Source organism: Callorhinchus milii, unplaced genomic scaffold, assembly GCF_018977255.1.
Source record: "Callorhinchus milii isolate IMCB2004 unplaced genomic scaffold, IMCB_Cmil_1.0 Scaffold23, whole genome shotgun sequence".
NCBI classification, from domain to species: Eukaryota; Metazoa; Chordata; class Chondrichthyes; order Chimaeriformes; family Callorhinchidae; genus Callorhinchus; species Callorhinchus milii.
In genome coordinates, this window is record NW_024704764.1 from 8,341,837 (window position 1) to 8,481,121 (window position 139,285).

The 139,285-nt window shown below is 52.1% G+C and overlaps 6 protein-coding genes across 6 annotated transcripts in view; 4 read left to right on the forward strand and 2 right to left on the reverse strand.

Moving 5' to 3' along the window:
- LOC103191008 (ras-related protein Rab-18) overlaps positions 1 to 1,036 on the reverse strand; it is a 17,728-nt gene extending 16,692 nt beyond the window's left edge. The window contains exon 1 of the mRNA XM_042343342.1: positions 1,002 to 1,036. Coding sequence (XP_042199276.1) covers positions 1,002 to 1,021 — 20 coding nt within the window. The 5' untranslated portion in view covers positions 1,022 to 1,036. The remainder of the gene's footprint in view (positions 1 to 1,001) is intronic.
- dusp3a (dual specificity phosphatase 3a) overlaps positions 1 to 1,248 on the forward strand; it is a 5,934-nt gene extending 4,686 nt beyond the window's left edge. Inside the window, exon 3 of the mRNA XM_042343343.1 lies at positions 940 to 1,248. Within this exon, the coding sequence (XP_042199277.1) occupies positions 940 to 1,145 (206 nt within the window). The 3' untranslated portion in view covers positions 1,146 to 1,248. The remainder of the gene's footprint in view (positions 1 to 939) is intronic.
- Positions 1,249 to 6,831: 5,583 nt separating this feature from the next.
- Positions 6,832 to 8,976, forward strand: sost (sclerostin). Its single transcript, XM_007885525.2, has 2 exons — positions 6,832 to 7,171; positions 8,535 to 8,976. Exons 1-2 carry the CDS (start codon positions 6,955 to 6,957, stop codon positions 8,957 to 8,959), a joined length of 642 nt encoding a protein of 213 aa, XP_007883716.2. The 5' UTR covers positions 6,832 to 6,954; the 3' UTR covers positions 8,960 to 8,976.
- A 33,971-nt stretch (positions 8,977 to 42,947) lies between these two features.
- On the forward strand, positions 42,948 to 50,581 carry meox1 (mesenchyme homeobox 1). Its single transcript, XM_042343236.1, has 3 exons — positions 42,948 to 43,105; positions 47,449 to 47,621; positions 49,885 to 50,581. The coding sequence occupies exons 1-3, from the start codon at positions 43,027 to 43,029 to the stop codon at positions 50,089 to 50,091; spliced, it is 459 nt and encodes a 152-aa protein (XP_042199170.1). The 5' UTR covers positions 42,948 to 43,026; the 3' UTR covers positions 50,092 to 50,581.
- Positions 50,582 to 69,000: 18,419 nt separating this feature from the next.
- Positions 69,001 to 97,858, forward strand: etv4 (ETS variant transcription factor 4). Its single transcript, XM_042343345.1, has 13 exons — positions 69,001 to 69,102; positions 74,355 to 74,470; positions 75,008 to 75,095; positions 75,729 to 75,776; positions 80,258 to 80,311; positions 87,285 to 87,411; positions 89,446 to 89,625; positions 89,902 to 90,155; positions 92,392 to 92,460; positions 93,537 to 93,605; positions 95,205 to 95,374; positions 96,991 to 97,092; positions 97,628 to 97,858. Exons 2-13 carry the CDS (start codon positions 74,414 to 74,416, stop codon positions 97,856 to 97,858), a joined length of 1,449 nt encoding a protein of 482 aa, XP_042199279.1. The 5' UTR covers positions 69,001 to 69,102; positions 74,355 to 74,413.
- A 3,965-nt stretch (positions 97,859 to 101,823) lies between these two features.
- dhx8 (DEAH (Asp-Glu-Ala-His) box polypeptide 8) lies at positions 101,824 to 121,565 on the reverse strand. The gene is made up of 23 exons (XM_042343222.1): positions 121,325 to 121,565; positions 120,090 to 120,175; positions 119,615 to 119,690; positions 119,419 to 119,507; positions 117,955 to 118,058; positions 116,249 to 116,608; positions 115,315 to 115,459; positions 114,711 to 114,914; positions 114,236 to 114,323; positions 113,985 to 114,082; positions 113,280 to 113,427; positions 112,558 to 112,739; positions 112,075 to 112,269; positions 111,508 to 111,693; positions 110,749 to 110,959; positions 109,916 to 110,097; positions 109,359 to 109,499; positions 108,766 to 108,921; positions 108,514 to 108,651; positions 106,858 to 106,984; positions 106,100 to 106,298; positions 105,498 to 105,677; positions 101,824 to 103,245 (listed from the first exon to the last, which is right to left on the reverse strand). Exons 1-23 carry the CDS (start codon positions 121,431 to 121,433, stop codon positions 103,026 to 103,028), a joined length of 3,624 nt encoding a protein of 1,207 aa, XP_042199156.1. The 5' UTR covers positions 121,434 to 121,565; the 3' UTR covers positions 101,824 to 103,025.
- Positions 121,566 to 139,285: the final 17,720 nt, after the last annotated feature.

The window sequence follows — 139,285 nt, forward strand, 5'->3', positions numbered from 1 at the left end:
CCTCGCGCTCTCTCTCTCTTCACCCACCCCCACCCCCCCCATTTCGCCCACAGTCACTACACTTTACAGTATATTCCTGCGAAGCGCTTTGAGACGTCTCGAAGACGTGATAAGACATGACATGAAATGCAAGGATTATTATTATTATTATTATTTGCCTTGACCTATCTGCCATTGGAGTTCCTACTTAACTTGGTTCCTACTTAGGCAGGCGTATGGCGTAAGGAAACTTGCCCAGGGTTTCGAACCCGGGTCCTCTCGCTTGCGAGGCGATCGCGCCAACCACTACACTAGGAAACCCCGCAATGGGGGGGGGGGCACCCTTTTGTGTGCTGGAAATGTCTCTTTCGAAATCTATGTGTATTCCCAGCTCAGAACATGAACGTCACAGCGATAATTCAGACGGGAGGTTAACGATTGTAATGATAATGATAATCACAATAACCCTGGCATTTGATACAGCGCCTGATCACGCCTTCGAGACGTCTCAAAGCGCTTCGCGGGATACGCTGCAAAGCGAGTTGACTGTATATTTTGTGGGCGAAATCCGACAGCCAGCGGCGCACAGCAGCGTCCCCCACACGCCGTCGTGGATTGAGCGACCAATTTTTTTGGGAGGGAGCTATTCCCCCAGGAACAGCCGTCCGCCAACCAACTAACAACTGGGTTCCCTCTTACCGCTGGGTGAACAGAGGCGCGTTTAGAGCGAGGAAACCTGCCCAATGTTTTGGGAATCGAACCCAGATCTCTCGCTTGCGAGGAGCGCTCGAACGGCTCAGCTACAGGACCCCACAATCCATTGGATTGGATTGGATTGGATTGGATTGGATTGGATTTGCAAGGCACATGAAACTAACCATGAGTTCTCTTCCCTCTCTCCCCCTCTCCGCCTCTCCCCCCCCACCCTCTCTCTCTCTCTCTCTCTCTCTCTCTCCCCAGGACGAGTGTTTGTCCATTGCAGGGAAGGATACAGTCGATCTCCCACTCTCGTCATCGCTTACCTGATGCTCAGACACCACATGGAGGTGAAAACTGCCCTTCTTACCGTCCGCCAGAAAAGAGAAATCGGCCCGAACGACGGGTTTCTCAAGCAGCTGTGTCAGCTGAACCAGAAACTGGTGAAGGAGGGGAAGCTTAAATCTTAAAATAACTTTAGTTTATACTCAAATTACAGCCGGTGCCTGGCTGGTAGGGATTGACAGATTATCCAAGGTAGTGTGTGTGTGTGTGTGCGTGTGTGTATGTGTGTATGTGTGCGTATGTGGGTGTGCGTCTGTGTCCGTGTCTGTGTGTGTGTGTTATTTCCTCAGTGCTTTTCTTAGTAGGATTGACTTTACTTGAAGGGGCAATTTTTCAGCCGTTATCTACCCGACCCAGTTCGAGACTGGAGACACCGTTGGCGATTTAATAGCCTTCACTTTTCTCCTCTTCTTCCACCGCGCCTCGGGTCACCTCCCCCCCACCTCCATCCCCCCCCCCCCCTCCATCCCCTCCCTCCCCCCCCCTCCATCCCCTCCTTCCCCCCCCCCTCCATCCCCTCCCTCCCCCCCCCTCCATCCCCTCCCCCCCCCCCCCCCCTCCATCCCCTCCCTCCATCCCCCCCCCCCTCCATCCCCTCCCTCCCTCCCCCCCCCCTCCATCCCCTCCCGCCCTCCCCCCCCCCCCTCCATCCCCTCCCTCCCCCCCCCTCCATCCCCTCCTCCCTCCCCCCCCCCTCCATCCCCTCCCTCCCCCCCCCCCCTCCATCCCCTCCCGCCCTCCACCCCTCCTGATCCCAACCACCAGCTCGGGTCCCTGACTGTCCAGCGCCTCGGGACGTCCTCCTGACGCGAAAGGCGCTGTAACAAAAATGTAACGCGTCGTCGTTAAGTCACCGTTTCGGGGCTTTTTATACTCTCGCACGTGGTGGAAGGAAATCGGGGGGCGGGGGGGGGGGCGGGGGGGGGGTGAGGAGTGGTGGGGGGGGGGTGTGTGGGTAGGGGACAAAGTGAGCGACTGATTTTATCGGCGGGCATGTGGGTTGGGGACGTCGGGAGGAAAATATTTTTGGGGGAGTTCAGCGAACAGAAAATCATTACCACCGCTTAAGAGTTAACGTCCGCGGACAGACGCGGACACGAGTTCGGTTTAACGCCTCCGCCTCTGCGCTCTCTCTCTCTCTCTCCCCACAAAACCCTTTAATATCTCTTCTCGTCGATCATCCGGATCCACTTTGACCACAATCCAGCAGTCGCCCTAACCCCTACCGGGTCTTTGAGCTTCACGATTTGTCCCATGTGAAGGGGCTCTCTCTCTCTCTCTATATATAATATATATAATTATGAGTCATTGTGGGCTGTGTGTGTGTATATGTGTGTGTGTGTGTGTGTATATGTGTGTGTGTGTGTGTGTGTATATGTGTGTGTGTGTATATGTGTGTGTGTGTGTGTATATGTGTGTGTGTGTATATGTGTGTGTATATGTGTGTGTGTGTATGTGTGTGTGTGTATATGTGTGTGTGTATGTGTGTGTGTGTATATGTGTGCGTGTGTGTGTGTGGGCTCAGTGTGGTGCACACACACACACACACAGCACGTAAACGTCTAAGAGATCGGAAAGAGCTAACGATGGACCATCTCAACCGGAATCCCTTCCCGACTCCACCAGCTCCCCCCCCCCCCCCCCCACACACACCGTTCACCTGTTCGCACGTCTCTCCCTCCTGAGGCCGAACACTCGATCGATTTCCTCACGGGAGAGGACCAAAAATAAGGCAAAATTGGTGGGGAGCGGTGGGGTGGGGTGGGGTGCGGTGGGGTGGGGTGGGGTGGGGTGTTGGGGTGGGATGTTTGGAGGGGGGGGACGAGAGGTCACACCTTAATTAATGGACAATTCTTTCCATAATCGACCAGATTCCTTCGTTGACCTCCACCCCCGGCTCAGGGTGCCAAGACAACAGGGTTAACATCGACAGCAACTTATATAGCTCCCCGCACGCAAGATAGCGTCGCAGAGCGCTCTGAACCCCCACCCAACCTCCGCACCCCCCCCCACCCAAACCCCAACCCCCACCCAACCTCCGCACCCCCCCACCCACCCAAAGCCCACCCACCCCCCCGAACCCACCCCCGCCCACGCGCACCCAGATGTGAGAGGCACCGTTACGTTACAGATGTCAATCGGATCGTATTGGCTTTGCCGGTGGTTGGAACATTCTGATCGGGTTTCGATTGAGGTCCGAGACTTTGCCCCTTCGTGTTTCCAGGTTGATTTTTCCCGATCGTATCTCTGTGCGTGTGAGCGCAGAGAAGCTTTGTGCTGCCATATTAAACGTGAGATTTAAAGTTACCGCCGGGGTTTTTAAATGTCCCGAGACCTTACAACTTGAACAATTCCTGTGTATAGATATATAACACGCGCACACACATCTATATATATATATATATATATATATATTTCCGAGTCTGTGTAAGTATTTATTTCCGAGTTCGATATTTTTTACGTTGGGTTTCTTTTTTTGGACGGAAAACCAGAAGTTTTGTGGCTTATGTACTAGAGTGGAGATTTGTATTTTTATTCTGTTCCCGCGCAGTGTTTAAAAAAAAAATGAAATAAATAAATAAATAAATAAATAAAAAGGCAAAAATTCTGGCTACACGTGTGTCTGCACTTTTTTTTTGGCATTACCTGTGTTGAGACGGAGATGTGGATTGTCAGGGAATTATTGGGCGCCGTTCGGTAATTGTGGAGTCAGTGGTTGGAGCACTCGCCTGGCAAGCGAGAGGGACCTGGGCGCGATTCCCGGGCGGGCCGGGCGAAGCATTCGGCAAGTTTCCTTACTCCGCACGCGCACAAACACACACGCACACACACACACACACGCACACGCCTCTCTTTACCCAGCAGTAAGCAGGAACCAGGTTGTGAGTCCATTTGGCGGGTCCCTTTTCCGCGAGTAAAAATCCCTTCAAAAAAATAAAAATCATAATCAACCATTGGGTCGTTCGATCCACGACTGTTTGCGGGACGACGCTGTGCGCAGATTGGCCGGCGCGCTCGCCTGCAAAGCACACGGCCGCTGACGCGTTCAGCGCTCCGAGGCCTCGTGCCGCTGTGATAAAGCGCCTTGTCGTTCAAACGCAAGGGTTATTGTGGTCGAGAAACCCAAAAGGTGTCAGAAATGTAGAGTGTGCGATCATCCACTGGGTGACGCTAGAGCCTGCCTCGTTTGGTTAGACCAGATTATCTCTGCATCTCTGCCCTCCACTTCTCCGCGGGTTCTGGTCCGAACCGCGGTGTCGGTGGCGAGGAGGGAGGAAGTGAGGAGCGGGTTATTATTCCAACGATATTCGGGGAGCGATGTCCCCGACGTGCCACTTGATTACAACGCGGCCACTGCGCTACTCGCCAATACCCCCACGAACCGCTTCGAGACGTTTCACCGTCGCAACGACCCTTGCCTGGCCCTCGAGACGTCTCGGAGCGCTTCGCTTCGCGGGATCGCGCTGCGCGGGGGGGGTGGGGGGGGGGGGGCGGTGACTGCGTTGGCAGACGGACAAGGCGGCCAGTCCGCAAACATCCCACGGCCCCTGAAGCGAAAGCTCCTGAGGTTTCATAACAAGACAAATAATGACAAATAATAATTACGCTTGCATTTGTATAACGCTTTTCACGTCTTCTCGACGTCTCAAAGCGCTTCACAGGAAGCACTGTAAAGCGAACTGAATGCATTTCGTGGGCGAAACTTGTTTCATAAGGAACGAGATCAAACGCGAGGATTATTGTACAGTATAGCAAAGAATGCAGAGGTATATGTGATGTATTACTGTATATATTGTTGATTAAAGACAGTCTGTACTCAACCTTGGGTCTGAGACAGTCTGAGCGTTTGAGTCATCTTCCCTTATCTCCTGAAACAATGTACAGTGACTGAGATTATCTCTGATTCTGATCCCCTATTATTTATCTAACCTTATTAAGTAAGGATTTGCAGATGCGGAAAGAAAAATATGATCGGACCAGACAAACTATTAGGGGAACAAAAAAATTCTTTCGTGACCCCGGGAAAGGAAACTCGATGATTAAGGGGATGGTTTGCATTCCGAGTTCCACCTAATGTTAACCGCTTGAGGACTGACGATGATTGCGGTCTGGCATGGGACCCGGTCTGTTCGGAATCGAGACTTCCCCACATCTGTGCCTCTCTGTGTATTTCGCCCGCGACAGTATTGACAATCGTAATAATGATAACAATCCTCGCACTCGATACGGCGCCTTATCACTCCGTTGAGACGTCTCAAAGCGCTTCACGGGATGCAGCGCAAAGTGGATTTTGTGGGCGAAAGGCAGAAGTCGATTGCGCACAGCAGTGTCCCACAGACAGCCGGGGATTGAGCGACTTTTTTTGGTGGGGTGGGGGGGGGGGGGGGTCGTGTGTGCGCGACCAATTCTCGTGGGGAGGGGGGAAAGGGGATCTTTGCACAGATCTGGGGACGGAGGGGAGCTGCTTTTCGGGCAGTTAAATCAGAGGCATTTGCAGTGGGAGCCATTGCTATTAAATGTTACTGCGTAGTCAGTAAAGGTACCTCAACGGTTACGAATCTATCTGCATAAACCCGCAGACTAGCGATGCCACTCGCCCTCACAACAAAGTTAACCGAGTTTCCCCGGCAAGTTCACAGAAATTACTCTAACAAGCGCTCAATCAGGAGAAGATTGCGATAATACCTCGGATTCCTTTCGAGATTAAAATAAAACGATGATCTCAGATACGCAAGACGCCAGAGTCGACTGAAATGGTCACAAATCTCCCTTTATGGAGATTTCACTTTTTTTTTGCCTGTTTATAATTCATTTATTTCATCTCTCAACAAAGGTACAGGACATTACACACAAACACACACACACACACACACGAGCGCACAAATAAATACGCACAATAAATCTAGCCTTTCTTTATAATTGTTTGTCAAAACATTGTTATTAGCTATGATCCCCAAATAAAATAGCCAAAATTATTAGCACTGAACTCAGGGCAAAATGCAATGCAATTTGCATTTAATGTAACCCCTCAAACACCGAAATAGCTCGAATTAGCTATTTTTCACGTAATATTAGCCGTTCGAAAATGCCACAAAACATTTGATCTCAACAAATTGCGCTGTTTCGCAAGAACCCTTAACGTGACGATCTGGATTAAAGGCTCTTGAGACGGGAAGAGAGGGGGAGGAAGAGAGCGTGGGGAGAGAGAGAGAGAGAGAGAGAGAGGGAGGGAGAAGGGAGAGAGAGAGAGAGGGAATGAAAGGCTTTCAAAGTTAATGTGAAGTTTTTTTTTAAAAAGTTTTTTTTTCTTGTGAGGAAGGACTTGCTATTGGTCGCAAGTGTCTGACACACTGGGAGGTGGGGTGGCTGTGGGAGTTGGAGGGTGGGGGCTGATATGAACATATAAAGAGGGGCAAAGGTGTGCAGAGCAGAGCAATCTGTTGTGGGGGGTCAGAGAGACAAGAGCAGAGTGTGGAGGAGAGACAAGAGAGTTTGGGGGAGAGTTTGGGAGAGAGTGATAGAGATAGGAGAGGGTTTGGGAGAGAGAGAGAGTTTGGGAGAGAGAGTAAGTTTAAGAGAGAGAAAGTTTAAGAGAGAGAAAGTTTAAGAGAGAGAGAGAGAGAGACAGACAGACAGAGGGAGAGTTGGGGGGAGAGAGAGGGGGAGAGATAGAGAGTGAACGTTTGGGAGAGATAGAAAGAGAGAGTTTGGGAGAGGGGGGAAAGTTTGGGGAGGAGAGAGAGAGAGAGAGGGAGGGAGGGAGGGAGGGAGGGTGAGAATTTGGGAGAGAAAGGGAGAGTGAAAGTTTGGGAGGGAGAAGAGATAGAGAGAGAGAGAGAGAGAGAGAGTTTGGACCAATTTGCAGGGAGAAGAGATAGAGGGTTTGGTTTGGACCAATTTGCTCCCAGGACAGGACAGGACAGGACAGGGGTGATGGGGAAGCTGGACCAAGGTTCAGTGGCTGTTTGCCTCTGGCTGGTGATGGTGGGAGGGAGTTGGGGTCTATCAGAGGGTTGGGGGTCTTTGAAGAACGATGCCACTGAGCTCCTGCCCCAGTTCACAGAGGTGCTGATCCCTGAGCCTGGAAACCACAGCCTCAACCGAGCCAAACAGAGCAACAGAAGACACTTCCAACACACAGACTCCCAAGGTCAGAGAATTAAGGAGAATTTATTGCAAAAAAATTCCCCCTTCCCCCTTTAATTTGCACTGGGGGAAACTTTAAAGGGGGGTCAAGTTCTTTTTTTGCCATGTGGATGTGTGCATTTGATTGATTGTTTTATCAAATGTATTATATTCTTCATATTGCAATAAATACACTCAAGATACAGTGCCACTGCATTTAATATATAGATATATATATCATTTTTTTTTAAATATGTATTTCAGTAAATATGTTCTGGATTTCATGGGTTTATTTGGGAGGCCATGTGATTAAAAATGCCCAAAATGTAACGCGCGGTATATTTCTTGTATTGACAAATTTGCGGTTTGCAGTAAAGTGCTTTGAGACGTCTCAGCGACACGACGAGACGCTATCGAACACAAGGACCGTTATTGCGACGATCCTTGGATTTGCCGCAGCGTCTAAGCGATAATAATAATCCTTGCGTTGGATGCAGCGTCTTATCACGCCTTCGAGACGTCCCAAAGCGCTTCACAGAATATACCGTCAAGTGCAGTGACTGCGTAGTTCGCGGCCGAACGTGTTGGCGTGACGGCAACGTCAGGAGGAAGCGATGCTTTACAGACCTGAGTGGTTGTGTGCGGACCTCCCTTCGAGGCTTGTATTCAGCGGCTGACAATAGGGATTTTTTTTTATCCCCTCCGACGTGGACCACGATTTGCCCTCGGGCCGTGAAGAGATTAAAATATTTTCTTGGAAACCTCTCGGCACTTTCGGTCGAAGAAAATAGCTCGCCAACGACCGGAGGGGAAGGAAAGCCTAGAGAGAAATTTACGGCATTCGATAATTAGCGCGAGTCACATACTGTCAGAGGCGTTGCATCAAATGCAGGACAGGGTGTATTTTTAACCTCAAGGAGGCACTCGCCGCCGAGCGAGTGGGTGGGCGTGCGTTTTGTGGGCGAACGCGGCAGCCAGTTTGCACGCGGCTCGTCTCCGCAAACAGCTACGAAGCGAGCGCACGGTTATGTTTTTTTTTTGGGGGGGATTCCAGGTTTCGCCCACAAAACACACGGTCAATCCGTTTAAGTAATACGTCCCGCGAAGCGCTGCCAGACGTCTCAACGACGTGATGAGGCGCTATAACTGCTATTAATAATATCAATAATAATTGTGTCGGATGTAGCGCCTTATCACGTCCTTGAGACGTCTCAAAGCGCTTCGCAGGACGTACTGCAAAGCGGAGTGACTGCGGGACGCTACTCAGCGTGAGGGTGAGGACACACAAGCACTTGCTGTTGGTGTCGTTGTTGTCGTTATTATTATAACAGCTGATTACCGTCTCTCTCTCTCTCTCTCTCTCTCCTCCCCACACCGTGTGCGTGCAGGGCGAACAGAGTTCAGCTGCCGGGAGCTTCGATCGACCCGTTACATCTCGGACGGCTCGTGCCGGAGCCTCAAGCCGGTGCGGGAGCTGATCTGCTCGGGCCAGTGCCTGCCGGCTCACCTGCTGCCCAACTCCATCGGCCGGAGTCGTTGGTGGAGCCGGCACAGGCCTTCGGATTACCGGTGCATCCCCGCGCATTCCCGCACCCAGCGAGCCCGCCTGCGCTGCCAGAACGGCGAGACCAGGACCTACAAGGTGCGCGTGGTGACCGGCTGCAAGTGCAAGCGCTACTCGCGCCAACACAACCTGTCGGACGCCAAGAGCTTCGGCGAGAAGCCGGCAAAGGCCGGGAGGAACAAGAAGAAGATCTCGCGGCAGGAGAGCGGGAGCAGGGATAACCGTCACGAGCTCGCCGGGGGGTATTAGCGGTGACGAACTGAAACCCACCCACCCACCCCCCCACCCACCACCACCCCACCCCTCCTCGTTCCCCCCCCCTTTTTGTGGCCGGGGAAAACCCCCCCCGCGCGGAAAACTCCCGATATCTCGTCCCGCCCCGAGGGGAACGGGGCTCAGTGGCGAGCTATCAGGAGCAACGGGTTAGGTATCAAAATAATAATAGCAATATTAATATTAATCGAGACGTCCCAAAGCGCTTCGCGGGAGGGTGTAGTGACTGCGTGTTTCCTGGGCGAAAGGCAACGGGCGATCGCGCCCGGGCGACGTTCCCACACAAAGCAGTCGTGAGTGAGTGAGTGAGTGAGTGAGTGAGTGAGTGAGTGAGTGAGTGAGTGAGTGAGTGAGTGAGTGAGTGAGTGAGTGAGTGAGTGAGTGAGTGAGTGAGTGAGTGAGTGAGTGAGTGAGTGAGTGAGTGAGTGAGTGAGTGAGTGAGTGAGTGAGTGAGTGAGTGAGTGAGTGAGTGAGTGAGTGATCGAGTGGCTGAATTTTTTTTTAACGTATAAATAAAAAGTGGCCGGGATATTGAGAGCGCGATGGGTTCAGTGGGGGCGACAAGTTAAAGGAGGGGGTGGTGGAGGGGGGGGGGGGGGTCAAGTTATCCGTCGACACCGTTGAGACATCTTTGTGTCTACTCGGTTCCCTACGAGGACCGCTTTCCTGAATCATCTCAGGCCTTGAGGTATCACCCTCTCCCAGAGGAATCTTCTCCCGACCCGGGAGGATTGTCGGCCAGGACGCTGGAGGTGGGAGGGGGGGGGTTGGGGAGTGGGGGGGGTGAGGGAAAGGGAGGGGAGATATGTTAATTATAGAAATGTGCGCGGTTGGTTAATGTACAGCCCAGTGAGTTCGGTGCTGGATCTCATCCACTTTTTTTCCTCCTCCCTTGATAAGATTCTGCTTTTTCTTTGGGGTGGTGTGGGTTGGGGTTGGGGGTTTCGGGCGGGGTTGGGGGTGGGGCGGGGCGGAAGAGTGTTAACTTGCCGCCTGTTAATCTCGAAATCGACATGCCCGCTTCGATCGGGAATCGCGGACACAGCAACAACAACTTGCAGCTCTCTTCACTTGGGGCAGGGTCTCGGAACGCTTGCGGAGACCACGGCTGAAACTGCGGATCAGTTAAATAACAATAACAATAAAATAATACTAATCATTTCGGCTGCCGTGTGAAGATGTTCTCGCAAGTTGCTTTGTGTGAAGGTTTTCTTTGTGAGTTAAAAGTAATGTGTGTGTGTCTCTATGTGTGTGTGTGTGTGTGTGTAAAAGTTTCAGCAACGTAAAGATGCATTGGCAAAAAAAAAAACTATTATTGTAAGGATTTGGGGATAAGTGGCCAAAAGTATTTGGACACAATAATCGTGTGTGTGTGTGTGTGTGTGTGTGTGTGTGTTTCTTTTGTGTGTGTGTTTTTTAAAACCAAATGGATCGCATATTTATTTTTTTCTCTCTCATTTAAGTTATTTATCTACTTGCAAACGCGTCACCTGTCAAACGGCAGTGAGGAAACTTTCTTGCCTCGTAAAGTATTCTTGTAACGCAGACCGTGAAAGGGTCTGAAAAAATAAAACAGCCGAAATCGACCGATCAACGCCGTTTCCTCGTGGTTTGTTCCTGCGCACGTCGCTCCCGATGTCCTCGTCGCCAATTGCACAAAGCAAATGGGAGAGGCCCCTTCACCCACAAAGAGCGGAAAATATTACAGTAAAAACAGCAATAATAATCCTGGCCTTGATTAATAATCAATAATAATAAGCCTTGCAATTGATACAGTGCTTCATCACTTCTTCGCCGCGTCTCAAAGTGTTTCGCAGTGAGCGAGGTGAGGCGAGGCGAGGCAAGGCGAGGCTGTTCGAATCCGATTTTTTTTTCTCCGGCTCAAATCGTCTGTGGGAACCGCCGGATGTTGGGCTCTTCCCGAAACGACCTCCTCGCTGCTTCTTTCGGGGCTCCGTGTTTCTCCCGCAGTCCCAGTTGCGCTGATCCTCCCTGAAGTTTCTCCCCAGTCGCTGCGGCTCAGACACGAGCCTGGAGAGACGACGTGACAGCACGGATATAACCGTCGGTGCATCCGTCAAACCCTCAGGCTTCGCTCTCGCTGCCAGGCGTACAGTCAGACACTGAGAGGAAGCTAATCATTGAAGGCGACCTTGAGTGATAGAGCGAGTTCACACACACACACACACACACACACACAAACGCACCGCGATTTACAGCGCTCGAGTTCACCTCCTCCGCTTCACGTCAACCTGGCGGAGTGTGCAGCACTCTCAGCTCCGAGTCTGAAGCCCCCCCTCGCCCACCACGTCGGGACTTTGAGCTCACCCCTGACACATTAAACCGCGATCCCACCCGTGCCCTGTTCAGGTGGTTGTTAAGGATCACCGCAGCATTATTTCAAAAAAAAGAAGGGAGTTACTCTCTCCTTTTCCCCCACCCCCACAGATTAAATTGATCATTCGCTTTATGGCCGATTATGGGAATGACCCTGTGCGCAAAACTAGGATCAATTACTCTGTCACTGTTTTGTAAAGGATTACCGCGTTGTAAGGCAAAGCCATTTATGAAACATAACAGTCACTGATAATGATAATAATAATAATAATAATAATAATAAAACCAATAATAATCCTTGCATTCGATATCAGCTTCCCTATCACTTCGGAAGTTCGTCTCAAAGCGCTTCAGGGTAATTGTTGTCATTGAAGACACATAAAGGAGACAAGCTTTCGCGTTGCCTGAATAAATAGATGAAGTAAGTTCCCGTCACCCTCAACGCAGCGAAACGACTGTGCATTTTGGGGGCGAAACGTGGCAGCCAATTGTGTACAGCGACGTCCTCACAAACAGTCGTGGATCGGTTGACCACGTATTTTATTCGTCCGTTTTGTTGGGGGTTTTCTTTTTTGGGGCGCGGGGAGGGGGGGATTATTACGCCCCGGAAAGCCATCCGAGGATCAACTACCAAGCAAGTGTGGAGTCCTGTAGCTCAGTGGTTAGAGCACTCGCTTTGCAAGCGAGAGATCTGAGTTCAATTCCAGGCAGAGGGCCAAACCTTGGGCAAGTTTCCTTACTCCACACAGAGCCTAATAATAATCCCTCCAAAACCAAAAACGATAATAAATTGGTCATTTTCAATCTACGACTGTTTGTGGGACAGTGCTGTGCGCAATTGGCTGTCACGTTCGCCCACAAATATACAGTCAATTCACTTTACAGTGTGTTCTGTGAAGCGCTTTGGGACGTCCTCCCGACGTGAAAAGCGCTATATCAAATGCGAGGATTATTATTATTATTAAACAGAGGCGTGCGGAGAGTAAGGGAAAGTGCCCTAACCACCACGTTACAGGACCTTTCCCCTCATTCCCCCTCACCCGGCGCATCGCCCGGCTACTCGCTATTGTGGGCTCCGTTTCCTGTACATTTCAGGCGTCTTTTTCCAGTTTCCACTGAAGACGCCAAACAACATTTCTCTTTGAAGCCGAGAAACCGAGATTGTAGGTTGCGTTCTGGTGCCACCGAGCATTGGAGTGTTATGTCAGCTTGGTTTGCGATAGCGAGGGGCTGGCGTGGGTGGTGGTGGTGGGGGGGGGGGCGATGGGTGCGGGGGGTGGGAAGGGGGTGTGGGTGAGGGGTGGTGGGAAGAGGGGCGTAAGGAAAAAAGGGCAGCCAAGGGCAATTTCTTGGGCAAACAAACAATTTTCTAATCAATGCGAGGCAGACAGGAACCCACACATTTCGTCCCTGATCTAAGGAAAACAAAGACAAAAAAGAGACTGTTTGTTTGTTTGTGATGAAAATCTTTGGAGGGGAGGTGGAGGTTGGACAAGGAACTGGGAATAAATGAAGGAATGAATGAATGAATGAATGAATGTATGAATGATTGAATGACTGGATGGATGTCTGTAGATGTGAGCGGTCTGATTAGCGGTGTTTACACCGGTCACAAAGGAAAGTCCAACTCGGAATAAACAGGAAAAGGAGCGCAGATGAAGTAAATGAAGCAGTCCACATGTTTGGAAACCGTCAAAGAACGGTCAGCGCAAAGAAAACAATATATAGAAATGACAAAAGGTGAACTCAGCCCCAACAGGAATCTTAATCCAGACCCACTCCTCCCTTACTCCAGGATGAGACATTAAACCTCACTCCACGTCTGCCTGTTCAGGTGGTCGATAAAGATCCTACGGCGCTATTCGACAAAAGGGCATTTCTCTCTCTCTCTCTCTCTCTCTCTCTCTCGGTGTCCTGGCTGATAATTCCCCCACCTCCCCCTCCCAAATAAAATTAGTCGCTCACTCCATGGCTGTTTGTGTGCAACCGAGTTGCGAGGCTGCGCCCACACAATACGCGGTAACTCCACTTTACGGCGCATTCTGTGAAGCGCTTTGAGGCGTCTCGAGGACGTGATCAGGCGCTGTGTCAAACGCAAAGATTGTTGTTGTTGTTGTTGTTACTCCAGCTCTACTCCAGGGCTTACTCCGGGCTTCTTGAGCAGATCCGCCCCAGAAGAAAAACTAGAAGGGAATAACAGTAAGAAGAGTTATAATAATCCTCGCATTTGATACGGCGCCTTATCACGTCGTCGAGGCGTCTCAAAGCGCTTCACAGGATAGACCGTAAAGTGGAGTGACTGCACGTTTGGCGGGCGAAACGCGGCAGATCATTGCATACGGCGGCGTCCCACAAAACAGCCCCGGATAGAGCGACCGATCTGCTATTATTATCGGAATACCAGATGGGAATACCAGAACGCACCGCCACAGGCTTCAAGTGCGTTAAGCCGGTTACACCCTCTGCTTCTGAGAGGCTCCTTTGTTTCTCACATTCAGGACGACCTGAGAAGCACTGAAACCACCCGTTGCTTTCGCTTACGCCCTCCAGAAACTGGGCGGGAGGTGGAGGAAGGCAAAAGTCCCCGACCTGAAATGTTAACTCCCTTTCCTCTCTCCATAGATGCTGCCTGACCTGCTGAGCGTTCCCAGACGCTTTTTTTTTTCAATCGCAGGTTTCCAGCATCCGCAGTATTTTGCATTTTGAGGGAAACGACTCAAACATGTCCTCCTCGAAACCCTCCTCTCCCTCCTCGTCCTTCTCCGCCACTGTGGAGTCCTGTGGCTCAGTGGTTAGAGCACTCGCCTCGCAAGCCAGAGGACCCGAGTTCGATTCCCTGGCAGAAACGTTGGATAAGTTTCCTTACTCCGCACGCCTCTATTTACCCGGCAGTAAGTAGGAACCCGGTTATTAGTCGATTGGCAGGTCGCTTTTCCGGGGTTAATAATCGCTTCAAATAATAATAATAATAATTTGGTCACTTCAATCTACGGCTGTTTGTGGGGACGCTGCTGTGCGCAATTGGCTGCCGAGTTTCGCCCACACAATATACAATCACTACACTTTACAGTATATTCCGTGAAGCGCTTCGAGACGTCTCGAAGTCGCGATGAGGCGCTGAATCAAATTCAAGGATTATTATTATTATTAATTCTTCAGCCCAAACGACACACGTTACAACCCAGGAACCTGTTCCACAAACAGCGTCGGATTCACACCCCCCCCAGCGCACATATCCCCCTTCCCTCCCGACACCCACCCCCACCCGGAGAACAATAAAGCCCCCGAGATGTGACCGTCAAACACAAATCTCTTACCAGGATTTTCCCTCCTGGGGGGAGGGAACTGCTGTTCGGTTCGGATTGGCAACATAACCCTATTGTGTTATGTAAAACCTCTTCGTAATGAGGTGCCTTGGTTTTGCCTGCAGGTTGAATCGTCTCCAATTCGCTCGCCTCTGACACCAGGTGTCTTTATTACACCGGTAGATTCAGTGCCCCGGAAGATATCACCCACCCTTATCTTCCAGAGAAAGTGAGGGAGCGACGGGTCTATTCCGAACCAAATTATTATTATTATTTTTTTTTGAGAAGGGATTATTACTCCTGGAAAGCGATCGGCCAATCGACTAACAACCGGGTTCCTACTCACTGATGGGAAAACAGAGGCGTGCGGAGCGAGGAAACTTGCCCAAAGTTTCGCCCTGACCCGCCCGGGAATCGAACCCAGGTCGTCTCACTTGCGAGGCGGGCGCTCTAAGTGGAGTCCTGTAGCTCAGTGGTTAGAGCACTCGCCTCGCATGCGAGACACCTGGGTTCAATTCCAGGCAGAGGGCGAGACCTTGGGCAAGTTTCCTTACTCCGCACAGAGCCTAATAATAACCGCTCCAAAAAACCAAACAATAATAAATTGGTCATTTTCAATCCACGGCTGTTTGTGTGGGGGCCGCTGCTGTGCGCAATTGGCCGCCGCGTTTCGCCCACAAATCTACGGTCAATTCACTTTACGGTCTATTCTGTGAAGCGCTTTGAGACGTCGAGAAGACGTGAAAAAGCGCTGTATCAAATGCGAGGATTATTATATTATTATTTATTATAACCACTGAGCTACAGGACATTATAAAAAGCAACCAAAGACCCTCATCTCCACCCCCATCTCCCTCAGCTTTTCTTCAACCCACTCAGCGGACTCAAGGTACAGATCAGCCCCGATGTAATGGAATGGCCGAACAGGCTCGAGGGGCTGAATGTCCTCCTCCCGATGCTGTGCTCCTGGTGCCGACCAGCAGCAATTGGGACCAGACTCTCTCTCTTATTTTAGTAAAGGCCCTTTGTTGAGCGTAGGATTGAATGAGGCTGTTGGGATGGAACCAAATCTAAACTGATCCCGACTGGAGAGAAGTTGAGTGTTGGTGCACCATGACGGCCTGCCAGATAAATCATCAAGTGGAAACTTGGCTCGGAGCCATTTGTTCGTTTGTTCCAGGAGGAGGGAGTGGTAATGTTAGTGCTTTGAATTTGGCCCAGATACAATGGGATCCAATTTGCTCACAGCTACTGGGCTCCTACATGCTTCTTAGCTCCATTAACTCTTACATCCCTGAGTCAGAAGATTGGGGGTGGGTTGCTTCAAGCCCCCTCTCCCCAACCCCCCCACGTCGGGACTTTTGAGCTCACAGTCAGGGCTGATGACTGCCCTTCTGTTGAGATGTCAAACCAAGACCCCCCCCCCCCCCCACCGCTCTGCACCAGTTAAGAGAGACTCTCTTCTCTTTTCGAGTCGCACCTTGGGAGGTCTTTAGCATCCACCCAAACAGTCAGATGGGGTCTCAGTTTAATATCTCATCCAAAGGTCTGTACTCCCTCCCAAGCCCTGCACTGGAGGCACAGGCTGGACTATATGAGTTGAAAGTCCCCACAGCCCTCTGCCTCGGAGGTGAGAGGGCAACCGAACCAGGCCGCTGGCTTAAATCAATACCTTAGATGAGTCCATTGCTCTGACCTCAACCACTGTTCCCTGTAACCCATTCCATTCATCAGCCAGGTTATGTGCATTCTTCGAAAGCACTCAACAAACAGGTAGTTGTTAGGTGTAGTTGATTCCCATCAGATGTTCCGTGACGTTGAATTCCATTCACTTTACATAACTGCCCGATACCGGGCCTAATTAGAGCGAGATGTCACATAGAAGAATCCTTTTCCTCGTCTTGGTTAAGTTAAGTTAAGAGTTAAGTTACGAGAACAAGGCGGTTGACTGGCGCCCGGTGTCCGCTCGGAAACTCGGTTGCGTGCTTTTGTGTCGGGGTGTTACAAAGCCTCTTTGTCTCGAGGCTGCCTTAGGCTCGAGGAAGCGACAACAGGATGGTGAGCTGCGTTGCCAAATCAGTTGGGGGGTTTTTGTTAGACTCGTACGGCAATCCCTATCGCTGTGCTTAAGTACCCAAACCAGATTGAGAGATCCATGAGCGTGCACGTGGAGATATATATCTCTGGGCCTCAAATGGAATGTGCACTCTCTCTCTCTCTCTCTCTCTCTCTCTCTCGCTCTCTCTCTCTCTTTTTTGTTTCCGTCCTCTCCTCTCCCTGGATGCTCACCTAACCCCGAAGTTATTAAGTGGAGTCCTGCGGCGCAGTGGTTAGAGCGCTCGCATCGCGAGCCAGAGGACACGGGTTCCATTCACGGACGGGCAGGGCCAAACGACGGGCAAGTTTCCTTACCCGCAGCAGTAGGAGGAGAAACCCGATTGGCAGATCGCTTTGCCGGGAATAATAATCCCTTAATAAATAATAATTTGGTCACTCGATCCCGCGGCTGTTTGTGCGGGGGACGCTGCTGTGTGCCATTGGCTGCCGCGTTTCGCCTCCAAAACACGCAGTCAATTCGCTTCACGGTATATTCTGCCACGCGCTTTGAGATGTCTCGAAGACGTGATGAGGATCTACATCGGATGGAAGGATTATAGGATTAGTATTGCTGTTAAGTGCTGAGAATGTGCAAGTCCCTGCCGGAAGCTATGGTCGAAGCAGGAAGCGTCAATTTAAGAGGGAATAAGAGGGAATAAGAGGAATAATAATAATAATTTTAAGAGGGAATAATAATAATAATAATAATAATCATAATCACAATCATCCTCGCATTTGACATAGCGCCTTATCACGGCGTCGTAGAGACGTGAAGAAAGCACTTCGCAGAATAGACTGTGAAGCGAATTGACTTTATATTTTGTTGGCGAAACGAGAGAGAAGGAAACAAAGGAAGGGGGGGGAGGTCGAGGGGGATAAGAGTAGGGAATAAGAGGGGTTTGAGTGGAGTTTAATCACCAGCACGGACTAGTTCATTCAAATGACTTGTTTCCGTTCTGTATCACCCGATGTAATTCTACATAATTCGATGCATTCCTGCCCTCCAGTTCCGCGGGCACAGTTTAAGCTTCAATAACCTCGCGATAAATCTTTAGGAGAAAGGAAGGCAGATTGCAGCGTTGATGAAAAACCGCGTTATTCTTTCACGAAAGCAGCGCTCACGGCGAACTGGGATTAAAGCCTCATTCGGTGTAGACGTCTCCAATTCAGGAGGACGACGGGGGAGGGACGGGGGGGGGGAGTGGGGGGGGGGGGGGGCAGGGGGTGTGGGTCAGTGAGAGAGAGATAGAGAGAGAGAGCGAGAGAGAGAGAGAGAAAAAGGACATATTAATGAATGTTCTCCCTGTTGGATATTTAGTCGCTGCGCAGTTCAAAGTTCCTGGTTAAAACAATCCCAAGGCTGTGGTTGAAATTCTTCCCAGACGCATATTTTGGGGGTTTTGAGGGTGACTATAGGGTAATTATGGCGTAGGTCAAACTGAGAGGTCACTTGATTATGGACACTTTACGGTTCTCATCGCTGGTTCCTTGGGAATAGTAATGAGGCCACCCATGTTTTTTTTCCCCCAACAATTCCTATTATTCATCATCTCTGCGGTCTCCTCCTGAGAGCAAAATGAAAGAGGCTCATTTTAGACTCGCGCACCGTGTCGGGGCAGAGGCACCAACGCAGTACCGGGGGGAGCTCGGACACGGAAAGAAAAGGGAGTTTGGACATCTGGTGTCCTGGCCGACAATCTCCCCCCCCACCCACCCACTCGCCCACCCACTCGCCCACCCACTCGCCCACCCCAGATAAAATTTGTTCGCTTCAAGGCTGTTCCAGGGGACGTCGCTGTGCGCAATTCGCCCACAAAATACAGGCGGGCTTTACCGCGTAGCCTTGCGGAGAGTTCTGAGACGTCCTCTTGGCTGCTGAAAGGCAAAGGCGAGGAGGATTACTATTATTAACACTCAAGGCGGCCTGTCAAGAACTTGCTGTGAGCAGGTCTCGAGACAAAGCAGCATTGATCTCGCTACAGTCATATCCGAAGCTAGGAAGCCGGCAAAACAGGTGATCAGCTTTCTCGAGGCAAACTAACACTTATAACGTAATAATAATAATAATAATAATCCTTGCATTTGATATATCGCCTTAACACATCGACACGTCTCAAAGTGCCTCAACATTTTTTTTGCTTTGTTTCTTTCTTTGTTTGTTTGTTTGTCCCGACGCGAAAGGCGCTGTACAAATGTAATCTTGTCGTCGCTGTTGGCCAGGACGCCAGGAGCAGCTCCCGTCTCGATTCCAAAGAGCGCAGGTAGAATTTTTGATTCGAGCTTAACGCCACCTGGAATTCAAACGCAAGGATTATTATTATTATTATTATTATTATTATTATTACTATTATAGATCCCACGGCACTCTTGGAAAAGACGAAGGGAATTTCTCTCTCTCTCTCTCGGCCCACAATCTCCCAGATCAAATTGGCCGTTCACTTCACGGCTGTTTGTGGGACGTCGCTGTGTGCAAATTGACTGCCGAGTTCGCCCACAAAAAACACACACACACACACACACACGCAGTCGTTTGGCAGCCCTTAGTTTTTCGACGTTGCTGGCGCATTTTATGAACAAATGGAGCATAACAGTGCTGTGATTTGCTTTGAAACCTTTGAGGCTGAGTGCCGAGCCTTAAAAACCCTCGAGAAAACGGACGGTTTAGGTTTCGAGAAACCTTTCAAGAAAAAACAAGCGTTTGGTCACTCGTTCCACGACTGCTTGCGGGGGGGAGGGGGGGGGGGGGATGGCGGGGGTGGGAAGTGGGGGTGGGGGGAAACGCCGCTGTGCGCAATTGCCTGCCGCCTTTCGCCCGAAAAACACGCGTCCTGTGAAGCGCTTTGTGGCGTCTCGAAGACGTGATAAGGCGCCGTGTCAAACGCCGGGATTATTCCGTCATTCTCATTATTATTTGCAGCTCCCCTCGTCGCCGACCGACACATTTTCCCCCACCACCCCCCCCCCCCCAGAGCGAGCAAAAGGAGATGACAAAGTACGTTGAATTCGCAGAGCAGCTTTATTATTGCAGCGGCAGCTAAAAGCGGGAGAAAGGGGAGGTGGTGGGGTGTGTAGTGGGGGGGGTGGGGGGGTGTGGGGGGTGGCGGCTGTGGCTGTTTGGTTTCGTTTCGCTCGGGCACCGTTTTCACGCAGACAGTGTGGGAACGCAGCGAGCAGTGGCGCTCGCAACAGAAGGAATGCAGAGGTTTAATTACACTGACTCCATCCGCCCCCTTGAGAAACAGCCCCATTTCTCCGACCCTGTGCTCGGCTGGTCGCTGCCTTGCTGGGACGCCAGGAATGCTGGCTGTTTAGTCTAATATCTACCGTGCCAGAGGGCACTCGGTTGTATTCTTATGAGGAGGCGCTGGAATGCAGGCTGTTGCCCCCCCACCCCACCCCTACTCTCCCACCCTCTTCCTCCTGATTATCAGTCAGCACAAACTCTCGCTGGCTCGAAAGGTTTAATTAATAACTGTTGGCCTGCTGCGATTTATCCCTTGGAGTAATGGGAGGTGGCCATCGGGGTAAATAGCTAACCCGATGGATTCGAGGAATCAATCATGAACTCCTGTTACTGTCATCCAGCCCGCCACCGCTTCTCCACTTCAAACGAGCCCGAGCTTTGACTGGGCAATAACTCAGGAGACGGGATATCAATAACCTTAGATGGCTTTCAGACTCTGTGCCTCTCTCCCTCTCCCTCTCCCTCCCCGCCTCTCCTCTCAAAAATCCCTTCGCCTCACTCCGTGGCCCTCCTGCTTTCGAAACCATCCGAAGAATCTTCCTCTTTGACCTTGTTTTCGTGCGACATTCTCACACCGACCCCCCCCACCCCCACGCCCCCCCCCCTCCCACCCACCCCTCCAGAACCTCCCTTCTTCCCGCTTCCTCCAAATAATAATCCCTCCAAAACCAAAAACAATAATAAAATTGGCATTTTCAATCTACGACTGTTTGTGGGACATTGCTGTGCGCAATTGGCTGCCGCGTTCGCCCACAAATTTACAGTCAATTCACTTTACAGTGTATTCTGTGAAGCGCTTTGGGACGTCCTTCCGACGTGAAAAGCGCTATATCAAATGCAAGGATTATTATTATTATTATTATTCTCTACGCTGTTGACGTGAAACCCCTTTGAGACACTGAAAGGTGGGGAAGGTGCTGGATTGGTGCGAACGGCTCTATCCCAGGTTGGGCGGGCGGGCGGGCTGGAAGGATGAGACCAAATGGGCCGAAAGGTTGTCTTCTTCATTCCCAAACCTTGTGAAGTTACTGTCCTTACCGCTGGTAAAACTAGGCACGGCCTCCACTGGACTCTTAACCTGGTCTACATAGTGGACCTGCCAATACCGGGGGGAAAAAAAATTCCACCCGGAGTCCAGATTCATCCTATCTCAACAATAATAATCCTTCCGTTTGACATAGCGCCTTCTCGCGAATTTCGAGACGCCTCAAGGCCCCCCCCCCCCCCCGCAGGATTATTCCGTGAATCCTATCGTGCGGCAAGGAATTCTCTTAGCATCCGGGACTTGGCAAGTTGCCTGATTCCGTCGTTGAAATTTTTAAAGCCGAAATTCCTGCCGGTCTCAGAAAGGAACCTTTTTTTTTTAACGGAAAAGCGGGTTCGAGGAAACAAAGGCTGCGTTTCGAGAGCTTTGCCGGATTCCCGACTTCCTAACACTAAGAAAAACAGATTAAAACGAGACCTGTGTGGAATTTCTGGCCCTCTCAACCGCCGCCACCCCCCCCCCCACCACCCACCCCCCCACTCCCCCCACACAACCGCCCCCACCTCCCCGCAGTATGAGGAAATAATGAGAGAAAGACTTGACACAGCACTTCCTCGCGGTTAAACATTATATCATCGCGGCTAATCTGATTGTAAACTCCTATTTCCTCGCTCGAAGCAAGAAAAACACTGATGTTGGATTGAAGGTGCACAGCTGTTAGTTAACGCGCTGGAAACGGAGACGATTCCCCTGATCGCAGGGGAACGCAGAGCCGTAGCTGACGGCATCGGATTCCCCGCACCGTAATAATCCCTGCAAACCGCGCCGCGACGCCCTTTATCAGGCGGTCGGGAAGCCTCAAAGCGCTTCGCAGGAAACACCGCCAAGTGGAGTGACTGGAGGGTTTTTTTTTGCCGGAGAGAAACTCAAAACAAAGCGGCTCGATGCCGGAGGGGCGAGGTCGGACGGGCCGAAGAGGGTGTCCTCGCCTAAGGCGATCTCGTGCCTCCTTTTTGCTCGGGGAAAGCTGGGCGTGTTCGCGCGACGCCTGACAACGATGAGGACTCTCGCGACCGGGCTGAGATCACACGGGATCTTCCGCCTTTCCAATTGTGGGCTCTCTCTCTCTCTCTCTGTCTTTTTCTCTCTCTTTCTCTCTCACACACACACACACACACACACGGTCTCCCAGTGAGTCCCCTGATTCCTATCTTCCCTCAGCTGTCTTTAATTGACGGGACTGTACTCATCGTCTCGATGGTTTATGCCAACAAAACCCAGATGAACGATGATTACCCTTAGACGCCGTCTAACTAGAAGAAGGAAAAACTCATTTTTTTTTCTTTGGAAACAAATAATAATTTAAACAAGAAGCAGATTTCTTTCCTTCCCTCTCTCTCTCTCTCTCTCTCTCTCTCCCTGTCTCTCTCTCTCTCTCGCTCTCTCCCACTCTCTTTACACCCCCCACACACTCTGGGTTTGAGATGAAGTCATTCAAGGCAATGTGTGTGTGTGTGGTTTTTTGGGGTTTGCGAGCTAGAATTTGTTCCTCGTAATTTGTGTCTGTGTGTGTGTGAAACAGCGAGAGAAAGAGAGAGAGAGAGAGAGAGAGAGTATCAATACACAATACAGGCTGACTTGACTGATATTCCAGTTCAATGCTGAGGGAGAGCACTGCAGTAATCAGAGGCGCTGTCCTTCGGGAGAGGCGTTAAGCTAAAATCCTGGTCTGTGGCCCGGACAGGCGGGTTTCAAGGATTCCGTGACGTTATCCGAAAAGGGAAGCCAGTGTCCCTCCCGTTGGCTGACAATTCCCCCCCACCTCCTCTCCTGGTAAAATGACCGGAACCCGGTTTCATGGCCGTTCGTAGACTGTCCAGGGCCTTGGGACACCCCACACGCGTGTGATTTGCCGTGTCTGTTGTTGTCCACCTGAACACGCCACAGGTGGGACTTCATTTAACGTCTCTGACAACGTGACTCTCCCTCCTCACCCCAAAGCAACTCGGTCTCGGAACCCACGGTCTCCTGACCCCCTAACCCCCCCCCCCCACCACCCCCCAACCACCTCCCCCATCCCCCAACCCCCAGGAAGGGAGGGAAGAGCTGCGACAAAAGAGTAAAAAAAAAACGAGAGCAGCAATTGAGAGTTTTGGAAACTTTTCTGAACTGAACGAAAACAGAATGCGGAGAGACATTGCAATGAAGGTTGTGTTCCCGGAGCGTTTGAAGTCAAGCCCAAGGTCCAGGCAATTTTGGGACAGAATAGCATCTCTTCCTAGAGGGGTGGGAAGGATTAACAGCTGGAACGGGTTACCAGGAAGCATTGGTTGAAGCCAGGTTACTGGATTTATTTAAGAAACAGCTCAATTGCTGTAAATTGGGAGCATGTCAGGGCGGGAATTCTGAAGGCTTGAGGTCAGTTGGGACAAAGGTTTTTTTTTCACACTCCCTGTCCGGTCACTCCGCAAATCGTGACCACCACAACAGCAACAACAGATTACGTTTGTACAGCGCCTTTCACGTCGGGAGGACGTCCCACGATCTTGAATCCGCAACCTTCTGACTCAGGACGTTACCTACATTTACACACACACACACACACGCGCGCGCACACAAAAATGCATGTCACGCATGTGTGTGTCACACGTACACACACGCACACGTACATCCATACGCGCGCGCGCACACACACACACACACACGTGCTAAAACCGGGTCGATTTTGGGGTCCTGTAGATCTCAGGTCGCCGTGTCTCGTATCTTTTTATTCGTGTTTAACACAGGCTTGGAGTGTCAGATGGGAACGAACGAAAGAAAGCTGATGCCTGTAATGTTGAATGGTATTTTGTCAGCTGCTCCTTCAAATTTCCTGTTATTTTGGTGCGGAATCACTCGATTCCAGCCTCGCCAACTCCTTCAGGGCTTATAGCCAGGAGCAACACTGCGGCACTTAGCATTGTGTGTGTATGTTTGTGTGTGTGCGTCTGTGTGTGTGATTGTGTGTGTGTGCTGTATGTTTGTGTAGGTGTATGTGTGTGGTGTGTATCTGTGTGTGTGTGTGGTGTGTACTTGTGTGTGTGTGTGTGTGGTGTATATGTATGGTGTGTGTATGTATGCGGTGTGTATGTGTGGTGTGTATGTGTATGTGTGCGGTGCGTTGTGTATGGTGTGTGTGTGTATATGTGCATGTGTATGGTGTGTGTGTATGTGTATGTATATGGTGTGTGGTGTGGTGTGTGTGTGTGTGTGTGTGGCCCAGGTGTGGGCCGACTTCCTGTCTGTACCCTGTTCAGGCCAAAAGATTCGAAAGGAGAAGTCTTTCCTGGAGTCCTGGCCGACCATCCCAACCGACCCCCAGCACCCCCTCGCTGCACCCCCTCCCAGATAAAACCAATCATTCCCTTCACCGCTATTTGCGGGACACTGCTCCGTGGAAATTGGCTGCCACATTCACCCACAAGATACAGTCAGTAAAATTCGCAGCAAATAGTATGAAGCGACGAGACGTCGCAAGGACGCGATAAGAGGCAAATGCACATCAGTACATCAGCATATGAGGTGAACGACCGATTAATCCGGAGGGTCACTGACCAGCTGTAAGGATTCCTGCCCCGGAATGAATAATAACAACAACAACAATAATAATAATCCTTGCACTCGATACAGCGCCTGATCACGTCGATCGAGACGGTCTCAAAGCGTTTCACAGAACATACCACAAAGAGAAATGGCTGCGTATTTTTGTTGGCGAAACTCAACTGAAACCACAATCCAGCTCAAATGCACTAAATAATCCTATTTAGGTTCCATTTATCCTATTATTATTCTAAGCGACGCAGCCAAGGTTGGCAAGGCAGAGTCTAAACCGCAAGTGCTCCCCAAACCTTGCTGGGTTTTAAGTGCAACTTAGGAAACACTTTGTCAGGTCGTTGAAGGGGTTAAGCTTTGGTAATGATTTCATTCTGCTGTATAATTGCTCCTTCCTCTATGATTTTTGTGTAAATGTAGGAGAGAGGGGAGGGGGGTGGGGGGGAACGAGAGAGAGAGAGGGAGAGAGAAAAGTTCCTATTTCCTCTGTTGAAGGGGACGACCCCCTCAAAAAAAATCTGCAGCTGTGTGTAATTTGGGCCACAGAATGTAGGGAAGTGTCATGTGGAAAAGAAAATATTCATTTTAAAGGAATTTACAGCCAGAGAAATCAATTAGGCCAAAGGAAAACAGATGTTGATCATGTTTTAATTAAAGTGGAATTTTGCAGAATTCGCCGGTTTAATAAAACCTCAACGAGGTACGAGAGAGAGAGAGAGAGGGGGAGAGGGAAAGACAGGGAGATGGGGGTGGAGAGGCAGAAGGAGGAGGGAGAGATAGGGGAGAGAGAAATAGAGAGGGACGGAGGGAGAGAAAGAGAGAGAGAGAGACCGTTGCGAGAAGAGGTCGAAATATTTAAGTAACAGAACACAGCAAATCCGTACCTGTCTGACTTAAAAAAAAACAGAAGCGCGCGTGTGTGTACGCGTGTGTTTGTGTGTGCGCGCGCGCGCGCGAGGGTGGGGAGGGGGATAACAGAAGTCTACCTTTATTAAATACCTATAATTATAACAGGAAATAGACACGTTAATTGTCAAGAGTTGCGTGTGAGGGCACAATGTCTGTCGGAGTCAGGAAGCAGCTGTGTCTTATCTGCCCAGAGCAGGGAATGCAAGCTCCTCTCCCTCAGCCCACGTCGTCCGAAATATTATTATCAATAATAATAATAATTATCACCACAACAGGCGCATTTCAACGCTGTCGGAAAATATGAATAGGACCCACATGTTACGACGGGTCTGTTACTACCGTTTAAATCTCTCTGTCGAGGTCATTTCTACACGTGATGGGTCAAGGCAGCCCCCGACAAACGACACTGCCGCTTTTTTTATTTATTAGTGGATGTTACCCGATGATTATGGCGACACACTATAGCGCGATTGTCGTCGGGAGCCAAGATAGGAGCACAGGAAACAGGAGGAGGCCATTCAGCCCCTCGAGCCTGTTCCGCTGCTCAGAACTGACACCGTGAAGCGAATCCGATTTTCTCGTGGGGCGAAACACAGCACCCGCAGGGAAACACAGTCGCGGCATCGAGTCGCCGAACGGCGGTGTTTTTGTGTTTTTTTTTTTCAATTCATTTTCCTAGAGCTCGACCTGTCCCGAAGCCGCTCGACGTTACGGCGCCGTACAGGGTCCCAGGGTCGTGTAACTAAGATTGCGGTCGCAGTTCGGCTGTTCAAAGGCACATTCCTGCCATTCCGCACACTTTCAGTCCGAAGGCTCCCGAGGAGAAGGTATCAGCAAGAGTCCTTGAATAGACTGCACCCGCTTTCTTTCTGCTTAAATACCTGGCATTCTTACCCCCACTCTCTCTCTCTCTCTCTCTCTTTCTCTCCCCCCCCTCTCTCTCTCTCTCTCTCTCTCTCTTTCTCTCCCCCCCTCTCTCTCTCTCTCTCTCTCCTACCCTACGTGCTACGGCGGGCTGACAGCGCTCAACTGTGAGCTGCCGCGTTTCGCCCACACAGTACGCAGAGTCACTACACTTTGCAGGACGTGCTGCGAAGCGCTTTGAGACGTCTCGACGACGCGATGAGGCTGTACGTCAAATGCAAGAATCCGAATGTCCCAAACCTCTGAACAGCCGAAGGAGTCGCAGGCGGTTCAAAGTAAAGTGGGCTCAAGGGATTAAAAACTCGGGGAAAGGATTTCGCTCAGAAAATGTCCCTTCTTGTTTAGTTTGCGAAACATTTATCGGGAGGGGGAAATAATAGTCTTTGCCTTGGTCCCGCTGTGTCAGGTTCGATCGTTCGGACAGAAGCAGTGACTTGAAAGCAGTAGCGTTGCGCAAAATACCTTTCTTTTAGGTATTAATACCATCCCTCGCCCACCCCTCCTCCCCCTGCGGAGGTCACAAACAGTGACCATTTTATTACCGGCAGCGGTTTTTGTTGCGGGGTCGACAGAGGCGGGCGCGTGGAGTCAGGGCACTTGCCCGAGGTTTCGCCCTGGCCCGCCGGGAACCGAAGCCCGAAGCCCGAAGCCCGAAGCCCGGGCTATCCTGTTTGCGAGGCGGTTTAATTATCATGATGAGTGTTTCGAGACGGCGGAGACATCAGCGAGCTTCCCAGCCCACATCAACAGCCAGTGACAACCCTGACACCCTCCGCCTTCTCGCGCTCACTGAGCCGCAACCGAAGGCTTCCCGGCTGCCGGCTTTGAGCTGTCACAACACGAGGCTCAGGGTCACAGGGGCCGATGGAATGCACATCCGGACGGAGCCCGACAACACCGGATTCCTGGGATTCCCTGCCCCGCACTTGCCTTTTTCCTGCTTTATTTATTCTTCCTTTCCCGGGCTTGTGTCTGGAATTCGCCCTCCCCGCCGCCCCCCACCCCCCACTCTTGTTCTCCTCCTCTCTCTCCCCACACCCTCTCCCCTTCTTTTTCCCTCTTTTTCCTCTTGAAAATGAGATCGAAAGAGACATCTTCATCCAAACCCCTCGTGTGACATATTCTATGTGGGTCTAAACTGTGCGTGTGTGTGCGCGCGTGTGTATGCGTATATGTTGTATGTGTGTGTGCGTGTTTGGGGGTGTGTGTGTGTGTGTGTGTGTGTGCAATGTATGATGTGTCCATGTGTGTGCGTGATACAGCTGTATGTACGTGCGTGAGTATATGCGTGTGTGTGATGATGTGTATGTGTGTATGAGATGTATGATGCATGCGTGTGTGTGTGTGTCTAATTGATGTCCCCCACCTGTCACACAGAGATCTGAGCAATCAGGGAGTGTTTCTATGGCTCCCCTCACGCAGGGGAGCGTCCCAGAGCGATCGGCAGACTCCGAGCGCCAGCTAATTGGAACCAGAACGGCTCAAATCAAAGACCTTAATAATAATAATAATAATAATAAGGCAAAGCCTGAAACCCACGACCCCCAGGCCAGCAGAGGCACAACATTGCCAGTGTTATTGGCTCACCCACCCACCCACACACACTCACCCACCCACTCTACCACCCACCCACAGACTCACCCATCCTCCCACTCACCCACACACTCACCCACCCACTCTACCACCCACCCACCCACAGACTCACCCATCCTCCCACTCACCCACACACTCACCCACACACTCAACCACCCACCCTCCCACTCACCCACACACCCCTCCCACTCACCCACCCACCCACAGACTCACCCACCCACTCTCCCACCCACCCACAGACTCACCCATCCTCCCACTCACCCACACACCCTCCCACTCACCCACCCACACACTCACCCACCCACTCTCCCACCCACCCACACACTCACCCACCCTCCCACTCACCTACACACTCAACCACCACCCTCCCACTCACCCGCCCTCCCACTCACCCACCCACACACTCACCCACCCACACACTCTCACCCACCCACACACTCAACCACCCACCCTCCCACTCACCCACCCACACACTCACCCACCCTGTTCAGGTGGACGTTAAAGATCCCGACGCCCTATTCGAAAAGAGTAGAGAGTTTCTCTCTCTCCCGGTGTCCAGGCTGACATTCCACCCCTCCCGCCACCCTCTCCCCCCCACCCACCACCGATAAGATTGGTCACTCGCTTCACAGCTGTTTGCGAGATATCGCTGTTTGCAAATCGTCTGCTGCCTCTGTCACTACACTTTGCGCTTTGAGACGTCTCGGAGACCTGATAAGGCGCCGTATAATTATTATCATTATAATAAAAGTACCCCTTCCCTCCCACACCCCCTCCGCCCCCCCACTCCCCTCCCCCCCACCCTCTTTCTCTCTCCTCCGAACACTCATTTCCTCTCTGCCCCGCTTGAAACCTTGATGTCACGAGAGAGAAAAAAAAACAGCGTGGGTCAAAGGAGATGCCGAATTCTTGTCTGCCTCTGACCTTGTCTTATTTCCTGCTATTGTGCGGGAGACAAAAGGCGCAGACAATAGTAACAGTCAAACCACCGCAGGTTCAAGACACCCCGCACTCCGAGCATTTGCACACAATTGTCAATATCTGGCATTCTTGGCATGTTTCCCTTAACAAACCCGTCATGAGGCGCTCCAGAGAGACAGGCCATCTCACCACCAGCTCCTCTCCGACAACCTGCACCAAACAAATCCTGTCGAGAGCTCAACAGAATGAAATGAAGAGTTACCTGGAGAGTTACTACACACAAAGAGAGGGTTACTATACAGAGAGAGAGTTATTACACACAAAGAGAGGGTTACTATACAGAGAGAGACAGTTACTACACACACACAGGGAGAGAGTTACTACTCACAGAGTTACTACACACAGAGGGAGTTACTACATACAGAGAGAGGGTTATTACACAGAGAGAGGGTTACTACATGGAGAGAGAGTTACTACACAGAGAGAGAGTTACTACACAGTGTTTATGGGCCTTTGCCCCTCCTATTCCCCTGTGTGTATGTGTGTGTGTGTGTGTGTGTGTCATCCGTGTGGGCTGATCTGTCTGTCTGTGCATGTCAGTGTGTGTGTGAGTGTGTGTGTGTGTGTCTATCTGTCAGTGTGTGTGCCAGTGTGCGTACGTCTGATTGCACGTGAATGTCAGTCTGCGCGGGTCTAGCAGTCTGTCTGCGTACGTCTGTGTGTGGGCAACTGTCTGTCGGTCTGCGTGCACGTGTCAGTGTGTGCGCGTTTTGGGGTGGGGAGGGGGTGGCGGGTGGGGGGCGCGGGGCGGTGGGTGGGAGGGGGAGGGGGTTATGAATTTATACCGGACGTCACCCAAAATGTGGGTGAACATTTGACCAGATAAAGGGCCGGCTATTGAAGTACCACAGTCAGCAGGTGGGACGGAGAGAGAGAGAGAGAGAGACAGACACACACACAAACAGAGGGAGAGAGAGACACACACACACACGCAGAGAGATAGACAGAGAGAGCGAGAGAGAGAGAGAGAGGGCAGCCTGCGGGCTGTGAGAGTTGCCAGGCCAGTAGCCGGTGGGCTTGGCACGTTCTCCAGCTTTCGCACAGACACAGCGGCTATTGTTTCTGCCGAGAGCACCTGAGAAAAAGGCGGATCCATTGTGTCTCAGGTACACACGCCCAGGTAACCCGGGGCAGTCAGGCTGCAAGTCACATCCCCTTGTAACCACCGCCCACCCACCGCCTTCCACTCTCCGGTGTCGTCCCCGGCCCCTGACACTTCCCTCCTCGTCCAACCTCCCGAGCGGTTTTTTTTTTGGGGGGTCAACTCATCACCATCGCTTAAGGAGTCTCAAGGGTGCGGGGTGGGGGGGGTGGGGGTGGTATGAATGCGGGTGAACGTTACACGTGGAAATCCCAGAGATAGATTGTTGGGATGGAACATACTCTCTCTCTCTCTCTCTCTCTCTCTCGCGCGCGCACCCTGAAACGACACCCCCCCCCCTCCACCCCACCCCCACCCTGCTTTACGTCGGTTGGCGGGAGCCAAGGCTTGAGGGGGAGGTGGGTTGGGGCGAGGGCTGTCGACTCTCTGTCAACAGTCTTTCTGGAGAAACCTAACCGCAACTCGTTCAACTTGACAGCCCTTCATAGCTTATTAGCTTACTTATCGGTTGTCAACCCCACCCGTCAGTCAGTCAGTCAGTCGCGGTGATGGTGGAGACTAAGCCACAGGTTGACACCCAGGGAATCCTGAGCACAGAGGGGCGAGAAAGGGGGAGAGAGAGAGAGAGACTTGATATCATCCAAGCCACCATTCCTCCAGCTCCCCCCCCCCCCCCCCGCCGCCAACCCCCGCAGCTCAGCGAGCGAGAGAGCGCGAGAGAGAGAGCTCCAATGTAGAGCTTTGCAATCCGGCTTTTCCGACCGGATTCCACATCCCCCGCTCCAACCGCCCGACCATCGGTGGCCTTCAGCCTCTCAGCCCCGAGGCTCTGGACTCTATCCCCCAGTGCCTTCGCCGCCTCCTCCCTTTCCTCCTTCAAGGCCGGTCTCAAGACCTTTCTCTTTGACCTTCAGCCTTCAGCTCCCCTCTCGACTCTCTACCCCCTCCTCGCTCGCTCCCTCCCTTCCCTCCCCTCACCCTGACCATTTCTCCCCAAGGCTCGGGTCCTGACCCAACTGTACAGCGCCTTGGGACGTCCTCCCGACGTGAAAGGCGCTCTATAAATGGAATCTTGTTGTTGTTGTTGATGTTGTTGCATTCCTGGCCAAACGACCCTCTCCTCCCACCCGAGCCTGCAGTGCTTCCCCCCCCCCCCATCCCCGTCTCCTTCCGCACCCCCCTCCACCACCCCCCCCCACACGCACAGGCTCCCCGACTCCCACCCTCCCCCCCCCCACCACCCCACCCACCCTCCAGCATCGCAGATCAGTCGTTCCCTCTCGCGGAAAAAAATTGGCTCGAATCAAGACTTTCGGAGATTGAGCGAATCGCAAATGTTTTGACTTTTGACCCATCGAACAAACGGGAGTTCAGGACGGGGTTACTAGTTCCGGGACCCAGAATTTAACCCCCTCTCTCTCTCTCTCTCTCTCTCCCCGCCCCCCCCCATCCATCCACCCCAAAATACCAACGCCTTTCATCATATACAACAACGTCTCAGGGGCCACATTGCAGAGTGAACTCTTACTCTCACCGTCTCCCTCTCTCTCTGTCTCTCTCTAACCAGCACAGCCAAAGGGCCCGGTTCGAAGGGTACCGACATCTGTCTGCGTGGAAATTGGATTAAATTGCCTCTAAAGGGAAAGAGGAAGGGGACAATTTCAGCCACAAAATATTGATGTAATCAAAGCAATTTGTAAACCTGTAATAACATGTCGATTGTGTCGTTGTTGACTTTGCTGCGATCAGCAAAGCCCCAGAGGAAGTCGGTCTCCAAACTATTTCCTTCCTTGACACTGACTATCGAGACACTTACTCTCTCTCTCTCTCTCTCGCGCGCGCTCTCGCGCTCTCGCGCTCTCCCTCTCTCTCCCGTGCGCATTCACCCAAGGTGTCAGAGCCTGGCTCGGTCGCTAGCACTCTCGCCTCTGAGTCGGAAGGGGACGACATTTCTCTCTCTCCCAGCCAACAATCCCCCCTCCCAGACCCCGCCCCGCCCCGCCCGCCGGCCGATAAAATTGCCCATTTTCACTTTGAATTAGCTGCTGCCTTCCGCCCACAGAATACGCAGTCGCTACACTTTACAGTAAATCCTGGGAAGCGCTTTGAGACGTCTCGACCATGGTGATAAAGCGCTGTATCAAATGCAAGGATTATTACTATTATTACAACTGCTTAGAGGCTCCCAACCCTTTAGGGCTTTGACGGCACGGGATTTGGGAACGCATCTATGTAATGTGTGTTTCATTGATAAACACCTGGGACTAACAGCACCGGGAATACTCCAGAACACATTCATTTCACCCAACGCACATCCTCAGGACCAGATTGAGACCTGCTCTTGAAACCTGAACGCAGGGCGCTACCTGGTGGACGGTGGTGGACCTCACAAGCACCGGACAGGCTGGAGAGGGCCCTTTAATTGGCATTCGTGTGCATTTCGAAAAGGGCAATTTCACCCTAATTTGCAATTTAAGACGAGAGGCTGCTAACAATATGGTTAATTTGTTTATGTCTGAATGAATAAGACTGCTGGTGTCAGATAGGGCCAGACTTTTTTTTTAATCTTATCGCAGAAACAAAGCCACATTAATCTCTCCTGTGGCGGAGGGTTGCAATTGTAGTTTGGTATTGGGGAGCGAAGGGGGAGGGAGGAACTGCAAATTAAGAGACGCCGAGTTTTCTCTGATAAGTACAAAGATATACGCCCGTGGCTCAGTCAGTGGCCCCTGAGTCAGAAGGTTGTGGGTTCAAGCACCACGTTGGGACATTGAGTTCGCACGTTCTCGGCTGATGTTGGGGGGGGTTTACTACACTGTCCTTCGGATGAGACCGAGGTCCTATCTGTCATCTGTTCAGGTGGACGTTAAAGATCCTACGACACTGGTTGAAAAGGAAGACAAGGGAATTTCTCTCTCTCGGTGTTCTGGCCAACAATCTCATCCAGGGTAAAACTGATGAGTTGCGTTATTTCACGGCTGTTTGTGGGGCATCGCTGGGTGGGAAAAGTTTGCCTACAAAATCCGCACAGTCACTACACTTCCCAGTCCAACCCGGCGAAGGGCTTTGACATGTTTCAACGACGTGATAAGGCACTGAACCGGAACACAAAGATTATTATTATTTGTTATTCTTAACCTGAAAGCTCAGCAAATTTCCTCCGCTCTTCCCGAAAAACCGCAAGGAGCTCCCGGCTGGAGAAACGGTCGACTCGCGAAGAGTTTATTCACAGGGACGTCGGTTATGTCATATTTCACTGATCCTCGCGTTCGATACGGCGCCTCATCGCGTCTTCGAGACGTCTCAAAGCGCTTCGCGGGATACGCCGTGAAGTGAATCGACCGCGTTTCCTGTGGGCAAAATTGGTAAAATCAAAGCGACAGGTTAGCTGCTGTCTCCCACCCCCACCACCCACCCCCCTCCCACCCCCACCTCCCAATGTTTTTCCCCAGGAGGACACGAGCCTGTGACTGGGTCTTGCAGTGTCTCCTGTCATCCACCAGACAGCGACATTTGTTCACACAGAGTAGAGTAAACGTCTCAAGTTTATCCAAAGTGACCGACACTGGTACAAGGGCTCAAAACCTCTTATCCTCTTGTCCTTTGACAATTTAGGGTCAGGGCGAAACCTTCGGCAAGTTTCCTTATCCCCCCCCCCCCACCCCACGTCCCACCCACACACACACCCGCGCGTTGTTAGTCGATTGGCTGATAAATCCCTCTGAACTCAACCTGGCTTAACTTGTCGCTACCACTGAAATCATCGCGCTGTCACTTAATTGTGCATGTTTTACACGCGTCTCCGAGACGTCTCGAAGCGCTTCGCGAGATAGGCTGCAAAGTGAATAGACTGTATACGTTCCGGGCGAAACGCGGCAGAAAATTGCGCACAGCAGCGTCCCTCCTCCCCCCCCCCCCCCCCCCCACAAACAGCCGTGGATCGAGCGACCAAATTATTATTATTTTTTTTGGGAAGGAACTATTAGCCCCCGGAAAGGCGATCCGCCAATCGATTAACAACCGGGTTCCTACTTACCGCCAGGTAAACAGAGGTGTGTGGAGCACTGCCATACTGTCACACACACACACACACATACACACACAGACACATACACACACACGTCAGGTAGATTTGTGAAGCGATGACCCAATGCTGAAAAATTTCCCCCTTTCTCCAAACCCCCCCCCCCCCAATCCACTTTCCCCGCTCTCTATCCTCTCGAGAGGAGCGTTAACAGACCTGTGTAACCCACTCACATTTTCCACGCTATCAATTTTAAGGTGATCCAATCCTCAGTCCCTGAATCATATTTCACTCCCGTCTCACACATGAGGCTTCCATCAGCCAAAACCCCAGGTCCTGCTCGAAATACCAACTCCCTAAAAAAATAGTAGCTGCCGTTGAAAGCTTCGATTTCAGACCTAAAACCCCTGCTATCCTCTCTGCCTTCCCTTGAACCACTTCCAGCGCTTGCCGAGCGCGTTCATTTGGCCGTGCTCTCCGCCAAAGTGGACACAGATGAGTTGAGCGAGGCCTTTGCCTATGCTTTATAAAGTGTTGGTGTAAACCCTCCTTAGACGCCCAACTCGACGGATCCGATTCTACGTTTGACAGCCGCTGTTTGTCTTGGCAACTGCTGCCACCTCGCGCTGCAGTGATAGCTCAATGTTTGTTCGACTTGCACACCCAAAACCCCCCCCCCATCTTTTTTTTCCCCTCCCTGCTGCGCTGCGCTGGGTTTAATGACGGCCACTCACGTAGCGTGGCCCGTGATTCCTCGGACTTGACAACCCTGAGCGTTATAGCGTCCTAGAATCGTACAGCACAGGAGGATGCCATTCGGCCTTTGAATGAGCTACCAACTAGTCGCCAACCCCCCCCCCCACACCCACCCCACCCCCACTCCACCACCGCCGAACCCACCCCCAAAGCTCTTATACAATCGAAGAATTTTACCCACAAAATATACAGTCAATTCGCTTTACAGCGGATGCTCTTTGAGACGTCTCAAAGACGTGATAAGGCGCTGCATCAAATGCAAGGATTATTATTATTATAATCTTACAATTCAAGTTCAATGTACACTCGACAGTTAAGTCTAACAGCCCCCAAATTACCTACTCCTCTCCTCACCCCTCTCTCTCTCTCTCTCTCTCTCTCTCCCCCCCACAACCCTTCTTCCACCCCCTCCCGCCAGTGCTCAATCGCTCTGATTTCTGCGCCCCGCAATCTTGATTTACCAAAAATTAACAATGAGCATTTCCGGTTGAAAGAAAGAGGGGGAGGGGGGGGGGGTGCGGGAGAGAGAGAGAGAGAGAGAGAGAGGGGGGGGGAGAGGGAGAGGGAGAGAGGGGTGGGGGGAAGGGTTTAAAAAAAAATTCCGCAGACTTTGTGAAGATTGAGATGAATACCGTCAGGAGAGAAAAAATATAGAGACCGGTGCAGATGTGGTGATTTAACACTTCTCCTCTCCCCCAACCCCCACCTCCATCCCCCCGCACCCTCCCCAAACTCCCCCACAATCCCCCCCCCCCCCCCACACACACACACACACACCAACACGCCGCACGCGCCGCCCGAAAAGGAACTTTCAAAATAATTTGATTGGGGGGGAAATTACTCAAACGCGGAAAGCATAACATTAAACAAGAGAGCCGGAGCCAAAGGCAATTAACATCCTTTCTGTTAACTTAAGCAGCCAGTGGCCCAACCGCTCAGGAAGTCAGACATCCACAAGACTCTTGTTTTCTTAACCTTGACTTCGCGAAGCCTTGTATTACGCAGGTCCCTTCCACGGGGCAAGGCAGCTCAGCCCCCCCCCCCCCACCCCCGCGCCACCCCCAGCTCGGTGCGAGTCGGTCTCCTCTCAAGAGGCAGTTGGAATAATAAGGAGAATAATCCGCCCATTTGACCCATCGTGTCGTTCGGAGAGCCTCGGGGGGGGAATCCACGTTTGGCCCGCAAAACACGCAGTCCAATCGGCTCTGCGGTACGCTCTGTGAAGCGCTCCGAGACGTCTCGATACGCGTGACAAGGCGGCGTGTCCAACGCCAGGGGCGTTCTTAATCATTCTACTCTAAAGTGAAGTGACTGTGTGCTCTGCGGGCCAAGGGCGGCAGCCAATTGTGCACAAGGGGCCAATTGTCCCCACAAACCGGCCGTGGGATTGAGTTTTTGTTTATTACCCCCGGAAAAGCGATGCGCCAATCGACTAACAACCGGGTTCCTACTGACTCCCGGGTAAACAGAGGCGTGTGTGTATGTGGAGTGAGGAAACTTGCCTAAGGTGTCGCCCCACAGGGGGATCGAACCCGGGTCCTTTCGCTTGCGAGGCGAGCCCTCTAACCAATACCCTACAAGTCGTATACGTATATTTTACATGTTTTTACGTATATAAGAAAAAGATCTTTTTGCGGCTCAGGTGGGACTTGGCAAACGCTTTCTGAGATGTTTTCTCCAGTCAGCTCTACCTCTCCTCTCCTTTTCCCCCCCACACCCACATCTCCCCCACACCCCCCGCCCTGCAACCCCCACCCCCAACCACCCCTTCCCAACCGCCCCACCCCCCTCCTTGACCCAAACTGTGGGGAAGATGTATTAACCAAACCCTGAAAACTCCGCTGTTTCGCGAGCGACAGGAGCCATGTGTCGAGATTCTTGTCTGTTCCTGCGCTCTCTCCATCTCTCTCTCTCTCTCTCTCTTGCGCGCTCTCTCCAGCTCCAAATCAGTACCAGCTTCCCCGGCCTCTGTATCACTACAAATCCACCTGGCACTTAATTATCTCTCCGTTCTTCTCCTACGCCCCTCTCAGGCTTGCCCACAAACCCCCTCCCCCACCACCCCCACCACCCCTCCCAAACACACACACACCCGCTCCACAACAGCATCAGCGGCTGAGATTTCAGTCCAGCACACCCTCCGGCCACCCCCTCCACCCCCCCCTCTCTCTCTCCCTCGCTTGGATTCCGCCCCCCCCCCCCCTCCTCCCGTTCGAGACGCTATCCCACGTGAAGAACTCTCTGTAAACGCATCAAGTTGGAAAGAGAAGAGAATTTCCTCGCGACAATCCACCCCACCCCACCCCACCCCACCACCACCCAATAAAAAAGCCCCACCAGCACTGCCCACTGATTTCCTCGCGACAACCGGCAAATAAATTCCTATCCGAGCTGCCGCGTTTGGCCCCGCCGTCAGCACGCAGCCGCGACACGTCACGGTAACCCTCCGGGAATCTTGTTGCCTTCGCGTGGAAACGTTGACGGGTTAAAACTCTTAAGCCTCGGCAAAAAAAAAATACCTCCGTGATATTTTTGCAACCGGGGGTTTGATTTTTTTTTTTCTTTCCTTTCTTTTCCCTTTTCGGAAAAGCTACAATTGCCCCGAAAAAAAAAAGCATTGAGAAACCCTGGGATCGAGCCAGTCACATCTGGATAAACACTGACGGAGTCCAAGCAGAGAGAGCGTGAGCGTATGGCTCTCTCTGCGTTTCGTCCTCAGGGATTCCCCCGATCTGACTACAATGCCGCACTATCATGGAATAAAATTACAGCCACAGGAGGAGGCCATTCGGCCCATCGGACCTGTAACCGGCAGGACTCCCCTCCCTCCCCCCCACCCTCCCTCCCTCCCTCCCCGCTTTCAGATCCTCCTTTTTTGATGGCGCTTACGGCGACCTTCCCCCCCCCCCACCCGCCCTCGCTCACCACCCCAACTGCCACCCCGCCTCCCACTCCCAGTTGTTGTCGTGGTGGTGGTGGTGGTGGTTGACTGTAGGCTTCAGAATAAATGGGGGTTGTATTTCGGAGCGTTAAACAGCGATCCCGCCTGACACCGGCGCGTTACCGGGTGAAGTGGGCAATGTGCGAGCCGAGCCATCGCACGTCATAGCAAGGTCCCAATCGAGCTTTCTGCGTGGTGGACTCCGTATCTGCCCTGAACTCTCTCTCTCGCGCTCTCTCTCTCTCTCTCTCTCTCGCTCCTTCGCTCTCTCTCGCTCCTTCGCTCTCTCTCTCTCTCTCTCTCTCTCCTTCGCTCTCTCTCTCTCTCTCTCTCTCTTTCTCTGCAGCAGCAAACAAGGGCTTTGGGACTGTCACAAGCTGCGTTGGCTTGAGTTGCCTGGTGAGTAATAGCTTTGAGGCGTTCACTGGCAGAAGCCGCCCAATGTGTTTCGCCAGCTCTACGCACACGGAGGAGAAGGGCCCGGAGTTGTGTAAATCACGTGGAAAGAGGAACTCGCCGGTCTGTTCGACGGCGGAACTAACTAACGATGAAAAGGACCACTACAGTCAATGAACAGATTATCTCTCTCTTTTTTTATTTTGGTCCGACGCACTCGGAAAACCCAGCGCCGTGCTTGAGTATCCAAACCAAGCTGAGCTTTCCGTACGTGTCACCTACACGCGGAAATAATAATATTAATAATAATAATAATCCTTGGTAGAGCGCGATTGGCCGCCGAGTTTCGCCCACCGTCAGTCAGTTCGCCTCACAGTATATTCTGCGAAGCGCTTTGAGGTGTCCCAATAAAACAGAGCGATAGAGCGGTCGGAGTGGATTTCTGGAGCCAGTGCTGACTGTTTCTCTGCAGTGAGGAGTGTTGCTCACGAGAGGTTTATTCAGGGAGGTCTTTCAGGACGGTCATTAGGCGAGATAGTGCTTCGGTAAGTGCTTATTCTCTTCCCCCCAACCCCCACCCCTCCACCTCTCCCCCACCCTCGCCTCCACCCTCCCCTCCCTCAGCGTTTCAAAGACTTGGAAACCACAAAGGCACTTTCCACCAAATAAATAAAAGATGTGAACAGGAAATGATTGCTTTCTGTATGGATTTCATTCCAGGCTGCCAGGTAGCTCCACATCCCACCCGCTATTCATCTCTTTTCCTTGAGCCGTTGACTCGTGACGGGGTGTATTTGCGCTCTGCTCACACCAGATTTCTAATACAAATAATAATGATGAATAATAATTAATAGTCATTACGTTTGACCCAGCCCCTGATCGCCTCGTCGAGACGCTTCAATGCCTTTCGCAGGATACACCGTCAGGTGAATTGACTGTGTATTTTGCGGGCGAAACGCGGCAGCCAAATGCGCACAGCAGCGCTCTCCCCCCCACCCCCCCCCCTACCCCACCCGGCCCCCGACAAACAGCCGTGGATTGAGTGATGCAATTTATTTTAATTAAGGAGCGATTTTACCCCGGAAAGCGATCCTCCTGACAACCGGGTTCCTACTTGCTGTTAGGTAAACGGAGGCGCGTGTGTGTGCGTGTGCGTGTGTGCGTGTGCGTGTGCGTGTGTGGAGTAAGGAAACTCGCTGAAGGTTTTGCCCCACCCAGGATTCGAACCCCGGTCCTCTCGCTTTGCCACCGAGCTCCGGGAATCCGGGAACACACACACAGAGCGCACCGTTGAAAGCGCTGCCGCCTGGCAAGCTTTCCCAGCTGCTTGTCCAGCTAGGACCACCCTAGCTGTTGGTGTTTTGCTTTCAGGGTTTAATACTAATAATAATAATAATAATAATAATCTTTGCATTTGATTCAGCGGCTCATCACGTCTTCGAGACGTCTCAAAGCGCTACACGGAACACGCCGTGAAGTGAATTGACTGTAAATCGTTGGCAAATGGTGCATGTCCGTTAGCTCAGCGCGGTTCAGGGCTGGCGTTATTCCAACTGCGCCCGTTAATACAGCTTGTCCGGGGTCACCGATCTCAGCACAGCCTCTGGTTCCCCTCTCTGCGATCGGTCCTCATTGCTCGAACCCCATAAGCAATCCAATTAAATAGTCAACCAAAATAGATGGGGAAGTGGGGGGGGGAGTGGAAAATAATGCAAAGGGGTAAATAACACAGGATAAGACCTCGTACAATAGGTTTCTCGCTTGGTATTCAATCCAAATATACCTTCCCCCACACCTCCCCCACCCTCAGAGACACACACACACACACACTCGATGTTTAATTTGAGATATTGGAATTTCCGGGCTTGTGTGTTTCCTCTCTTGTTTCTTTACAGTCTTTCGCTCCGCTCTACCGCGTGTCCTGCCGAGCGCTCCGAGACCTCTCGACGACGTGACAAGGGGCCAAGGATTCCTCCGACCGTCAAGACCCCGGTGGCTTCGCTCCGAGGCTGTCCGCGTGGGGATGCCTCCGTGCGGAAATACGCCCGCCGCGCCTTGACGGTAGACGCCGTGAAGCTTTTCGGGACGTCCTTTCTTTTTTTCGAACGCGAAAAAAAAGAAAAAAGGACGGTCAACGAACTCGGCAGCAGAAAAATAAAACGCTCTCGGAGCACAGAGGTCTCGTGGAAGGAACAGAGGCACGAGGCATAACAATAAAATTCCCACGAAAATCCCCTTCCGCCGTCTTCAAAAGACGGGGGGGGGGGGGGGGAGGTTTAAAAGAAAAAAAGGCTGGACATTAAAGGTGCTTTTACCTCGAGGAGGTGCCTGGAGAAGGTGTCAGTGGATTAGGACGGACACGTGGAACAAGTCTCTCACGTCTTCTACCAGACAGCTCCAGAAATCCACACGGTTACACTCTTAATCACTTACAGTCTCGAGCAGCTGAGATCAGCTTTGGGACTGGATGTAATCCGATCTTCTCTCTCAGACCAAATTGCCATATTTTTTTTGCAGTCCCCCCCCCCCCCCCCCCGAAAAAAAAAAAATAGACTGGGCTTCGCCGCAGTCGGGGATTTTTTTTCTCTGTGTGTGTGCGGTGTGTGTGTGTGTGTGTGTGTGTGTGTGTGTGATATATTCCAAATGTCGTACTTACTGGGAGCTTATTAAACTCTCTCTCTCTCTCTCTCTCTCCTTCTCTCTTCTGCGCTCTCTCCAATCCCTTATTTTGCTCTTCTGTCCACGGGGAGCTTGCTTAGAGTGAGACAGAGGTAACAATAATCACAACTGCAATAATACTACTAGTAATTATAAGCCTTGCATGAGATGCGGCGCCTTATCACCTCTTCGAGACGTCTCAAAGCGCTTCACGGGACGCACTGTAAAGTGGGGTTACTTCGCAGGCACCGGATGTATCGTGGTATACACGATAAACGCCCCCAATCTAACGCAATCAGACCCCACCCCACCACTCACCCCCACCACCCCAACCACCCACTGGCCCCTTTCTGCCCCCACCCTCTGGAACTCCGTCCGAGAATCCCTCCACCTCACCCCGTCCCTCCCTCCTCTCCTTCAAGGACCCATCTCGAGACTTCCCTCTCCGACCGGGCTTTCGGACATTCCTCCTACACACACCCCCCCCCCCCCTCCCACCCTCCTTGCCCTCCACCCCTCTTGACCCCGACCCGCAGCTCGGGCGCAAATCCCTGACTATCTGCACGCCTTCGGGCGTCCTCCCGGCGCGAAAGGCGCCGGGCGGGACGTCACTCGTTGTTGCTGTCGAATGTCCTCCCTCGGCGACACTCGCATGGACTGCCGGGATTATTTTTTTTCAGATCATCAGCGATTATTAATTATTATTGTCCGTCCGCGTTCGGGACAACAGAACGGCCCGACCGTTCACAGCGAAGGCGCGGCAATCAACAAACGCCGCAAAAAAAGACGCGCGTCGTGGGATTTCACGGCAACATTAATGAACAATAACAACAACAACAATATCTAATACTCCCCGGGCATTCGACACGGCGCCTGACCGCGACTTCGAGAGACGTCTCGACCCGGGCGTCGGGTGGGAAAGCGCGGGCGGGGGGGCGGGGGGAGGGGGGGCAGATTATTCTGTCCGTTTTTTTAAAAAAAATACAACCTTCGTCATGAAACCTGGAGCCGTACGTACGTTTTTTGTTCGCTCCCCGCGCGCCACCCCGCCCGCCCTCCCTCCCTCCCCGCCCGCCCGCGCCCCCCCACCCCCCACCCTCCCCCACCCCGAAGAATAATAAAAAGACTCTCGAGACGCACGCGGACGCGGTCTGTGAAATCCATTGAGCGCGGGGTCTAACATTTGTGCGCGTACAGTAGTTTCTGGTGATTAATAGTCCCAATGTTTCGCTTGGTTTGGAAGGCAGTAGTGGTGTGTGTGTGTGGGGGGGGGGGGGGGGTGGGGGGTGTGTGTGTGTGTGTGTATGTACACCTAATCCCTCCCCCTCTCTTTATATATGACACACCATAAGATTTCTCACCAAAAAACACAGGCAAAGTGAGGGGAGGGGATCAGCACAAGACAGGGGACACAGGGCAGGACCTCCCACACCCCATCTTACCCCATTCCCCCCCCCCCCCCAATTCCCCCTCCACCCCCCACCTCCCCCTCCCACTCCCCCCCCAAAAAAAAATAGCTTCATTGCTTTTGCAAAGTTTGGAGGAGAGGGGTGGTGTGGGGAGGGGGAGGGGGGGGAGAGGTGGGGGGGGAGAGCTGGGTGGGGGGGGGGGGAGGAAAAGAAAAAGTTTTTTGGGTGCAAAAAAAAATTGGGGAAATAAGGATTAATTTTTTTGGGGGTGGGGGGGGGGAGAGAGAGAAGGGGGTTAGGGGGGAAAGTGTGGTGTGGGGGGTGGGGGGTGGGGGGTGGTGGGGGGGGGGTTAGGGTCCATGGATCAGGTCGCTGGGGGGTGTTTGAGCAGTACCCACTCGCTGTGGGGTGGGGGTTTGCCCCACTACCCCTCCCCGTTCGCTCTGTACAAGAAGCCGGAGGCGCAGGGCTGCCCCGGTTACCCGGACTTTCCGGGTCCCGGTCCCGGTCCCGGTCCCGGTCCGGCGGTGCCGACCGCCCACGGCTTCCCCGGGGAGGGGAGGGGGGGGGTCCACCCCCACACCGACCCCCGGTTGGCTCGCTACGGCCGCCCGGACTGGCCGCACCGGGACAGGGAGCGCAGGGGGGGAGCGGGTGCGGGCGGTGCGGGGTGTGCGGGTGCGGGGGGTGCGGGGTGTGCGGGTGCGGGTGTGGGTGCGGGTGCGGGCGGTGCGGGTCCGGGCGGCGGCTCCACGGCCATCCCCACCGGGTACGCGCTTTGCGCACCGCAGATGCCGCTCCTGTCCGACTACCGCAGCTCCGGGTACCCGGACACCGGGACAGCGCTCAAGAGGAGACGGGACGTTTTAGGTGAGTGTCTAAATATATATATATTATATTATATATCTCTATATATCTCTGTGTTATCTCTATATATCTCTATATCTCTATATATCTCTATATATCTCTGTGTTATCTCTATATATCTCTATATCTCTATATATCTCTATATATCTCTATATATCTCTATGTTATCTCTATATATCTCTCTGTTATCTCTATATATCTCTATGTTATCTCTATATATCTCTCTGTTATCTCTATATATCTCTATGTTATCTCTATATATCTCTATATTATCTCTATATATCTCTATGTTATCTCTATATATCTCTGTGTTATCTCTATGTTATCTCTATATATCTCTATATTATCTCTATATATCTCTATGACATAATATACATTTGTGCGTAACACACTATTTATATTTATGTGTAATATATTTCACGTATCATTTTATTTCTTTAGGTGTGTAATGTATTTCGTTATGTGATTTTATTTATATGTAATGTATTTCAAGTGTCATTTTATTTGTTTATATGTAATGTATTTCATATGTCATTTTAGTTATTTCTATAATGTATTTCATATATAATTTATCTTTATGTAATATATTTCATATATCATTTATATTTATACATAGTACATTTCATATATAAGTATATTTATTTATATATATTTAATACCTCATTTATATTTATATATAATATAGATTTATTATAGTATATATAACTTGTTGTTCCTCGATTGTGGTTAAAATCAGAATAATGTTCGTCATATTATTTTTTGATTATTATATTAATAATCCCTAATAATCCGTTATTTGCGTCTAATGCTCATGATTCCGCCCACTTGTTTGCGGGGCGTGGGGTGGGGGGGGGGGTTGGCGCTCAGCAAATACCCCCCACCCCCCACTTTGGGACTCCTTTCTGACCTGAAAAGGGGGTTCTCTCTCCCCCCCCCCCACCCCCACCCCTCCCGCCCACCCCCCGTCAAGCCGCGCGGTTTATAGTCCGCGAAGGGCTTTTTTTTTGGAGACGTCTCGAACACGCGGTAAAGGGGCTGGGTCACACGCTAGGGCTGTTGTTGTTGTTGTTGTCGTTGCTGTTGCTGTCGTTGTTGTTGCTGTCGCCGTCGTTGTTGTCGCTGTCGCCGCCGCCGTCGTTGTTGTCGCTGTCGCCGGCGTTGCTGTTGTACCGATAATAATCCGCGCGTCTGATCCCGCCTTCGCGACGCCTCAAAGCCCGCGGCGGGTCACGCACGGCCAGGAGCGAAGTGACTGTGCGTCATCGGCGAGCGGAGCTTCGCCACTCGACCGCGGCCGTTGCTGAATTTTGCCACATTTGGCCGCGGGCGAACCGTGTAATACACGATGCCCGTGTGCGCGAGAATTATCGGCGCAAAATAATAATGATAATAAGGATAATTAATGATAATTCGTAGCGGTAATAAACCTCGTATTCACGCTGTTCACGCAGACATTTAATTAGCGATCGGAAAAGAGAAGGGCCTCTCTCTCTCTCTCTCTCTCTCTCTTACCCTCGCTCGGTTTCCCGGCTCACAGATAAAATTATCCCCCGGATAAAATTGGTCGCTCGCTCGGCTCCGTGGCTGTTCGTGGGACATCCCTGTGCGCAAATCATCTGCTGCATTTGCCTCTAAAAGAACGCAGTAATTATTCACGGTTAAACCCTCACGAGTAGCTTTGAGACGTTATCATTTATTTTGCGCTGTTGAATTGTCCGCGATGTGTTGCCGTTGAGTCTACGGGTTTCCCGTGTGGTTCCGACGTGGTCGAAATCCCCTTTCGTCGGCTGAAAGTTTGGGGGTAAATATTCAGAGCTTCTACAAAACCTGCAATTTTTAAACCTCGAACCCCAGAAACTGGCAGCGCCGAAAGGAGAGAGCAACACGGAGCCATTAGGCACAGGACCAGGTTCTTTGGGCCGACTGGTCTGTCGTAATAATAATAATAATAAAATAATAAATCTTATTATTATCGGCGTCTCAAAGCGCTTCACAGGAAGTACTGTACGGTGAGTTGACTGTGTATTTTATGGGCGAAATGCGGCAGCCGATTGCTCACAGCTCATCCCCGCAAACAGCCGTGGATTGAATTGACCAAATTATTCATTTATTTTAATTTAAATTTTTTTTAAGGGGTTATTACTCCCCCCCACCCCTTCCCTCCCCCCCCCGGAACAGCGATCCACCAATCGACTAACAACCGTGTTCCCTACTTACTGCTCGCGGTGAACAGAGTGGTGCGGAGCAACGAAACTTGCCCAACATTTCGTCCTGACCTGACCTGACCTGACCCGCCCGGGGACCGAACCCAGGTCCTCTCGGTTGCGAGGCCAGGGCTCTAACCGCCGAGCAACGGGACTCCCAAGAAAAAAGTTTGCTCCAAGCTCTGAAAGTTTATCCTGAGTTTGCACGAAGCTGTGGGTGTAAGAGCGAATGGGAGTTAAAACGGTCAGAGAGAGAGAGAGAGAGAAAGAGAGTTAAAATTTAATATAATAATTCGGATGATCTCATTTATCAGACGTGCGTCTCATGGTTATGACATGTCGACTGGTTTCCCCGATCGGGTTGCAACCTTGTGACTCATTCCCATCTCCTCCCACCCCGCGTTTAAGTTAGATTGGATCCTAATTAAGTTATGGAGGCATTAAAATTCTCGGTTTTCCGTGTAATTCACACCGTAGGGGAACGGACTTCTCCCCCAAATCCGTTCAGGACAGGGCTTTTTTTAGACGCGATGCTTTAGATCGTGTTCGACAGACCAAAAGCGTCACCCAACTCAAAACCCCCCCAAAAAACTGGCGTCAGCGGGAAACCAAACCGGTAGCAAAGCAAATCGTAGCAGAAGCGATACCTTAACGTCATGTGGAAACTGCGTTAATCGGACATTTATTAACCGTGACGTTTTTTTTCACCCCTTGCCAATTCTCCCCTCGCAAGCGCCGTGGTCTGGATGTATATTTATTTAATCAATCCCTCCTTCCTCCCACCCTCCTCCACCCCACCCCCCCCCCACCCACCGAAAAATAAGATGGTGGTTTGATCCGCGACCGTTTGTGGGGACGTCGCCTCGCGCAATGGGCTGCCGTGTTTTCGTCCCACAAAGCACACAGTCACTCCACTTGGCAGTGCATTCCGCGCGGCTCTTTTGAGAGGTCTCGACGTCGTGGTAAGGCGCTGTATCAAACGCAAGGATTATTGCGATTATTATTATTATTATTATTATTATTATTATTATTATTATCGCCGTGGGCTCCTGAAAGTTACCGCTGGTGTTCGATCCTAATTTTCCTGCCGTTCAGGACGAACTGTATTTTAGGAACACAGGAACAGGAGGAGGCCATTCAGCCCCTCGAACCTGTTCCGCCATTCTATTAGATCACGCCTGAGCTGTACCTCAACTCCAACTGCCCGTCTTTGCCCCGTATCCCTTGATTCCCCCGACCCAACGACTCTCTACCCCTGGGTACCCTCACCTCACAAAACTCTGCGATCAGGTGCTGCGAGAAAGGCGAGGATTATGAGGAGAGCGTTCAAGAATGTCATTAGAAGATGCTTCGGGTTTACGTAGGAGCACAGGCATGCACAGCCCCTGGAAAAAAAGCTCATTTCTCTCCCAATCTGGCTGCTCCCGGAGTAGAAATATGTGAAACTATGTGAAAAAAGTTCAAAAATAATAAGTAAAACGAACGCGAGTCAATCCAGCCAACAGTTCCCCCGGAGTAAATTGGCTGCTGCGTTCGCCTCACAGTCGACCGCTTGATGGTAATACCCTGTGCGACGTCGCGACTCTGTGATAAGCTGCTTACGGCGAAGGTTATCCATCGGACCTTCCACTTGTGTGTTGAATTTCTCCCCCCAATCCCCTCCAAAAATAATCAACAACGATGATAATAATGATCCTTGCGTCTGATACAGCGCCTTCTCGCGTCGGCCGCACGTCTCAAAGCGCTTCTCCGAATATACCGTGAAGCGAAATGACTGTCTTACCTCCTGGGCGAAACGCGGCAGCCAATTGCTCGCCGCAGCGTCCCCCACGCGGACGGTCGTGGATCGAGCGACCGAAGTAATTTATTACCCCCCCGTCCCGGAAAAGCGATCCGCCAACCGACTAACGACCGGTTTCCGACTTACCGCTGGGTGAACAGAGGCGCTTGTGGGGTAAGGAAACTTGCCCAGTGCTTGGCCCTGCCCGGGAACCAAACCCAGGGTCCTCTCGCTTGCGAGGCGAGCGCGTTAACTGCTGAGCTACGGGACTTGCAGAAGTGCAAGTTGTTGTCGTGGTTGCGTGGAGGAAAGGCTGCCCTTTTCCGGCCGACGAACCGCCCTGACGGGACTTCTCGTTGCAGAAACCCAAGACTCCAATTACAAGCCCGAGTCGAACTGCAAGGCCAGGAAAGAGCGGACAGCGTTCACAAAGGAACAGATTCGGGAGCTGGAGGCCGAGTTCGCTCACCATAACTACCTGACCAGACTGAGGCGTTACGAGATAGCAGTAAACCTTGACCTCACGGAACGACAGGTGATCCGCGCAAATTGCTGCCGTTGGACACAGACCGGCCACAAACGCGGCGGGCGCCTGACGCCCGCGCGGAGACCCGTCACCGTTGCTCAAGAGTTTCCAAATCGAACTGAGAATTCCACCGACGCAAGGAAATTCCAGAGATTGGCGGCATGGAGTGCTCTCTCTCTCTCTCTCTCTTTCTCTCTCTCTCTCTCTCTCTCTCGCTCTCTCTCTCTCTCTCTCTCGCTCCCTAGAGAGATGCCTCCTGCTTACCCAATTCCGGAAAGTATTGGGCGCAGGACGGCAAGAGCCAAGGCTTTCGGGGAGAGCCCAGAGTCTAACCGGATAACAGCGCATAGCTTGCTATTGAGAGCACTCCCTTTGGCCAGCTTTCCTTCTGGTTGTCCAGCTAGGACCACCGCTACCCCTTAGGGCAGGTTGTAGGTGGCGGGGGTGTTGGTGGGGGGGGGGTGGGGAGGGGGGAGAGGGCAAAAGGCAAGACATTTGCTTTTCTTGCGATCACCTCATTAATCCAGCAACAGCTCGAGCCCAGGAGCTAAGACGTGTTGGAGGGCGAGAGCGAAGCCTCATTGTCTTAATGACGTCTCTTCACCCTCAATTCCTCCTTAAAACCCAGCACATGAATCCCATCTGGGCACGGACGGAGCACACGTCCATTTGCCTCGCCAATTGTCCTGTTACTTTAAGCAGTTTGTGGTTATTATTTCTCTATATCCCTCCACCTTCCCCCCCCCTCCCCGCCCGCCCCCGATCCCAACCCCCTCCTCCTTCCCCACCTCCAGGTCACGCCCGAAGACCTTCCTCTCCGAGCGTGCCAGGCAAAGCACTCCAGCCAGCCAGCCAGGCAAACACGGGTTCTTTCCAACATACATACGTCACACTCTGACCCACGGGAACTCCAATCTGCTTCCTGCTCCCTCACCCCACACCCCCTCCCACAACCGCGCCCCCCCCCCCCCCCCCCCCCGCGCCACCCCCCACCAGGTCGTCAAAGCTTCTGAAGTCACTTCCCGCCGTGAAATAGCGTAAATTAGGCACCAACGCTGACTTGGCCGTGGAAACTTGGCTCGTAATGTGGTTCCCACTCAGCTCCTGTTAACCCTGCAAGCCAAAGCCCTAACGGATGAGGGCGGCCCTCGCTGCCAGCGGGAAGCAGCGGGAAAGGCTCACCGGACAGCGCTCTCAACGGCAAGCTCCGCGTTTTTAGCGAGTTAGACTCCGGTTAACCGTTCAATTGCTCACGGGACGACAGAACTTCCCGCCTGATGTTAGCTGGCCAAAAAAAAAACCCGGTTGATATGGTCATTGCCATCTCAAGGGTTAAAATTGCTTTGTTCCTGCAATAAAACAAGACAACTAAAAAAAAATGCAAGTTAAACACACAACCCAGGGTTCTTTGTCGAGCTTTCCTTTCGACCAGAATTTCGCTTTCCCAAACCTTTGTCGGAAAAAATGTCCCCTTTCAAGTTGTCAGAAACGTTTTTCTGAAAGTCGTGTTTTTTTTAAAAAAAAATACCAAAGCAGAAAAAAAAAATGAACGGATTATTATATTTCGGTTAAAAAAAAACTACTTCGACTTCAAAATCGCGTCCAGATAAAATGTTTACTCCAGAGGTTTGTGAACCAGCCCGGGAGGCAAAGTTTCCATGTAAAATTCCCTGTCTTTCTGGGAATCGAATGCAGTTTTTGTGGAAAAAAAACTGTTATTCATGAAAGAGGAATTTGGTTGTATAAATCCCGGATTGTGCAATCAGCAGATTAAACCTTTCTTTTCTGCAGCCCTCGTATTGATATTAGTTGTGTTTTTGCTCTGTGGTTCCCACGTATTAAGTGTGTTTGTGTGTGTGGAGGCGGTGGGGGTGGGGGGGGGGGGGGGAGCAAGGAGGACGTAGATTAACCATTTCATCTCCCAATTTACCTGGAACTAAGCTGTAGTGGTTTATTTCCATCCCCCCCCCCGTCAACGACAACAACTTGCATTTACGGGGGTTTGACTTGCAAAGCCAAACCCCTAACCCTATTGCCCCGTTCTCCCTTCCACCCCCTCCCCCTGCCTTCTCCTCCACTTTCAGAGGCATGGGGACTGTGGGTGGCGTTGGCTGGCGTGTTTGAGTGGGTGAAATTGACGTGAAATTGTCAAGCGTTACTGGGGAAGCAGAGGAAAAGGGCAATGAGCAGCTGTCACACCATTTGTTATGTTCTTGTGTTAACACCCTTCTCCATTTGCTCTCTCTCCCTCCCTCCCTCCCTCCCTCCGCAGGTAAAGGTGTGGTTCCAGAACAGGAGGATGAAGTGGAAGCGTGTCAAGGGTGGGCAGCCGATATCTCCCCACGGTCAGGAGCCAGATGACACGGACTGCCTGACCTCTCTGCCCTCCGACCCCTCGAGCCTCAGGAATGCAGATGGAAAAGGACACATGGAGAGCTTGATGGACACGAAGGCGGTCATGCAAGACAGCATCAGATAAATCCATTCACAACGGCAAGGCGGACAACCAAACAACGCACCTAGCTTCACCCAGGGCCAATTCCTTTGGCCTTGAAAGCAAATTGGATCGTTGCGTGCAGTCAACATGGACTCATCCATCTTCGAACCTTCCCCCTCCCTCCCCTCCTCACCCACGTACCTTTTCCCCCTTCTAAAAACAGGGGGAACTGTGGACATAGACCTTTCCGTTTCGGTAAGCAGGAGGAGAGGGGCCAGAGGAAGAACTGGAACGTGTAATGTACCCGTTAACCCTTCCCCACGGACTGTTGTTTGCCCCCGTAGCTGCTTAAGAAGAAGCTCGTCGAGGCAGAACAATGGGAACAACCGGTGGATCTATGGAAATTATCCATGACAAGACGTGAACAGCCTCCCTCGATTTTTTTTTTTTCGCGTGCGCGCGTGTGTGTAGTTAGAAATTGTCCCGACGTGTCTCATGGACTTATAAGGAAAAATAAATTGATTTAGTGAAACGGAGCATGTCACATGAGAGCGCGTGATGGCGTGTCAGAGCGTGTGCAGTAACCCAACCCGCGTGTGACGGTTGACCGCGCCTCCCATTCGGTTCTGGTACCTCGCAATTTCTCGCCGTTGTTGTCTGTGGAATTTACTTGTTGGAGGAGGCTGAGAGAGAGCATTCTGTTGCTCATCAGCGGCCATGAAATTTCACCGTGTGTTTGAGCCCATGAGAGAGAGATTTGGCCTCCAACGTAAGACCGTTTACAGAATTACGGATTTCTCTCATTTTTGTTCTTTAATTTGGCCTTAATTTGGAAAGTGGGTTCTGTTTAAGAACGGCAGCCCCCAAATCAGGACCGAAGCCCCCAAATCAGGATTGAATTGAACCAAATTTGGCTCAAATCTTTTAAAAAAGAAGACCCTTTAAGACCGGACCCCGTTTCAGGCGGAGACTGGGTGAGATTTTGCGTCTCTTTTGTTGCTGAGGTAGAGAACACGTCATCGCGATCAGAGCACCAACACTCCCAACGCCAGGCATGTGTTCTGCAGGCAAACCCGATAGCCATTTTTGCACACCCCGATGCCTTCACAAACAGCCATCAAGCGAGTGACTGATCGGTTGCTTCTGGGGGAATTGTCGGCCAAGGCAACGGGAGACAGAGAGAGACAGAGACAGAGAGAGAAAAACTCCCTTCCGTGCTGAAAATATCTGCGGTTCTCTGTTCAGTTCAGTGCCAATAGGATCTTTACCATAAACCTGCACAGGCAGCTTAGGACTGAAATGCGTGACTGATCAGACACGAGACGGAGCAAGGCCTTGTTTTGGGGCCGACTGGAGGAGTTAATTATGGTGAGCTTAGCAGGGGCCAGGCAATGTGTCGAGACAGAATTTTGTCTACCGTTTCCAACGCCCAAGTTAACACTGAGCCCAGACAGAAGCTTGTGAAAGGCTCCTCTCTCTCTCTCTCACTCCCTCCCTCCTTGTCTTGGAGGCCATTTAAAGGTGACAGGTTAAGTGGGTTTTGGCAGACGCAATCCAGTTCACATTAAGCAACCACTTGTGGCATTAAACTTACTTCCAGACTTAGAGAGCTTTAATTGCTACTAATTCAGCCGCTTTACTTAGAGTCGGCCATAAAGACAGAGCGGAACTGAGCAGAAGGGGGTGAGAGATCGGAAACGTTTCGTTTGAGCAAAAGACACAAGATGCGTTAGGAGTTGTGAGTTCAGCAGAAAAAGGGGGTCTCTCAAAAGCACTGATTCTTAAAACTGAAACACCGTTGAGAGTTTGCCAGAGAGGTCCATTGCTTTAAGCATTGGGTTCTGCCGCTGTGAAGCACTCTGAGACGCCATCTGGCGTGAAGGGCGACCGGTATGAATGCAAATTGTTGTTGTTAAGCGGTTGGAGACGGCTCTGTATAAGGGAAAGTTGTCGGCGTCGTTGCTGTCGGTTTACTTGGAGTTTGCACTCGTTAAGTGAAATGGATTATACATAACCCAGATGCCTCTTTTCCTCATGAACCATTGAGACATCAAAGAGTTACCCAACGTTTTACCGCAGTTGAGTTGAGTGTTTCGTTTATCAATCACCCAAATATACTATTTCCCCTAAACTGCCGAGAGATAAAAGTGATTGTGGAACCAGTTATAAGAAATAATAATAATAAATAGTAATAATAATACTTCAGACAATGCAGTAAGTAATGACATGCAACTAATGGATATAGAAATGCAATCGGCTCTTGTCAATGAATTATAAAACAGCTTAGAGTGGTGGGCGGGGGGGTGGGGGGTGGGGAAGAGAAGGGAAACGGAATAAGATAAGAGAGTTGTTCTGGGGAGTTAGCATGACATTGGCACAATGTAGGAGACCGGTAGCTCAGTGGTTAGAGCGCTCGTCTCGCAAGCGAGAGGACCTGGGTTCGATCAGGGCGAAACTTTGGGCAAGTTTCCTTACTCCAGACGCACGCCTCTATTTACCAAGCAGTAAGTAGGAACACAGTCGTTAAGTCGATTGGCGGAACGCTTTTCTGGAGATAAGAATCACTTTTAAAAAAAAATGAATGACGATAATAATAATAAATTGTTCACTTCAATCCACGGCTGTTTGTGGGACGCCGCTGTGCGCGATTGGCTCCTGCGTTTCGCCCCCATAAAAAAATATACAGTCGGTGCACTCATACCGTGTATCCTGTGAAGCGCTTTGAGACGTCTCGCGGACGGAATAAGGCGTTGTATCTAAATGCAAGGATTATTATTATCAGTATCAGTATTTGGTGGGCGAAAGCAAGCGGTGGGTTTGAGGACACATCTCACAGCGTAAGATTACGCGGAATCCCGCGGCAAACCAAACAAGGGCATTTGCCACGACCGAGTCGCACTGAAAGCTGGAGTGCCTCCAACAGCTGGTTGACCTTGCTGTATGTCCACATCAGTGCTTGCGTTTGATAAATTAGCGCGTTTAACAAGGTACAAATGAAAGCCAGGTTGAGGGACGTCTGTTTAAATTAAAGCGTGTCCCAGCTCGGGGCCACCTCCACCATCTGTGTGGGCCCCGAGTGTCCCCCTGTTATTGTTTTGTGAAGAAACATTTCGGCCCGGAACATCAAAGCCGACCGACCTCTAAACCCGCGAGTGCTCTGACATCCGTGGGGGTAAAGGTTATCGTAGCTGGATGTGGGAAACCGCAGAAAAGTAAACCTAAAACACACGCCCTTCTCCTTGACAGACCGTCAATAATAATAATAATAAAAATAATAATAATCCTCGCATTTGATACAGCGCCCGATCGGGTCTTCGAGACGTTTCAAAGCGCTTCGCAGCAGATACCGTAGAGTCAGATCGACTGCACACGTTATGGGCGAAACGAATGAAAGAACTGATTCGAGGATTTTCTCACTTCTGCGTGAGCTTAAAGTTAAAGACTCGGACGGCTCAGGGCCGGAGATCGGCTGAAAGTTTCGGGGCCTCGGAGATCGATGTGGACTTTGGATGGTTTCTCTGCTGGTTTGCAGCTAAGTGCAGGCAGGATCAGCGCTGATAAGATTGATTAACGATTGAGTAGAATTGGGCTTTGCTAAGTTTTCTGAGACCTGGAGCTCCGCTGAACAGTAGGGTTCAGTCAAGATCCAATGGGTGGATCTCAAGGTTGGACCCAGCCCAAATACTGTGTGGTTTGTTCACCGCAAACCCCAAACCCCGTTGTTTTCCTCAAAACCTGAGGGTAAAGATAAGACGTCACACCGAGCTCCCCACCAGTGGCTCAGGTGGACGTTAACGTTCCCACGGCGCTGTTCGAAAAGAGAAGGAACTTTCTGTCCCTCGCATCCTTCAAGGCCCATCTCGAGACCCTCCTCTCCGATCGAGCCTTCGGTCACTCTCCTAACCCTTACGCTCCCTGCCCTCCAGCCCCTCCTGATCCCAAAGTTGGGATAAAAGTTCCTTCAATAAAGTCCAGTAATGCTCTGGAAAAGTTTCCTTCTCTTTTTTTTTTTCGCCCGCAGTCTCTGTTGTGTTTCGACTGTTATTTTTAGCCACCTGCTGAACAGCCTGGGATATGATGTGTATATGTGTGTGTGTGTGTGTGTGTTTTATGAATGAACTGTTTCTTTTCCAACACATGTTTGGGAAGTTTGGGAAGTTGGTTGGTCGGGAGTGGGTGCGCTATGTCTTGCACACATCCTCCCAGAGCAGCAATTTGAAAAAGGGGGGAAAACAGATCTGCTCTTTCAAAAAAAAAAAGAGCTGGGGGAGGAATATGTGTGCATGTGTGTGTGTGTGGGAGGGGGTCGGAATGAGGAGGGAGGGAGGGAGGGAGGGAACGGGAGAAAGGAGAAAGGAGAAAGAATGCAGTTGGACCTCGCCGGGGCTCGGGCTGAGCTGAAAAACAGGGGTCTGCTCCGAAAACAATTTACAACCCCTGTGTGGTAAATAAATCACTCACTTCCACCCTGTTCTGATCACCCGGGACAAGCCACGATCATGCAGCCCGGCATTAAATAACCTGCCTTCCTGTGTTTCGGACGCTTTGCGGTCGGTTTTGTTTTATCGTTGCTGTCAGTCCTCTTTTATTTTTTGTTTCTTGGTGTTTCCTGAAACTCCCTCCCTCTCTCCCTCCATCCCCCACCCCCGCACCCTTCCCCTCGCCCCCAAAAAGCTTAGCCCCGAGATTGCGTTTCAGCTTCAGCCCCAGACTTTCAACGTTCAACCTTCAAACAACGCAGCTGTTACGAGCCGCGTAGGAAAGTACACCGTACAGTTAGCTTTGATTCCCTCCTTTGTCTGTCCTCTGCTGAGTGTGACTCGGAGCGTGCAGCGAGCGGAGGTTTTGTGGTACGCCGTCCTTTCCCCAAAGTGCCGCACAGGGTTTACCGTGAAGTGTCGTGACTGCGTACACTTCCGAGCCAAATGAGGCTGACAGTTTGCGAAGACCAACGTCCCACAAACAGCCGTGAAACGAGTGACCGATTTTATTTGGTGGGTGGAGGTGGGGGGGGGTGGTCTGTGGGGGTGGAATCGTTGGCTAGGACACCGGGGGGAGGAGAGGTGGGGTGTGAGAGAGAGAGAGAGAGAGAGGGGGAGAAAGAGTAACTCTCATCTCTTTCCGAATAGCGCCGCGGGATATTTGACGTCCACCTGAACAGGCGCAGACGAGGCGTGAGGTTTAACGTCTCATCCGAAGGTCGGGGTCTCGACAAGGCAACGCGCTTCGCTGCGCGCCTTTTGCTTTTTCGCGCAGGGCGAATGATTCCCCTCGGATCTGCCTCTCGGCTCCAGCTACCCCGCTTAAGGAAGAGACAGTAAAAAAAATATTTCTTAGAAACCGTACGGATTTGCCTGGGGTCTGGAATAAGCTCCTAGTGTTACCTCGGCTAAGCCGCCTGCACATAAAACAGTCAGTGACAGGCTATCGGCTTACAGGTTGTATACGTGAGTTATAGTGGTGCGGAGGTTCATAAGGTGGTGTCCGTTGCAGGATTCTACACAGGTGCCTTTTTTTTTGCGAGTTTCTCTAATCCTTTGCTTCCTCCCAGTCGCAGACCAGACCATATTGCTTCGATTTGTCTGTGAAGGGATGCCTTATAGCCGGCTCAAGCGAGTTCAAACAGCTGGAAAGAAGGGCAATCCCTCTGGGAACGCACATTGGAACGACGTGGGAAAGGTTGGCAGGAACATTGATGTGTCTGGTCAAACACTCCCTTGCAGTGCTGGGGGAGGGGTGGGCGTGGGGGTTGAAAGGGGGAGAGTGGGGGTGGGGGGGTTGGGGGGAGTGGGGGGGGGGAGACGGGATGTGCGTGGGTGCGCTGCGCTGTCGGAGGTGGCGTCCTTCCAGGAGAGACGTTAAGCTCGGGTCCCGTCTGTGTCCCGTAGAGCCGGACGTTAAAGATTCCGATTTCACAGCTGTTTGTGGGACCTTTGCAGTGTGTAACTTGGCTTCTGCGGTTTGCCCACAAAATAACACAGTTACCGAGCATTTAGTGACCAAAGACGTTAGTCCAAATATTTATCATCTCGCCAGCACTTTTCTATTTAATTCAACAGTAAAACACATACACACACGCACACACTTAATACTGCTTTCAGCTCCTTTCAGTAGTCTGGCTTGGGTTATCTTGTTGGCTGTTGCAAACATAATATAAAATGATCTCCAGCGCCTTGTCACATCGTTGCGCTGCACGGGATTTACTGCAAAAGTGTCGCGCGTGTGCGCTCGTAGGTGAAACTCAGCCGCCAATTTACTCGCAGCAAAGTCCGACAAAGAGCCATCAAGCGAAGGACTGATTGTATGTAAGGGAAGGGGATTGTCAGCCAGGACACCGGGGGTGGGGGGGGGGGGGTGGGGGAGGAAGAGAGAGAGAAACTCCCTCCTCTTTTCGAGCCGTTAACGTCCGCCTGAACGGGGCACGGACGGGAACTCGGTGCAAAGTCTCTTCCGAAGGACGACGTCTCGGTATGGCACTGAGTTGGAGGGTCAGGCTGGACGGTGAGCTCAAAGTCCTGACGTGGGGGGCTTGAACCCACATCCTTCTGACTCCGAGACGAGAGAGAGCGAGCGAGCGAGAGAGAGCGCGCGCTACCGACTGAGCCAGGCTGACATTTTGTGATCTGAACAGCGGCCTTTCCCCTCTGTATTAAATCACCAAATGCTATTGGGAATCCAATTGAATGGGAGAGTTTGTTTCTTTCACATCTTCTCCCCATGGCGTCTGGGAGTCGGATGCCTGAAAAGTAACGTCACTAAGTCCGGAATAAGGCTATTTTTTTTCGGTGTGCGTGCGTGTGTGCGCGTATGAGTGTCTGTGTGTGTGTGTGTGTGTGTTTGCGTGTGAGTACGAGTGTGAGTGCGTGCATGAGTGTGTGTGCGTGTGTAAGTGAAGGCAGAGAGTTAATCGCTCAGATATCTGCTGCAATAAAGTCATCCCGGACTTGATTTATAGGGAACCAGTTGAAAGCAAAGTGGCCACCCTTTGAGTCTGTGCCAGGAAAATACAGCCGTCTGGAATTTCACAGGAAAAAGACTGGAAGTTTCAGAGGAAGCACGGATTTCGGTGTATGACACCACCCCTGTTTGTGTTCAGTCAGCTGTGTTGTGTTAGTGACTTGGACCCGTTGAGGAAAAGCGTCAAAGGGTTTTTTCCAGGGGCCTTGAGGGACAACCTCTCCTCCCCCCCCACCCCACCCCCCCCCTTGCCCTACTCCCCCTCCCGTGGAAGAGGGTCACACCTGGTGCCCTCATAGCCCCACGTGGGCTGGTGGGTGGGAGGGGGCGCATTTAAGCCAATTGCCTCTCGCGACGATCAAAAGTTGCCAGAGTGCAGCTGTCCCTAACTTTACGTCCAGACTCTTTGAAAGACCTGAATGTGAAGTAACACCTCGTACAGCCCCCTCACTCCCCCACCTCCCCCCACCCCATCCCCCCCTCCCCAGCCCCATTTCGGGCACTTCTAAACAATAATAATAATCCTTGCATTCGACACGGCGCCTTATCACGTCCTCGAGACGTCTCAAAGCGCTTTATTTATGCTAAGTGAAAAAAGAAAGCTATTTTATTCTCTGCCTCTTCTACGTAAGTGCCAGCTGCCCTTTCTAAGTGGCGTTCCCTGATTTCTCACTGTTTCGTCTCAAAACGGTTTCAGATCAGTGTCGTTCTAGATTCGGACGGTTCTGGATCCAAGTTCCTGTCCTGCCAAAAAAATATTTTTAAAAAAAAGGAACTGGCGACGGTTTGAGGAGCCACGAATTAACTGACGTCAGTCACGCTTTCTCTCCTCCTTCCCCGTGTTCCTGCCGATTGTCTGAATGGATCGGAAGTCAAGGAGAATTACTCATTCTTAATAATAGCGACGATCCTTGGGTTTGACGCAGCGCCCCATCGCGTCTCCGAGACGTCTCAAAGCGTCTCGCGGGATACACTGTAAACCGTAGTGACTGCCAACGCGGCAGCCAATTGCGCGCAGCGAACCGGCGTGGAGTGAGTGAGCAAATGATTATTATTTTTTTTTTACTTGTTCCGATTAGTGATTGTGTCCACGCGCGTGTGTGTGTGTGTGTGAGCGTAAGGAGGTTGGAGTGAGGTAATCCCTCGAGCCTCAGTGTGTGTCCATTGTTCCTGTGGTGTCGGACAGAGCTATTGAACCTCCCGGTGCTCTACCTTATGTGTATCGCAGTCGGTGGTCCAACTGTAAGCATGTGTTCGTTTTCTCCAAAGGCTCCCTTCAAAGCCTGGCTCAGCTGATACGAGCTCTTGCCTTGTGAGTCAGAAGGTTGTGTGTTCCAAGCCCCACGTCAGAACTTGGAGCCCAGACAATCCAGACCAGCGCAGCGTTGGGGGTGAAACGCTGCAAGGTTTGGAAGTTCTGTCCTTCGCGGATGAGACGTTCAAACCGTCCGCCTGTTCAGGTGGACGTTAAAGACCCGCTGGAACTATTGGGGATAAAAAAAAGGGGGTTTCTCTCCCGGTGTCCTGGCCAACAATCCCCCATTTCGCCCACAAAATATACAGTCAAGTCACTTGTATCCTGACAGTGTATCCTGTGAAGCGCTTTGAGATGTCTCGAAGAAGTGATAAGGCGTTGTATTAATGCATAGATCGTTATTATTATTATGATGATAATAAATAAAACAGCTGTTTGTGGAGCATTGCTGTGCACAGATCGGCTGCAAATTTTTTGCCTTGAAGACCTTCACCCCAAAGGAGGTGTAAAAAAACCTGTCACGATCGGGATCAAAAGCTCTGCCGAGATCCGATAAAATTGTGGAACAGGCTCAAGGGGCTGAATGGCCTCCTGCTGGCTCCCGTTTGGTGCTGCAATCTCTCGCAGCTGTTCCCAGGGGGGAGTCCTTGCAGGGTCTAGCGACGGTGCATTTTTCAGGGCTTCTGTCCCTATAATTCCCCCGATTCTCCGCACTGGCAGCGGGTTCTGGGAATTGGAAGCTGAGTTCGGTGAATCTAAGGCCCTTTGTAAAATTTTACAGTCTTCAGCGAGTTTATAACAGGAAATCCCACTATAAACTCACAGTGGTGAAGTCCATAAATTAGCTATTGACCAGAAAATCACCCCCTTTAACTGACAATGTAGTCAGTTCACCCACCACAGGGAGGGGAAGCCGTTCGGTAACTTATATTATCATAAACCATAATTTGTAAGTGGAGTCCCATTGCGTAGTGGTTAGACCCTTCGCCTCGCAAGCGAGAGGAACTGGGTTCGATTCCCAGGCAAAGGCATAACCGTTTAGGCAAGTTTCTTTGGCTGCTGCGTTCAGCTGCAATATGCACAGTCACTACACTTGGCGGCCCCTTTCCCTGTGAAGCGTTTCGAAGGCATTTCGGCATCGCTCGTAATAAAGAACCGGCTTCCAAACGTAGAGTGAATTCTTCCCAGATCGCAAAAGACTTGCGAAGAGCGACTCGCGAGATAAGGGCTATTTATTTTTATCGGTCAGCATTTCCCGTAATGGATGGAAAATTGTCGTTTCTTTATTTCAGGGAACGCTGACGGGGCTGGAGTGTCCCTCAGAGAACGCCAGCGAGCTTCTCAGGCATTAAACTGTGGGAAAAATAAGGCTCGTTGTTTCCTTCCCTTACAGAAAAAAAAACCCCCTGGAGCTTTGGTATCTTTAGCCCTGGTATGCTTCACACTGGACCTTGTTCGCTGCTGCAAGTTTCACAAGAAAGCGGCAACTTGCATTTATATAGCGTCTCACTTAATAATAATAATAATAATCCTTGCATTTGATATAGCGCCTTGGAGTCCCGTAGCTCAGCGGTTAGAGCAAGCGAGAGGACCTGAGTTCGATTCCCGGCAGGGCAAAACGTTGGGCAAGTTTTTTCCTTACTCCACACGCGCGCGCCTCTGTTTACCGAGCAGTAGACGATTGGTGGAGCGCTTTTCCGGGGGGGAAATAATGCCTTCAGAACAAAATCATTTTAAAACAAATAAATAATAACTTGAGTCACTGTGCGCGGGGGCCGCTGCTGTGTGTAATCGGCTGCCACGTTTCGCCCACAAAATGTACAGTCAATTTACTTTACAGTGTATCGTGTGAAGCGCTTTGAGACGTCTCAAAGATTTGATAAGGCGGTATATTGCCTTTAATTCTTACAGTAATAATACGTGCATTTGATACAGAGCCTTATCACTTCATTGAGACGTCTCAAAGGGCTTCGCACAATGTGCTATGAAGTGGAGTGACTGTGTATTTTGTGGGACAGATTTTGTTCTTAAGCAAACGAGTGCGGGAGAGTGCTGAGATACCTGTGGCTCTCTGTGATTCCCTCACCTCTGCAGCAGCAAAAACAAGGGGGTATTTGTTCAGCTGCAAGTCTTTCTGAGACACGCGGGGAAGAGAGGATGTGTTTAACCCTCATTAATCACACAGGACTCAGAAGAAACAAGCTGGGTCATCGAGGGGAGAGGGCGTTGGGGGTGGGAAATTCGAGGGGGAGGAAGGGTGGGATGGGGGGGGGGGGAAGTTGTGGGGGAGAGGTTGTCTATCACGCGAGCTCAGTGAGTTCTCTTTCCCCTTGCACTGAATCAACTCAACTCCCCCTCAACTTGAAACCTCTTCTCTCTCCTGCCCCAATCCTGCCCCCCCTGAGGCACGGACTCCCAGGAGGAAGGGGGCAGAGTGTTTAAACGTGAACACTTTCCTCTTTGACCGTGCTATCAGCCACCCTCTACCCCCCCCCCCCCCATCCCCCTATCCTCTGCCCCCATACCCTCCACCCCCCGCCCCCACCCCTCCGTCCCTCTTGATTCCAACCCCAACTCGGGTGCAAACCCTTTAGCCGTCCAGAGATTTGGGATGTCCTTCCGACGTGAAAGGCGCTGCGTAAATAGAACGTCGTCGTTGTGGTGAAACCGGTCCGTGTTTACCCGATTCTGCTGATTTTGGAGCAGATTCGAAGCGAAAATGATCACATTTTGAAACGTGGCATTTGTTTTGACCGTATCGAGCTGGAAACCATCAGACAGTAGATAACTCTTCGCATCTCTCCTCCTTCCAACACTCCCCTCTCTCCCCCTCCCTCACCCATCTCCCCCCACCCCCCCCCCCCCACCCCAACTTATATTGTATTGTATAACAAGAGAAGCATTAACAGAGAGCGAGAGAGAGAGGGTGTGACCTGAGAGCTCTGTGGGAGAGCTTTGGTGGAGGGAAGAGGGAGATGGATAATGTTGCATTTTGATGAAAAAAACCACGAAAAGGCATGTGGAGAAATAGGAAGTGGACGAAAAGCTGCCCCGAAATGATGATTTATGGTTGGGGGCGTGGTGGGGGGGTTGTTGGGGGGAATTCAATACTAAGGCAGTTTCTCACCAGTCACCGCCAACTGAGGGCCCAGGAACTATTTAAAGGGCATTTGAAGAGAATTGGTTGGCTTGTGGCTATTTCTGGGACATTGTTGTGCACAAATTTCCTTCTCTAAACACACAGTCACTAAGCACACAGTCACTACACTTCATACTAGATAATAATAATAATAATAATCCTTGTGTTCGATGTTTGATACAGTGCTTTATCGCGTCGTGATATTACCCCAACCCTTATTTTAGCTTCCCATTGCCCATCGGAGAGAAGCAGCTCGATAATAATAATAATAATAATAATAATAATAATAATAATAACCCTTGCATTTGATATAGAACCTTATCACGTCTTCGAGACGTCTCAAAGCGCTTCACGGGACACACTGTATATTTCACGGGCGAAACGCGGGAGTCGTTTGTGATGCTGCGTTGGGGGGAGCGCAGGGCGGGTGGGGGTAGGGGGGTGCGGGTCGGGCGGGCGGGTGGGTGTTGTGGAGGGTTGAGATCAGACGGGCTAAAGGGAACTTAATTTCTTCCTCCGAACCCGTCTCTCGACTTGGTGAGTTCCTCTGCATTTGCAACGCGCCAATTTGGTTCAAGCGTTCAAACCACTGGCTGATGCTGTCACCTTGTGGCGAGTTGGATGCCTTTGCAACCACTGGAATAAAATACCCGGAAAACATGGGATAAAAAATCCACTCCCAGCGCATCCTCCAACTCATTTCCGACCCAGGAACTGGATTGGGATTGGCATTAGGATTGGGATGTACGTTTGGGTTTCGGTCAATGTCGTCCGAGTTTCTTAGAAGCCATTCCAAAACCGGGGCAGGAAGAGTTGTCCCTCTCCGCGACTATTTCGTGTCCTTAATGAAACACTCAAGGCAGACGGGACCAAAGCTTTCCTGCGGCATCCGAACAGCAACGACGTTTCCACGTGTGGGTGACGCCCATTCGGCTTTGGCGACGGCGATGGGTTTGCGCAAAGGAAAATTCATTCAAACACCGCAAAAATAACCATCATTCGGTCGCTCAGTCCACCACCGTCTGCGGGGACGTTGCTGTGCGCAATTGGCAGCCGCGTTTCTATTATTATTACTACACGTGTCGGACACTCGACTGACCCACTGCCCCCCAAAAAAATCTGTAAGTAGGTGCCACCCCCCCACCCAACCGCTCGCCCGCCACCCTCCACCCCCAGCATTGCGCTGGACGGTCAGCCTGGACTGTGAGCTCAAAGTACCCAACGTGGGGGTGGTGGGGGTGGTGGGGGTGGGGGGTTTGAACCGCAACCTTCCGCGGGATGCTGACAGTGAATGATTCTGGGCCTCTTGCGGAGGCGCGAGCCCAGTCCTGAAAGCCTTGAAGCCGGCGATTATTGGTAGGTAGAGTAACTTCGAGCCGGGACACGCTACAGGACGCCTGGTGTGCATTCGCTCTCGGGTTACGTAAACCCACACGGTGCCTTTGATGTAAACCCCAGTTTGCTGAGATTTTAATTGCTCCCAGTCAGAAATTGTCTGACTCGGGTATCGGGTTTACAATGTGCAGCCGGTGGCGTGAAGCACATCATGTCTGGGCCCACACAGTGTTGGAAAGTAAGTGAGGTAATGCTCACAGAGAGAGAGAGAGAGTGCAGGTCAGCTCTGCAGAACTGACTGTAAATGAGACTGGGGTGTGGGGGGGGGAGTGGGATGGGACGGGGTGGGGGGAAGGAGGATGTGGCGTTCAGAAGAGGGGGTTTAAAAAAAAAACCACCCAACTGATCTGGTTCCTTCGCATCTCAAGCCTTTCGCCAAGTCCCAGGGCTTTCTTGCGATGCTAATTTTTTCAAGGCTTTGCGCCCGCAAAGTAGACGGTCGCCGACGCTCTACAGTGCGACCCGTGAAGCGCTTCGAGGCGTCTCGACGACGTGATGAGGCGCCGTCTCAAAGGGCAATCATTGTCATTACCAGCGCTGCAGTGTCCTGCTTCTAAAACAGCTTAATTGCTAAGACTCGCGGGGAAGGAGAACGCGATTTTTAATTCTTTCTCGTCCCCTCGTTCACCTTCACCCCTTCCCTCCCTCCCTCTCTCTCCCCGCGCCTGACCTCCCCCACCCCCCACTCACTCCCCCCCCCCCCCCCCCCCCGAAAAGGATCCCGTTCCACCGGGAATACTACAGGAAGTCAGAGAGACGGTACAGCAGACGCCAATCCCATCCCCAGGGATCCAGGCCGTCAATCAAACCCTCGTGATTGATCGCAGACCAGGCCACTCACGGCAAGGTGCATTCGAGTGTGGCGCAGCGTGGCAAAGTGCTGTCCTTGCCCTGCCTCTCGCCAGTCACCGTGCCGTCCTTGGGAATTGCAAGGGGACCGGAGCTGCCGCCTTTCGCCCACGAAACATACAGTCACTCCGCATTTGCGGTTTAATCCTGCGAAGCGCTTTGAGGCGTCTCAGCGACGTGATAAGGCGCTAACTATATCGCACGCGAGGATTATTATTAGTATTATTATTATTATTATTATTATCGTTGAGTCAAGACAGTTAGCAAGGGAGCCGTGGGGGACGTTAGGAGGCTTTTTTTTTTGCTTTGCGCAGAGAATCTGGAGGATGCGGAATGCATTGCCAGGTGAGGATGTTAGACAGTCTAAAGAGGAGTTAGGCACACGGGATATGGGGGGAAAATAGGGCTGAATGCATCGCCCCTCCATAAAGCCAACACGGACGACAAGATGGGCCGAAGAGTTTTCTTTCATCGCTGTAAATTTCTGCTGGAAACCAAATTCTTACTTTTCTGACAGTGGGTGTTTTGAGAGATTTTGTCTCTCTCCACACCCCACACACACACACACACACACACTTTCTCTCCCTCCCTCCCTCCCTCCCTCCCGCAGTGCTGCTAGTTTGTACTTTATGTTCAATCATTTCCTTTCCTTCAGAGCAGCTATTTTCCAGATCAGCGCACCCGCCCACTTAAACTGAGGTTCCCATTGATCGAATGACCTTTATTGGCAGTGACTTCAAGCATGATGGGCAGGTCGTGTTGTGGCTGTGTGTGTGTGTGTGTGTAAAAAAAATAGGAGCGAGCTGCCTATTTTGTCGTATTTTATTCGGTCTTTGACTTTCGGGTGATCTGCTGCCCTGGAATTAAAGGAGAAATACTTTACGTGGAATGGACTGGGCTGTTCTCTGCTCGTCGTTCCCCCTTCCCTCTCCGATTGAGGACCCCTTTTGTCCCCCGATAGCTTCAGCTTCGTAACTCTCGCCGCTGTCAATCTCACCTGACTAAACACACACGCACACACGCACACAGATTGTGTGTCAGCCTCTCGCAGCGGTATAGTAGCTCTCGCCTCTGAGGCAGAAGGTTGTGGGTTTGAGTCCCCACATCAGGACTTGGAGTCACACAAGTCTAAGATGACTCTCCAATGCAATGCGGGGCAATGAGACATTAAACCAAGGTCCCGTCTGCCAGTTCAGATTGGACGTTAAAGATCCCGTGACACTATTTGGAAAGAGAAGGGAGCTTCTCTCTCTCTCTCTCTCTCTCTGTGTGTCCTGGCCCACAGTCCCGCCACGAGATTAAAATAAAAATTGAACACTCACCACACAGCTGTTTTTAGGGACATTGCTGTGCGCGAGTCTGACCGCCGTGTTTGCCTACAAAATACCCAGTCGCTTAAGAGAGATTTGCGTGTGAAGCGCTTTAAGTTGAAGACCGTACAAACGGCACACACCACACACACTCTGTATCGAGCGCAAGTCCTGGCGTTGCAAACAAATGGTCTAAAAGGGCCTTTGTCACTGCAAAGTCTCCAAGTTGATCTCAGGTAAGGAGCCACTTCCAGAGTTCACGTGCAAACGGATATCCAGCCTTTAATGTGCGCTGTGCTCGGGTTAATCTCGTGCTCTTTCTCACCCTGTGCTTTTTAATTTGCGCCCGTGTTTAATTGGATTAAGGCAGGGATAACAGGGCCTGTATAAACAGCCCGTGACCGAGGTTTGAAAGCCACGAGCCTGACTCATATTTTCCAGTCGTGCTGAAAGAGCCAACATCTGGCTCTCAGAGATGCTGTCAACATGTAGCGGTCTCGGTCCCTTCTGCAAAGCTCGACACTGTGACACACACGCACACACACGCACACACACAGACAACACGGAACAAACGGTCTGTGTTCGCAAGAAACCGCTGGCCATCGGGGCTGGGCAATCGCTAAGTGATCGAGGAGTTAAGGTGGAGTTAAGATTGAGCTAAACGCAGCGGAATGAATCGAACGGTTTCTTTAAAACATAACGTAGAGCCATATCCCTCAATGCAGCAGCCTCCCACCCCCCCCCCCCCCCCCGCAACCTTCTCCGATCGGTTACGCGCTCCGAGACGCTGCCCCTCCCTCCCTCCCCCCACCCTGTGAAGGAAGCAATGTCTAAACACGCAAGTGTGTGTTATCATGTGTAAACCATGTGCCAACGTGAGTGCATGATGCACCGTGTGCGAACGCATGTGCACGTAGGGAGAACGACATGCCCCCCCCCCCCCTTGATTATTTAATCTTGCACACGGTTTTTACACACGGCGCATAATAGACGCCCCGACGAGTTAAAACTGCAGAAGGAAAAAAGGAAGGCTGGTGAGAGCGCGCGAACGAATGCGTCAGATCGAACCAGCAGAACCTGCCCATGAGTCAGGCTACGCTAACCTACACCTGAGCCCTTTACGTTTCTAGCACGTTGCCGTGTACAGTGCTTCATTAACTTTAGACAAGGGCTCTTTCAGGAGAGAGAGAGGGGGAGAGAGAGAGAGAGAAAGAGAAAATTGCCAATTAAAAGCGATGAGCTTATCACTTTAATAAGCGGACTCGGAAATCTCCCTCCCAAAATGATTGCTTCCTGTTTCATTCCGCTTTGAAAAACGTTTCCACCGACAACAACCAGAAAAAAAAGCACTCCTTTCGACCGATCAATCAATCTTGCCTCTCTGTGGCCTGCACTCCAGAACTGGCCGTGGGAGATGTGAACACAAGCTCTCCATTGGATTAATCCTCCGCACCCCCACACCCCCCCACCCCCCACCCACCCCTCCCATCCCGTGTCTTACCACTCCTTTTGTGCCTTTTGAAATTCGCCATATTGTCCCTTTTTCATGTGGCTTTGGTCGCATCAACTTTATATGATGATGACAATCGTCGCCTTTGATGGCGGCATCTCCGAGCGCTTCGCAGGGAATGAATCATAATTAATAGCCCTAATGATAACGACCCCTTGTCATTTGACGGCGGTCTCAAAGCGCTTCACAGGACTTTTAGGGTAAGGTGAAGTGACTGTAGATGAATAAAGATTTTCGTTCATATCTCACGGAGCACGTTGTCTTGGAGTGAACGCCTGTAGAAAGCACAGTTGCTACACGTTTGTAGTGCGAACGTCTCAATGCCTCACAAAGACGGCAGGAAGGAGAGGAGTAAGGGTTTATGATGAGGATTATGTGAAGGGCTACGATAATAATAATGATAATACCTGCATTCGATACAGCTCCTTACCACGTCGGTGAGACGTCTCAAAGCGCTTGACAGAATATACTGTAAAGTGGAGTGACTGTGTATATTTGTGGGAGGAAAAGGCAGCCCATTGCGCACAGCAGCGTCTCACAAACAGTCGTGGATTGAGCTATGAACCAGCTATGAAGGCAGTGAGAGAAGGCAATAGACAAAGGGATTTGGGGAGATATAGTCCCAGAGGTAAGGTGCCTGAAAGTTATGGAAGTGTTGGCTTGGACGGGGTGGGTGGTGGTGGGGGGGGGGAGAGGGTTGTGGGTGGGGGCGGGGGGAAGGGCAGTGGTTGACGGGGAGGGGAACCAGCAATCGACTAGTCAGAACAGCAGAGGGCACTTGTAGTAAAATAAGATTGGATGAGATATGCAGAGATGGGTGAGTGGGCGAGATGGTGCTATAGGAGATGTGAAGGAAAGAACAAGGATCTTTAAGTCAATCCGCTGGGATATTGGGAGCCAGCGGAGCCTGGCAAGGATGGAAGGAAGGGAGGGAGGGAGGGAGGGAGGGAGGGAGGGAGGGAGGGGGGTATATACCTAGAAAACTCAGTAGTATGAAAAAAAACACATTAAAACATTAATATTTAACTAGTGCAATCTGAAATGAACATGAATTGAATGCAGTGAATCATGTGTTTTGTGCAAAAAATACTGAACTTACAACAACTACAACTTGCATTTATATATATATATACAGTTTTCATCTTTTATTTCTTCTATTAAAATTGTTAATAATATAAGATACATATATTATGTATGTTCGGTTAATTTTATGTCGCTTTGCTCATCTGAAAACTATTAATTCTTCTTTTACGTATTATTCCCCCAGATTTTCCCATTAGTTGGGTTTCCGTTATGTTAACGTGCAGACGATCTGACAATGAACAATTTTTACCGGTGGCGAAGGCGGGTGGTGGGGTGTGGGTGTGGGGGGGTCTGGTGTGTGGGAAGGAATTGTTGGCCAGTTCACAACAACAACAACAACAACAACAAACTGCATCAAAGAGTTAACGGCCAAACAGCCCTGAGCGCTGCGGAAAGATGTGTTTTTGCATGATGCAACCCTCTTGGCTATATCTCCCATGTAACACGAGCCAAAAATCAATCCAAATTGAGTCCAGATTTTGCCTGTAAACAGTGCTCCCAGTGTGTGTGTGGTGTGTGTGTGTGTGTGTACCTGTCTGTATGTATGTGTGTGTGTGTGTGTGCATGTGCCTGGAGGAGGGGGGGGGGGGGGGGGGGAGGGAGGGAATGGGTGAGAGTGAGAGAAGAAAGAGAGAGAGAGAAGTGGTGCAAAAATAGCTTGCAATACCCATTAGTGATTAGCAAGCCATTAGGAAACTATTAATAAGAGTGCTGTAACACTGGGGGGGGGGGTGTATGTGTGTGGGGGTGGGGGGGGGGGGTGGGAGAGTGGAATTAAAGGCAATTAAAAGCCATATAAAGAATCGGGGGGGGGGTGGTGGTGGGGGCTTTTAATGTTTAATTATGTCTACAGTGCGTTTTATTTACTCCCTGAGAGAGAGCAGTGGGGTGTGTGTGTGTGTCCTGCTGCCGGGTTTTATGAATGACCTGCTGCCGGGGGAGGGCGGGAATTTTTTTTGTGAATGAGAAAGGCATGAATGGAGCGGCGGAGCCGGAAAGGCGATTGGTTGCCCGCGGCGCCCCGGCCCCGCCCCCCTCTGTGACTCCTCGCCTTCCCATTGGCTGAAATCACCAGCGAGTGCCATTTCATTGAAGAGTGGCTACAACTCCTTTCCTCTCTCTCAGTCTCTCTCACACACACACACACACACAGTCTCTCTCTCTCTCTCTGTCTCTCTGTGTCCCCACACCCCCCCCTTAAATGAGAAACCTGAGCCCGTGAAAGGGGAAGTAAGCCAATCGCTCAATCCCTTGAGCAAACAACTGACTGAAAGCCAGAAAAACAAGTCTCTTTTCGAAACCATCACTGAACAGGCGATTGCTCGCAGCAAAAGAAGGGGAGGGAGGGAGGGAAGGGGGGGGGGGGAACTGTCTAAATGTAGCTTCTGAGTGTGTTGGATTTATGCGAGAATCTCCCTCCTTCCCACCCGTACTCCCCCCCCCTCATCCATCCATCCACACCCACCCCAACATACACACACACACACCCACACACGACTCTCTTCCACCCCACCTTCCAGTCCCCTCCCTGGGCTGCCTTGGTCTTATAAATCAGGTGAGATCATTGCTCTTTCTGAAGTTTAATTCTGGGGGAGGGGGTTAATTTGTTACTGTCTTTTTATGTGTTTTTTTTTCTCTCCTCCACCCCCACTCCAACCTTTGTTTTATTCGTGGTAGACCGGAGCACGTGAGCAAAGCATTGATTGCATGGATGTCAAGAGACAGACAGAGAGACACACACAAAGACAGACAGACAGAGAGACACACACACAGAGACAGACAGAGAGACACACACAGAGACAGACAGACAGACAGAGAGAGAGAGACACACACAGACAGAGAGACACACACACAGAGACAGACAGACAGAGAGAAGCACACACACACAGACAGACAGGGAGAAGCACACACACACAGAGACAGACAGACAGACAGAGAGAGATACACACACACCGAGACAGACAGAGCGAGAGAGACACACACAGAGAGACAGACAGAGAGAGACACACACAGAGACAGACAGACAGAGAGAGAGACACACACAGACAGACAGAGAGAGAGATACACACAGAGACAGAGAGACACACACAGACAGACAGACAGACAGACAGAGAGAGAGACACAGACAGACAGACACAGACAGACAGACAGACAGAGAGTGGGGAACTGGCTTCAACCATCTACTGCCTGGAGCTACAAACGTTAAGAAAACACCCACGCAAACTTTTTTTTTACATTAACATTTACAATTTACACCAAAAAAAAGTTTTTGTTTTTAAAAAAAAGTAACATCATCCCTTTAAGTCCAGTTTTTTTTTGCAAAAGTTGCAAAGACAACTTTAGGATGAATCCTTGTAAAGGAATTGTTTGTATATAATGTACTGTATATGTATGATATGTTAAACTGTCTGACTAATTTCCTGGTCCCTGAAATGAAACCCAATTTACATTTGCAGGGAAAGAAACCATCTATAGTTCCCAACCCCCACCCACCCACCATCCCCCAAAAAAAGATTATATGGGATTTTCCACAAGAGAAATCATTTGCCTACGGATATTGCGCACTGTTTTTGATCAATTGCTTATTTTTTTTGATTCGTAGAAAAACATCTCCCTTTTGTAATTTGTTCAAAAAAAAACTATTAAAAGTAGCTTTTTTTTAAAACAAATTTGGATCCTTCTTGTTAATAATAATAATAATAATAATAATAATAAATAAGATACAGATTATACCATGGGTGTGTTTAAAAATTAACTTTTTACCTCGTTGGCTTTCTATCTCTGGATCTTTTTAAAAATAAATCTTTTTTTTTGTGTTGAAGAAAATGTCACGGGGGAGGTTTCACCCGGGTCTGACTAGATTTCGACCTAGCGTCTCCGAGTGTGCAGAATTTGGCAAATTGTTCGATTTCGGGGTTTATAACCTTGAAGCCAATCTTCTGTCGTCTCTCTAAAGACACTGTTACAGTAGAAACAACACAAACAGACCTCAAAATGTAAGACTGGTTTGGTTTTAGAGAGATTCGGCGAACTTCCTTCCAGCCTGAAATGCTTTGTTGGTGGAGTAATAATAGTAATAATAATCCTTGCATTGGATACGGAGCCTTGTTATGTCTTCGAGACGTCCCAAAGCGCTTCACGGGATATTCTGTAAAGTGAATTGACTGTGTGTTGTGGAATTTTCAACTCACAAAGGTGGTAATTAATGCCTGTTTCGCCCACAACACAAAGTGACTATTTATTTCCCAGCAAGAAGTCAAAGGCAGAATTCAGTCATTGTTATTAAACTCCGGTGCATCTTAATATCTTTATCTCTGAAACAAATCAGACACTTCAATAATAACAATAATAATCCTTGCATTTGATGTCGTGCCTTTTTTTAGACGTCTCAAAGCGTTTCACAGAATATAGTGACTTGACTGTACGTTTTGTGGGCGAAACACTTTCTGATCCGAGAGTAAATTTCGTTTTTTTTTCTTTTGAAGGAGGAGGGATAATGGTGGCGGGGGGGGCGACCTCTGGGGGAAAACACCTTCCTCCGAGTTTTTTTTTATTGCTTGGTTGGAAAGCGAACGTGTAATTGACAAGAGAGAGGTAGGGGAGGGGTGGTGGGGGGGTCGAACAGGAGGGAGGAGGGCATAGATAGCAGAGAGTTACCATTTCTGTTGCAGAGATGCAGAGCGTGCCAAGCGTTCTTCCTATTAATTAATTAACGGCACGCCATTTATCCCCTTCCCTCACTCCCTCCCTCCCTCCCTCCCCCCCCCCCCCCGCTGTGCACCGATGCGCTTTGCCGACATAACCCGCGTTTAAGTCGCCGAGCTTCGAAGAGACCCTCAAGGGCAAGGCCGTCGAACGCCGAGTATAGTAACGTGACCGGTTTCCGTGCAGGAAGAGGGCGGCGGTGGTGGTGGTGGTGGTGGGGGGCGGGGGCGGGTGGTCGGCACTTGCAGTCAGTTTACAAGCGACGGAGAAAATTTGCGCAGTCCTAAATGAGCGGTTTGGAGATCCCTGAGGGACCTTAAATTGTCAACGTCATCGGTAACATAAGCAGAATCGCTCACTCGAATGTCTTCTGAAAGCTTTTTTATTTCCTCCCTGTGTATTTTGCTTGAAAGGGACTCGTTTGTTTTCCGAGCCACCTTTAAAGGTATAGCCTTGTCCAGGTCTTTTACGCTGCAGCTGCAGTTTACTCCAGTTTATGGACAATTATCCTCCTGAAGAGGGAAGAGGCGATGCGCGGGGTCTCTTTAGAGATGAACTGGCTCCAAACTGGGTGACCTGCCTGCCTGCCTGGCACCGGAGTGTCGGAACAGTGCCAGCCCTCTGTGACGGTCTCTCTAGTCCGGTTCCCGAGCCAGGCAGGTCCGCAGTCTTCCAGGGCACTCGCTGCACGGCCCGGCCCATCGGCAGGACCTTGGAAGGGTAGGCCAGTCGCTGGCGGCAGGGCTCCTGTTAACCCCGCAAGCCAAAGCCTTAACGGGGGGGGGGGGGGGAGGAGGGTGGCCCCGGCTGGACGAGCAGCGGGAAAGCCAGCCAGGCAAGGTGGAGGAAAGTCGAGATACGTGTGTGAACAAGGCAACTGAGTGTTTCACCTCCCAAAACATCTCTAGATCAGAAGTGACTGTAGGAAATCATACCCTAAAACGTGCACCTCGATAGCTGTATTTCAGATTCTCTCAACGCTTAACACTGTTATCAGTTGCCTCTTGAGGTTAGATTTACACCGAAGAAAAATACCCTTTGATTTTGCCGGACGCCTTTTTTTGCCGGTCATTTGTTTAGGCTCTGTGTCGTTTCAAAGCCTCTTTATAAAGGGGCCGTTTCTTTAGCCATTTGTGTATCTTGAACCTGTAAAATGTTTTAGACACTGCGGTGCGATGATTCTCTGTTATCCAATGCGTCGATTAGCTTCTGTGTTTGCCCACAAACACACAGCCGCCGCCACACCTTACAGCAATTACCTGTAGAGCACCTTGAGACGTTCTAGGAGCTGTTCAATAATCCTCGCGTTAGATGCAGCGCCTTTTTCCCGTCAGGAGGATGTCGCAAAGTGCTGCGCAGTATACACTGCGGAGTGTACATCGCGGTATACAGTGCAAAGCACAGTGACTACTTTGTAGGCAAACGCGGCAGTGAATGTGCACACAAACAGTCCCACAAACAGTCATGAATTGAATGACCAGCAATTTGCGGGGGGGGGGGGGGGGGGGGAAGAGACAAATTCCCTTCTCTTTTCCAAGATCAGGCACATACAGGGACAGCATCTCAAACAGTGCAGCCCTCTGCCTCACCCTCCAACCCTCTATTGCAGCAGCATCTTAGCCTGTGGTTGAAATGCAAGGACTATATTTATTATTATTATCATTACTTATTATTATGGACATCAATATCTGACCTCAATGCGATGGCCTGCCTGTCATTGGCTTGGAAGTATGATATCTGCTGCGTTTTGAGCCCGGTATTATTTTGCATTAATTGACATTGAAGCCAAGACATTCCATGGCTTTGGATCGACAGGATTCATCGCTGAAAGAGGAATCACTGTAACATAAGCACTAAATTTACCAGAATTTAATGTCATCAATTTCCAAGAAAGAACCTAATACCGCTCGGGTCGCTCCAAAGATCTTTCTTTTCGATAGAATTCTCCTGTGCCTGTTTATTTTTAAATAAATATTTTTAAATCATCAATCGAATGGAGGCGAGCAGCAGAAATTAATATAAGCTGGATGTTAAAGATCCTGTGGTGCACTGTGAAAAGAGAAGGGAATTTCTCTCTCCCACTGCCCTGGCCAGAACCCTCCCCCAAATAAAAATTGGTCGCTCCCTCCACGAGCTGTCCGTGGGGACGTCGCCGGGCGCGATCGGCTGCCGCGTTTCACCCACGAAATACGCAGTCACTCCACTTTGCGGCGTATTATCCTGCGAAGCGCTTTGAGATGTCTCGAAGACGCGATGAGGTGCTGTGCAAGTATTCTTCTTACTATTGTCCTCTATCGAATGCCAGGGTTATTATTGCTGTCGTTATCATTGTATCAAACGCAAGGATTATTATTGTGCGTTACCCGGGGTGAAAAATGCGATGTTTCGTAACGGATTGGCCGGGATAATCATCCCCGGTGGCCGTGAAGCATCGCGTTTTTGCTGGCACCAGCCATCTCCTCGCACGCAGCGCCTTGGGACGTCCTCCTGACGTGAAAGGCGCTTTATAAATGGAATCTTGTTGTTGTTGTTGTTGTCCCACCCTGTGCTGCCCTCTCTTAGCTCTCTCTCTCTCTCTGCACCTAACCCCCCCACCCAGCTGCCGCCCCCCCCACCCCACCACACCACACCGCCCGCCTTTCTTTCACCAAAAAAATACCCTTGCGTTTGGTATACTCATCCCGTCCTTCGAGACATCTCTGAGCGCCTCGCAGGAAAGTGAAGTGACTGTGCATTTGATGGGCGAAATCTCTCTCTTTCTCTCTCTCTCTCTCTCCCTCTCTCTCTCTCTCTCTGGTAGGCTGAGAAATAAAAGTCAGCAGCCACTTACTTGTAAGTTTCAATGGGAGGGAGGGGAAGGAGGGAGTGTGTGTGTGTGTGCATCCATCCATCCTCGCTTTAAGAGCTCAGTTCCCTTGGCAGACAAGTTGCTGGTTGCTCTGTCTGGTCGGAATGGGTTTTTTTTTGTGAATGAAGCTGGTTATTTGTGAATGCTTTCGTCCATTTCATTCATGTTCTTCCCCCTTCTTTCCCTCCCTCTCTCTCTCTCTCTCTCGCTCTCTCTTCCCCACCCACCTACCATTCCTCCTCCAATCTTTACAGACTAATACAGACTTGTTGATGTCAGTCTCAGGCTAATAAATGCCCCTCAACAGTTAACAATGGAATACAGAGCAGACGCCTATTTGGATCAGCAAGTTCCTTACACCATTGCAAACGTGAGTGTTTTATATAAAAATATATCTACATTTATATTAAAAAAAACTAGTGGGGTGTGAAAAACATCTGTAAAAATCAAAGCGGTTTTAAAACGACACACAGATTTTTGCTGGTATTTTTTTTCTTAGCTAAAAATGTACTTTATGTATATATATATGTATACACACACACACACGCACAGAGAGAGAGGGAGAGAGAATCCAAGATATGAAGTTAGATTTAAGTCGTGCAAAAGTTGCAGCTGCGACTTATTCTTGCACATCTGCCAACTCAACAACGTCGTTGCGAAGAGGTTAGTCTTAGTTTCCTTTGGTTTCGTTTGCTGTTTGTTTTTTCTCTTTGATCTGGGAATAAAGTTTCGCTTTAGTTCAGTTGTTTTTACGTGTGGGAATTTATCAATCCCCTTCGACTTTTATTATAAAAGGTAAAATGAACTCCTTTCCCTACCCCCCACTCCCCAAACAAGTAAATCCACTCGACGTTAGTCGAGTCCCTGAATCAACGTAACGAACCGTTCGTTATTTTCCCTTGCACAGAAATTGCGCGACAGCGGAATTTACGAACCAGCCCCTCAGACCAGGAAGCGAAGGCACCTCAACAAGGAACTCAGTCAGGAATCAGAGGGTAACTCACCACCACCACCACCACCACCACCACAACAACAACTTGCATTTATTTACACAGCACCCCTCGCGCAGGATAGCGTCTCGGAGCGCTTTCAAGTTAGCACTTGAAGTCCGGCTCTGCGCCGGTAAAACATCAGATCGATCCTCGCGTTTCAACACAGCCGCCGCTCGGGTCTTCGAGACGTCTCGGAGCGCTTCGCGGGACGCGCGGTAAAGCGGACGGCGGGCGGGCGGGCGCAACGGCCGTGTTAGCAAAGCCGCTGGGAACACGGCAACCCAGGAGGGCGTTAGACTTGCGGCTTAAGTCGTTCGAAAACCTCGCGGGTTGGCGTATCTCTGCTGTATCTCGCGCTTCGGGTTCGAGCTGCAGCGTAAAAGTCGATGCCGAATAATAACGATCCTCGCGCTTGACAACACGGCGCCTTGTAGCACGTCGTCGAGACGTCTCGGAGCTCTTCGCAGGATACGCTGTGAAAATGGGTTGACCGCGCACTTTGTGAACGAGAAGTAAAACTTAAGACCGCAACATATTTATTTCGGCTCAAGTTAAAACTTACCCCCCCCCACCCCCACCCCCCACCCCCCACCCCTCCTCCTCCTTGAACCTCTTGAGTTTTATGTTCACTTCCAGATCTTTTTCACGATCTTAGCCAACTGCAGGAGACTTGGCTCGCAGAAGGTGAGTCTGTTTTTAATTCCATAAATATATGTGTGTGTGTGTGTATATACAGTGTGTGTGTGTATTGTAATATAAACTTTACTTTTCACCTTTACAAGTAAAGACGTTTTTAATATAAAAATAAACGAATCGCTCGTCTGGATTCGGTTGAGAGCCTTCCAATTTGTATTTATTTTTCAAATTGATTTTTTAAAGGTATATAAATGTAAACTGCATTCCCACACATACGCACACACACACACCTATCAATGTTTAATGAGACACCGCGCGCGTGTGTGTGTGTGTGTGTGTGTGGTGTGTGTGTGTGTGTTCCTCCCCCTCTCTCGCACTCTCTCTCTCACATTCCTTAGGGCTTCTTTGTTAGAGCTTCGCACACTGTGACTTCCACATATTTTCTTGCATTTCGCCGTTTTGTTAAGGGCGGCTGTTTGCCTCTCGCTGTACAAACTGTAATTTGTTGTTATCCTTGTTGTTAAACCCCGTGTTTCTCTCAGCTTGAAACTGAGACCGAGATCTGCAAACCTTCCTATAAAATACAGGCGCCTGCGCTTTGTCAAACTGTAATCTGCCGCTTGCGTCAGTCCAGGATTATAATGTGGAATCAAGATGTTTATGACTGGTGTGTCTATGTGTGTGTGTGTGTGTGTGTGTCTGTGTGTGTGTGTCTGTGTGTGTATCTGTGTGTGTGTCTGTGTCTGTGTGTGTATCTGTGTGTGTGTGTCTGTGTGTGTATCTGTGTGTGTGTGTGTCTGTGTGTGTATCTGTGTGTGTGTGTGTGTGTATCTGTGTGTATGTGTATCTGTGTGTGTGTGTCTATGTGTGTGTGTCTGTGTGTGTGCGTATCTGTGTGTGTGTCTATGTGTGTGTGTATCTGTGTGTGTCTGTGTGTGTGTGTGTCTGTGTGTGTGTGTGTGTCTGTGTGTGTGCGTATCTGTGTGTATCTGTGTGTGTGTGTGTGTGTGTGTGTGTCTGTGTGTGTGGGGGAGAGGGGATTTCAGGCTGGGAAGATAGGCTTTATCCTGTTTTTAAGGAAACTTTTCTTTGGTTAAACTTGAGGCAAAAAAACACCTGGATTTAAGCGTTTGATTTCAATCACAGCTTTATTATTTTTCAAAACCTCACTCACATCTCTCTCTCTCTCTCTCTTTCTCTCTCTCTCTCTCTCTCGCTCGCTCTGGCTCTCTCTCGCTCTCTCGTTTCACTTCAGTTCATTTCGTCAGAGGATTTCTTTGCGAAATGAGTGGTTTCTTTTCAAAACAATAAGGTGTTTTGGGCTTAGAATGTCGTCCGTCCCATTTTTGTCTCGAGGCTGGAAGGGTCTTTAGGTTAAAGGCATTTCGTTGAATCTTTTTATAGTCGTTACCCCCTCCCTCCCTCCCGCTCTTACCCCCCCCCCCCCACACACCACCACCTCCCAGTCTGTAATCAGAAGCCGTCAAAACAATATCAAAGTGCTCTTGCAGAACCATTCTCAAATCCAGCCTTTCCTGCTCGTAGGAAATAGCTTCTAATCTTACCTTTTTTTTCTCTCTCTTCTCTCTCTGTCTCTCCCCCCCCTCTCCCCCAAAGTCCCCCGCCCCCCCCCCCCCGCCCGTCTCCCCATCCCTGTTTATATTCTTTCCAATACTCAACCTTATTTTTGTTCAAAAGAAGCTGTTTGTCAGATTTCATTTACTTCGTCTAAACTGCGTACACACTTTTCTTTGTACCTAATATAAAAGGGGGACGGGACGTGGGGGCTGGGGAACAATTAGGGAGTGGGGAGGGGGGAGTAGTGACTGAGAACGAAACGTGGCTAATTTTAGCCGCTTTAATAATAATAATCCTCGCATTTCATACGGCGCCTTATCACATCGTTCAGACGTCTCAATGCGCTTCACAGAGTACGCTGTACACATGGAGTGACTGCGTCTTTAGTGGGTGAAACCTGGAAGTGCGGAGTGTAGTTTCAAACCCGGCCCCCTCCCCCTGTGTGTGTATTTTTTTTTTTTTGCTTTGCCAAATAAGCAGATCGTGTTTTTATTTCTTATTGCTATTATCGAGAAAGGGAGCGGGCGGGTGAGGGGTTATCCTTACAGTCGGATATTTTAGCAGAGGAGGTGTTTGGGGCTGTGTTCCTGTGGATTCGAGACTCTCGTGTGTGTGTGTGTGTGTGTAAAAAAAATAGGGTTAAAAAAAAATAAAGGGAAGTTTGGAGGTTCTTAAAGGAAACGGCGGGGATTTTAGGTTGGAGCAAAACCTGACCAGTATCTGGTCCTCAAAGCCTTGACGTAAGCTTTCTTGTTTGGGCGCTGTGTCTATTTCACCCTTTAATTATTGTACATTTCAATGTACTTCTATTCAGGTACTTAAACACCTTCACTCTCCTCTCTCTCTTTTTTTCTCTCTCTCCCCCACCTCCCCCCCCACCCACACACCCACCTCCCCACCTCCTTTCCCCTCCCGCCCCCCCCCTCCCCTCCCCCATTGATAACCCTTAAATCAACCCAAATCACACACACGCACACACGCAAAAAAAAAATTGATCCTTCGCTTCATGGATGTTCTGTGGGACGTCGCTGTGCGCAAATTGGCTCCTGCGTTCGCCTATGAAATTCAGAGTCGCTGCGCTTTGCAGCGCTTTGGGATGTTTCGGCACGGTAAGGTGCTCCAAACTCCGTAAGCGGTATCATTAAATGGGGCTCATTTTTGATTTGGGGGGGACATTTAACATCTCGTCTCGCTTTCGCTCTCCTCCCGAGGCGCGGAGGTGAAATGTGCAGCGTTTCGGAATGTGGTCGTTGCCGCTGTTGTTTAAACGGAGCTAATTTAGTGACGATAGTTCTTGAAATTGTCATTTTCCTCCCTCCCACCCCCTTCTACCAAAAAAAATTTTTTTTGCGGAGAGCGCAACTAATCCATGGGGGGGAGTGGGAAGGTGGGGTGAGGTTTATGGTCACAAAGGAATATTTTGGGTGGGGGGGGGGATTGTGGGGGGGAGCGGTTTGTATAATTATTTTTTTTAAGCTGGAGATCAGAGCGATAAACTGGTGACCGAGAGCAAGGATTCCTCCTACTCGCTCCTGTTAGCCCTGTGAGCCAAAGCGCTAACGGCTCGGAAATCCTTTCCTGACGCCGCTCTCGATCTCGCCCGGCATGTTGAGGGGGTTAAACACCCCCAAACGCAATTAATCCCCCTTCTTCCCACCCCCCCCCCCCCCCCCACCCCCAACGCTCTCTCTGCAAGCCTTGGGGGCGTCTTGCTAACCTGCGCCAAATGCTCTCCGGATTGTCCGCAATACTCGGAGATTTATGAGAGAAAGAGAGAGAAAAACTAATGTCAGTTCAGCGACTCAAGCTACGAGAGATGATGCATCATTCGGGTTAACGTGGCAAGTGTATAATAATAATAATAATAATAATAATCTTAAGTGCATGGACTTGCTATCAGTGACGCCTTCTGCTAAAGTAAATATTTCAGTTGTCCTCATTGAGTGTTTTTATTGCCCCGTCACCTCCATGGATAATATTGCGGTCACTGGGGGCCGGGCAAACAATGGTTGCATTATGAGGAATAAAGAGAGAGAGGGAGAGAGAGAGAAGGAGAGAGATAGAGAGAGAAATTGCCTGTGATTTATGTGGTATATCCTGAGGTGGTGGTGTGAGCGCAGTTATGTGAGTCTGTGGCGATTTCCAGAGCTCAATCGCAATGTTTTTCGGAGTATATTTCTCTACTGAGTAGATGTCCCAGAGCCGAGCAGAGCAGTGCTGGGGGTGGGTGGGCTGTGCTCCCTCAGTTGAGACATTAAACCGAGGTTCCCTTCGCCCTCACCCCCCCCCCCACCCCCCACCACCCAAACCCAGACCCACCCGTCCGCTTGTTCCCTGGAATGTTTAAACACATCCCATGGAACTATTTGGAAAGAGAATGGAATTTGTTCTGTTGTCCTGGCTGACAAACTCGCCTCTTTTCAACCCCCTAATACCCCCCTTCCGCACCCCTCCCCACCCCCCCCCCCCCTTGCCCCACTGTCCGTTAAAATAATTTATTTAATCCGTGGCTGTTCGTGAGTCGTTGCTGCGCGCCTATTGATTGTCCACCTGCAAATTACACAGTCACTACACTTTACGGTAGTTCTGGCAAAGCGGTTCAAGGCAACGTTCCCCTCCCTTCTACACCCCCCCCACCCCCACACCGACACTCAAGGCGAGGATTATTACTATGATTTAGTACTATGATTAAAGCTCAAAACATCTGCTTGAAAGGGACGTAGGTGTGATGTGTGTTGTGCGCGTGTGCTGTGTGCGATTGGTGTGTGTTGTGTGTGGGTGTGTGTTGTGTGTGTGTTGGGTGCGTGTGCGCGCACGAGTTTGGATGGAAAAAAAGTTTATAACAGTCAGATGTTAAGACTGGTCAAACGGTCTTTTTTTTTGGGGGGGGGGGTTATTTTTTTTGCCGATGCTGAACTTTTTATTCTTTCATTTTTCCTCCAATCTTTCAGCTCAGGTGCCAGACAGCGACGAACAGTTTGTGCCAGATTACCACTGCGAAACGTGTGAGTACATTACTTTACTTTCCCCCCCCCTTCCCCCCCCACCCCCTTCCCTTCTCTCTACGCCTGTGCGGTGTTGGTTTTGATCGCGAACGCAGGTTGTTTTTCCGCCTCGAGACCTTTTCTCTGGGAAAAACTCTCGCGTAAATAGAACTTGCGTTGCCGTCCCTTTCGCGGAATCCTGAGCCTTCGCTTGGTCATTTACTGCGTGACTTTATTTTTTTCTCTGAGCGTGTGAGACTGTCTCAAATTGGCCCGTGTGTGTTTTTTGGTTTTTTTCGGTCTACCAAAGGAATCGAAGTCATTTCACTTTGCGGGGAAGCACTTTGCTTTCAGATGTGCTCCCGATGTGAAAGGCGTTGTATCTAACGCGAGGGTTATTAATTAATATTATTATTAATGTTATTGGCGGCTTTCAGACGCTTCCGAGTTAGAGGGTTCACTGTGAAATCCCAACGATTCTTATTATTTAATACGAATTACTAATAAGAAGAATTATTAAATAACAACAATAGCAATAATCCCACCCTCTGGAATTTCATTCCAGAGCCCCTTTACCTCACCCCCGGAGGGAAAGCGAGGGAGGGTTAGGATATGGGAGGCTTTATTGTACAGTAGATCTATTGATCATGGGTCTTACGTTAGTAATCAGACTGGGTTTCTGATGGAGAAGGGCCCTTTTGTCACAAGCAGAATAAAGTGATGCATTTAAGTCTCTGATGACATTTCGTCCACAAAATACACTCTCAATTCACTTTATATTCCTGAAGATATGATAAGGCGCTGTGTCGAGTGCAAAGATGATTATTATCATCACCTTTACTGTTGTCTTGTGATCCGATATTTCAAGGCATTGGGTCGCAAGTCACTAACAGCCCCCCTTTGCCTCGATGTTTTTTTTTAATAAGACAAAAAGTTTGGACGGGGTTTAAACGCTACTGGAAAGAGTTTGCCCTGAAATGTTCAGAAAGTACTGAGAGCGAGTGGGGCTGTCATTGATTTTCCCTTCGCTGTTAGAAGTCAGAGTGATGAATCTTTCCCCCCGCGCCAGCACAGAGGGAGGTAGTGGTCAGGGCCACAGAAATGGGAAGAGGTGACCGATCGATCGTGTCAATTATTGGAAGTGCCTCGTTTCTCTCTATAACCGGACAGTCTCCCAGTTGATGCAGTCTCCCCCTCTCTCTCTTTTTTTCTCTTTCTCTCTCGTTCTCTTACTCTCGCTCTCATTCATCATTGGGGATTTGGCTGATGGACTGAAATCAAAGCGAGTGAGGGAGTGGGGCGGACAGTGTGGGTGGGGGGATGGGGGGGGACAGTGTGGGTGGGGGGAATGGGTAAGCGGGTTGGGATACGGAACGTAACAGCAATCCTTGCATTTCATGTCCGGAGGACGTCTCAAGGTGCTTGACAGTATTGGCTTAAACCTGAGCTGGGTGGCGGGGGCGGAGGGGAAAGGATTGGAGATGGGTGGGTGGTTGGTGTGGAGTGGGGGGGGGGTGGGGGGGAGAAGATAACCGAAAGCACGGTCAGAGATGCAGGTCTACAACGACAAACAGGCGAAAAGTGAATTTACAGTGAAATGAAGGGAATTCACGGGATAACTGCACCCTGGGAGGGAGGAGAGGTGGGGGGGGGGGGGTGGGGTGGGGGTGGAGAAGAGGAGGGAAGGGAGGGTGGTTGGGAGGGTGGTGGTGGTTGTGGGGGGTGGAATGTGCCATAGGGTCTTTTTCATCCCACACCCTCCCCTTCCCCCATAAGCACTGCAAAAAGAAACCGGGTTACGAGCATCTCCTCGGTGCCTCTCACAAGGTGGGAAGGAACAGACGAGAGGCCTATCCAGCAGTCGGGGGGGTGTAGGGGGTTAAGTGTTGTTTGGCGATGAGGGGTTTTGATGGCTGATGGATCTCGTTGCAGAAATTTGGTTTTTTTTAAAAAAAAACCTTCCTTTATGGGTCTGTCAGTGTCTGTCTATCATCCGTCTCTCAGTCGGTCAGTCTGTCTGTATATCTGTTTGCCTTTTCCCTCCCTCCTTCTGTCAAAAGCCATTTGCAGCTCACGATTTCCCCCCCCCCTCTCCCCCCCTCTCTCCCTCCTCTCTCTTTTCCGCCCCCCCCATCTCTCCCCTGCTCCCTCCCCTATTCTCCCCCTCCCCCTCCCTCCCTCCTTTCTCTCCCCTTCCCGCCAACCTCCGCGCTCCCCCCCCCTTTCTCCCTCTACCCTGCACCCTCCTCCCCCCTACCTCCGCGCTCCCCTCCCCTTGCTCCCTCTACTCTGCCCCCCTCCCTCCGCGCTCCCCCCCTTTCTCCCACCTTTCCCCCTCCTTGTCTCCGCACCTCCCCACTCTCTCCCCCCCCACCCACCTCTTCTCTCCCTTCTCCCCCTCCCCCCCGTCTCTCCCCTCCAGCCTTGACCCATAAAGTGAAAGCAGGCAAACCCTTTGCGTTCCTTTTTTTTATGAATGGAGTGGTTGTAATTCTATAACAGTGGTAGTGGGTCATTAACAACAGGAAGCGCTGACTGTATATGGTCATTAGTGTGTTTCATAGGTTCATGAATGGTCAGCGGGTCTCGGGAGATGCCTCTTGAGGTGGTGGGGGGGGGGAAGGTTACGTAATATACCATTTCCCCCCTCCTCTCTTCCCTCCCCCCCCCCCCCCCCCAACCCCACTCGCACATTTGCCCTCTGCACAGTCAGAGATTTTCCCCACTGCGCTCTCTCTCTCTTACTCTCTCTCTGTCTCTTTCTCTCTCTCTCTCTGTCTCTTTCTCTCTCTGTCTCTCTCTGTCTCTTCTCTCTCTCTCTCTCTCTCTCTCTCTTTCTCTCTCTTTTAACGACACTTTACATTGATTTTTCAATCGCTCAACCTTCGCACAATGGCCACTGACTGTCACTGACAGCACCACTCAAAGCAAGTTTCCTTAAACGTTTATTTTCTACTTCACTTCTCTCCCTCCCTCCTCCCTCCCTCCTCCCTCCTTCCTCCCTCCTCCTCCTCCTCCTCCTCCAACAACACCTCGTCTGAAAGGCTTTTGTTGCAATGGACAATAATCCATAAGTTACTGTAAAGTAAATCGACTGTATATTTTGTGGGCGAAACGCGGCAGCCGATTGCGTCCCCCCCCACAAACAGCCGTGGATCGAGCGACCAATTTATTATTATTATTACTTTGAAGGGATTATTACCCCCGGAAAAGCAATTTATTATTATTATTATTATTACTTTGAAGGGGTTATTACCCCCGGAAAAGCATTCCGCTAATCGACCAACAACTGGGTTCCTATTTACTGCTGGTAAACAGAGGCGTGTGCGCGTGTGTAGGTGTGTGGGGCGAGTAAGGAAACTCGCCCAAGGTTTCGCCCTGACCCGACCTGACCCGCCCGGGGAATCAAACCCGGGTCCTCTCGCTTGCGAGGCGCGGGTTCTAAACCGCCGAGCTACAGGAACTCCACAAAGCGCGGCGGCTCTGTATCTCGTGGGCAAACGCGTCAGCCGACTGGCGCCCGGCGGGGGTCCCGCAGACGGCCGTGAAGCGAACGACCAATTTCCGATCTTTTCGGGGAAAATAAATCTGGGGACGCCGGGGGGGGGGGTGGGTGTGGGTGCGGGGGGTGGAGAGAAGAAAAACCCGGTCCTCTTTCCGACTAGCGCGGCGAGAGCTCTTAACGGGGCACAGACGGGGAGCTGGGTTTTCACCTTCCAGTGTGGCAAACCCTCCCCGCGCCGAAACGATTCAGATTCGGGAGCGGCGCTTAAGACGTGACTTAAAAAAAAAAGGGAGAACCATTTGCCGTTCTCCTTTAAGCCTCGGAGCCAAATGACAAGGGATCCAACAGACTCGCAGCATTTTTTTTTTTAAATGAAGCGCTGTTCGAAACGGCTTTGCTGTGAACTGTTGACGTCGAGCGATTTTCAAGAGAGAGAGAGAGAGGGAGAGAGGGAGAGGGAGTGAGGTCGGCCTGTAGGTAACTGAACGAGGTTGCGGATGTGTGCTTGGCTGAATTCGAGCTAAGCCGCCTGCTTCCTGTTTAATAAAAGCGTCTGTCTGGGCTCCACACGCTGCCTTGCCTGTCGCTGGGTTTCATTCTGACCGAAACTGCGTCACCTCTGGTGTTTATTTGCTGTTTTAAAGGAGTTGGGTTGTTTGTTCCTGAGCGATCCAGATTTTCCACTCGCTGCGTGTCCTGGACCCATGACGTCAAACTCCGGGCAATGAGGATTGTTAGAGTTTATTTCTTCATGACTGACATCTCCTCGCGAATAAAGACGGCTCCCGACCCCCCCGCCCCCCGAGTCCCACGGACTCTCACAGTCAAGCGCTGTGGCTTTTTCCGTTGTTGTTGTTGTCGTCTTCTCGTCGAATTTCGTCCGATGGGAAGAAGAAAAAAAAAAGCCCGCGGCCTTTTCGCTTCACGGTTGTTTTTAATCCGTGTATGGTTTTACACACAAAAGAAAATGCCTCAGTCAAAGGGGGCCGAGTGGCCACAGGAGAAAGCAGTTTCTCTCTCTCTCTCTCTCTCTCCCTCTTGTAAAGTCAGTCGCTTGCTTTCCCGGCTGTTTGTGGAACGTTGTCTTGCGCAAAATTGTCTGCCGCGTTTCGCCCACAAAATTCGCAGTCAATTCACGTTAACGGTGTAGCCTGCGAAGGGCTTTGAGACGTCTCGAAGACGTGACGAGGAGCTAATTCAAATGCAACCATTATGATTATTATTATTATTAATTAATTAACTAAGACCGAACGTGCAGAACGCTACGCCATCTCTTCACCTAAGTTCGGTCGTGGTGTCTGAACCCACAGTCTCCACCTCCTCCACCCCACCACCAGCAGCTCAGGGCAATTAGACAAAAAAACATCCACTGAAAGAAAAACAATCTCAAGTGACTGGATGTCATGTGTACAAACTGCCTACAAGACCGTGGAAGCACCCGGAGAGGTTGTGAGAGAGAGAACTGGTTTACAAGGCTTATTTATTTAGTATTTAGCCGGAGGTAAGTTATCTCTGACAGCGCCCGGCTGCTAAAAAATAAACTTTGTTTTTGCCCCAAGACTTTCCCTAAGTTGACGAAATTATCCAACACCAGGCTTCCCAGTCGCAACGATTATAATAATATTAATAATAATAATAATAATCCTTACTTTTCATCCTGTTGTCTTTCACGTTGCGGAATTTGTGATTTATAATGTGTAATAAATAATACAGGGCGGCCAAAGATATACCCTAAAGTGCAGCGAGCGACTGTGTGTTTTGAGGGCAAACAAAGTTCCCTCTCAATAGTTATTGTCTCACTCGGATCCTGACTCGCTCAGATCTCGTTTAGGAAGCAATACCAGTCCAAGTCATAATCATAGAGGAGTCCTGTAACTCAGTGGTTAGAGCACTCGCTTTGCAAGTGAGAGACCTGAGTTCAATTCCAGGCAGAGGGCGAAACCTCGGGCAAGTTTCCTTACTCCACACAGAGCCTAATAATAATCCCTCCAAAACCCAAAACAATAATAAATTGGTCATTTACAATCTACGACTGTTTGTGGGACATTGCTGTGCGCAATTGGCCGCCGCGTTCGCCCACAAATATACAGTCAATTCACTTTACAGTGTGTTCTGTGAAGCGCTTTGGGATGTCCTCCCGACGTGAAAAGCGCTATATCAAATGCAAGGATTATTATTATTATTATTATAGAACCGAGGAAACTTACAGCATGAAAGAAGACCATTCAGCCCATCGGGTCAGTGCCAACTCTTTTAATCCTTTCAGTCCCTTTTACCTCCTCTTTCCCCCATAAAATAATAATCATCATCCTTGCGTTTGTTATAGCGCCTTATCACGTCATTGAGACTCAATAAGATAATATGATACGCTTACTTTTACAAGTAATAAATAAGATAATCTAATTATAAGAATTTGTAATTGCAACGTACGATAACACAGGGTGACCAGAAAGTGGTGATATCTTCCCTATTATCTAAAACAAAATCATCATTTCTTTCAAAGCCCTATCAGACGTTGCAATGTCTTAATAAGCGTTTGAGGTCTAAGTGCTCTGAGAGTTGCTGTAATGGTATTGCGCTTAATGCGCTTCCTCTCGCTGGACGGTCACTAAAGTAGTCGATGTTTACCTGTCCACCTGTCTACCTGATAGTGCCGGTGGAGGCTGGGTCGACCGATCCGCGCGCAGCGCACAGGTGGTGTCGTCGCTTTACGGTTTCGCCGGTCCGGCATCGATTTGCCAATTATGTAAATTTCCTCTCAATTACCATTTGGGAATCGATGGGTTCCTATTGAATTGATGGCGATCAATTAATCACCCCCTGCATTACCCTGGTGATAGATGGATGATTGGTTTGGCTTCTTGTACACAATAAATAAAGCCGGATTATGGGATGTCAATACCGGTTCAGTGCTAATGGTGTGAGAGGCTATCTGTGTAATCACTGGCAGCAGCTCCGAATTGAAATGTTTAACAATAAAAAAAACTAAATCGTTCATTGTTGTTGGAACTGCCTATCCATTATGTCTCTCTCAGCAATATCGTGCCAGCGTTAAGGTTCCCATGGCTTGTGGAAGTCATTCATTTAAGGTAATGTAGACATGTATTGATCGGAATTTCGCTGAGTACTGGCACTGCGTGGAAAATTTATAATGGGTATTAATTTTACTTCTTTCACCACCCCCCCCCCCTCCCTCTCCCTCTCTCTCTCTCTCTTTCTCCTTCTCTCTCTTTGTTACTTTCTCTCTCTATCTCTTTTTGTTTCTCTCGGTTTCCTCTCTCACCCTCTCTCTCTCTCTCTCCTCTCTCTCTGTCTCTCTCCCCCTCTTCTCTTTCTTTTTCTTGCTTTCTCAATCTTCCTCTCTCTCTAACTCTCTCTCACTCTCTCGTTCCTTTTCCCACCCTCTTTCTCTCGGTCTCTCTCTTTCCCATTCTCTCTCTTCCCCCCCCCCCCTCTCCCCTCTCTCTCTCTCTCTCCCTCTCTCCGCAGTGGCTTTTCACAGTCCCACTCTGAAGATCAAGAAGGAGCCACAGAGTCCCGGCTCTGACCCCAACCTGTCCTGTTGTCACAAACAGCCTTTCCGGTACAGCAATGGGGAGCAATGCCTTTATGCCAGGTCAGTGCTGTGCGGAGTTTGCCGCAGACTCTCCCCAACGTCGGCAACTCAGAAGGTCACGGTGGTGGAGAGAGAGAGAGAGCGACGTGCACTATACACTCAAACTCCTGTTATAACACACCCGCTATACACATACAGTAACCAGAGCCCACTGATGGTTTAAGCGCCTCCAAGAAATTGGAGATTGGCTGCCGCGTTTCGCCCGCAAAACACACGGTCGATTCACTATACAGTCTATATAGAAGTCTGTGAAGCGCTTTGAGACGTCTTGAAGACGTGATAAGGGACCGGATGCCAAACACAAGGATTATCATTATTATTAACAATAATAATAATATTATTAACGATAATAATAAAGGACAGACCCGATATTATCATAAGGAACAAAATATAACGCCCCCCCCCCCCCCTCCAGAACGTAGCTAGTTAAAGTATCTTAAGCATTAAATATCTTAAGCGTGATAGATTTCTAGAGGATAGAGGGATTAAGGGATAAGGCGGGCAGATGGAGTTAGGTTAGAAGATCAGCCATGATCTTATTGAATGGCGGTGGAAGGGCTCGAGGGGCCGAATGGCCGACTCCGGCTCCTAATTCCTACGTTCCTCTCTTGAGAAAAGTTGCATCCATTCACGTGTAAAGTGGCAGCGTTGTTGGTCTGGCCGACCCGTCGCTGAGAACCGTCAAGAGATGCCAGCGACAACAACTTGCTTTTATATAATAATAATAATAATAATCCTGGCATTTGATATAGCGCTTTTCACGTCGGGAGGACGTCCCAAAGCGCTTCACAGAACACACTGTAAAGTGAATTGACTGTATATTTGTGGGCGAACGCGGCGGCCAATTGCGCACAGCAATGTCCCACAAACAGTCGTAGATTGAAAATGACCAATTTATTATTGGTTTCGATTTTGGAGGGATTATTATATACATTATATATATATATATATATATATTATATATAGGGCCCCTCAAGCAGGAGGGTTAACCTCCCGTTAATCTGTAATAACGTAACAATAATCATCATCGCAAGGTTTAATTTTGACCCAAATATGAGCTCTCTTTTTTTGTATTAACTGGTTGCTTCTTTCCTGCCTTCAAGTGTGTCAGTGGGGCGATGGGTTGACCTGGGGGGTAATATTGCTTTAAAAACAAGGGGAATGTGACGAAGGAAATGCGCGCGAACAATGACTGACCTTCGGACGGGTTAGGGACGATCGTGACTTATTTTCCTACCCCCCGCTGCCCCCCCCCCCCCCCTTCCCTCCTCCAGCTCCGTCCGTGCGGGTTTATAAATAATTCCTGAATGTTTTTTCCTGAGGAAATCTGGGATATTTCTGGTGTCGACGCCAGCGACGGTGAACTGTTTTGCTGCTGATGAGGTCGTTGACACGACTTCTTCTGAGCAGGAATGTCGCTATTTTTAGCCGTTCGGCCGACGCTGTTTGGTGGGGGTGGGGGGAGAGGAGGGGGTGGGGTGGGGGTGGAGGGGGGGAGGCGGGTGCTTAAGTATAGAAACGGCGTGAGGAGGATGGTCGGGGCAGCTGGGACGGATGACGTGTTTCAGTCAGGCCCACTAACTTACGGAACTCCCTGCCTCTATCACTCCGCCTCGCGCCCCACTTTATCTGTCTTTGAATCCTCCCTGAAGACTTAACTCCTCGGCTCTGCCCAGGATCACTTCCCCCTTTCCCCCCCTACACTCCCCCCCCCCCCCCACCCAATCCCCTCCTCCTCGTCTCCCTCGCTCCAGCCTCTCTACTGTGTAGCGTTCAGAGTCGCGGTCCATTTAATACAACTCATGCAAAGTCTGAGCTACGCGGAACTCGCATAAGTCGTATCGTCTATGACTTAGGTCAAGTTGTGTATAAGTCGGACTTTATCCGACGTAACGACTACACAAGTATCGTGCTGACTGGTGACCTTAAGACAAGGTTTCTGTTGCGTGTGTATCCCGGGCTTATTAAAGCGATGGTAGCTCATGCTTTCCATCACCAGGACCGTATCTCACGTTTTCGTTTCCTTTCCCCCAGTGCCTACGAGAAGAAACCACAAGTGGGAATCCACTCCCCCCTCCCGGGGACCCCTTCCAACCCCCCCTTACAGCAGGTCTGCAATAAGCCCGGCCTCGACTCCAGACATGACCAAGGCTTCATGAACCTCCAATCAACCCACCAGCCCATGCCCAATGTCAGATTCCCAATGGAACACAGGTACTCACTCGTTACTCAGTCCTTCCTCAGTCGTGGGATGAGAGGGTGTGTGGGGGGGGAACATCGACTAGAGGTTGAAAGCAGGAAGAGAAGGTGGGATTTGGGGAGAGTGCCTGAGAATGTGGGCATCTTGGCTGAAGGCTTGGCCACCGATGGTGGGACAGAGAGGTTGAGGAACGAGCAAAAGATTTGGTTGGTCTCTTTTTCCGCGAAATATTTCACCGCCTATTTCACCCTCTCCCTTTCCTCCCCCCACCCACCCCGACAACCACACAGGTCGCAGTTTCGACAACAGTCCGTGGAAATGTGTCGTCCCTTCCCCTCCTCCCAAGGCTTGAACAGGGAGGGGGTCTCAGGGTATCAGAGGCAGATGTCAGAGCCTTGCTTGCCCTACCCACCACAAGGCTACAAGCAGGAATACCACGACCCTGTGTATGAGGAGAGGAACCCAGTCAACAACACCGGGGATCATCGCTTCTCACACACCATGGTCATCAAGCAGGAGCCCCCGGATTATGCCTACGACCCAGGTAAGTGACCCAGATTGCACGTCCGCTCCACCATCGGCAGCCGTACCTTCAGCCATTACACCCTGAGAAACTCTGCAACTCTCTCCCTCGATCCCTCCGCCTCCCTCCCTCCCGCCCTCCCTCCCTCCCCACCTTCAAAACCCGCCTGAAGACCTTCCCTTTTCGATCGTGCTTACGGTCACCTCCCCCTCCCACACCCCCCCCCGCCCCCCCGCCCTTCAACACCCCTCTCCCCTTGGCTCGTCGTCAGACTCCCCGCCACTGCACCGTGAAGCGTTCTGCGAGAAGGTTGTCGTAAGGTGGTCCCTGACTTCCGATGTCTCCACACACACACACAGACACACACACACACACACACGTGCTCTTAAAAGCTCCCCCTCTCCCCCAGCCCCCCCCCCACCCCCCGCCATATTGCTGTGCGTGTTTAAAGTTGTGTGTGTTTGTAAGTGTGTGAAAGTGATGTGCAATGTGGTTGCTGTGCATTTGCTTCTGCAGGTTAATCTCTCTCGTCCACCTCCTGCCAGATAATGGGAGCTCCCTCCTCCCTCCATCGCTCCCTCCCTCCTTCCCTCCCACGCGACAGCCCCTCCGTCGCATTTCATGCGGCCCCCGGGGCTGCGGGAGTGGGAGCGCGAGCGAAAAAAAAACCAACACGCACACACACGCGCACACACACGCACACACACACACACGGCTTGCTTTTCTGTGAATGGAGGAGTCAGCGTTTCATTCACAAAAAAAAAAACCCCGGGGGCTTGAGAGGTTAGAATTCCCAGCTGGAGTGAACTCCGGTGTCAGGTTTCACTAGACGCTTCCTCTCCGAGGGCACGTGACACCGACAGGGTTAGAGGGGAAAACTTGCCCAAGTGAACCAGCGATGGCGGTTCCTTGCAGCCACCGCTAAAGACAGCCAGATGTTCGGGAACTTTAGACCGACTGAGCCCCTGCGTTTTTTTTTTCCTCCCCTCCCAACTCTTAAAGGCACGCCCCCCTCCTCCCACCGCGATCCACAAACCTCCCGGGCTCGGTTGGGGCAGGGGGAGAGCGGGCAAATAGGACTGAGCGGTTTGCTCTCTCTCTCTCTCTCTGTCTCAAAGCCCAAAAGCCCCAGGTCACAGCGCAATACATTTGTAGAGCGGTCCTCTCAGGTCGGGAGGATGTACCGAGGAGCTGGACACAGTCGGGGATTTGGACCCTAACGGGGCTTGGGGTAAGGGGAGGGTGGAGGGACAGGGAGGGTGAGGGGTAAGAGGGTGGCGGAAGGCACGGCCGAAGAGGAGGAGGGCTGCTTCTTGGGAGGTGCCTCGAAGGAGGGCGTGGTGGGGAAAGGATAAGGGAATTGGACTGGAGTCTAGTAGGGGAACAAGCCCACAAAAGCACTTCCCCCCCAGTAATACACGCACACACACACTCACATAGACACACATACACTCACTCACACACACACTCACACACCTTGGACCTTGACACTCACTCGCACCCCAAAATACACACTCCCACTATATATACACACGCGCGCGAGCGCGCCTTTATACACGCGCCCTCGAAAACAAAGGGAAAACGCTCCTGAGAAACTCGTGAAACAGCCTAAGTTCATACCCGACGTATAGAGAGAGGAAACCAGGGGCCGGGCCTGGAACCCGAGAGCATTTGTTGATCTGGGCGTGTGGCTAGCGAGCCGCGTAATTACACAGCACCGGGGGAGGGTGGGTGGGAGGGTGGTGGGTGGGTGGTGGGTGGGGTGGGGGTGTGGGCTGGGTATCCAATCACCACAACACGCACACTCGCTCTTGTCATTCCCCTTCAGGTCAGTTCCATGATTTGTGGTCGTTCCCATTCGGCTGCGGAAAGAGAGAAATCTCTCGCAAATCTCCTCCTGCTCCTCCAGGGGAATTTCCTTTCGTCCTGACCTTTGCATTGAATACATTTCCTTATAAGGTCCCAGTTTAATGAGACGCATCCACCGTTTATAGACGGGAGACATCCTTTGAACTATCCCAATAGCCAGGTTAACTCCTTCAGAGGCTCGGTGACTGAGCTCGGCCCCAGAGACGGGTTTAATAGTATTAAAGCCTCATCGCGTCTTCGAGACGTCTCAAAGCGCCTCACGGGATACACTGCGAAGCGAATTTTGTGGGCCAAAGGTTTCGTGTTCGTTGCCCTGTTGTGTTCACTGGTCAAATAGATTCTCACTGTTGTCGCGCTCTCTCTCTCTCTCTCTCTCTCTCCCGTCCAGATGTCCCAGGCTGTCCTTCTATCTACATGCCCAATGAAGGTTACCCAGCCCCGTGCAGCAACCCCGAAGGTAAAAAAAAAAAATCATTGGCGAATAATAATAAGCATAATAATAATAATAATCGTCTACGTCGTCGTCATAATAATCCTTGCAATTTGACCCGGCGCCTTATCACGTCTTCCAGACGTCTCAAAGCGCTTCACAGAATGCGCCGTAAAGTGAATGTGACCGTATTTATTTTTTTGGAGGGGGCGAAACGAGGCATTATAATAGAATCTTACAGTACAAGGGGGAGGACATTCGGGGTGCGGGGGGGGGGTGGGGCGCGGGGAGAAAACCGTGTTATTCTCTGCGACTCTTTAGTCACTGAGGCTCCCCCTCTCTCTCTCTCGGAATAACTAGCGGAGGGCTGGGATGAATCCCGAGGTTCTGTCTGGCGGACCTTCATGAGGCATGGACTTTCCCCGATGGTCCTATTCCCGGAGAGAAAGTGGGGGGGGGGGTTTATTCCGCTAAAACTCAGCTGACAATCCTCCATTAATTGATTAGTCAGCGAATCTCAGAGGGGAGGGGCGGAAATCGCTCATCCGGTCCGTGCTGGTGATTCACAGGAAACTTTGGCCATCGCCTATTAGTCTTAACGCGCTTCAGATGATGGTTGAGCGAGGGAGCCTTACATCCGTACAGAAATCTCTGCACAAGAGAGAACGAGGGAGATGGGAAGAGAGGGAGGGAGGGTGAGTGGCTTGGTTTGGGTGGGTGGGTGGGTGGGAGGGGGTCAGGCTCCTGCGAGGAAGCAGAGATGAAAGGAATAGATTTATCAATATAATAACGGGGATTTCGAAACATCAATCAGCAATAGAGAAGATTATTACTACCGGATAAATCACTGAGTCAAACATGATCTCATCCCCCAATTCTGACATTGCTTGAAGCAATCCTCAGCCTTGCTCTCGCCCCTCCGCGCCCACACACACCCCCCCCCCCCATCCCCCTCGCCCCATCGTGCTGCTATGCCAGTACCGGATGACTTTCAGCTGACTGACGGGCTTTAAGGATCGAGCGGAGGGATGATTGATCGGCGCGAGCCGCTGGAATGACATAAAGCATGAGGCGATCAATAACTCTGCTTCTTTGTGTCCCAGGCTTTTCGTACGAGAAGCAGCTCAGATCGTATTGCGACGATGCCTCCGTGGTTCCTGACAAGTTCGAAGGTGAGGAGGAACTAAATGAACTCCGCGCCCGGGGCCCGGGGTCTGGTTTGCGTTCCTCCCGCCCGAAAAACAAACAAACCGAAAGCAGCAACTGTTCCCCTTTAACGGTCCCGGCGCCATTTAAATCCGCCCGGATTTCAAAATAATAATCCCGCCAAAAAAAACTCCGCCCGCCGCCCGCGGTAACACATCGCAGTAAAGGGAGAGGGGGGGCAAGGCGGAGGGAGAGACGGGGGCAAGGCGGAGGGAGAGAGGTGGGGGCAAGGCGGAGGGAGAGGGGGGGGGCAAGGCGGAGGGAGAGAAGGGGCCAAGGCGGAGGCAGAGAGGGGGGCAAGGCGGAGGGAGAGGGGGGCAAGACGGAGGGAGAGAGGGGGGCAAGACGGAGAGAGAGGGGGGGCAAGGCGGAGGGAGAGAGGGGTGGCAAGGTAGAGGGAGGGGGAGGGGGGCAAGCGGAGAGGGGCCAGTGCTCCCTGATAATGCACAGGTGTTGCACTGGAGTGTCAGCCTCGACAATAAACAAGTCCTGGAGTGTGCGCCGGGTGTGGGACGCGTCGCACTGACTGTCGACCAAGCCTCTGAAGGGGTGAGGTGGACTTCCTCCGCGGAGTCCAGCAGCTCGGAGGGGTCAGAGCCCTCGCCTCGCAAGGGGACCCGGCTGGAAACATTGCCCTTCAACGTGCGCGCACCCACTCGGATGGGGCTGTGGGGGAACCAGCCCCCAGCGACGATAGTTTATTCGAACGTCAATTGAATGGCTTCCAGATCCGAGAGCGTATCAATTGAAGTGTGAACGGAACTACTGCGTTGCGTCATCTCCAAGTTTGTTTCCAACACTCGGGTGGGGAGGGGGGTGGGGGGGGTTTCTCTGTGTCCAAAACTATGATGGAAAGCTTCCTCGGACATCCTGCCAAAACTCTCTGAACCCGAGCTCGATTTACCAGCGGCAAATAGCAAGGGTTGGCCGCGGTTGGCTGCTTAACGGGCCGGGATACAGCAAGAGGGGGGGGGGGGTTGTTTTTTTTTTGTTAATTCGATTAAAAATCGGAGATTCATTCCAAAAAAAATGAGAAAACAAAACAAAACCCTGTTACGTTTGTAACTTACCGAAGGCGCAGGGAGAAGCGGTGCCCGGGGAAATTTCCCACGTGTCGGTGGAGCACGTATGTGGAAATCTACGTTAGAATGACAGTCCTGGGGTTTGAGCCGGCGCCTTAATCGCTCGCGTCTTCCGAGACGTCTCAAGGGCGCTTCGCGGGGGTAGCTGTGAAGTGAACCGACTGTGTGTTTCGCGGTATGGAGACGGTGGCGGGTTTCCGTGAGTGCGTGGGTGGCCGGTCAGTGTGGGGCAATGGGGTGGGAGGGTTGCGGTGGGGGGGCGATTGCTGTCTTGGTACGTTTGCCAAATGATAGCGCGCGCGGCGGGAGGTGGACTACGGGCACGTTTCGCCCACAGAGCGCACAGTCGCTTCCGCCTTACTTCGCGAAATAAATCCTGCGAAGGGCTTTGAGACGCCTCGGCCGCGTGAGAAGGCGCCGTGCCAAACGCGAGCGTTGGTGTCGTCAGCGTTACCATCGTGATTATCGCTCGTGTCTCCACAGGTGACATCAAACAGGAGCTGGGGGTGTACCGGGAGGGGCCCCTGTACCAGCGACGGGGATCTCTGCAGCTCTGGCAGTTCCTGGTCGCTCTCCTCGATGACCCGGCCAACTCTAATTTCATCGCCTGGACAGGACGGGGCATGGAATTCAAGCTCGTGGAGCCGGAGGAGGTGAGAGGGAGGCGTGTGTGTCTGTGCGGGTGTGTGTGTGTGTGTGGGTGGGGGGGCGCGGGTGGCGGGGGTTGGGGGGGCAATGGGGATGAGAGGCTGGCAGGAACCCAGTGACCTGGACTGGCGTATGCCTGACACCGGCAGGACGTCGACGACGACGCCAACAACTTATTACCGTCAACCTTGCATATTATTATTATTATTATTATTCGTCTATGTCTTATCTCGCCCTCGAAACGCACACTGCGCTGTGGCGTGTCGGAGAGACTGTGCGTGAGAGAGAGAGAGAGAGACGGTGAGAGTGGGAGAGAGGGAGAGAATGTGAGAGAGGGACAGTGAGAGACACAGACAGAGAGAGAGAGACACACACACACACAGACACACACGCAAGTACACGCGCTCACACGCGCGCAAAGAGAGACGCGAGAGAGAATATTTCTCCGCCCACACAACCCCCCGCCCCCCCCCGTTTCCCCCTTCCCCCGCCCCACACAACACGACATCCCGCGCGGGGCTTGATTTACTCGTGGCCGGGACTATGATGGGCCGTTTGCTGGAGGCAGTTTGCGCGAGTTACGGGGACGCTCGGCGTTTAAGTCGCACTGCGATCTGGCGGATAATGTTCAATAAAAGCTGTAATTTAGTGGTTAGAGCACTCGCTTTGTAAGTGAGAGGCCTGAGTTCAATCCCCGGCAGGTCAGGGGAAAACCTTGGGCAAGTTTCCTTACTCCACACAGAGCCTAATAACAATCCCTCCAAAACCAAAAACAATAATAAATTGGTCATTTTCAATCTACGACACTTTGTGGGACATTGCTGTGCGCAATTGGCTGCCGCGTTCGCCCACAAATATACAGTCAATTCACTTTACAGTGTGTTCTGTGAAGCGCTTTGGGACGTCCTCCCGACGTGAAAAGCGCTATATCAAATGCAAGGATTATTAGTATTATTAATTGATTCATTTCCCTCGGCCCTAAGCGGCGTATAACGAATCCATTGGAATCCGCTTCTGGCTCTCTCTCTCTCTCTCTCTCTCGCTCGCTCTCGGCAGCGGGGGTCGATTTCACCGGGGCGTGAAGCCGCGCACATGAACTAAACCGTCACCGAGCCCAGTCCGACTGCTTCCCGGGTTGCCAGACTGTTGGGGTTTGTCGGGGGGGGGGGGGGGGTGTTTCTCTCTCGGAGGGGAAACGGGATTCGCCTGCTTTAATAACGTTATTTTTCTGCGTTCGTCGAATCCATTTATCTCGCCCTCGAAACACACACCGCGCTGATGTGCGTCAGAGAGACTGCGTGTGAGTGAGAGAGAGAGAGAGAGAGAGACGGTGAGAGGGTCTTCAGAAGTTTACGGGTTCGAGCCCACATCGGGACTTTCGAGTTCAGCGTCGAGGCTGACGTTAAAGCGCTCCGGGGGGGCGCCGGCGCGCGTAAAGGGGCTGTACGTGTGCGCGAATTGTTGTTGAACCCTCTCCCCCCACCTCGTCTACAAAATACGCAGTCGAGTCGCTTTACAGTGGACGATTCGAGACGTCTCGAAGAAGCAGATGAGGCGCGACATCGAACAGAAGTTTCACGGTTTCCGCTCACTCTCTCTCACTCTCTCTCTGTGTCGTCAGGTTGCCCGACTTTGGGGAATGCAGAAGAACAGACCGGCCATGAACTACGATAAGCTGAGCCGTTCGCTGCGCTACTATTACGAGAAAGGAATCATGCAGAAGGTCAGTGTTAACCCGGTTCGAGCTTATGGTCTCCGTAGCATAATGGCGGACGTTTCTTTATCGTTTTTAACCTTTAAATCTATCTAAAAAATGTATTTAATTAGTAAAGAAAACACGCTTTACGGTGTGTGCCCTGCGAAGGGCTTTGGGACGTCTCGACGGCGTGAGACGGCGCTTTATCGAAGGCGAGGATTGTTATCATCATTATTATTATTATCATCGTCATGTACTGTATCCCGTGATGTTATTTCCTCGAAAGAGAAAAGGCAACTAATAATCCGCGTTCGAAGGAACCAACATTTCCTGCTCGCCCCGTCTCCCCTGTGGCCGCCCCGCCCCCCCCCCACCCCATGGCTTTTGTCTACGGCCATTTGGTTTGCGCCCAGGACTCGGAATCGCTCCGTGGGGTTGGCGAGACCCCAATTGGTGACGGCGGAAAAGCCCTCGCCCACACCTCCCACCCACCCAACCCCACCCCACCCCCGCTGGTTTTTACTGGGCGCTGTTTTTTCCACCCCACCCCCACCCCCTGCAGGTGGCCGGCGAGCGATACGTGTACAAGTTCGTGTGCGAGCCAGAAGCCCTGTTCTCGCTGGCGTTCCCCGACAACCAGCGGCCGCTGTTGAAGTCGGAGTTTGACCGCCACGTGAACGAAGAAGACACGGTGCCCTTGTCCCACCTGGACCAGAGCGCCCCCTACAGGCCAGACCACAGTCGCGGCGGGGGCGGCGGCGGCTCCCAGCACTACACCAAAGGCTTCATGTAGGGATGGGGGTGGGCGGGCGGGCGGGTGGGTGGGGGCGGGTATGGTCGGGGGGGGGGGAGCCCACAGAGTGGTTGCTAACAGGGGGGCTGGTTGCTGAATGGAGGTGGTTGCTTGAGCAGGCCTCAACGTTTGGGCCCCCGCCCCCCCCCCCCCTCTCTCTCTCTCTCTCTCTCTCTCCCTCGTTCTCAATCTCTCACTCTCTCTCTCTCTCTCCGGGTTTGCACTGCGGTTAGAAACTTGTTAGTCGTTGCTTCTGATTTAACTATTATCAATTCAAGTGGGGATTATAAAGTCACTGTGTATATGGTTTTACAACTCTCTTGGTTTTCCGTGTGTTTGTTTCTTAGTCACTCCCTTTTACGCACCCACTCGCACGCTTACGCACGTGCCCGTATATACATTGAGTCTCGAGTGAGCACACACACACACACACACATCCACACACACACTCGCACGCGTGTATATATATTACAGTCTAAACCCATCTTCAATAGGCATCTGGGCCAAAGTTGCCCTACAAACACGCACACCACTCATTATTTCCGACGAGTATACTCCAGGTGTGCATTCACACGTGTGCACGCACACTTGCTCACACACACCCACCCTCACACGCCCGACCGATCGCAAAAGGTTTGGGTAGAGCTGTACTCGCCCCTTATCTCTCTCTCGCGCCGATCGTGTAGAGCTACGTGCGGAGAGAGGATTTTGTTTGCGTTGGGTAGTGGGCGTCTGACACGTGCGGAAACCCATCACTGCGTTCAAAGTGTATTCCGAACCACACGGAGAATCCCGTACATTCCCACCTACACGCGGATTATATATATATCTATATAAAATATAGATATATATATACACCCACTGAACCAATCTGAGTCAGCGTCACAGAGGGAACGCTCTGACTTTCTCACTACGGGGGGTACTAGGTATGAGCCACGACTTGCATTGCATGTAGCTCCCCTCACACAGGGTAGAGTCCCAGAGGAGTATTGGGGGCTCTATTCTCGTACACCCTCCTCCCCTCTTCTCTCTCCTTCCCTCCCTCCCCCCAACTGATCAAATGACCCTCACCGTCAAACGATGTCTTGGCACTGCCGCGGGCAAGGTATTCGAGTGAGTTGCTCACCAGCGCACATTGGGGAGGGCTGCACTGATGGAGGTGCCGTCCATCAGATGAGGATGTGTCCTGCTCGGGGTGGGGGGGGGAGGGGGGGGGTGGGCATTAAAAGAACTGGGTCGCTGTTGCAAAAGAGAAGGCTCGCTGACAAGTGTCCTGGTCAACGTTCTCCTAATCACCGTGGGAGAACGCCGCTGGGCGCACTCGGCTGCTGCGTTTCGCCCGCAAAACACGCAGTCACTCCACTTGACGCCGGGAAGCGCTTCGAGACGTCGCGAGGACCCGACCAGGCGCTGTGTCTTAAGCGCGAGGATCAGTATCGCGAATAACACGATCCCCACGTCGTGCGCCTGATGACCGGAGCCATTAAGTCGGGAGAATTTATTATTATCATAACTTAATTCTCCGCCTGCAATATCATTATCGTAACCCCGGAGCCTTCACTTGATGCTCGCGACGACTGGCGGGAGGCAGAGCACTTTGGAAATGGAACAGTTCCGGAAGTATTTGCTGCCCGTAAATCATACGTATGGCAGACTTATGATGCGTTAGTTGCTGCAGTCAAATGTTTCTTCGTAAATCAGCCGGGATAAGTTCAGACAAAGCCCCGGCCTGTGTCTGAAGGGAATCGCTGGATAAATAAGCTATCTGTCATCACTTCATTATTCTCCAGGCAAATGCCATTTCCTCCGCACCGTGTCCTGACATGAAGGAGCTCGTCTCTTAAAGGTGCAACCTCCTTCCCCCCCCCATCTCCCTCTCCCTCCCTCCCTCCCTTACCCCCAAAGTGCTGGACGGTCAGGGATCTGGAACCCGAGCTGGGGGTTGGGATCAGGAGGTGGGTGGAGGGCAGGGAGGGAGAGGAGGGGGGGGGGGCGTAGTAGGGTGACCGATGGCGCAGTCGAAGAGGAGGGTGTACAATTATATCAGATTACATATTATATTATGTAAGGAAAATTAGTAGCTTGAGGCTGGAGGAGGGAGACGGGATGGATGGGCTTCCAGAGAGTGAGCCGGGGGAGGGGGGGGAGAGAGAGAGGGGCACAACAGCTGAAATGGCCTGAAGGACAGAGCCAGAGCGTCCGACACCCGATCGAATAGCTTTTCCGCTCCGTACAGGGCCTTTCCCAGCAGGAGGACGTCGGAAAGGCGCTTCGCGGGATTGCACCCGTTTTATTTCACCGTTAGGTCGAGCGCCAGTTTTGCGCCACCAGTGGGAACTCCATGTTCTCATCGCTAACTGCAAATCCCAAATAGGAATGATCCTTTGCCATCGACGCTGAGCTTCATCGTGTCCAAAACGGTCAAGAGTTTCACCCCACAAAACATACAGTCACCGCGCCAAAGTTTCGCCCCACAAAACATACGGCCGCTGCACTTTTACAGCGCGTCCCGCGAAGCGCTTTGAGACGTCTCGAAGACGCGATCGGGCGCCGTGTCAACCGTGAGGATTATTGTTGTTGTCATTCGCTTCACGTCTGTCCAGTGGGGCATTTGCTGTTTGCAGTTTGGTTGCCCACATTCGCCTATGAATCCTGTGAAGTGGTACGAGACTTCAAAGGCGTTGGACTGTTATTTATTTGGTCAGCCGGGCGGGAGCGGAAACGTATCCCCATTAAGAATATCCGAGCAAGACAGAATTCTGCACGGGTGTGGCAACAGGTGGCAATTTCCCTGTATCCGGAATGAAACGTGCATTCTCTCTCTCTCTCTCTCTCTCTTTCCCTGGAGGGGCAAACGCTGTTTACCTAATCCCGGAAAGTTTTGGGTGCGGTCTAGTGGGGTGGGTGGGTGTGTGGGTGGTTGTGGTGGTGGGGTGCGGGGGTCTCCAGAGTGTGTGTTGCAGGAGGAAAGGGGAGAAGGTTTAACTGTTGGGGGAGTTTAAACTCACGTAGCTTGCCATCAAACTCAAGAATTATTATTATTATTATTATAAAGAACACTCGATCGATTTAAAGATTAACTGGGATCGATCGATGCTTCCTCATTAATGTGGTATTTGTGCATCCGCGAGTATTTTTTTCTCTCTCCCGAGGATCACGTCCTTCAGCGATTCAGACGGGAGCGGGAATTTGGGACCGGACTAAAGAGACTCTGCCGTCGTTTTCAGGATGATTGAGTGGCGCGGTGGAGATGGGCCCAAATCAATATCGAAAAGAATTATCTCCGTGCCATTACTTCATATCCTGAGGTGAAAGCTTACTGCTGCAAGTTAGGAAAACACTGCTGCGATAGCTGTGGATCAAAGCCAAACTATTACATCTTCACAGGGCAGCAAAACACCAAACGCGCAGCACAATTCGCTTTTGCGGGGCAATTCTGCGAAGGGCTTTCGAGACAAGGCGCTGCATCAAGTGGCAGGGATTATAGTGTCACTGATTAACCTGGGAATGCGCTGTACGGACGGACGTCAAGAGCTTAAAAAGAGAACCTGCGGGTTTGAGCCCCCGCAAACCCACGCTCTCAGGCTCTTTCAGCGGTGCTGTGTTGTTGGGAGGTGCCGTCCAACTGACCGGACGCAGGTGGGGACCACAGTTAACATCTGGTCTGAAGGACACCACTGACAATAACACATTACTTCCCCCTTAAACTGCACTGTTTATCGCAGTCTTGGCCCACGCTCTTACCGCAGAAACGAGGGGAACTCTGCTCTGGAGGATGGCGCTGAATTCAACCCCAGTTGACTGTCCAGCACTTTGGGACGTCTTTCTGACACGAAAGGCTGTGTGTAAGATGCAACTTGTTGCTGTTGCTGTCGATCCAATTTGTTGCGCCTGTGTTCAGACAGAGGGGCGTTAAAAGTTCCCAAGGCACCAGTTCACCCTACAAAACACCCGTGCACACAAACTCCTGACAGACATGATATACAGCCGGTTTATTTGCTCCTGGGGGGGGGTTTAAACTCCATGTTTCTATAAAATTGACCGTGACATTTTTACAGTGTTCGTGTACATTGAAACATTGAACGAATACAAGAGCTGCAGATAAAACAAGGAGGGTTTCACCCCCCCCCACCCCCACCCCCACCACACACACACACACGCACATTCCCAGCTGTTACCACATCTGTCTTTCGAATCCTTGCATTTGCACGGCTTTGGAGTGTACGGTAAAACTATGTTCATTTCAGCTTCGTCTTCTTTTAGGGAAGACGGCGCTTGTAGAGATTCCCTTTTAAAGGTTAAAAACACACGAAAGACCAACGGCAGCTCCTTAAACCCATGTTAAAAACTGTGCCATTGGCACTTCCCGACGTACCGTCACCGTTTGGTGAACAAATTGATTCAACTTGAAAGAAAAAGGGTCAAGAGTTTTACAGCGAAACGTTTAATCCACATGCCAATATGTGGGGGGCGGGGGTTGGGGAGCGAGCACAAGGGAAGTGTGGTGGGGGGTAAATAAAACAAGGCAGAAGGTACTGGGGTGGGAGTGAGAGCTGTTTAAGAGTCCTGACGTAGATGGAGAGAGATCCGCCGCCAACATGAACTCGAACAAGCGTAGCGGAACTGATGAGATGCGTCAAATTGACTTGCTGAGGTTTTTACAAACGTCACATTAAAAACATGTTTACTCTGTTCCTCGAGTCTCCCACGTAACAGATGTGTGCGCCCGTGTGAACCAGGGGGGTGGTGGAGGAGGATCGTTGGGTTAGGACAACGGGAGCAACTCCCTTGTCTTTCCGAACGCTGCCTTGGTGGGATCTTTCGACGAGCACCTGAGCGGGCAGTGAATATTAAGACAGGGGGAGGGAGGTGGAATCCGTTTCCTAGTGTCGGGAATCATCAGGGAGCAAACGTTTTGATACGTTAAAAATATATACTGACATTGGAGGACTCCAAAACGGTTGGTTGGTTTGGGAAAGGAGACGGGGGGAGGGGGTGTGTGTGTGTGGAGGAAGACGGAGGGGGAAGAGGAAAGAGGAAGGAATTTCAATGGAATTCTCGGGATGCAACAAAGGGTCCTGTTTCTCCTGAGCACAGCGCTCTCTGTGTCTCTCTCTCTCTCGTCCACTCTCTCTCTCTCGTCCTCTCGGAAGCGGTCGCCAGCTGTTCACCGGCGCCTGAACGCGCGAGAGATTCTCCAGGCGTTGGGCTCCTCGTAGCGGTTGTACAGAGGCTCCAGCCGCTGCTGCTTCTTCTGCTTGCTGAGCTTGGTGGGGTCGGAGACCTTGAAGAAGGCCGGAGCGAACTCCACCAGCCAACGGGGGTCAATGGTGGTGACCTCTCGCATGTACTCCTTGGTGGTCAGGACCAGCTCGTGATACACAACCCTGTCGCCGTCAACAACAAAACGAACAACAAATTACACTTGCACAGCGTCTTCGGGGTCAGAAGGACATCCCAAGGCCCTGGCTGGACAATGGGGGCTTTGTACCCGAGCTGGGGGGTGGGGAGGGGGTGATCAGGGACGGGTGGAAGGCAAAGAAGATGGGGAAGGAGTTGTGTCCGTAGGTACGGTCAAAAAGATCTTAAGACAGGTCTTGCAGGATGTAAGGGAAGGGGGCGAAATGGAGGGGGCAAAACCCGGGGGCTCTGGGATGGAGTTCCAGAGGGTGAGGGCAGAAACGTTGAAGGCCCAAGAGGCACAGGGACATACGGTCACGTTTCACCACCATAAAACCCATCACAAGACCGAGGAATAAAACCAGATAAACTTCCCCCACACTCTTGCGCTCTTAAATCATCTTTAGCTCCTACGTAGTGAAGGATTTATGTAACAGATGTGGTCTTAAAAACTTTCCCGAAATAACTTCCCAAAAAAAATCAAGTCAAACATAACCAGGGGGACAAACTTCAAGGACGACATTACATTGTGTCGGTCATAGGACTGTAGAGGAAAGAGAGAGAGTCTTTGCAACTAAACAAAGGCATTTCTAAGCTACAGAGGAGAGGAGGGCGCAGAACTGAAGGATTACCCAGGGTTTGCAAATTGGCCGAGGAAGGAAAAGGGTTTAGAGGAGGGCAGGAGAGGGGAATAGAGGAGGGCAGGAGAGGGAATAGAGGAGGGCAGGAGAGGGAATAGAGGGCTGTAGAAGAGGGGAATATAGGAGGAGTAGGGGCTCACGGGGAATATAAACACCTGCACAGACAAGTTGGACCGAACGTCTCAGTATAATTTTGTGCAACTCGACTGGGAGGCGGAGCAAGACGTGACACAGAACAGGCTTCAAGATGGATGTTCAAGACGGAAAAATAAGCCTCTACCCCAGAGGGGGGAAGCTGATGCCAATCCTTTATACCTCTGGACGTGAGGCTGTGTTGCGGGGAGCGCAGCGCAGCACAACACAGGTGTGATGTGTGGAAGTGGGAAAGACTGATTTATACTTCCTTGCCTTGATCCAACAAACGCTCAACATGGAAGCTTTGCGTAGCTGAGAGCATGTGCAGAAACTCGACGGCTCTTAGTAGAGAGCCAGGCCAAGCGAGACAGGGGGAGGGTGGGCGGGGGGAGGGGGGGCGGGGGAGCTGGAACAACAAAAGGCCCGCAGAGAACTCTTTGGCTGGTTCATTGACGAGTCAGGAGTCGGGAGGCTGAACAGAGGGGCCTCAGAACTGGCTGCCGTCCAACACTGTACAAGCGCACACAGGAACCAGACGGTGGTGGGGGGGGGGGGGGGGGGGAGGAGGACAAGGTACAATTCTGCCAGAAAAGAATTAAACCTTCACCCACTTTGTAAACCGAAAGGACTTGAAATAAAGGCTTGCGCTCGAGAGAGAGAGGAGCGAGAGAGAGAGAGAGAGAGAGAGGTACATACTCTCTGTTGAGCCAGGGCCGTGTTCTCAAATGCGATCGTGAAGGTATTATAATCCCTGCATTTTGTTACAGCGCCTTAAATCACGTCTTCGGGACGTCTCAAAGCGCTTGGCGGGATATACTGTAAAGTGGAGTGACCGCGCATTTTGTGGGCGAAAACGGGGCAGCCAATTGCGCACAGCAGCGTCCCCACAAACAGTCGTGGATTGAAGGGATTATTCACAGAACCGGGAGAATTATACGGCGCGGGAGGAGGCCATTCGGCCCACCGTGTCTGCGCCGGCTCTTTGAAAAGAAACAATTACGAGGGTGAAGAAGTGATTAAACTCGGAAAAGCGATCCGCCAATCGACTAACAACCGGGTTCCTGTTAACTGCTAACGTAGGCAGAGGCGTGTGAGTGAGTGGGCGCGCGTGTGTGTAGTAAGGAAACTTGTCTAAGGATTCGCCCCCTGACCCCCCCCCCCCGGGAACCGAACCTGGGCTTCTCTCGCTCGCGAGGAGATTGTCCCATTTTAGTTACTGCGGTCTAAAAGTGGCTGCTTCTGGGCTGATAAGAATCCGTCAGTAAAACAGACAAACAAACAAAAGAAAAGGGACCCGGCGACAACACCAGCAATCAGCGCGACAACAACAACAACCAAGACGACGACAACAACGTGGCGCTCTCTTATATCACGGAGGGTAGCGTCTCCGGAGCGCTCCGTCGGCCTAGCGATACTCTCTCTCTCTCTTGTGCGCGCGAGCCCGGTCCGCCCGGGCCACTTACCATTCTGGCTGGCGGTTGAAGAGGGCGCTGGAAGGGTGGATGTACACCACCTGTTGGTCGATCAGGGTCCGGTAACCCTCCTGGGGGTCTTTCTTGGCCGCGTTGCGGAAGAAGCCGCTGCAGATGGCTTTCTGGACCCGCACCGTGGCTTTGCCGCACGACACCACGTCCAGTTTGTGCCTTGAAAAAGCGGGCGGGACAGAGAGCGAGAGAGAGAGAGAAAGCATGAGAGAGAGAGAGAGAGAGAGAGAGAGTGTGTGAGCAGTTTCACCACCACCAACAACAAATACAGCCCCACAGCACTTGCCGAAAGCGAGTCTGGTAGAAACCACTGCCGCTGAATGCTATTCCCCGCCCCCACCCCCCGCAACCCTCCCTCCCTCTCTCCCACCCTCCCTCCCACCCTGACTAATTGAGGGAACCAGCAAAGGACTGGGATTCAAGCCCACATCCAGTCTCCCCCTGTGCTGGAAATGCTCTACAATACTTCCAGCCGCCTTTAGCAAAAACATTCACAACACAACATATATTATGATTATTAATAATCTTTGCGTCTGATGTGGCACTGGCTGGCGGCTCGTTTTTTTTTTGTGGGGGGGTACCTGTCCATGATCCCGAGCATCTGCTTGCGGATGTCCTGAGCCCTACGGAGGGAGCGAGCCTGGATGAAGTTCTCGTAGCACCAGGGGTTGGAGAACTTGTTGTTCTTCCACGAGTTGTAGACGGCGAGCAAGGTGAGGTGGTCGCCTTCCGCCTGGTGGAACTTGGCCTTCTTCTGATCGGCCAGGGCTTGTTTATCCTGCAAGTTGCATTTATTTAGCGACCTTTCACGCTGGGTAGCGCCTTATCTCGCAGCGGTAACGCCGTAGCGGGCCGTGGGAATCCTCGCAGCGCCTCGCGCAGAATTCGCCGCGACTGCGTACTTTGTCGGTCAAATGGCGGCAGCTGAATTTGCGCCCAGCCGCGTCCCCGCAAACAGCCGCCAAGCGAAGGAACTGTTTTATCTGGGAGGAGGGTCAAGCCAGGACACCGGGAGGGAGAGATATATAGAGAGAGAAACTCCGTTCCCTTTTTCTTTGACGCCCACCCGAGCAGGGCACAGACCGGGAGGGAGGTTTAAAGTCTCCCTCGAAGGACGGCACCTCCGACAACGCAGCTCTCCTCCGGCCCCCGACCACCCCGCCCAGCACTGTACTGGAGCGACAGCCTAGACGTTGAGCTCAAAGACCCTCCCCCTCCCCCACGAGGTGGGTCTCGAGCTCACAACCCGTCAGGCTCCGTCCAAGGGGGAGCGGGCCGAGCCAAGCCGAAGTGGTAGCGGGAGATTCGGACTGACCTGTTGGGACCGCCTGGACTTACTTGGGTCGATAGAAGACGTTCTGTACAGACAGCATAGAAACGATAGTCAGCATTTCCTCGCTACAGCCGAGGTGCACGGACATGATCAGCATTTTACACAGCATCGGCTCCAGGGGAAACTCCGCCATCTGCAAGGCACAGTGCGATCCCAATAAACGAATGCACGCGTGCGTGCGCGCACACTCACACACACTGCAACGGCGCAAGACAAAAGACTTGAGGCGTCTCGACGACGCGATAAGGTGCTATAATAATATTGTAAATTGGTCGCTCAATCGCGGAACGCTGCTGTTCGCAATCGGCTGCCGCGTTTCGCCCACGAAACACACGATCAATTCCCTTTGCAGCGTATCCCGCGCAGCGCTTTGAGACGTCTCGAAGGCGCGATAAGGCGCTGTATCAAATGCAAGGATTATTATTATTATAATATCAAATGCAAGTGTAATAATAATTATTAGCATTAGTAATAAAAGAAGAACAACTTGAATTTAAACAGCGCCCTTCACATCTCAGAGTACTTAAAAAAAAGAGACCGGCCGCAGTATTAAAACTACGTGATGAGAGAGCGATGTGGTGGGTGTGCTGTTCCGTGTTAGAAACACACACACACACGACATCTCGACGATAAAGAGATTCTACCGACGTACAAAGCCAAGGTCTCACGTTTTATCTTCTCTCTCTTTTTTAAATTAAAACAAAACACGACTCGGAACATCAAGCGAGCGCGCACTTCAGCTCGCCGAGAAAAACGCTTTGAATCAAGTGAGAAAAAAAAAAGCGAGCCGTCGCCCTCTCGAAAGGCTGGACGAAGTCGAGCCCGCGACAGATAACGCAGACGCATCGGATCTCAGAGAGCGGAAGAGTTTTTTTTTCTTTACGATGGCAATGACATTGGCAACACCACCAAACTGGATCCTCACTCCCCATCTGTTAATAGCTACGCGACTTGACCCGCACATCGACTGATAGATGGTCCTGATTGAGAGAGGTGATGTGACTCACTCCCACGGCTTCCTGGGCAGCGCCGATTGGGGTATTGACAATGCAATCGGCTGCCGTTTATTAGGCTGGAAAGTTCCACGACGAAACCGAGCCCAGATCAGCAAAAAAAAAAAAAAAATCTGACGCGGCGTACAGGACACGAACAAGAGCCTGACGCACGTTATGGCTAAGAAGTGGGATTGCTCGATAAAGACGGGCGGGCGGGGGAAATTGGGAAAGGATGGGGGGAATGTTGGGGCTGGTGGGGGGATGAGGTGGGAGGGAGGGCTCCCATCTCGTAACCAGGAGTACCACTCCCTACATTGCCCCTCTGACGCCGACGAGGATTTTCCGCCACAGGACGACGGGAATTCTAACCGGATTTCTCACTGAGAAACATCGCGAGTTAGACCTCGCTCGTGGAGCGAAGTCCTCATTTGTTGACCAATTATTACCGAACCGCTGGGCTGGTTGTTGAAAGGGGTCACCCCCACAAAACCCACGGTCACTCCACTTTAGAATATATACCGCGAAGCGCTTTGAGGCGTCTCGAATACTCAATATGGCGCTGTATCGAACGCGAGGATTATTATGACTATGATTATTATTATCATTATTATCATTGTCGTCACCAGCTCCAGGCTGGCGAAGGTCCGACGGGCTTCCTTTCGCCTACCCTGCGTCCGAGCCTCGTCAGCAAACCCTCGTCGTCGAGCGCCCCCAGAGTGTACAGCTGCTCCATGGCCGTGATGAGCGTCTCCATGGGAGGGGCGTCCATGAAATCAAACGATAGCAGGTCATTGATGCCCATAGCCTACAGTGAGAAGGCACAAGAAGACGTCACGCACCTTCCAACACCCACCGTCCAAGCCGCCGATTAACGCAGCTCACGCAACCCAGCCGCGAAGTGATGTGGGTTTGGATTTACCTTAAGGGACAGCACGGTGCTGGCCAGATTGGTCCTCTGAATCTCGGGCACATTAGTGGTGAGCATCTCGTCTCTGTAGGCTCGCTCGGTGTACAGCCTGTAGCACTTGCCGGGCCCTGTCCTGCCTGCGCGCCCGGCTCGCTGCTTGGCTTGTGCCTGAGGGGGGAAACAAAAGGCGGCGTTCAGATCAACGGTCGTGCCTCGCGTTTGACGCCGGGCTTTATCGCCTGGTTTGGACGGCCCACAGCGCTTCGCAGGATGTGCCGTAAAGAGGGCAAAACGCGGCAGCCACTGTGCGTACACAAACAGCCGTGGAGCGATGATTAATTTAATTTGGGGCGGAGGGGTGGGGGGGACACTGGAGAGAGAAACTCCCTTTTCTTTTCGAGTTGCACCGCGGGGATCTTTGACATCCACAATCGGCTGCCGCGTATGCACAGTCACTACACTTTACAGTATGTCCTGCGAAGCGCTTTGAGATGTCTCGAAGACGCGATAAGGCGCCGTATCAAACGCGAGGATTATTATTACAATTATTATGAATTCTTTTTTATTACTTGCATCGGTTTTACACCGAATAAAAAGTAAAATACCTGTGATATTGGAGTGACCACTAGTTGATCGATGCCGGTTTTGGAGTTGTAGACTTTCTGCTTGACGAACCCGGGGTCCACCACATAGTAAATGCCGTCGATGGTCAGTGAGGTTTCCGCAATGTTGGTGGCGATCACAACCTAGAACAACAACAACAACTTGGATTCATATAGCGCCCTCCACGCCGGACAGCGTCTCAGAGAGCTTTACAGTAACGGATCCCAGGGCTGAGCCGGGGGCGGGGAGGCAGGTGATCAAAGGTGGGGTCGAAAAGAAAGTCTTCAGCAGAGACCTGAAAATGGGAAGGGAGGGAGTGAGATGAAGGGAGTGAGGAAGGCAGTTCCAGAGCCCTTGGGGCGTAGTGGCTGAAGGCACGGCCGCCGAGGGTGGAACGGAGGACTCGGAGGAGGCCAGATCCGGAGGAGCGAAGGCAACGGGCACTGTTTTGAAGAGAGAGGAGGTCAGAGAGGTCGGGGGTTGCAGAGGAGTGCAGGGACTTGAATACAAGGGTGAGGATCTTGATTTGATTTCACCCCACGCTGAGCTCAAGTCTCACCTTCCTGCTGCCGGGAGGCGCTGGGTCGAATATTCTGGTTTGCATCTCGCTCGGCAAGGCTGAGTACACAGGCAGGATAATCAACTCGGGCACGTCCGGCCCCATGGACTTCATTCGCTCGTACAGGATCTCGCACGCCGTGTCAATCTCCTCCTGACCCGTCAGGAAAACCAGGATATCTCCTAAACAGAGAGACGTAACGTGAGATTCTCTACGTTGTCAAAAGGTCCGATGAGGAGAGAGAGAGAGAGAGACACAGACGGTAACCTCCCAATATTACCAAGTAGAGCAGCCGATTAGTTCCCATCAAGAAGTCAAGTAAAGGTGCCTTGACTAGGATCATAAGGGCAATACTTTAGGCCAAGGCAGCTGGACAAGAGGGCACAGGATCAATAACAGGAATATTTCACATATATGCATTTCACATAGCACGTAGTCACGTCTTCAAGTCGTCTCAGAGGGCTTCAAGGTTGTGAAGGACAAGTTTAGGACAGACATCAGGGAATGTAGAGGGCAATGCTGGAGAAGGTTAGCAAGCAAGGCTGGGTGAGGCCAGGATATTGGACTTGTGTGTGTGTGTGTATACACATATATATATTATTCAATAATAGCTCGAAGCTACAATGAGAGCACAGGAAGGTGGATGTTCGGAGATCAAATGGGCCGAATCGACTAACAACTGGGTTCCTATTTATTGCTGGGTAACCAGAGGTGTGGGTGTGGAGTAAGGAAACTTGCTCAATGCTTCGCCCTGCCCGCCCGGGAATCGAACCCGGGTCCTCTGACTTACGATACGAGCTACAGGGACTCCTCGCCCCTGCGAGCGTCCATACCCGGTGGCTCTGTGAGATGGATCTGCATGACTGTGATCAGACTGGAGTCCAGGTAATCCGTCTCGGGTTCCTTCGTGTAAAGAACCTCCACCGGGTACGTCCTCCCGGGGATGGTGAAGATCGGAGCCTCGTAGAAATACTGTGAGAACTTGACCGCGTCCAGCGTGGCTGACGTCACGATCAACTTCATATCGGGCCGTTTCTTGACGGTCTGCAAACGACAACGGCCAAGGCTTGTGTTAATTCCTGTTCAGGCGGACATTACAGATCCCGCAGTATATATATATATATATATATAAATAACAGGAGGAGGCCATTCAGCCCTTGAGCCTGTTCCGCCATTCTATAAGATCGTGGCTGACCTGTACCTCAACTCCAGTTACCCGCCCTTTCCCCGTATCCCTCTATATCCTGACCCTTCAACAACAACTCACATTTGTGCAGCGCCTTTCGTGTCAGGAGGACTTAATAATATCAAATCTCTATCCACCCCCAGTCTTTTTTCGACTGGAAAAGAGAAGGGAGTTTCCCTCCCGACGTCTTGGCTGACAATCCACGCAGCTGCAAACCGGGTCACTGGGAGCGAGGTTGAAGGGCTTTTTGAGATAGAACCACGTTTGGGACTCGTGTTGGGCCAGTAAAAGCCGTGATCACAAGGCAGAAGGGAATCCGACAAAGCTAATACCTTTGCCTTTACGTTGCGGTGGGGGTGGGGAGGGTGGCAAGGCAGCTCAACGGCTTCAACAGACCGATCTTTACCTTCTTCAACAGCCCGAAGAGGACGTCAGTGTGGATTGTCCTCTCGTGGGCCTCGTCCAGCATGATGATGGCGTACTGCGAGAGGTTGGGGTCGATAAGACACTCTCGTAGCAACATCCCGTCCGTCATGTACTTGATCACCGTCTCGGGGCTGGTGCAATCTTCGAATCGGATGGTGTAGCCAACCTAGAGAGACAGCGAGGCTTTACAGCTCTGTGGTCTATTTCTACCCACAAACAACAACTTATACTTGAACAGCGCCCTTCACGTCCGAAAGACATCCCGGGGCGCTTTACGTACAGTCCGTTGAGACGTCTTGAGGACGTGATAAGGCGTCGTATCAAACGCGAGTGATTATTGTTGTTATTATTATTAATTATCGTTATTATTATTATAGGAGGAAACTGAAACCGGGGGAAAGGGGCGAGGGGCGGGGTGGTGGTGGTGGTGGGTTTGAGCTGAACACTCGCCTGTGACCTAAATCTAAATCAATGAAGACGAGACGAATGAGAGACAAAACGCGATCGATCCCGGGGTTTAACCTGTGTAACACAGCCCGAGCCTCACCTCCTGCCCCAAGCAGCAGCCGTACTCCTCGGATACACGCTTGGCTACGGACATGGCAGCCACACGCCGGGGCTGCGTGCAGCCAATCTTCCCCCGGGTGGTGTAGCCGGCCTCCGCCAGGTACTGGGTGATCTGCGTGGTTTTACCGGAGCCCGTCTCCCCGATCACGATCAGCACCTGGTTGTCGTGAACCGCCTGAGTTCAAAGAGAGAGAGAGAGAGAGAGAGAGAGAGAGAGTGTGTGAGAGAGAGGAAACATTCCAATCGCTGGCATTTGGTCACGCCATCCACCCGCGGACGTTTGCTGGGGACGCGATTGGCAGCCGCGTTTCGCCCGCAACATACGCAGCCACCCCACTTTACAGCGTAGCCTGTGAAGCGCTTTGAGGCGTCTCAAAGGCGTGATAAGGCGCTCCATCAAACGCAAGGGTTATTATTATCCCCCACCCACCCCCAAAAAGATCAGCGGCTTCGATCCGGTTACCTGGACCAGCTGCTCTTTCAGCCTGTAGATGGGCAAGCTTTCTCTCTGTTCCAGGATGGACATCTGGGTTTTGCGTCCGTAAGAGGCTTTGTTCCCCCCGAACGCGTGCTTCTTCCACTCGGGGATGTCCTGGGGCATCATCCCGATGCCTCGCATGTTGGCCGCAATCTGTCGCCCGTCAACTGCAAGACAGGGGGGTGGATTGGAACTGCCACGCGATCACTCGGGGTTGGGCGCAACTTGGAGCGAAACACACTCATAATCGAGGCCCACAGACACACACGACAACGTACACACACACAGCAAGCTTATACACAAACACACACACGCACACCTGCAAGCTTATACACACACACACACACCTGCAAGTTTATACGCAAACACACACGCACCTGCAAGATTATACACAAACACACACAGACGCACACCTGCAAGCTTATACACAGACAAACACACACACCTGCAAGCTTATACACACAAAAACACACATGCGCACACACAATGTACACACCTGCAAGCATATACAAAGAAAAACACACACACACAAACTGCAAGCGTACACACAGATAAACATACAGTGATGCGCACACACACATAGACGCGCACAAAAACACACAGCGATGCACGCGCGGACACACACACACACACTCACACAAATCTGCACATAATCATGGACAAACACACACAGTGGCACCCCCTCACGCGCACACTGTTAAGCGTACCATCGGGTAGTGGATCGACCCAGTGCTTGTTCAGTCCCATGGGGATGGAGTCCATTTCCGCCTCCCGCTGAGCCTGCTTCATCTCCCGCCTCTCCTTCGCCAACGCACTTTGCATCATGGCGGCCTGGGATAGGGAGCCGTCGGGATTCTAACCCAAACAAAGCAACAACGTTAGCGCTTCTCGCCCTGTGAAGGTTGGCAAAACCCTCGCCACCGTCCAATTTGGCATCCGTAGCTTTTTTGGCAGTCGGAAGCTGTGCTGGCACCGAGACCCAATCTCGCACCTACCAACGTCCCGCCTGCCTGTCACTGGTACAGACTCTGTCACCCACCCCACCACCCACACACGTACAACTGCCCCACCCTAGACCCCCCCCACACACCCCTACACAGAGGCTCACACTTTACTCGCCCCAGAGTTGAAGCGTCGAAGTCTGGATTAACACGGTAAAATGCGAACTCACACAGTTTAGTAGTCCTACAAGAAGTGATCGGCAAAACAAATACTTGACGCGCGTCCACACGGAAAGGTGTATATATGGGGGGGGGGGAGGGCGGGGTACGGGGGTGTAGGGGGGGAAAAGAGTGTCAGTATGAAGCTCTGGTACAGTGCAATCTATAGCTCCCTTTACTCCGCTCTGACAGATTTGTCAAGAGAGAGAGAGAGGGGCGTGAGGGGGTTGGAATCTCTCAGGCTTTACGTACCTTGACTATTTTGACAGGACTCATGTCCATGCTCTGTTTGGTGTGGCCCCTGAGGAACGGAGGCTCCTCTTCCACCAGCTCGATCTCGAGGTCCTCGTCTGTAAGAGAGCGGATAAACTCAACCGCAGGCCTGGACGACGGGTTCAGAGTCTGTCCCGGGGTAGGGGCTCGAACACACACACACACACACACACCACTCTGACCCACAGTCGCCACCGACGTGGGAAGAGATGCGCGGGAGTAGGACTTACCTTCCTCGTCATCCACCTTGGGAAGAATCCCCGTCTCTTCGTCGAAGTCAGGGTACTCCTCTTTGGAGATGACGTTCGCCGCGATCATCTGAAAGGTCGAGCGCAAGCGAGAGAAGTGAGAGCGAGCTCCAGAGGTCAACCGGCTAAGCGTTGGTCCCGAGGCCGGTCAGTGCGTTGCCAGAGAACGGGAGCCATCAAGAGCACCAGTGAGACTCTCAGCGCCATCTGGCGGCAGAAAACCAACACTGCGTGCGTTTCACCGCTGCGTTGCTCCCACGGTGGAAGCCCCCGAGCGCACGCGGAAGCCCCCGCGGTAGTCCGCACTCGGTAATCCGCACGCACACGCGGCAGTCTGCACGCGCACACGGAAGGCCCCGTGCGCGCTCGCGGAAGCCCCCGCACGCACGCGGAAGCCACCGGGAGGGCTGGGCTGGGGCCGGGAGGGCCGGACCGGGGGAGGCAGTGCTCCTGGTACCTGTTTGATCTCCCACTTCTCCGGGTCCGAGATCTTTGTCAGTCGCTTGCGCTCCAGCATGTCATCCTCCACCTCGGGCGTGTTGACCAGCGACAGGTTACTGGGTCTGTCCGGGTTCCTCATGGTGGTCTCCTCGCTCGTCTCTCCCCCCACGTTCCTGCGGCGGTTTGGATTCAGGTCCTCTCCGCTTTCCTGATCCACATCCTAACCCCCCGCCCCAGAGAAAGAAGAAGGTCAGATTCAGGACAACGAGGGGGCAGGACTTCACTGGCTCGCCGCGAGACGGTAAACGGGCTCTGAATTAACAACACGTCGCACTTACACAGCGCTTTTCACGTCAGGGAGGACAATACCCCTCGCATTTGATACGGCGCCAATATCACGTCTCAAAGCGCTTCACAGGATACGCCGTAAAGTGCAGCGACTGTGTGTTTTGCAGAGTTCACTCTCCCAAGGCGCTGGACAGTCGGGGATTTGGACCCGAGCTGTGGGGTGGTGGTGGGTGGGTGGGGGGGGGGGGTTTGGGATCAGGAAGGGTGGAGGTAAGGCAATACGCTGGGGTTCCATTACAAGTGACGGGAACACACGAGCCTTTCGGAATTACCTTCATACTGAGGCTGGTTTTGGATCCAGTGAAAGACAACACCTTGACTTTCACTCTCTGGCCTTTGCTAACGACATCCGCCACGTTGGCCACACGTCCCTCTCTCCTGAGCTCGGAGATGTGCACCAAACCCTCCCATCGTTTCCTGGGAGAAGAAATAGCAATAAAGAATAGATCCCTCGCGTTTGATACAGCGCCTCGTCGCGTCTTCGAGACGTCTCGAAGCGATGCACGGAACACACCGTAAAGTCGATTGACCAGGCGCGGGGGGGAGGGGTGCGCAAAGCGGCAGCCGGTTGCTGAGAACAGGGAGGATGATAAAACAACCTCGGAACAAGGTCGCGTCGACATTGAACACAGTGCGATTTACGAGGTGAACAAACAGTCCTAAAAGGGAACTGAGGCAGCACTTTGCAGCCCCGCAGCACAAGCCTTACGGTTGATATCGCGCCTCTCACAACAGGAGGCCGTCTCAAAGCACTTCACGGGGTCTGACAATGCAATGCGACAAAACTTCAAGTGCGTGGGCAGTGCTTGTCGAGACTTCTAACAGCAGGGCTTCTAACACGGGCAACGTGTTATTGAAATGGCTTTAAAACCAGTTTTTAAAGGGTGGGGGGGTTGGGTGGGGGGGGGCAAAGGCAGGTAACGAGGTAACAGATCAGCCACGATCTTAGAGAATGGTGGAACAGGCTCGAGGGGGCTGAATGGGCAGGTGTACGACTTAGGCGATTGTACGGTTTTACGCAGATAAACTTAAAAGACACCCAGATAAAGACGCCTCTGTGTGTGTGGTGTGTGTGATGCGTGTGGTGTGGTGTGTGTGTGTGTGGCGTGTGTGTCTCAGCCTCAGACCCTCCCCTGAAGCTGATACACACAGGCTGCAGTCTCTCAGACGGTCGCCCGACAGTGCCCACTGTCGGTCAGTCTCTACCTGAGCCCTTCCAGCTGCACAAAGCATCCGAACTGCATGATGCTGGTGACTTTGCCGTTGTAGATGTCGCCCACCGAGGGCTCCTCTGGCGGGGGTCTGTCTACGTGACGTTCCTTCCACTTCTCTCCGGCCTTCTCTCCCCCGAGGCGGACGCCCCTCTCTCTCTCCCTCTCCCTCTCCCTTTCCCTCTCTCTCTCCTTGTGGTCTCTGTTCCGGCTCCCGCTTCGACTTCGGCTCCTGGACCTCCTGCCGGTTCTGCTCCTGGTCCGGTCCCGGGAACGTGATCGGGATCTGGAATGCCGTCGACGCTTTCGGTCTCTACTCCGGCTGCGTTTCCTCCTCTTGCCTTTGTCAACCGAGCTGCGAGGGAACGGACATGACAGCAATTTCAAAACGCAACGAGTGCTGACTGAGGCAGACGCCGAACTCGGAACCTAGGCCCAGGAGGCCATTCAGCCCCCCTCGAGCCTGTTCCGCCACTCTACGTGTTCATGACTGATCTGTACCTCGCCCCCAAAAATGCAGTTGATGCACTTTGCAGGATATTCTGGGAAGCGCTTTGAGACGTCTCGAAGACGTGATAAGGCGCTGTATGAAATGCAAGGATTATCGTCAGTATTGTTACCTCAACTCCAATTACCTGCCCCTGCCACGTATCGCTCGACACCCCGACCTAACAAGTGTCTATCCACCTCAGGGGTAAGAGTTTTGGGGTAAGAGTTCCAGATTTCCACTACCTTTTGTGTGTGAAAAACTGCCTCCTAATTGCGCTCCTAAATGGCCTAACTCTAATGTTAAGATGATGTCCCCTTGTTCCGGATTTCCCCCCCCCCCCACTCCAGAGAAAATAGTTTCCCTGTGGATACCCTATCGAATCCCTTTATCATTTTAAATAACCTCGATCAGATCAGAACTGGGTCCTTGGCATGAATAAATCTCCCAGATGAATCGCTCATGGTTGCAGGGGGTACGCGCAGACAGGTCGACATTTGCCTACAGAAATAGACACCGCCAGTAGGGACCGGTGAAGTGGGTTGAGGCGTATCAGCCTTACATGCGCCTTGTTAAAGCGTCAGGATTATAATACATTAAACAATAGCTCCTCCAGATACAGCCGGTCAAGATGTGGGACTACAGTCACTGAAAAACACTTGCTGCCTTTAGAGGTATTTCGATTATAATAATCCTTAATAGCCCCTGGCGTTTGAGACAGCGCCTTACCGCGTCTCCGAGACGTCTCAAAGCGCTTCACAGGTTACACTGTAAAAAAGTGAATTGACTGTATCTTTTGTGGGCGAAACGCGGCAGTCGATTGCGCGCAGCGACGTCCCCCACACACGGCCGTGGGCGGAGTGACCAAATTACAATTTTTTTTAAGGGATTATTACCCTCGGAAAAGTGATTCACCAATCGACTAACAACCGGGTTCCTGCTCACTGCTGGTAAACAGAGGCGCGCGGAGTAAGGAAACTTGCCCAACTTTTCGCCCCGGCCCGGGAATCGAATCCAGTTCCTCTCGCTTGCGAGGCGAGTGCTCTAACCACTGAGCTACCGCACTCCGCTGTATTTAGCATCGAGGCTTTTCCAAAACGCTTCACGAATAGCGAAGTGACTGCGCGTTGGCAGGAAAAAGCGGCAGGCAATTTGCACGCAGCAACCTCTGGGGTTTGCATCTATGGGAAAGGTATCTAAGGGTTGCTCCGCACCTGTGCTTGCTGCTCTTTCTAATGTCTTCCTTCGACGGCATCAGGGCCTCGAGTTCCTTCAGGGCATCGGCTGCCACTTTCAAATCATCTGGATCCAGCAGCGTCTGCAAAACAAACAGCGGATTTAATTGATAATCATAATAATAATACTTCTCGTGTTTGATACGGCGCCTCAACAACAACAACAACGAGATTCCATTTATAAAGCGCCTTTCACGTCAGGAGGACGTCCCAAGGCGCTGCACAGTTGGGTCATGACCCGAGCATTGGGGGGGAAATGGTCAGGGTGAGGGAGGAAGGGAGGAGCGAGGAGGGGAAGAGAGTCGAGAGGGAGCTGAAGTCACGGTCAAGAGAAAGGTTTGAGACCGGCTTGAAGGAGGAGAGGGAGGAACGGCGAAGGCACTGGGGATAGAGTTCCAGAGCCTCGGGGCTGAGAGGCTGAAGGCCCGGCCACCGATGGTAGGGTGATTGGGGCGGGAGACGTGGAGCAGACCAGAGCCAGAGGAACGGAGGGTACGGGCAGGTAGGTAGGGGGATATAGGTTGGAGAGGTAGGAGGGAGCAAGACCGTGAATGGCCTTGTAGGTGAGGATGAGGATCTTGAAATCAATCCTCATCACGTTGTGGAGACGTTCTCGAAGCGCTTCACAGGATGCACCGTAAAGTGAATTGGCTGTGGGGTTTTCAGGGCTTAAACACAACAATGAATAAATTGTACGAGGTACAACAACAACAAATTGTATTTATATAAACGCCTTCCCCGGGGCAGGCACCAGAGACTCACGCTCTAATTCGACCTTGCTTACGGTCACCTCCTCCCTCCTCCTGGCTCGGCGTCAGGCTCAACCGCTTTACAAGCGCTCCGAGACGCCTCACCCCGTGTACAAGAGACTGCTCTGTCCAGTTTTCACGTCTATTTTTCTTCCCTCCTCCCTTGAAGGTCTTTTGACTCCTCTCTCCCTGCTGTTGGTGTACCGGTGCGCGCACAGACGCCCACCTGCGCCTTAACCACATCCGCACGCGTGCCCGAGCCTTCGCAAGTTGAGCGTCGGCAGCGTGTTTGCGGACCCCACGAAGGTTTCGCAGCCAAAGCCAAACCGAGGCCCGTTCGGACCTGACGTACAGGCGGGCGCAAAGGGGAGGACGTCTCGAAGCGCTGCACACCATTTATTGTAAAGCGCAACTTGCAGGCGAACGCGGCAGCCAACTTACGCACAGCAACGTCCCACAAGGAGCGACGCAATCAACGATTAGTAATAACAATAACAATCCTTGCAGTTGATACAGCTCCTCATCACGTCTTCTGGACGTCGCAAAGCGCTTCACGGAATATACCGTAAAGTGAATTAACTGTGTGTTTTGTGGGCGAAACGCGGCAGCCAATTGCGCACGGCAGTGTCCCACACAGTCGTGGATTAAGTGTGTGGGTGCGTGTGTAAACACATACAAAAAATCCACAACCTACCTTGATCGTGGGGTTGTCGGGCATACAGAGCACCGGGAAAAGCTCCTTCATCTTTTCCTTTTCCGACTTCGGTTTGGTGGTTTCAGCAGCTTGGAACACAGAGGAGAAAAAAAAAACACGAGTCAGGATTGGCCCGGCGCGGAAAGGCGGGGGAAGAAGGCTTGCAGTTATAAGCAGCACGTCGACCGCCGTTTACCTTTGCTGGACGTCAAGGGCTTGGGAGGTGGCCTCATGGTCTGTATCAGACGCAACAAATTGCTGATGAGCGAATCCTGGAACAAACAGCGAGCGATTAAGTCGCGTTGGCGAAGGGCGCAGAGATGAGCGACGGCAACTAGAACAGCCTTTAACATTCGAAACAGCGCCCTTTCACTTCGGGAGGATGTCCCGAAGCACTTCACCCGACACTCTCTAATGCGTAGTGACGGTTACGATTCCGTGGGAGTTGACTCGCGCTCGTGCAGGAAGGGAGAACGCTCGCATTCGGTACAGCGCCTTTCGCGCCGGGAGGACGTCCCCAGGCACTTTACACGGTGCGAAGCGTAGTGACCGCGCTCGCTGAGGGGCGAGCGTCTACGAGATCTCGATGGCGCGAAAGATCACAAGGCCCCCCCCCCCCGAGGGTAAGGGAACGGGAGACCAGACCCCAGACCAGCGCCGGCCACCCTCACCGTAAACTCGGCCCCATTTTTCAGGAGCATCCGCTTGAAAGTCTCGAACGTGTTGTGCTTCTCCGCGAGACTGATGATGAACTCCGCTGGGAACGGAGAGAAACAAGGCAGCTTTGTTACTCCTGGCGCCCTGCGCACAACTCCTTCCACGTTAAAACTTCTCTCTCACTCACTCTCCAGTCTCTCTCCACTCTCACTCTCTCTCAGTCTCTCTCCACTCTCACTCTCTCTCCACTCTCACTCTCACTCAGTCTCTCTCTCACTCTCACTCAGTCTCTCTCCACTCTCACTCTCTCTCACTCAGTCACTCTCTCACTCTCTCTCAGTCTCTCTCCACTCTCACTCTCTCTCACTCTCAGTCACTCTCTCACTCTCAGTCACTCACTCTCTCATTCTTTCAAACTCACTCTCTCTCTCTCCACTCTCACACTCTCTCACTCTCTCTCAGTCTCTCTCTCACTCTCTCTCAGTCTCTCTCTCCACTCTCACTCTCTCTCTCTCTCACTCTCAGTCACTCTCACTCTCTCTCCACTCTCACACTCTCTCACTCTCAGTCTCTCTCTCACTCTCTCTCAGTCTCTCTCTCACACTCTCACTCTCAGTCACTCACTCTCTCATTCTTTCAAACTCACTCTTGCCCCCCTCGCACACCCCCGCACCCCCTCTCTCTCTCTCACACACACTCCCCCCCTCTTCCCCCCCTCACACTCTCTCTCTCTCCCCCTCTCACAGTCTCTCTCTCTCTCCCCCAAACTCTCTCACACACACTGTCTCTACCACTCACACTTTCCCCCCATCCCCTTCTCTCTCCCCCTCCCCTCTCTCTCTCCCTTCCCTCCCCCCTTCTTCCCCCACCTCCCCTCTCCCTCTCTCCCCTCTCCTTTCTCTCTACCGCCCTCTCTCTCTCTCCCCCCCCTTCCCCCCCTCTTCTCTCTCTCCCCCTTCCTCTCTCTCTCCCCCTCTCTCTCTCCCCCCTTCCCTCCCCCTCTCCCCCTCTCTCTCCCTCCCCCCCCTCTCTCTCTCTCTCTCCCTTCCCCCTCTCACTCCCCCCCTTCCCCCCTCTCTCTCCTTCCCCCTCTCTCTCCCTTCCCCTCTCTCTGCCACCTTCCCCTCTCCCTCACTCTCCCCCCCTCTCACTCCCTCTCCCCCCCTCTCTCTCCCCCCTCCCCTCTCCCCTCTCTCTCTCCCCCTCCCTCTCCCCCCCTCTCCCCCTTCCCCTCCCCCCCCTCACATACCCAGGTCCTTGTCATTGATGCCCAGATGGTTGTCCAGCTCAGTGCAGACCTTGGACACCAGGGACAGATACTCGAGCTTCCGGAGCTCCTCCCCGGCGGCCTCCGCCATCCCGGCGGCGGCGGCGCTGTGCGTACAGCCCCCAACCCCCCGCGGCCCCTCTGCAGCCCCTCTCCCAGCAGCAGCTTCACCACAGGCCCAGCGCCGCCATCTTGCCGCCGCCCTCTGACCTTTCCCCTCCCTCCCCCTGACCCCGCCCCCCCTTCCCGAGCCGCTTCGGCTCTTTCCGGCGGCTGCAGTTCCCGATCGCCGACCGGCAGGTGGCGCCCGACGCCCTGGCGCTCGGAGGCGGAGGCGGGCGGGCGCGGGCGGTTTTCACGCCCAATTGGGCGGTTTTCACGCCCAGTTGGGCGAGTTTTTGTTATTGTTAGTCATATAATAACTAAGAGAAGTTATTAGTTATATATAGTATATATATAACTATATATTATTCCTATATATAACTGTATATAGTAGTATATATGTACTGCTATGTGTAGTATAGTATATACTTTGTATAGTATATTTTGTACATATATGTATCATATATATAATAACTATATACCATATATATTACATATATATTGTATATACTATACATATATAGTAACAATAATAATCCTCGCATTTGATACAGTGCCTCATCACGTCCTCCAGACGTCTCAAAGCGCTTCACGGGATTGACTGTATATTCGTGGGCGAAACACGGCGGCCAATTGCGCGCGGCAGCGTCCCCCACACAAACACAAACACAAACAGTCGTGGATTCAATATGACCAATTTATTATTGTTTTTTTTTTCTTGAGGGATGATTATCAGGCGAGTGTGCGGAGTAAGGAATCTTGCCCAAGGGTTTCGCCCTGACCTGACCCGCCGGGAATCGAACCCGGGTCTCTCGCTGGCGAGGCGAGTGCTCCAACCACTGAGCCACGGGGGCTTTTGTCATTATTGATGAATTAATCGTGAATCATGATTACAATTGGTCATTGTTAGAATTATGAGTTAATAATCCACGCCTGTGTGTGTGGGCGACGCTGCTGTGCTCAGTCGGCTGCCGCGTTTCGCCCACAAAATACACAGTCACTCCACTTTGCAGTGTATCCCGTGAAGCGCTTTGAGACGTCTCGAAGACGTGATGAGGCGCTGTATCAAATGCGAGGATTATTATTAATATTACTATTAGTCATTAATATTAGTAGTGATTATTATTACGGTTATGTTATTACAATATTATTCCTGGGCAAGGAGGCGCGGTCGAAGAGGAGGATCTTGAGACGGGCCCCTGAAGGAGGCGAGGGAGGGAGCGAGGCGGAGGGACTGTAGGATGGAGCACCAAAGGATGGGGGGGGGGGGGCAGAGAGGCTGAAGGTCCGACTGCCCGACGGTGGGGCGGGCAGGTTGGGAGAGGGGTGGGGGGGGGGTGTGGTCCCATCCTGATTCTCATCCTTCTGAATATCTGGCCCTGTTCAGGCGGACATTAACGATCTCAACGCCGCAATTCGGAAAGAGAAGAGCAGTTTCTCTCTTTCCCGGCAATCTCCCTCCTTCCCCCCCCACCCACCCCACCCCCCCCACCCCCACCCCCCTTGTTGCACACAACCAGATAAAATCCTGCTCCAAAACATTGCGATGACATGACAAGGCGCCACATCAAGTCCGATGCAACTAATTTATACCCTCTAATTTGTTCTGGGGGCTAAAAAAAAAAAAAAAAAACCCACGAGAGGAGCAGAATCTTTGGGTAGCAATTATGGCGGCGGCTTTCAAAGCTTTATCTCAGCCGAATGGAATGTTGGGTTGTGCGGAATCGGACTATTCTTCACTTGCTCGTCTCCTGACAGTGAGCAGCCGTTCTCCAAAACACTCGTGGGAGAGGTTTAACCCTCTCCCCCCGTCAGAGATAGCAGGCGCATTCCCTGCATTCTGTTGGTTGTCGAGAGCCGCCGATACCGATAGACTCGAAACCGGGCTCCCAGTCGGCTGACAGCTGGAGAAAGAACAGACACGAAAGAAGGAACTTGTGTTTTTATAGCTACTTAGCACTTTGAAATGGCTCCAAGCGCTTTACGGTAATTGCTCCTGAGTGTGGTGGCCATTTGGGCCGGCGGTGGGGGTGGGGGGGGGGGGGGGGGGGGGGGGGGGGGGGGGGGGGTGGGGGGGGGGAAACAGGCCTTGCACTCAACGGTACAGCGCCGAGGGATTGTCGGTCGGGAACCTGGGGAGAAACTCACTTTCGGATCTTGAACGTCCACCCAGACAGCTCTCTTCTTCCCGGTGACGTAACAACAAGCGGAACAAGAGGAAGGATAATAAACCTCGCATTTGACACAACGCCGCTTCACGTCTTCGGGACGTCTCGGAAGCGCTTCACGGGGTGCGCCGCCGAGCGAAGCGACCGCGTGTTTTGAGACGCGGCTGACAATTCCCCCAGATAAAACCCGGCCCTTGACTTCGGGGCTGTTGGTGGGATAAATCGCCGCGCCCCGGTTTGGCTGGCGCCGTCGTGGCCAACGCATTTACGCAGTCACCGCACTTTCCAGCGCGTTCCTGCGAAGTGCTTCGAGACGCCCTCCTGACGTGTGATAAGGTGCGATAACAAGCGCAGGGATTATGATATATATTGGGCAATATATTGCGTGGTGGGTGGGATGGGGTGGGGGTGGGAAGAGGGAGAAGGGAGAAGGAGGGGTGGGGGTGGGTGGGGGGGGCTCGAATCCGTTCGAATAACATTATCTTGACTGTGAGCTGTGACCAGACACTTGAACCTGTTACTGAGACGTCAGACGCAGCAGCCAGGCTGAGCTCTCACCGGCCTGGCCTGTGTCGGAGGGATGTGGACAGGCAGGCGATGGTAATGGAAAGTGACATGGCTCGCACGCTCTGAAGTGGAGCTGCTATTTCTGGAGACAGGAGCTGGCTGTGAAATATTCCCCCTGGGGAGACATTGTCTTCAGCGCTCGGAGGAGCATGGGCTGCAGCTGGCACTCTTACCCCCACCCCCCCCCCCTCCCACCCCAACCACCACCACACACACCTCCTCTCCCCCCCCACCCGCTCTCTCCGCGCGCCCCCCCCCCCCCACCCACTCTCTCTCCCATCCCCCTCTCGCTCCTTCCTCCCTCCCCCTTCTCTCCTCCTCCTCCCTCTCCCCACCCCCTCTCTCTCTGCATTCTCCAAACAGGAGCCATGCCACTGACATGTCAATTGCTCCCCACCATCCCCCCCACCCCCACCCCCCCACCCCCCCCCCCCCACCCCCCACCCACCCCGGCCAGAGCCCACTGGTGTCAGGGAGTTGTCGAAACTCACCCTTTGTTCCCGGGAAGGTTTTTAATCTCGATTCTGAAAGAAACAAAAAGCTTCTCTTTGTCTCACTTGGTGATGGAAATGAACGGTTGACACACAACAAAGCAGCACAAAACCAACAATCTGGGTATCACTCTTGCCTTCTCTCACAGCGTCTCTCACTCTCTCTCTCTGGTCTCTGTCACCACCACAGGTTTATGTGAGATTTATCCTTCGACTGATTGCCGAGGGCTCCCCAGTGGAGGGTTTAGGGTGTGGGGTGGTAGGTGGGAGCGAGAGATCGAGCAAGGTACGGGATGGGTGGGCGGAGGAGAGGAGATCGGGCGAGGAGAGCGGAGGGGATAACAATAAGAAAATAATCCTTGCATTTGATACTGCGCGCCTCAGCGGGTCGTCGAGGCGTCGCAAAGCGCCTCACGGGATACGCTGTCAAGCGGAGTGACTGTGCATTGTGCGGGCGAAACGTTCACAATAGGTGAGGAGGATGGAAGGATAGCGGACGGGATGGGGGTGGGGGTGAGAGATTTGAGGGAGGAGGGTTATTAAGGGAGGCGGGAAGGGAGAGTTGAGGGGAGAGGGAGGAGCGAGGAAGCTTTTTTGTTGTTGTTGGTCAGCCGGGCGGGTGCCTGACACGCGTGGAAACCCGTCACCGCTGCTTAAGAGTCTCCGAACCAAGCCGAGAATTCCGTGCATCCCACCTACACGTGGGATTGTTGGATTAGAGTGCGCTCCCTCTCCCTGGAGGGACCGCATCCTGCTTACATTCCGGAAAGCACTAGGTTGGCAAGAGCCAAGGCTTGGGGGACAACAGAGTGTGCGTGGAGGGGCGGGGTAGGGGGTAGGGGGGTAACTGCTGGAGTCTAACCCGCTGAAACCGCATAGCTTGTCATTGGAGGCTGTAACATTCAGCTATTTGTGGTTCCACACCTGGCAACGAACTGTGTGTGAGAGGCAGGCAGGTGGAGATGGCAACGGGGGCTTCTTCCCACAGCTTGTACCTCACAGCAAGGCTTTGTCTCTTCATCTTGTCTAAGCCTGAAATTTAATATCTCCCGAGGACAGAGAGACAGAGCGAGAGAGCGAGAGAGAGAGTGAGAGAGAGAGAGATGGTTATAATGTGTTTCATTAACCAAACGGTGGGTTGATTTATTAATCTCGCTCCTTTTTTGGCAGAGAGCGAGAGACACACACACACACACACACACACACACAAACACGCGCACACCCATTTTGCCATCTCGCTTGCCTGACCGATTCGGGTAGACTGAGATTGTTAGTCCTTTTCCCTCGAGGTCTCGTCCTATAAAATTACAATAATAATAATAATCCTTGCATTTGATATAGCCCCTTAACAAACCGTTGAGACGTCTCAAAGCGCTTCACGCAATGTACTGTAAAGCGTTGGAACGGAATGGAACGTGCGTCCTCTCTTCTCTCTCTCTCTCTCTCGCGCGCGCTCTCTCTCTCTCTCCCTCCCTCCCTCCCTCCCTGGAGGGACATATCTTGCTTACTTTCCAATTCAGGAAAGTATTAGGCATGGGTTGGCAAGAGCCAAGGCTTGGGGGGGAATCCAGAGCGTACGTTGGAATAACTGCCGGAGACGAACCAGCTGAAAGCTCATCGCTCGCCGTCGACACACCGTGTATGTTGTGGGGCGAAACCCGGCTGCCAACTGCACAAGGGCCACGTCTCTCCTGCGTCGTGAAGCCCTTTTGGGAGCTGTGCAAAATGCAAGTCGTTCGTGGCAGTTGAAGCGCGCAGTTGAACCCCAGCGACGACCCCCCCCCACCCACCCACCCACCCACCCACCCAACCATTCCCTTCAACGCCGGTTTGGCCGCGGGCATGAATACAAGTAATCAACGCTTGCCAAGCGATGTGGTTTTAGCTCCAGTAGTTATTCCAACACCCGCTCTGGGCTCCCCCACTCCTCCCCCCACCGCCCCCAAGCCTTGGTTCTTGCCAACCCGCGCCTAATACTTTCCAGAATCCGGTAAGCGGGAGGCGCCCCTCCAGGGAGGGAGAAAGAGCGCGAGCGAGCGAGCGAGCGGGAGAGAGAGCGGGAGAGAGAGCGCGCGCATTCCGTTCCATCGAACCTATCCGTGGGATTTCCTCGTGTAGCCGGGAAGCGCGGATTTGGACGCTCCTTAAGCGCGGCGATGGGTTTCCGAGGGTCGGGCGCCCCCCACCACCCAACAAATAACTGCGTCATCTTGAGACGAGAAGAGGAGGTGGGGGAATGAAGCCATAACTTTGGGGGTGGGGGGTGGGGGGGGGGCTGCAAACCTCCAGACAGTGACTGCACACACTACAAAAGTCCCCTTCTCTCCTTTATATAGACCAGTGGCTGATTAATACTCTTTGCAATTGGGGGAAGTCACAATTTGCATAGTGGTTCCTGTTTGCTTCTTAACTGTCGAATGCAGAACAGAATACAGTGCAACGTCTCTCTCTCTCTCTCTGTGTGTGGATGTGTGTTGTTTTCTGGATTGTCATATCTTTTTGGAGACCAGGTGGGAGAGAGGGGGGGAAAGATATATATATATATAGAGAGAGAGAGAGAGGAAAAAGAAAGAGGGAGGGGGGGATATTGGTGGAATGATCTCACAGTTGTGAGTAAGATAGTCTTTTGGATTTCCCTGAGAGCTGGAGAGGTGGTGTCTCAGAAAGGAGCTGAGCTCTCACTCTCACTCTCTGTTATTTTTCTCTTTCTCTTTCTGTCTGTGTGTGTGTGTGTGTGTCTGTGTGTGTGTGTGTGTCTATCTGTGTGTGTGTGTGTCTGTCTGTGTGTGTGTCTATCTGTGTGTGTGTGTCTGTCTGTGTGTGTGTCTATCTGTGTGTGTGTGTCTGTCTGTGTGTGTGTCTATCTGTGTGTGTGTGTGTGTGTGTGTCTATCTGTCTGTGTGTGTCTATCTGTGTGTGTGTGTGTCTATCTGTGTGTCTATCTGTGTGTGTGTGTCTATCTCTGTGTGTGTGTGTGTCTATCTCTGTGTGTGTGTGTGTGTGTCTATCTGTGTGTGTGTGTGTCTATCTGTGTGTGTCTATCTCTGTGTGTGTGTGTGTGTGTCTATCTCTGTGTGTGTGTGTGTCTGTCTGTGTGTGTGTGTGTCTATCTGTGTGTCTATCTCTGTGTGTGTGTGTGTCTATCTCTGTGTGTGTGTGTGTCTATCTCTGTGTGTGTGTGTGTGTCTATCTGTGTGTGTCTGTCTGTGTGTGTGTCTATCTGTGTGTCTATCTCTGTGTGTGTGTGTGTGTGTGTGTCTATCTGTGTGTGTGTGTGTGTGTGTCTATCTCTGTGTGTGTGTGTGTGTCTATCTCTGTGTGTGTGTGTGTGTCTATCTCTGTGTGTGTGTCTATCTGTGTGTGTGTCTGTCTGTGTGTGTGTCTATCTGTGTGTCTATCTCTGTGTGTGTGTGTGTGTGTGTGTGTGTCTATCTCTGTGTGTGTCTATCTGTGTGTGTGTGTGTCTATCTCTGTGTGTGTCTGTATCTGTCTCCATCAGCCAAAGCTGTGGAAATGGACAAGAGAGGAGAGAGTAAGGGGAGGAGAGAGTAAAGGTGATTGTACGTCTCATCATAAATAAATATATATATAAATATATATATAACCATCCAACCCACAGCCTAACACGATAATATTGCCAGCTGACAACAAGATGCCTGTTCGAAGAGGACATGTAGCCCCTCAGAATACCTATCTGGACACAATAATTCGCAAATTCGAGGTGCAACGTAAGTAAAGCCATCAATAGCCGTGCAATATTATTAGCATGATTATTATTATTATTATTTCTTATTATTATACAGAGCCTTTGCTGTTGGATGTTGGGGTGGGAGTAGAAACCTTGAGTCTTTTGTGCTACAGAGTCGACACCATGTGCATCGCAGAAGGTTGGGTTTTATTTATATGTGTATATATATATATAATATATATATATTTATGTACTATATATAAATTATTTTATATGAAACAAAATTGAGATGCCGGGAAAGTTGATACCAGGGGATTTATCTTTGTGTGTGTGTGTGTGTGTGTAAGGATCCTGTGTGTAATGTATGTGTGTGTGTAAGGATCCTGTGTGTAATGCATGTATGTGTGTGTAAGGATCCTGTATGTAATGTATGTATGCGTGTGTAATGGATCCTGTGTGTATGTGTGTGTATATAGTGTGTGTGTGTGTGTGTGTCTATGTCTTTCTCTGGTCAATGTTGAGGACTTCCGTTAAAAGACAAGTGTATGTGTGTGCCTCTCTCTTTCTCTCTCTCTATCTGTCTGTGTCTGTTTGTCTGTCTGTCTGTCTGTCTGTCTGTCTATCTGTCTGTCTCCCTCTTTCTCTCTGTGTCTCTGTCTCTCTCTGGTCAAGCAGTCAGACCCCTTGTGTGCAGCTCCCCCACCAACTTCTCTGCCACCACTTCTCTGCCACATTGGCATTGCCTTCGAGAGTGTTGTGAGGAGCAAAGAGCGCAGAATTGGTCATCTCACCAGACACTAAAAAAGCCTCCCCTTCCTCTATTGTTCTGTTAAGTTTATAATGGAAAGTCTCCGTCACACACATAACCCATCTCTTTCTTTCTCCCCTTTCCTGTTTAATACCGCAATGATGCAGTCTCTCTCCCTCTTTGTCTGTCTGTGTGCGCGAGACAAGGATTTCTCAAGGTTTTTACAACCTTTTTTTTTTGGGTGAGAGAACAACGTGCATTATTAACCCCTTTCCCCCCCCCCACCCCACCCCCCACCTAAGGAAATGATGCAATCATTGCCCGGGTGAAGCAGAGAGAGCGAGAGCGAAAAAATATCATTCTCTCACCCCACACTCCCCCGGTCAAAATATAATGATTTAAAAATATTTTCTGGTTAATCCTATTATGATTGAGCACAAGTAAGAGATCCGTCTCTTTGTACGCCTCGGAGTGTTATCATTAGCGCTCTCCCTGTTGTGTCCTGAAGCTGTGTTAATGTGGATCGCTTTATGTTATCCCTCAGAATAATAATAGTAATAACAATAGCAATAATCCTTGCGGTTTAACACAGCGCCTTATTGTGCCGCCGAGACGTCTCGAAGCGCTGCGCAGGATTTTACAACCACTTTGCTACTCGTAAAGCCTCCTCCCAAGCGAGGGCAGCGTGCTGGAGATCTTTAACATCCGCCCGCAGCCGCGGAGCTGGGTTCGACTTCTGGTCTGAAGGACTGCGCCTCAAACAACGGCAGCGTTCCCCCCCCACCCACCACCCCCCACCCACCCACCACCACCACCCCCCCAGCACTGCAACGTAGAGTCAGCCCAGGCCGTTAGCCCAAAGAAGCCTGACCGCAGTCAGTTCCCTCCTCCCCGCAGCTCCCAGTCAGTCTTCGCAGAGACAACAAGTGCCCTCCGCGCGGAATAGCGTCTCAGAACAGTGGCGGAGCCTGGGCTCCGAGCCGGGCCGCGGTGGGGTGGGGGGGGGGGGGGGGGGGGGGTTAGTGGGTTGGGGGTAAAGATGAGCATAAGCACAGTCGAGAAGGAAAGGTTTTCATTGACAAGCGCTGGATAAACCCAAATTATCAAAACAACGTGTGCCTTTGCACAGCGCCCTTCCCACAGGACAGCATAACGTCTCCGCTTGCTTATTATACGTACGAGTGCACGACAGCGATACCTGATGAACTGACACTGTGTGGGGGGTGAGCAGATCATCGCAATAATAATCCTAATAATCTTCAGATCCCCCCCCCCCAAAATAATAGTCTTTTGATTCCTCAATCCGTGACTGTTTGTGAGACGCCGCTGTGTGCAATTGGCTGCCGCGTTTCGCCCACAGGACACTGCGCTCACTGCGCTCCGAGACGCTACCCCGTGGTGGAGGGCGCTGCGTAAGCTGTCGTTTACAGCGCATCCCGCGAAGCGCTTTGAGGCGTCGCAACGACGTGATACCGAGCGCAAGGATTGTTTTAATCCTCATCCTTTCGCATCGGGAGGTCGTCTCGAAATGCTTCACGGCTTATTCACGCCGGCAATGATGACAATAAGCCGTGCGTTTGATACGGGGCCTTAGCACGTCATGGAGAGAGGAAGACTGCGTCATCTCAAGCGCTCTCCTGGCTGGGACCGGGTGCAATTTCGTGGCCCGTGACAGCGTCAAAGCCTTATTTCTTTTACGAAACCGAGACTCAAAAAAAAAGTTCAGTGTCGCACCTGGACGTCTCGGTTTCGGATTCAACGGTAGTCTCACAGGATGCGCTGCAAAGCGGAGTCGCCCCCACCACCCACCCCAGCACCCAATCTCCCCCTCACCCCTCCCCCGACCCACCCCCACCCACCCCAGCACCCAATCTCCCCCTCACCCCCCACCCCCACCACCCCAGCACCCAATCTCCCCTCACCCCCCCCACCCCCACCCCAGCACCCAATCTCCCCTCACCCCCCCATCCCAGCACCCAATCTCCCCCTCACCACCCCCACCCCACCCACCCCAGCACCCAATCTCCCTCACCCCCCACCCACCACCCCCAGCACCCAACTCCCCCTCACCCCCACCCCCACCACCCCCAGCACCCAATCTCCCCCTCACCCCCACCCACCCCCACCAGCCCACAGCACCAATCTCCCCCTCACCCCCCCACCCCACCCCCACCACCCCCAGCACCCAATCTCCCCCTCACCCCCACCCCCCCCACCCAGCACCCAATCTCCCCTCACCCCCCCACCCCCCAGCACCCAATCTCCCCCTCACCGCCCCCACCCCCACCACCCCCAGCACCCAATCTCCCCCTCACCCCCCACCACCACCACCCAGCACCCAATCTCCCCCTCACCCCCGCACCCCCCCCACCCCAGCACCCAATCTCCCCCTCACCACCCCCCCCCCGCCACCCCAGCACCCAATCTCCCACTCACCCCCACCCACCCCAGCACCCAATCTCCCCTCACCCCCACCACCAGCACCCAATCTCCCCTCACCACCCCCACCCCCCAGCACCCAATCTCCCCTCACCACCCCACCCCAGCATCCAATCTCCCCTCACTCCCCCACCCCCCACCCCACCCCCAGCACCCAATCTCCCCTCACCCCATTACACACACAATAAAATGACCACGAGAGCAATAATAACAGCAACGATAATAAACTCGCATTTGACGGAGCGTCTTTTCCCGTCGTCGAGACGTCTCGCGGCGCTTCGCAGAATGTACGGTAAAGTGGAGTGACTGAAACAGGGCGGCCGATTGCGCACAGCAGCGTCCCCCCCTCTCCCCCCCCTCTCCCCCGCCCCCCACTCCGCAAACAGCCCCGGATTGAGCGCCCCCCCCGCGTGGGTTTTTTTCCGGGTGGGATTATCGCCTCCGGAAAGCGTATCCGCCGATCGACCAACCGCCAGGGTCTTCCCCGCTCGCCGCTGGGTAAACAGAGCGTGGAGCAGGGAAACCTGTCTAACCCCCCACCCCTTCCCCCGGGGAACCGAACCCCAAACCCCCCCCCCACCCCACCACCCCCGGGGGTCGCTTCGCTTGCCCAACCGCTCTAACCGATGCGACGGACAGATCCGCGAGGGACGAGGCGCTGCGTCGAACGCGAGGAGGAGTGGGGGGGAAGGGCGGGTGGGGGGTGGGTGGGAGATGAATATCATCATCATCATCATCATCATCATCATCACCAACACCAGGCTGACGTGCGGCCGGACGGCCACACGGGGGCGATGTCGAACAGTGCCGAACCGGAGCAGGTGAAATTCCCGACGCCCGAGCGAGAGACGTTTAGCGTCGGAGGCGCTCAGCGAGCGGACGTTCCCCGGGACCCGGGGGACCGCGCGAGGCGAGGCGAGGCGAGGCGAGGCTGTCCGGCCGCCCGGCCCCGCCCCGCCAGCCGAGCTGCAAATGAGTCGCCGGAGCCTAAAGGGAATCGAGCGCAAATTCCTTCCCGGGCAAAAACACGTGGGGAATTACATCATAGGGAAGAGGGTGGGATGTCTGGTCTCGGGGAGAGGGTGGGGTGGGGTGGGGATGGGGGGGGGGGAGAGGGGGGAATGGGTGCTTGAGAGGGTAAAGACCGCTTTAAGACCCTCGTCGTTAGTCACAATAAATATAGTGATAATAATAATCCTCGCGTTGGACGAAGCGCCTTATCGCGTCTTCGGGACGAAACGAAACTAAATGAAACCCCGTTCCGTGTTACACACACACACACACACACACCCCCCAACGTCAACCTGAGGCAAAAGTCACACAACACTGACGGGCAGCTGTTCTCTGTCTCGAACCTGTTTTTTTTGGGGGGGGTGGGGGGTGCGGTGGGGAGGGAGGAGGTCAGCCGGGTGGGTGTCTGAGAATTCCCTGCATCCCACCTACACGTGGGCATCCCAGAGGGAGATTGTTGGAATGGAATGCGCTCTCTCTCTCTCTCTCTCTCTTTCTCTCCCCGGAGGGACGCATTTACCTAATTCCGGAGAGTATTAGGCGCAGGTTGGCAGCAGCCAAGGCTTGGATGGGGTGGGGTGGGGAGAGCCCTGAGTGTGCGTTGTTGGGGGTGGTGGGGTGGGGTGGGGGGTAATTGGTGATCTGAGAGTGGGGATGGACAGGCGTAGAGGGAGCGTGACTCTGGTATCTAACCCTGGGAGCGTGGACGGACAACGTGGAGAGGGCTTTAAGTGGCGGTGGAGTCTTCCCCCGGAGTCGCAGTTTACATGACTGCGTCCACACGCGCGCACGCTCTCTCTCTCTCTCGCTCTCTCTCTCTCTCGCTCTCGTTCCACGTGAGGAGCGGGCAAACAGCCTAACGCAAATGGAAACAAAAGGAACGGCAAAGAGGCGCTCGGGGAGCGTTGATGACGCTTTAATAATAATAATAATAATCCTCGCATTTGATATAGCGCTTTTCACGTCGGGAGGACGTCCCAAAGCGCTTCACAGAACACACTGTAAAGTGAATTGACTGTATATTTGTGGGCGAACGCGGCGGCCAATTGCGCACAGCAATGTCCCACAGACAGGAAGGGCGTTGTTGTTGTCTGAACCTCTGGGGTTGGGGGGTGGTGGGGTGGAGAGGAACATTATGCTGTGACCAAACTATGGCCGGGACAGAGAGAACCAGATCCGAAATGGCTGCGAAGCCATCCGAGACTCAGCTTGTTGCATCGCAGTGTTTGGGGGGGGTGCGGGGGGTGCGGGGGGGGGGGGAGAGAGTGGGGGGAAAAAGTCTGATCAATTCATTAACGTGTTATAATGGGGAACGATGAAGCTTCGTATAAACGTTGAGCCGTCGGCCCCTGGTCCCTCAAGCTCTCGCCGGCAAGGTGACAACTGCCGGGGATGGGGTCAGCGATGGCAGCTGCTCTCTCTCTCTCTCTCTCTCTCTCTCTCGCTCTCTCGCTCTCCTCGGGGACCAGCCCTCATCCTCGGCAGTAATCAGTAACCAAGGTGATGGACGCATAGGGTGTCATGGTCCTCTGCGGGCAATGCTTGATTGACATCTTATCTCGGGGCCGAGGGAGAGCAAGTGTGGGGGGGGGGGGTGGGGGGGTCGAGGGGAGAGCTGCACCGTCGCAAACGCCGTCCTTCGGGTCGCACGTTAAACCTGGGACGTCTTTCCCCACGTGAAGGGCGCCGTACCCCACCCTCCGGAACTCCACCCCGCAGTCCCTCCGCCTCGCCCCCTCCCTCAGACCCCATCTCGAGACCCTCCTCTTCGACCGTGCTTTCCATCACCCTGCTTTCTCCCCCACACCCCGCCCCCCCCCCACACACTTTGCCCTCCCACCCTCTCCCGCGTCTACCCTCGGCCCGGGTCCGAAACTCTGTCTGTTCAGCGCCTTGGGACGTCCTCCCGACGAGAAAGGCACTACACGCATGTAATTTTGCTGTCGTTGTTGTTGTTGTTGTTGTACCTCCCGTGCGCAATTGGCTGCCGCGTTTCGCCCACAAAAAAAACACGCGCGCGCGCGCACACAGGTCCCTCCGCCTTATCCCGCGAAGCGCTTTGAGACACCTCTCAGAGACGCGATAAAGAGCTGCGTCGCGTGCAAAGATTCCCGTTGCCCTCTGACAATTCTGGTTAGTAGATACAAATGGGGCTAAGAGTAGGAGAGAAAGGGACGTGGGTATTTAAGAGGCCGGACGGTCGGTGTGACGCATTCCCCGCGACGCAGGCACGAGACTGCGTGCGAGAGCCTGGGCCGTAAAAAAAAAAAAAAAAGGTTTTGCGCACATTTGAATCAAAAAAAAGAAACGGGACTGAAAACCAAACAGAATAAAATGCCGGGAGCGATATTTAATGTGGATTTAATGGGAAACGCAGGCACACGCACGCACACACGAGCACGCGCGCGCACACACACACGCACACACGAGCACACACACACACGAACGCACACACACGCACACCCACGCACGCGCACACGAGCACACACACCCACGCACGCACACACGAGCACACACACACACACGAGCACACACACACACGAACGCGCGCGCACACACACGCGCACACGCGAGCGCACGCACGCGCACAGACGCACACGCACACACACGAACGCGCACACACGCACGTCAGCTGGTAAACAACTGGCATATGGTCTGCGTCATGACCTGTTATTAGATGGCCGGTCGTCTGCTTAATCACTCTCGCCACCTCGTGTTTGCAGAGCTATTATATCGGGCGCCTCTCAATTTCCCCCCCGGCTCCACTGTAATGCGTTTGGCAATTATTATCAATAATAATAATAATAATAATAATCCTCGCGTCTGATACCGCGCCTCATCACGTCTTCGAGACGTCTCAAAGCGCTTCACAGGATACGCTGTAAGGTGCAGTGTCTGTAAAACACTCCCTGAGCGTCTGTTGTGGCGGGGGGTGGGGGGGGTGGGGGGGGGGGTGGGAATGGGCAGAGGGAAGGATAGAGACAGACGCTTTCGATTGGAATAACAAGTTGGATCCCTCAAAACCACGACCGTTTGCGGGGACCTCGCAATCGACCGCTGAGCTTCGCCCCCACAAGGCCCAGTCACTCCCCTTGTTACCCCGAGAGCGCTCTGAGACGTCTCGAAGGCGCGATACTAAGGCGCTGTATCAAACGCGAGGATTATTATTATCATTAATATTATTATCGCTGCTGCTGCTATGATGATGACGGGCTGACGGCTTTCTGGCAGGGAAGAGAGGGGCGGTGATGGGTACGTAATGCGCCAGGTTTCTTCAGCGTTAAGTTTCGAGCCTCGGGCTCTGTGGTGGAACGGATCCCCCAGTGGCAACTTGTTCCTGGCTGTTAATTATCCCCAGATTACATCGCCTCAGCTCAGCTGCCAACACGAGCGAGTGAGGAATAATAATAATAATAACCCTCGCATTTGATATCGCGCTTTTCACGTCGGGAGGACGTCCCAAAGCGCTTCACAGAACACACTGTAAAGCGAATTGACTGTATACTTGTGGGCGAACGCGGCAGCCAATTGCGCACAGCAATGTCCCACAAACAGTCGTGGATTGAAAATGACCAATTTATTATTGTTTTTGGTTTTGGAGGGATTATTATTAGGCTCTGTGTGGAGTAAGGAAACTTGCCCAAGGTTTCGCCCTCTGCCTGGAATTGAACTCAGGTCTCTCGCTTGCAAAGCGAGTGCTCTAACCACTGAGCCACAGGACTCCATAAAGCGACGGATGGAGGCACGACGGGAGCGTCGGGGGTGGAGTCCCGCAGCGCCGCCCGCGTCTGGAGCGTTCCCCTCGCCTCGCGGGCCAGAAGAACCCGGGGTTCGATCCCCTGAGACGGGTCAGGGCCAAACCCCGGGCAAGTTTCCTCACTCCGTTCACCCGGTAGGAAACCCGGTTCTCAAGTCGATTGGCGGATGGCTTTTCCGGGGGGTAATAATTTCTCGTCCTCACCATCCCCCCCCCCCGCAAGAAAATTGGTCGCTTCAATACAGGATGGTTTGCGGGGGGGGGGGGTGGGGAGGGGAGGGGGAATCTGGGGGGGAAAAAACTCTGCTATGCTGCTGCTTTTCGCCCCACAAAATGCACAGTCACTCCACTTGACTGTGAAGCGCTTTGAAAAGGCACTGCATCAAACACCAGGATTATTAGTGTTAGAAAGAATATTATCGTAATTAAAAGGTAGTCTCGTGGTCGCAAGGCTCTTGCAAGACAATTACCCCCTCTCCTCTAACCCCCCCCTCCTCTTCCCTGCCTCCCCTCCCCTTTCCCCATCTCCCTCTCCCATCTCCTCCTCCTCTCTTCCCCCTCTCCTCTCCTCTTTCCCCATCTCCCCCTCCTCTCCTCTCCTCTCCCCCTTCCTCCTCTCCCCCTTCCCCATCTCCCCCTCCTCTCTTCCCCTTCCCCATCTCCCCTCCTCTCTTCCCCCTTCCCCATCTCCCCCTCCTCTCTTCCCCTTTCCCCTTCTCCCCCTCCTCTCCGCCCCTTACCCATCTCCCCCCTTTCCCATCTCCCCCTTCCCCATCTTCCCCTTCCCCCCACTCCCCCTCCCCTTCCCTTTCCCCCCACTCCCTCCCCCCCCCCACCCCCAATCTCCCGACCGCATTCTCACCGTCTTTCCTGTACGACGGCATCTCCAGCTTGACCTCCTCGGAGCCGAGCAGGGCCTGCTGTAGCCGGAGCTGAGCCTCGCCAGCGGCCGCGCCCGGGGGGTCTGCGCCGGTCAGGAACCCGCAGCAGCCGGGCTTCTGCATGATCTCCGCCCGCGAGTAGCCGAACATCTCGCAGAAGCCGTCATTGCAGAAGATGATGGCGCAGTTCTTCATCCGGGCGTTGGCGATCAGGAACTTCCGATCTGGGCCCGGGGAGGGGAGACAAAGGTGTTTTAATTCTTCGGTGGTGGTGGTGGTGGGGAGGGTGGGGGGTGTTGGGGTGCGGCGACAACAACAACAACTTGGGTTTACACCCCCCCCCCCCCTCCATGCAGGGTAGCGACTCAGAGCGCTTCATGGTGGCGGAGCACGAGGCCAGGGAATTGGGGGAGGGAGGGAGGGAGGACTGGGGGGGGTGCGGGGGGTGGGGTGGGTGGGAGGGGTGGGGTGGGGGACGACGGCCAGCCACGACATGTGTAACCACGACGCTGGGCGCGACCTGAAGGTGGGGCAGGAAAAAGGGGGCAAGGCGGAGGGATAGAGGGAGAGAGGTTCCTGAGTTAAGTTAAGAAGAGGTGGGGGGAGGGTTGGGGAGGGTCGGGCAGGGTTGGGCAGGGTCGGGGAGGGTCGGGCAGGGTCGGGCAGGGTGGGGCAGGGTCGGCAGGGTGGGGCAGGGTCGGGTAGGGTGGGGCAGGGTCGGGCAGGGTGGGGCAGGGTCGGGGAGGGTGGGGCAGGGTCGGGAGGGTGGGGCAGGGTCGGGCAGGGTGGGGCAGGGTCGGGCAGGGTGGGGGAGGGTCGGGCAGGGTTGGGAAGGGGGGAACTCGTATAGGATATAAACAGTGGCACTGACTGGTTGGGCCGAATGGCCTCTCTTGGTGTTCGAGATTCTACGTAACGCTGCATTGGCAAACTTGGGCATTGCTGTATGTGAGGCCGGAGGACGTCACTCCACCCCCATAACACGGGACTTGCCTGGGGCCCCATAACACGGGACACGTACGTACCGGACCCCACGACACAGGACACACACGCACACACGCACACACACACACACACACGCCAGCAGCACGCCTCGCACACAGGACAGCACAACACGCGCTGCACTTTTCGTGGCAAAGCCGTGGTGTAATTCGAGAGCTCCGTTCGACAACATAAGGAGTTGCCGAGGCAACGTGTCTGACACAGGCAGCGGCTGAGATACAACGGAACGAACGTCTGCCGCTGAGCTCCCTGTGTGCGACTTTTCCCCCCCCCTCTCCCCCTCCCCCTCCCCCTCCCCCCCGCCCGCCACCGCCAACACCGTCACCATCACGTTGTGTTATTGAGCCTGAATTACTGGCAATTATTAAGGGACCGGCTTTCACTCACGTGCACAGAGATATTGCTCTCGTGGCTCTCCACGGACCCACTCGGGGGAGAGAAATCAACAGCAATATTGATAATAACAAGAATAATAATCCTCGCAGTCGGTAGCAGCGCCTCATCAGGCGTCTCCGAGACCTCTCAGGGCGCGTCGCTAGGGTTCAACCGGAAGCGGGGCGACCGTGTACCTTTGCGGGCGCAACGCGGGCGCCAATCGGCTGCAAACAGGCGTGGATCGAGCGACCAAATTATTCTTTTTTTTGTGGGGTGCGGAAGGGGATTATCAACCCCGGAAAAGCCGTCCGCCAATCGAGTCGCGACCGGGTTCCCTACTTACTTACTGTTAGGTAAACAGAGGCGCGGGAAGCGAGGAAAGTTGGGTGACTTATGGCCCTACCCGGGAACTCAGAGAGACCGTCCTTTGGCTGAGACATTAAACCGAGGTCCCCTCTGCCCGTTCGGGTGGATGTTAAAGATCTTGCGGCGCTATTTGAAAGAGAAGAGTCTCTCTCTCTCGCTCTCTCTCTCCCCCCCCCCCACCCCACCCCACCACCGGTGTCCTGACCAACCGATCCCTCCCAGTAAAATTGTTTGCTCCTTTCATGGCTGCGTGTGAGACGTTGTGGTATGCAAATCGTCTGTCACATTTGCCTACGAACCCGCGGGCCACGACACGAAGGACACCTCAAAGCCCTTCACGCCCTAAAA

What these genes read in the sequence shown, in the direction of transcription:
- sost (XM_007885525.2), top strand. Translation starts at nt 6,955, where the DNA reads ATGGGGAAGCTGGACCAAGGTTCAGTGGCTGTTTGCCTCTGGCTGGTG. An exon ending in CCAACACACAGACTCCCAAG is followed by an intron (nt 7,172 to 8,534) that starts GTCAGAGAATTA and finishes GTGTGCGTGCAG; the next exon opens with GGCGAACAGAGTTCAGCTGC.
- meox1 (XM_042343236.1), top strand. Translation starts at nt 43,027, where the DNA reads ATGCCGCTCCTGTCCGACTACCGCAGCTCCGGGTACCCGGACACCGGG. An exon ending in GAGGAGACGGGACGTTTTAG is followed by an intron (nt 43,106 to 47,448) that starts GTGAGTGTCTAA and finishes TTCTCGTTGCAG; the next exon opens with AAACCCAAGACTCCAATTAC. An exon ending in TTGACCTCACGGAACGACAG is followed by an intron (nt 47,622 to 49,884) that starts GTGATCCGCGCA and finishes CTCCCTCCGCAG; the next exon opens with GTAAAGGTGTGGTTCCAGAA.
- etv4 (XM_042343345.1), top strand. Translation starts at nt 74,414, where the DNA reads ATGGAATACAGAGCAGACGCCTATTTGGATCAGCAAGTTCCTTACACC. An exon ending in ACTCAGTCAGGAATCAGAGG is followed by an intron (nt 75,096 to 75,728) that starts GTAACTCACCAC and finishes GTTCACTTCCAG; the next exon opens with ATCTTTTTCACGATCTTAGC. An exon ending in GAGCAATGCCTTTATGCCAG is followed by an intron (nt 87,412 to 89,445) that starts GTCAGTGCTGTG and finishes CCTTTCCCCCAG; the next exon opens with TGCCTACGAGAAGAAACCAC.
- dhx8 (XM_042343222.1), bottom strand. Translation starts at nt 121,433, where the DNA reads ATGGCGGAGGCCGCCGGGGAGGAGCTCCGGAAGCTCGAGTATCTGTCC. An exon ending in GGTCGATCCACTACCCGATG is followed by an intron (nt 112,740 to 113,279) that starts GTACGCTTAACA and finishes CCTGTCTTGCAG; the next exon opens with TTGACGGGCGACAGATTGCG. An exon ending in GCTGCTGCTTGGGGCAGGAG is followed by an intron (nt 111,694 to 112,074) that starts GTGAGGCTCGGG and finishes CTGTCTCTCTAG; the next exon opens with GTTGGCTACACCATCCGATT.